Source organism: Sceloporus occidentalis, unplaced genomic scaffold (genome assembly GCF_023333645.1).
Source record: "Sceloporus occidentalis isolate IW3139 unplaced genomic scaffold, rSceOcc1.0.p SCAF_1, whole genome shotgun sequence".
Lineage (NCBI taxonomy): Eukaryota > Metazoa > Chordata > Lepidosauria > Squamata > Phrynosomatidae > Sceloporus > Sceloporus occidentalis.
This window is the reverse complement of record NW_028316981.1, coordinates 160596054-160711625: the sequence shown is the minus strand read 5'-3', so window position 1 is coordinate 160711625 and position 115572 is coordinate 160596054. Positions and strand designations below refer to the sequence as shown.

At 43.3% G+C, this 115572-nt stretch overlaps 2 protein-coding genes across 2 annotated transcripts; both read right to left on the bottom strand.

The window, feature by feature from the left end:
• Window positions 1-9018: 9018 nt before the first annotated feature.
• SLC39A5 (solute carrier family 39 member 5) lies at window positions 9019-43432 on the bottom strand. Its single transcript, XM_089508365.1, has 11 exons — window positions 43206-43432; window positions 31585-32016; window positions 30015-30231; window positions 28932-29106; window positions 26860-27029; window positions 18550-18708; window positions 16615-16690; window positions 14257-14508; window positions 13634-13714; window positions 13020-13210; window positions 9019-10117 (listed from the first exon to the last, which is right to left on the bottom strand). The coding sequence occupies exons 2-11, from the start codon at window positions 32004-32006 to the stop codon at window positions 9965-9967; spliced, it is 1896 nt and encodes a 631-aa protein (XP_089364491.1). The 5' UTR covers window positions 32007-32016; window positions 43206-43432; the 3' UTR covers window positions 9019-9964.
• A 9733-nt stretch (window positions 43433-53165) lies between these two features.
• Window positions 53166-112203, bottom strand: LOC149322537 (inactive dipeptidyl peptidase 10-like). Its single transcript, XM_089508359.1, has 26 exons — window positions 112022-112203; window positions 98597-98711; window positions 96565-96660; window positions 95544-95638; window positions 94016-94090; window positions 92630-92682; window positions 87002-87083; window positions 81368-81488; window positions 79212-79366; window positions 77326-77423; window positions 75583-75706; window positions 73561-73599; window positions 70194-70301; window positions 67918-68009; window positions 67760-67807; window positions 65814-65932; window positions 65020-65067; window positions 63963-64061; window positions 61680-61746; window positions 60473-60667; window positions 59353-59407; window positions 57393-57492; window positions 56873-56931; window positions 56126-56198; window positions 55784-55857; window positions 53166-55636 (listed from the first exon to the last, which is right to left on the bottom strand). Exons 1-26 carry the CDS (start codon window positions 112055-112057, stop codon window positions 55496-55498), a joined length of 2367 nt encoding a protein of 788 aa, XP_089364485.1. The 5' UTR covers window positions 112058-112203; the 3' UTR covers window positions 53166-55495.
• Window positions 112204-115572: the final 3369 nt, after the last annotated feature.

Here is a 115572-nt window from a genome sequence, read left to right as displayed (position 1 = left end):
ACAGAGCTTGGTGCTAACAAGAGGACCGAGTCCAGAGTGTGATCCCCATTCCAAAACAATTTGATGCTTACTGTTTCCACTTGAATGAAGACACATGTGTAAATAACTGACAAAACAGAGTCCCAGGAGAAGACCTCTGTAGTAGTTGTCTTGTTACCCAAATGGTGGCTTTTCAAATGGGAACATGAAGTGAGATCCATGTAGTCCAATCTCTTTCCTTCACTCTATCATTGAGAACTATTGAGAGAAGCAGTTGTGAGATTCTTTCACAACTGACTGTGACAAACATAGCTTTGCTGTGAAGTATTAGAAGAAAACAGAATTATTGATTGCTCTGGCACATGAAATTCAATTCTTTGGTCATTTTTTGATCCATTTTTCTTCTGGGTTTGGAGTCCCAGGATTCTGGCTGTTTCCTCTTAGCCGTTGTATTTGAGAACCATCTTAACAGTGATTATGTGTTGTAGCTGTGTTTGCAGGGTAGTCATTGGTTCTCCTGCTGTAAAAGTTTTGGCACAATACTCCTTCCTACAACAATTAAGCACAAATAGAGGATTTTCCATAATGCTTCAGCTAGCATAAGAACTTGATAGTAAAACTAAGACCCTAAGTGATTAACTTAATACAGAAACATGAAAACTAGAAGCAACAAGACATCTTTCCATCTCTGGAAGTGTATTTCTTCCCACCAGCAGCATCTACAAGAAGTCAGTAATACTTATCTCTTTGATGCTTCTGTTTCAGTGTTGATCCACTTAGGAATGTATGTTCTGGTGACCCAATGGGACTGAGTTTAGTTAGATAAGCAGGCTGTGTCTGGAAGTGGTTTGGAGACTTTTAATCAGTTCTTAAAGAAAAGTATACAGGAAAGCCCAGGTAGCATTCCTGTTTCTTGGAGTTGCATATTGTATTCTTACATGGAAATGGCTACTTGTCTTCCTCAGTCTGGGGAAAGACAATCCAAGATTTTGTATTTTTTTTCAGTAGTGAAACAAATTATTGACGTAATGTGAAGCTCTTGTGTAAATTTCTAAAACGAAGAGGAAAATTCAGTCTGTGTCCTGTCAAGTTCCAGGCCTGAACTCTACTTCTTCAGCAAGGGGGTGGAGAATTCAAAAAGACAGAGAGATAAACCACAGTTCTAGGTCATGAGTGCTAATCCCTGTAAGTGTGAACTAGAAAAATTTCAAGCCCCTTTAAAAAGGAAAAAAAAAAAATCAGAATAACAGAATAAGCAAGTTTCTTCATTGTATGTTGCTCAGAGAGAAAGTTGCACCAATATTACACTTGTTAGCTATGGCACTGTTGTATTTAGGCAGACTAATACAATTCTTCCTTCTTTTTTTTTACCAGCTCTGGCAGGTAGTCTGCTTTGAAACTGACACTGGGATGCCATTTTGACAATCTGACTACAGAATTTAACATACTTAGTGTCTTGGTTACATAAACTCCTTTGGTAAATTGCATTTGTTTCTTGAGGTGGAGCTGTGATGGTTTTTTAAAAACTATTGTTAGTGTTCTTGTTGCATGTTGTGTTTTTAATTGCCTGGTCATGCTGTGGTTGCAGCTTGAAGTCATGAATGTTGTTACCTTGGAGGGTATGGTGGTAATTCTTTTGAAGAACAGCAGGAGTTGATTTCATTTCCTTGTATTCTGTTGATTACAGCATGACCCAGTAGTGGCAATCCTGCTGTTTTGCCGGGTGTGTGCTTGTCTTATAGCAATACTTGTTGGCTCTGATCTTACAGGCACTTCAAAAACTACCTGTGCTCCAAACAAATTTCTTCCTTGGGAGTAGCAATAAAGGGGTGGGGTAAGATAGGGCGAGGAAAACCCATGACTGCTGAGAATTTTTAGTCTGTTACATAGCTTGCACTAATGGGAGTTTTGTTTTATTTTATCTGTTTGAGGGAGTATAGTTTTCTTTCTATTGTTTTTCTTCTTTTCTTGCATTTTAGCTGTAATCGAAGGATTTTGAAGAATTGGGATCAGAACAGTGTGAGCACTAACTTCATTCCCAATGGAGGTTTCATTCTTGAAAATTTTGGTTATTCCCACGCTGTTTCGTATTATTTTTGTCCTTTCTACCAGTTGTGTTGTTCTCTTCATCTTGTTTGGATTCTTCATAGACATACACCTCAGTTATGTTGCACTTGAACACACAAATGGTGTGTGTCACACAAGGGGCACCCTAATTGTGTTTTTGTTGTGTGTGTGAGGTAGGCTCAGACAGTGCTTTTGGTCTTGATTAATACAGGGTGATATGTGTGGTGTGTTCAGTCTATACAAACTGGTAACTGTGCCTCCATTCTCCCCAGCCATCCTCTCTTGTGACAAGGTACACCAGAACTTAGCTGAAGAAGGTGTACCGCACTCTCTCATTACTCTATCAAGAGACAATTGCTTCCTTTATCTGTAGGTAGCATCCAACCTGTTTGCTAAAGATTCTCAGAGGTATCAAACTGTTGGTGGTAACTTGTGGCCTACCTTTAGATTGATTATGGAAACTGGTAGAATTGCTTTTCATTAAACAGAATTAGCATAAGTAAGGCCAACATTATTTTTACACTGGTTTAAACAATGCAAAAATATAATTCAAATACTGTCTTGAGAAAAGAGTATAGAACTCCCTTTGGAGTGGACTTTTCCAGGATCCCTGCTTGGTGGGCTCTTGTAGACTGATAGTTGAACAGAAATTGTACCTGTTGGGGCTGTTTTAGTACAGAGACCTTGTTTGTACCTGCAGCAATGTACTGGAAAGCTCTAGGCAGCAAAGCAAAAGAAGCTGTAAGTACATACAAATACTCTTTTCCACTCTTTTTTCTCAGTTCTTGAGTATTTCTCAGTATATTCCATTTTAGTCTGGGACAAACACCACATATAATAACCACCACAACATTGGTAGCTAGTCCTTTGACTGCCAGTCTTGGAGAGAAGGACAACTCCATTATGTCACAAAGGAAAACCTGCCCTATTTCCACTTAAAACATCAGGAAAGTCAATAGAGCATAGCAAGAAGGTGTTCCTGGAATAGTAGGTACTGATTGTCCTTCATGTCAAAACCTTTTTGGTCCAAGGGGCATTCAAGGAAAGGTGTGCTTGCTGGTGTTCTGTCAGGGTGGCAGTCTGTTAGTTTCATCAACATAGTTGAGGCAGTGTTTTAATTACTCATCAGCACTCAGTGTTTGCTTTAAATTCTATCAAGGCCAGTTACATTTTAAAAATCAAATCAGTAGAGCTTTATCTTTTGCTTCTACATCTGCCCTTCAGGTAGCTGAGAAGTAGAGATACACATCACTTTAGAAACATTTAGTAACCACTCTCTCTCCCTCTCTCTTGTGGCATTCATCTGACACTTGCATGCCCTGATTTTCGTAGGGATGCAGTACCACTCAATCAGCAATATGGTAGAATTGGCAGTGGACTTGTGTATTCCATGGTTGCCTTTGCTTTCATTCCCTGCTAAAATATTTTTCCACCTGGGGCCATAGCTGCAGAGATCCCAAATACAATGGACCAGTATTTAGGGTGTCACCTATATGAAAGAGTGGACTTGAATTAGGGAATGATATTCACGGTAGACCTCATTTTCTCTCTTTTATTGCCTTCCCCATGTGCAAGCACTTTACTGTGTGTCTGTGTATGTGTGTACACGCACACACATGTGCTGAGGTACAGTTTCTACATGCATTAGTTACAGCTGATCTTAAGGACAGAGGTGTATGAATAGCTAAGGTGTTAAAATATCACCATGGTGAATTTTAAAAAAACAAAACCTCTCTTTCTCTCACCCCCTGTGCATGAAGACTCTGACACTATCCCAGGCAAATCAGGAAGTTGCATATCTCCCCTCCAGGTATTTCAGAAGCTGATCTATACATTATACGTATCATAGGAGTTGACAAGCCCTGGGATCTGTTTACTGTCAGTTTGTCTACCACCACTGCATGATATAGTTTTGGTTCCTCCCATGACAAGTATAATGTTTCAGCTGGCCTCCAAAAGGGTTCCAGGAGGTGGAAGAGAGATGTCAGGCCATATAAGCAAAATCACCATGTGGTGGATTTACCATTTCAGATACTTAATATACGCTCACCCTATTTTTTGCTCATTGGTCCATTAAAATAAAAACCATGTGTATTTATTTTTGGAATCTCTTGTCCCCTGACCAGTGCAGAAGAGCTCTGTAGGACTGAAACAGTTCAGATGCCTCCCCCAAGAAGCTGTGGGTGTCTCGGTGTAGAATTTGGTCCCTTCAAAAGTTCATTTGGGGGCAGGGATGAAGGGAGAGCAGGTCTTCATGCCTACCTCTTGCAATAAAAATGGAGTGGATCAGGGCACTATTAAACCCTTTCATGCTCTTCATCTGAAACCAGGGCAAGCAGAATCCATACAAGCAGCCCCTACTAGAGTAGGGCATCTGCACTGGAAACATGTTCTCTACTCTGTATGAGTCTGTTTTCTTATCTAGTGAGAACCTAATGAGCATAAAGCTGGTGAGAGAAATGGATGCTAGCTCTTAGATCTTCACCTCATGCTTAATGGACCTGCTTTGTGTTTGGTCTTTTGTGTATAATTGTGTGGGTGGGTGGGGAAAGAAGAGTAGTTGTATTTTATTCTTCAGAGCACTAAATGTACAACCTGCTGATCCAAAGCAGCATGCAGTCATGTTGTTCTCCTTTGAGGCAGGGGCCTTAATTAGGGTGGTTTGGGTAAGTAGGATCTTTTTTAAAACAAAAAATGAGATGCCTTTGTTATATATAATATATAATTTGGGCAAGTTGAAAGGGTGGGTGGGGAAGGGAGTATTGTTGGTGCAGTGGTGTTCTGTGTGAGGATGGGCATGGGAGTAAACATGGAAGCACTGCCTACAAAGCATTCCCTATCCACACCGCCCCCATGGCTGTTGTTGACCCACAGTCACCGTGGAGCGTCTTTCTTAACCATTTTCTTGTTTGCGTTGGAGATCTTGGACCAATGTTTAGAAGAGATTTTAAAATGCACATTTAGATCAGCTCACATGCCTGTGTTCCTGCTCACAGACACAATGATCTTCCTTCAAACACTGGTTTAAAGCACAAAAAGACCCAAATCCCAGAATGTGCACTGAGAGTATTTGGGGAGGTTGGTTGTGGTGAGGGAGCTTCCAAGGCCAGTTGAAATCCCCCCAGATTCCAGTTCTAACCCCAATGCACTCTTTAGTGTTCCAATGTGCAATCAGAGTCTAACTCTTTTCTACATCCCACCATGCAGTCTTGAGGCTTGCAATGCCGGGTGCCTTTGTTGGCAATCTCCCTTTATTTCTGGTTCCCTCATATTCTTCCTCTGTTAGGGGTTTCTTGACAAAATGAAGCACTTCTCTCTCTCTGTGTCTGTTAGAAACAACTAAACCTGTGTTCTGATTCTGGAAGGAAATGCAAATGTGTCAAACCTGCCACTAACTCTTCTCCCCGCCTGGTTGTTCCATGAAGTAAAAATCTGTATAATATATATTGGAGAACAATAAAGAAATCAGACTAGTGTCACAAGCCATCCATTCCTCTTTCCACACACTGCACCCCACCCCTGCACAGTGTGGAAGCCACCTGGTAAAAGCCCCTTTACGTGAACCCAGTGAATGGTTACCTTTTTTGTCTCAGATCTTATATATGCATTTACAGAATTTCTGCATCACCTTTTGGGGGTTTGGGAAGGGAGGGAGGGGTTAAACAAGAACTTAAATGCTAAATTAAAAAAAAAACATTCAGACTTGATCTATTTTCTACAATGTATGCTGCGACCAGGTCCTGTTATTCATATTGTGGCTTTGAATCAATTATGTTTATTAAAATGCTGTTGCTTCTATCTGCCTCTACCTTGTTTTTTCTTTCTCCAGATGTGGCATGGGAGTGACAAAGTATCTGGGAAATGTGTGGATCATTTTTACTTTAAATTCTAGCTCTATAATCTTGGCCCAGCTATGACTTTCAGAATATTTACTTATTGAATGTCCTTTTTAAAGGAGAGAACCACTCTTCCACCATACCATCAGACATAAGGTAGCATACATCTTGTCTCATTTGATAAGGAAGGACAAGATTGCTGTTTTAGAGACTGTGTCCTTGAGATCCAGAAAGATAAGTCTACGTTGGTCAGAGATGATCTGAGGCAGTGCTCTATTTTGATCTCGTGAATCCTCTATTTAAAAACATGTTTTACAGTGTGTTGCTATGCATAGCTATTCAGAAATAAGCCTGTTGGTTGCATTGGGTCAGACTCCCAGGTAAGACTGTGTAGACTGAATTGTATATTTAAACTCTGCACCAGTGTCGTTTCTTCTGGGAAAAGGTTACAATATGTCCTTAAATATAAGCATGGTCCAATAGTATTTTTCCTATCTCTTCATCTTCATTCACAATGTATTTTAGTCTCTTGTTTCTCCAGGTACCACGTGTACAAGTCCTAAGCTATAGAATCTATATTTTTGTGTAATGTATTTGTTGCTGGATTTTATACAACACCGTGCTACTAGTAGGGTAGATATGTTCAAATACTCCACACCACCACCATCCAATCTTGTATGTAATAATCCTGCATTTCAAGGTCAAGATTCTAATGGCCATGCAGACAGTAGTACTAGGCTTACTGTACGGATAGTTGCAACTCATAAACTCATGTTACAGCTATTCTGTGGTTGTTTTTTAATAATAGATATTACACTATGATTGTTTGTGTATGTGTGTGCATGCACATGCGCACACAAACAACTGTAGTGTAATCTCTGTTATTATCATTGACAGTCTCCCATCCAAGTACTAACCAGAGCTGACCCTGCTTAGCTTCTAAGTTCTGGCGAGATTTGATGACTTTAGGGTATTTAGCATTCATTTGTTTCCACACTAGTGTGCCTTTCTTTTTTCCACATAGAATGAATCCCCTCCCCCAAAAAAGCTAAGATACAATTCTGTGTAGATTATTCAAGGGGGATGGCTTCCTTTTCTTATGTCTTTATTGCCTTTTGATACACAACCCATGTGCATAGGGAGAGAAAAATGTTCTTCCCCTCCTATGGACTAAATGCGTTATATCCTGTCTGATCTTGGAAGCTAAGCAGGGTCAGCTGCTTAGTACAGGGTCAGTACTTAGATGAGAGACCAACAGCAAATACCAGATGCTGTAGGCTTTATTTCAGAGGAAGAAACTAGCAAAAATCCCCTCTGAATATTTCTTGCCTCTAAGAAGACACTATGGAATTCATGGGGTCGCCTTAAGACACAGGCGACTTGAAGGCATATACACATGGCATTGCGAGGCACCCTGAGAAGAAGAAATGCCTAGGCTATGGTTCCTTCTTCTCTGCTATGTGTGATTTTGGCTGTCTGTGAAGCAGATGCTTTTGGTTGGTTGGACTGGGGCAGTCCATGGTTTGTGCCTCAGCTCTTTTCTTCCACACATACAGAAAAAAACCCTTTCCCATTGTGAAGAGCAATGGGGCCCTGTCCATATTCTGCTCAGTCTAATCTCCTATGCCAGTGATGGTGAACCTTTAAGAAACTAAGTGCCCAACTTAGTGGTGTCATCCAGTGCTGGGGGGAGGGGGGGAGGGAGACTTCTGCCTTCAAGGGGGGGATTCTGGGGGGAAAACCTAAGGCACACACACACACAGCCTCAGGCTAGCAGTAGCATCACCACCCTGACAAAACTTGCCAAGAAAACTCCACAATAGTTTTGTCTTAGGGTTGCCGTAAGTCGGAAACGATTTGAAGGCATCACACACACAGGTCATGCTCTCTCAGACTCAGAAGTTGGCAATGGAAATCTCCCTCTGATGAAGCTTGCCCTGTGATAATTTTACCTAGGAACTGGTGCTTGGAATGGAGGGAGGGTGCTCTGGGCCCATAAGTTGAAAATGACTTGGAGGTACACAACAACAAGCATAATAAAGCACAGAAGACATCTCAAAAATGAGAACAAACAAAGTCAGCAGTTTGACCATGCGACTCTGGAGACCAGGGCTTGAATCCTAGGTCAGCCATGAAATCCACTGGCAGACCTTGGACAAGTTACTCTCAGTGTCAGGGGAAGGCAATAGCAAAGCCCCTCGAAAGAAACCTGTCAAGACAAACTCATTCACCTTAAGATTGCCGTAAGAAAGGACTTGAAGGAACACAATCCCAACCCCAGCCCCGTGTCTTGCCAGAGAGCTAGGGCTTTCCCCAGCCTTCTGCCGCCCTTCCCGGGAGAACCTGAGGAAGGGCAGGAGGAGGAGGACGCTTCTGGCCATGGGGAGGTTGGAAAGGCTGGCTGTTTAGCCAGGGGGTAGGGCGCCTTCCAAAAGTCTGTGGAGGGAGGGATAGAACCTCTGCAGGCAGTGGGGTGCTGGTGTTTGGTGTCGCCTGGTTCAGGGTGCCTGGACTTCTGGCTGGAGGGGGCGGAACTTTCAGTGGGAAGGGCTGGGACTTCTGGCTGGAAGGGTTGGGCCACACCTGCCCCTCCTTGCTGTGGCCCGGGCCTCCCTGGACGTGTGCCCTCAGTCGGCTTCACATGCCAGAGAGGGCATGCATGCCACAGGTTTGCCAGCACAATCCTACACAATGCACACCCTTTTCACTCCCTGTGACTCCATGTGAACAACAGCATATGCACTGCAAATGTTTTCCCCTCTGATGTTTTCTGCTTTGCAGAAACCAAACCATGAGGCAAGTAACTAGCACTACTGAGAGATATGTGCAGGGTGTGTGTATGAATATGTGACAGTGTCCCTTTTACTCGTCAGCCTGGGGAGGATGAGTGTTTAAATAAGCTTTTTTTTCCCTTTCTTTTTGGGCAGGGAGTCAGGGGAGAGCACTGATGTTGCAACGGCCTTCTCCCTTTGTTCATTCAAAATGTTGCTCCTGTTTAAAATGAAGTTGCCTTGGTTCTCAAGTGTGGTGGGAGAGGGAGAGACATGTATGAATTAATGCGGATGACACACATACACACACAGGCTTCTGTTTGCCTTGATCAGGAACCAAGCAGTGGTACAGAAGTATGGTCAGCGAAGGGAGTTTTTATTATGCAAGAACTTTTGAGTAAAAGGCCATGAGCAGTAATACTGGGGGTACAACATTGGACTGTATGCCGCTTCCATTTAGGTCTGGAGCAATTCCTTGTGCAGTCAGGGCTTTTTCAAAATCTTTTGATGGAGAGGTTAAAGTGGCCCTTGGTGCCTTTGATATTTCCTCTTTATGTTCTGAATCTCCTGTGAGTGCAAATCCACTTCTGATGCCCTGCCATACACATTTTTTTCATGCATCCCATCTGGCAGTATGATTTAAGAGGAGAAAAGTTGGCACTGAGAAGGCTTCACGTGGGTCAGCTCTTCTACTCGCTATCATGTCTGAAATGTTGATTTGCTGCAGTCTCTTTAATGCCTCTTTTCAGTTAGGAAAATGAATTTCACACAATGGCAAGAACTTGCACAAGTTGACCATGTGACAACTGCACCTGGGGCTGTTTTTGCACACTTTGCCTTCTGTCCTTGTGCCCCAACCCTGAATAATATTTCCTGTTGGAAGCATCCTTTTAGCTGAAGTGTCACTAGGACTTTTCCACTGCTGTGATAAGATTACTGCAGTTCCTTAAATAACCCCTACTCCTTCCATTCTGAGGAGTCATGGAGCTGCCTCCTGCAAGGTTGTTCTCCCTCCACCCTTTATAAAATACATATCATTTTGTCATTTTTAGCAATTTGATTTGGGACGGTGGTGGTGGGGACATTTCTGCCGCCAAAATATACACAAAAAGATGGAGTTTCACAAGAATAGTGGGTTTCTGTTGCTTCTGGTTCCCATAATTGAATTTTCCCCACAGCTCCCTTGAACAAGAATGTGATACAATTCTGTTGTTATTTCTAAACTTTAGGTAAAGAAGGGAGCAGTCACTGCTGAAATGGGGCACGGCTTCATTCTGTCTTCTGGGCGGGTTTTCTTGTTGAAGAACAGCACTACCCATCCAGACGGAAACTGATGTGCTCTTCAAAGAGAGCAATGCAGAGCATGAGGGCTCCTCCACTAAGGAAGCCCAGGTTCTGGAGAAGAAAATGTAGGATGGAGACCTTTCTGCCCTTGGGAGAACTCCTTTGCAGCATTTCAGGCAGCTAGGGGAAAAAAACATGGCTTGTTATCTCCTTGGTGGCAGCTGTTTAATAATGTGGGTTAGTTACACATCACAGATAGAGGCTGTTGTCCTTGAGAAAAGGACAACTATAAAATTGGACCACACAACCTTTGGTTACATGAGTCACTGAGCAACTGATCTTTAGGAGGCCTCCAGACAAGCCTGCCTACTAGTTACCAGACTGGAAACTGGAGAGGGATCCTGTAGGTTTAATAGTTATATAGAAGGAGTTTTAGCAGGTGTTGCTTGTTACCTGGTGGAGGCACAAGCAAAAATGGCTTAAATTCCCTCCTTTATGTCACTATTAAAGCTAGAGGGGCACTCCAGTTGCCAGTTTGGCAACCATGTAATGTAGATTATATGGGGCTTGTATGAGGGATGCTTTGCTCCCAAATTTATGCATGGCATCTTGTGTGCCCTCATCCCAGTGTTTGGAGCCTTGCAGGACATGGGCAGTCTATGTTCTAAACTAGCAATTTAAACTGAGCCAGGTTATTTGATGCATGTCACACACATACACAATTGATCTGCCACCTCCTTTGAACTTTACAAGTTAAATGGTTGCCACCCTTAGGGAAAAGGAGACCACTCAAGAAGTGTGCAGCTGTGTCTTCAGCAACAGCTCCCCACTTCCCTCACCTATGCTTAGCAGAGAGATGTTCCCACAACTGGATCAAGACATATGACTTCCTGGGCCAAAAGACAAGCCAGTACCCCTGAACCCAAATCCTATTCCATACACAGAGTTGAAATGGCAGGGCAGCTCTAGTAGTAATAGGATAGCAGGATAGCTTGGATAGCAGGATAGCTTCCTAGAAGAAAGCATACACAACTGTGTCCCATAACTGCATCTCCTTCCATATGTACCATATAAAGAGGCTTTCTTGTTCACTACAAGAGATTCAGTGTGGTATAGAGTTTTGACTACTGAACTAGCACTTGGGGCACCAGGGTTCGAATCTCTGCTTATCTATGGAAACTCACTGGGTGACATTGGGCTAGCCCAGTGGTTTTCAAGCTTTTTACCCTTGTAACCGCCTTTACATCTATATGAGAATGTCGCATTGCGTCTCCCCTACTCGACATAATATATGAATAATAATGTTTTGTTTTGTTCACACATTCATGTATATTTATATTTTAACATTTTATAAGGAAATAGCTCTCCTCCTCTTCCCCAATCAGGCAGAGGTCCAAGCACCCTCCTTGCCCTTCTCTTCCCCTCCAGGGCAGAAAAAAAATGGAAACCAGGAGGAGGAGGGATCATGGTCTCCAATTTCATGCTCACCTTTGAGCCCCCCCCCCCACACACACATGTTCTCTTAGCCTCGAAGGCAATGGAAGACCCTCTGCTGAATAGATCATCTCAAGAAAACCACATTATAGGGTTGGCTTAAGGTTGCCATAAGTTGGAATTGACTTGAAGGCCCACTACAACAAGTGCCAGTCACTATTCGTCACACAATTGTTATACAAATTCACACATTTACTCCCTTGGAAGGACACACTTCTATCCAGGGAAGTGGATGGCAGAAGCTAAACTGCTTAACCTGAGTCAGAGGAACCTCCAAGCAGTTCCTGTTTCACTTACTAGCAGTGTCACTAGCTCTGATCACTGTGCCAAGAAAATAAGCAAGTAAAACTTTATCCATAGCTTTTATCTCTAGGGCAGGAAATGGTAAATTTCCATATTAGAATGGTGTTAAAAATGACAGTTTAAGAAAACCCATAACAGCTGAGAGCTGTGATCCCAGAACAAAGGGCTGCAGTCTGGACTGTTTTTTAAAAGCCAGTTAAATCCCAAACACCACAGCACAGAACTCCTAGCAGTTGCCTCACTGTGCACAGAAACTGCAACGAATGTGTGAAAACTAACACAAATCAGATCGGAGAATCTCAGAAATCAACAGAATGCAAAATGTAAGCAACAACCAATACATGCCAAGTTCTCAAGGCTGTACACATTGGCGATAAACACCAGCATTGGGGCAGAGTGAGGGCATGCCAACTGCATGCTGCGCCCTCTGCCTCCATGCAGGCATGACGCTGTGCACCCCACCACACGGCAGGTGGTGTCATGGTGCACCCTTGGAGCAGTGTGTACATGTGCTGCACCAAAGGAGCACCAAAAGCTGTGGTGCCAGTGGCTATAGCACCCTTTCTGCAGCACAAAAAGGAGCCACTTTTTTTGCTGGAAACCCCCCGACCCTGGGAGATTTCGCATTTGCATTTGTTGAGTATTCATCTTGCTGAAAAATAATCCTGAACCAGTCCTGAAAAACAGCAGACAATGAGCACTAATCAAGCAGACACTCATCCACCCTGAGGCCTGCCATTAGCAACAGAACAAGACACATGCAAATCACTCCTGCCTTCCAAGGTCACACAACACACACACACACACACAACTCCTTTCCAGGCAAGCATTCTTTGAAGATGCCAGCCACAGATGCTGGCGAAACGTCAGGAAGAAAGTCTTCTAGAACATGGCCACATAGCCCGAAAAACCCACAAAAAACTATTCTTACTGTTTCTTTGTGAGTGTTCTCATACTAGTAAGCATGTTATTTTTTTTTAAATGGACCACACCATGCTACCACAGGGCCACTTCAGCTTTGCTTCCTTTAGGCTGAAGACATAAGAATCTCAAGATTTAAAATCCCTGCTGGTTTGGGTGGGCTATGTGGCTTGTTCTCAGCTTATCTCACTTTACAGGGTTGTTGTGAGGATTAAAAAAACAACTATCTGAGCTCCTCAAGTGAAGGGTAGAAAGCAAACTTTGAAACAAAAGATCCCAAACCAATAAAGAATATTTAAACTTGGTGGCATTAAAAGTCTCAAGTGTGATCATGCCAGGCTAAGAGAAGGAAGAAGTAGTTTACCATATCCACCAGCGCCACATAGAGAAAGATGCCAGCTGTGATGGCAAAGACCCAGGGGGTGACTTGGGAACTGCTCCGGCTGATTATTGTCCCCATCACTGTGCCCCAGTAAGCCAGGAAAGCAGAAAGCAGGTTAAAGAGCAGGACCCGTCGGAGTGGCATGCCAGCCTGTAGTAGGACAGCACAATCTCCTGGCAAAGAAAGAGGGAAGTTAAGGGTGCAATGGCCAACCTCTGGTGAAAAGGCCCACAGACATGAGCACACACAAACCATGCAATGTCTTGGATTCATTAGACATAACCCTGTTGCCCCAGCATGAATTGGTTGCTGCCATTTTAATGGTGATCCCTCAGTGATCTTTAAAAGGGATGGGAATCTCACAGCCCTCCAGATATTGCCAGACTGCAGATCTCAGCATTCCATCATAGTGACTATACTGGCTGAGCTTGATGGAATCTGATGTCCAATAACATCTAGATGGCTGAATAATCCTCCTGCTTCAGAACATGAAAGAGAGGAAAAATAAAACAGACCAAAAGCCATGGTGGCAATAAGGTTCAAATGGTCCAAAACGTCAATACATACTGATTTAAGCATCACTTCCTTTTACCTACCAAGCTCATGGGGCAGTTCATGACAGAATACGGCCACCGTTGTACTTAAACCGCTAGAGATTCCATCTGAGAAGGCAGCTCCTAAGGGATAAGAACTTTATTTTATAAAGGCTAATAAACTGAAATTTTCCCCTACTCTCTTTCTTAATCTACTGAGTTGTTTCAAATCATCTGAACTATTGAGTCTTCTTCAACCAGTCTGCAGCACAGTGGGCTTAAAAATGGAAAGAATCTTACATTTAGGAAAGGAGCATTTTGCTTTGAGATACTTTCTAGTTCTCTCCTAACTCTTTTGTTTCAGGGTCTGCCAATAAGCACCCATTAAAAAAACCCTGCAGATAATCTTGAACTTTCCTTGCGTTATAGCTGAGTCTTGGTCACTGTGAGAAAAAGCACAAAAAGAAAAGGGGAGAGGGATGGGTAAATGTGAGTTTGCCATGGAAAATGACACCTTTCTCAAATCTTTTACAAAGCTCTGAAATATACCAATCTGTCTCCAACTATTTCTCCATTGTGTGCACAGAAATTCACTTTCTTTGGCAAAGAGTTAGATTATTTGGGTGTACTGTAGTTTTTGGTCCCCAGCACAAGAATAAACCAAATCCTGGTTTAAAATCCCTTACCTATGGCCAGTCCATCAGTGAAATTGTGTATCCCATCTCCCAAAATAACCATCCAAGCTATGTCTGCTATTCCAGCATTTTGGGCATCTGCTGGACTGTGCGAATGGCCATGGGGATGTAGCTGTTCTGCTTGCCTCTCTGAGTTTTCCTCATCATCCTCTGAGCTGCGAATCTGGATGGAGCAGTCCTGAGCTTCAACATAGAGATTCCCAACTTCTTCTTCTGGCACCGTAAGACTTTGAGATTCAGCACCTGGAGCCCACAGACAAGCAAGTATAGCAAAAGCAATAGCAAGTGTATTTCTATACCGCTCATCAATGAATTAGCACTCCCTAAGCAGTTTACAATGTGTAAGCTGATTGCTGTCAACAAGCTGGGTATTCATATAAAGAAAGTAAAGAAGGATCAGTTCAAAAAGACCCCTTCACCATCACCACCAAGCCAACTATGAATCTAGGAGAAGCAAAACAAAGAGTCATAGATGTCCTTAGGATCCTCTTCTGAAAGCACAGTGGGACAGCTTAGTTACCACCGAGATTTGCTCTGGCTTTTACTTTGAACAGTTATGTACAAAAGACATTGAGGTTGCTAGACCACAGAGCCATAATCTTTCAACCAAATAAGGCTGCTGGTCCAGCTTTGCTGACACAGACCAGCACTGGCTCACCAGCATTTTAGCCCCCTTTACCATAACATGGAGACACCAGAGATTGAACCCAGGGCCTTCTTCATGCCAAGCATGTGCTTTTTAAGACTAAGCCACAACTGCATTTTGAATCACACTGTCAGCCCATCTTTCCCAGTAATGACTACTTAAACCTGCACAAGGCCTGAGGAAGACCACAGTGCAGTGCACAGTTTATACCACAGACTGACAGCCCTTTCCCCCATCTACAAGACTGGCCAAATAAAATTTGCTGCTTGAAGTTAGTAAGAATGCCTTCTGCATTTAAAACCAACATCCCCTCTGCTAGAGCTCATTAGCTAGGCTTATTTGTTGGCTTTCAGCTTGCAAAGACCATTTAGGGCGGCAATGTACAACAAATAAAAACGTAAAAACTTATTTCAAAAAGGATAGTTTTTTTTTTTTTTTAAGAAAGGATGTAGCTACTGGGTTGGGGATAAGAAAGGTGTTGCATAAGTGTCTCCTCAAATGAAATTTTCCTTCAGTCCCTAATTTTCTTGCATCACATTAACTTAAAACTTCAACTGAGCATTTAGAAAAATAGTTTCGGCACACCAATGAAAGGGGTAGGCACAATGACCAAGGGAATGCAAACAGAGCAAATAGGAGAGTTCTAGGTCTGAACAATTTTCAGTGTTTCACCCTCTACAATGCTAGAAGTTTTGGGGACTGAAGGAAAATTTTATAGGTGCAGAATTCTTATTGGGAGGCAAAGCTCTCATTCTGTTCCCCCATAACTATGGCGGGTTATAGACCGCCCATTTGGGGTGGTCTGGACCCGTCCCTTACCCTGGAGTATCGGGGCTTCAGTGGCTACACCGGCAGCCGCTGAGGCCCCGATCCGCTGCTTTTCAGGCTGCGGGGAAGCAGCAAAACGCCGCTTCCCCGCAGCCTGAAAAGGGGTGTCCTTGGGGCTTCAAGCCCCAAGGAAACCCTGCAGCGGCGGGGAGGGGGAGAAAGGGGCCGCTTGGCCCCTTTCTCCCTTGCTTCGCTGGGCGCAGCCGTCTGAAGGCTGTGCCCAGCGAAGCAAAGCAGCGCCGCGGACCAGGAAGGAGCTCCGAAACGGAGCTCTTTCCTGGTCTGCGGAAAGGGCGCCCTAGATGCCCTGCCGCGGATTGAGGACGTCACGTCCGCGCCGCCCCGTTTAGAGGCGGCGCGGCCGAGACGTCTTCACGACGGCAGCCGTATGGAAGGGCCGCCGCCGTTTAGTGCGTGACGAGCACGCACTAGGGTTAGGGTGGTGCGGAAGCACTGCCCTTTTGTAACCCTAGTGCGTGCTCGTCACGCACTAAAGTGCCGGTGTGTAACCGGCCTATATCCTATTTAAGGCTGAAACAACACTACCAGAGGAAGCACTACCAGCTCTGATGCTGATGCTTAGTCAGTGGGGCAACTGTTCCACCTGTCCAGTAAAAGGCCAGACCTTGGAAAGAACAGAAAGCTTTAGAAAATTGTTTCCCACCCTATACACAGCTAAGTGCATCTGAAATTCTATTATTACAGCAGGGTCCAAGTATGCACAACTGCATGATGGTGCATAGCTGTGGCACATGAATTGAGGAGGCAAACACAAAATTGTTCCCATGAAGGAAGAGTGCAGAACCAAAACAACAACAAAAGGATCATGATACTAATAAGAATGTAAAGGAGAGGGCAATCCATGGCTCGCTCACCTGGAGATGTCCTTAAACTGACCACACTTCTCTCATCCATCCTAGCAGTAGCCTGGTCAGGATGTTTGGTGACCTTCTGCAAAACATCAAACAAAACCAGTAAACAGCATTACACTGAGATTGGAATAGGAACCCTGTTCGAAAGATGCTATGTACTTTTGTCCCTCTGAGTGATAGTAGTGATATATATAGCCAAGGATGTGTCCTGTCTCCCAGTGGTGACAGCAGCCACAGCCACTGCATAAAATGCACCATTTGCTGGAACAGACTACTAACTAAGGTGTTGTCTGCACAGGCCAAAAGACCCGTATTCACCCTGGACCTCACACTGTCTAGTTCAGATGATGCAGGCCAAAACCCCAAGACCAGGATCAGGCCCAATCCTGGTAGACCAGACATGGATCCAGTGGATCCAGCCAAATCCTGTAGTAAACAGCCATTACTTTCAGGTAATTTGATTCCTTGTTCAAGAGTTTCCCCAGCTGTTTATATGGGCCAACCGTACTCCTTACCTTGCTGCACCATCACTGGTGCTCAGATGCCCCTGGTCACCACATCTGACATAGAAATTGTGTGCCTGGCCATGGGGGTGCAGCCAGGGGCCCTTTTCCATGTCAGACACTGCGGCGGGGAGCGTCTGAGTACCAGAGATAGTATGGCAAAGTAAGGAGTGCCCTCCAGTAGCAAGTCCTAGGTTGGTGTGGGAACAGGTGCATAAACACCATCCCATCCCCATGCTGACTCAGGGACAGACCCAGGTGAGCACCAAGGCCAGGATAGCATACACTGAGCCCATGTTGGCTGCCTCTAGACTCTGGAACTGCCTGCCCAGGGAGATCAGAATGGCTCCCTCCTTGATGGCCTTCCGCTGGCAGGTGAAGACCTACCTGTTTACACAGGTGTTAAAGGAATTGCTATAAGGACAGGCTGGGATGTTGGACCAATTTAAAAATTCTTTTTAATGGACTTTAAAAATGTTTTTAATTGTACAGTTTTTTAATGCTGTGAAGCCACTCTGAGTCCCAGTCCTGGGAAAAGGGTGAGATACAAATAATATAATATAATATAATATAATATAATATAATATAATATAATATAATATAATATAATATAATACAAATGTTAGCCTGGCCTATGTCATCCTGAGCAGATGATCAGTCCCTAAATGATATCTACAGGAAATGAGTTTCAAATTTTACTGTTTTTCTATCAGCCATGCTAATTCAGCACATACGTAGCAACATCACGACAAATTTAGACATTCACAATAGCATGCTGATTACTGCTTGCTGGCAGCATGAATAGCTCATTCTACGATGTACACTGTAATATGACTATACACAACATTTTGTTGTATACCTTTGAGTCATTTCTGACTTACGGTGACCCTAAGTTAACTCCATTATGGGGTTTTCTGAAAGAGTGTGACTTGCCCATTATCACTCACTAAATTTCTGTACCAAGCAAGGTTTCAAACCCTGGTCTCCAAAGTCACAGTCAAATCCTTGCTCTTGGTTCAGCTTTGGGAGCAGCTTCTTTCTGGGTGGTCTCAGACAGCAGTTACCAGTGGCTTCCATGTTAGTGGGGCAGTGAATTTATTCCAAGTTTTATTTTGAGCTTTAAAGAAGTTATCTAAGGTGATAAACCCTATTATCAAAATAGATTCAACATATTATCTAGCTCCTTTAATGTGCAGATTAAATCCCAGAAAGGATTCACTGCCCCACTGACATGGAAGTCACTGATCACTACTGGGCATAGCCTGGGCTGCATGGCACTTTTACTAATCTGAAATGGGGTTCTCAGTTTGGAGAGTAAGTGGGCTGATGGGAAAGGGCTACTGACTTGGCTGCAAAAATAAATATGCTGCATTTTCTCCCTGCCAGTTCATAAATTGCCCTGAACTTTTGAAGACTTGGAGAGTGGCATCCTTACCCTCTTTGCCCAGAGATGCTTCAGGGTCCCCATAAGATTCTCAGTAAGGAACAGGAAATAAATGCCTCCAAACACGCACAGGCCCTTCAGTACAGCATCCTCTGCTGTCGGGGTGGGATGGTGTTTCGGTGACAGGAGTCCATGGCCTCTGGCCTGTGCCTGAATGAAAACAATTCCTTTGAGCAGAGAAAGGGAGAATTCAGAAAATAAATGGATACATTAAGCCAGATTTAAAAAGAGGTCTGTTAAATCAGAACAAAGTTTTCCTTCCCTTCCCACCACATAATAGTGCAATTTGGCAGCACCTCAAACCTACTAAACATGATATGGAGTCACTGTATATAGTCTGAGGCCAGGAGGCACCCAGAGGCTAAAGCATGAGTAGATAAAGCTCTAATGTGTCACCCTGAAGTTGTGAGGAGCCTACAATCAGTAGAAGATTGCTACCTTCATCTCTGTTTACAATAGAAGTTATGGGCTGCAGCTCCCATGAGCCTTCACAATTTACTATGCTAGCTACAGCTGAAGGGAGTTGGAAGCCAAACTCCCATCAGCAGAGGCAGGCATGGAAGCTACAATTGTACACTCTTATTTTACACAGTTACTCTGCCATAAGAGATGATAGGAAAGCTACCCTAAGCCTTTCATCTGGTATGGGACATTACTCATCATGTCAGCCAGGGATGGAAACCCAATGGCCTGTCACCTATCAGTCTGGGATCTTGTTTGCCAAACTGCAGACCACCTGGGGGGGGGGTGCTGTTACCTCCCCAAAAAGAAAATTGCTGCACAATGCACATGGAAACCTACAGGACTTTAAAACAAACCTCACTTTGTTCCACTTCTGGCCTACCCAGGGATGTGTGCTACAAAACCAGAAAATAACTTCTGGTCACTTGCACTTTAACTTTTTAGGGTTGGTGTGGTCCATGACTGCATACCTTCTAAATATCCTGACTTGGCAGGGACAGTTCCTATTAATCCTTGGCTGTCCCAGTTTTTCAGCTCTTTTTAAAATATCCCAGTTTCTTCTTCGTGGTCTCTGCGAATCACACAAATGGGTTTATTCTGCGCCTGCGCAGCAATCCCCGGAAACTTCTAGAATCTCCAGGCAGAAAGCGATGTATCTTTCTGCAACTTTTTGGCGGTAGCCCCGCCCACCCATATATAAGGCCCCTGGTGGCCCGCTCCTCTTCAGTTCCTTCATTCCGCCGCGCTAAGTAGCTCGAGGAACTTCGCTAGCATTTCGCTTGCTCTTGTGTATTGGAATCTCTGGCTTTGACCTTCGGACTTTCACTTGACCATTCTTTCGGACTTTCCCTAATCGGCTTGACCATTCTTCTGACCTTTGGCTTGACGTACGGACTGGTAACGGATCTCTCTTACCATGGCCTCCTTCAAGCAGTGCACTAAGTGCGGGGTGAAAATCCCCAAGGCCGACGGCCACGACAGATGTGTCCTTTGCCTGGGGGAGTCCCACGTTCCGGGCAACTGCCCCCACTGCAAGGCGATATCCGCCCAGGCCCTCAAGAATAGGGACCGGACACTTAAGGCTGCGCTCTATGAAAAGGTCTTGAGCCAGCCTGGCGGGTCTGGAGCCTCTGGGGATGCGGATGCCCCCAGAGCCCCCAAGAGGAAAGGGGACAAGCGCTCCAACCACGATAAGAAGCGGGCTCGCTCGTCATCGCCGCCCACCAAGAGCCGTCGGAAGGGCCCTCCAAGTACGGTCTCAGTGCCTCCGCCTGAGTCGAGGCCAGTACCGTCTATATCCCCGGTCACCGAGCTGGTGAAGACCCCGACTCCTGTACCGGCTGCCTCCCGGATGGTGCCTCTCGAGCCCAGAGTCCTTCTCACCACCCATCTGTCTGCACCGGCAGACGCCTTGCAGATTGTGGACATAGACTCTGAGTCTGAAGGGGAACTCCTCCCCAGAGAGAAGGCCACGACCAACGGCACGGGACAGAGAGCGCCCCCGCTCCCCTCCAAGGAAGGATCGGGCTGCACTGGGGGCTGAAGCGGATGGAGCCCTGGAAACAGAGCGTCCAGACTCCGCAGAGCGCGACCAGGACCTATTCGAGGCCTTCCCGTACCTGGTATACGACCACCGCACGGGACAGTACCTTATCCCTGTGGACCCGTCCCGTCTACGGCGTAACATCCGAGCCTACTCACGGGACCGTCGCCAGGTTGGCACCTCCTACGGGCTGGACGATTTGGGCACGACTGACCTTTCGCCCAGAAGGCGCAGTGGAAGTGGCCCATCCAGAGGACGATGCCCTTGACCCGGTGGAGAGGAGGATCCACGGCTCCGCCCCAGCTCCACCAGCCTTAGCGTATCTACCATCTCTAGAGAAGATCGCTAAGCGCTCATGGGACGCACCAGCCACCATCCCGTTGACATCCCGTAGGATCAAGAACCTCTATCGGGTCACTCCATCCACTCCGTCTTGGCTCTCCAACCACCCAAAGCCAAACTCGGCCATCGTGGAAGGAGCCCAGTCCACCTTCGCTCCAAAGTCCTCTTCTTCCCCGGTCGACAAGGACAGCAAAAAGCTGGACGGATTGGCCAAGAAGTTCTACGCTTCAGCGGCCCTGGACTTGAAGGTGGCCAACTACACGGCCTGCATGGGAGCCTACGTGCAGTACCTCGTGGAAAAGATGGACCCCACCATTGCGGACCTGCCAGACGACAGGAGACGCATGATGTCCGCGCTCAGGAACGAAATTCACCTGATAGGCGGACAGCAGATAATCTCCACCAGGCATTCAACGGACTGTGCATCGAAGGTCCTCTGCGGATCCATAGCTCTCCACCACTATGCGTGGCTTCGGTCCTCGGATCTCACCCCGCAAGCGAAGGCTGCTATAGAGGACATGCCCTTTGACAACTCGGGCTTGTTCCACCGGGACACGGATGAGAAGCTCAGCTTCCGCTACAGGATGAAGACCACAGCCAGAAAGCACGGTATGTCATCCACCGCGTCCAAGTCCCCCCGTCAGAGGTACCCTAGTCAGCGCCCTTGGCATCCAGGTGGCCAGTACCGCTTCCAGCCCCAGGATCGTCCTTACCATCAGGACAGTCATCCTCAAGGCCAATCCTCCCGGTCGGCTGCTCCCCCAGCTGACAGGTGTCAATCTTCCCAACCCAGATACCAACAGGGGTATAGGAAGAAGGATGGCCGGGGCAAGAAGAGGTTCTGATGTGTTCCTGCGCACCTCGTCACCTCCAACAGGCTGAGCCCTTTCTTCAACACCTGGGCCGCCATCACTACGGACTCTTGGGCACTTAACATTGTCCGTAGGGGCTATGCCCTAGAGTTCTCTGAGCTCCCACCAACTGGAGCTTTCATTTCAACTGTCCCTTCGGACACTCTTCTCGACGAAGTGCGCACTCTTCTAGACAAAGGCGCCATTGAACCCGTCTCCCCCTCTGGGTTTAAACGGTGCTTCTTCTCCAGGTACTTCACTGTACTGAAGAAAGACTCTGGCCTCAGACCCATAATGGATCTTCGGGCCCTCAGTGACTTTATTGTTTACAAGAAATTCAGGATGGTAACCCTTGCTTCTATCTTACCACTCCTGCAGGAAGGCTCCTGGGTCGTGACACTGGACTTAAAGGATGCCTATTTTCACATCGTGATCCTGGAGGACCACCGGAGGTTCCTCGCTTTCGCTGTCGGCCATCAGGCCTACCAGCAAAGAGGGATCACAGTCTTCCCATACCTAGACGACTGGCTCTTCGCAGCGTCCTCCAAGGACATTTTGCTAAAGCAACTCGAATTTGCCCTGTCTCTGCTTCAAGCATTGGGACTGCAGGTCAACTTCGACAAGTCCAACCTGACTCCTATCAAGCGAATCGACTTCATAGGAATCACGCTGGACTCTGTAATGATGAGGGCATACCTTCCAGAGACAAGGTTTCAAACCCTCTGCACATCCCTACAGCCCTGCCTTCGCCAAAGGCGTCTACAGGCCCGTGTGGTGCAAGTCGCCATGGGTCACCTGGCCTCCACCACCTTTGTTACACCGTGGGCCAGATTGCGCCTCAGGCCCCTTCAATCTTGGTTCCTCTCCGTGTTTGACCCCATCCGAGACACGCCTACCAAGCTGCTCACCATCCCGAGGACCGTGCAGAAGTCCCTACGATGGTGGCTCCAGCCAGACAATGTCTGCGTGGGGATGCCATTGTTGCCCCCGCAGCCAGACCTCTCTCTGACCACGGACGCCTCCCTGCAAGGATGGGGCGCCCACACTCTGGACCTTACAATAAAGGACAAGTGGTCACCGGCAGAAGCTACTCTCCACATCAACGTCTTGGAGATGCTAGCCGTGGAAAAGGCACTCAGAGCCTTTCAGTCGGTCCTCACGGACAAGGTGGTGCTTCTTCTCACCGACAACACCACCGTCATGTACTACCTGAACAAGCAGGGAGGTACAAAGTCGAGGACTCTGTTGGCACTCACCATCCGCATCTGGGAATGGTGTATACAGCACAAGATCTTACTGCAGTGCATCCATCTGCCCGGCGATCAGAACGACCTTGCAGACCAGCTCAGCAGGTCATCCTCCACTTGCCACGAGTGGAGGCTGCATCCAGACGTGGTGACCCAACTCTTCAATCGATGGGGGACCCCTCTACTGGACTTATTCGCCTCTCAACTGAACGCTCACTCCCCAGGATTCTGCTCCCAGTACAGAGAACCAGGATCGGAAGGGGACGCGTTCCAACTCAAATGGACTCAAGGCCTCCTGTATGCCTTTCCCCCATTTTCTCTGATCACACGGGTGTTCTCAAAGATGCTGGCCGACCACACAGACACAATCCTGATAACTCCGTGGTGGCCCAGGCAGCCTTGGTTCGCCCCGCTCCTACAACGAGCACAGGAGCATCTCCGCTTAGAACACCGACCCGACCTGCTGTCGCTTCATGGCGGGCGAGTCCACCATCCCGAGATGCAGTCTCTCCCATTGGTGGCATGGAGGATTCGATCCTGAGCACGCTTCCATCTGGTGTACAGGATATCATCAAGGCAGCGCAGAGACCATCTACACAGAGGTCCTATGCCTACAAGTGGGACAGGTTCCTTGCCTTTCTGCAGACAAAGGACATTCCACCATCCCGTGTCTCCATCCCTGTGGTCCTGGACTTCCTTATGACGTTGACAGAAGCAGGTCTCTCCTTGAGTTCTATCAAGTGCTACCTGTCTGCCATTTTGTCGCACTACTTGTTTCAAAACAAACTTTCTCTGTTTGGGGATCCTCTCATAAAGAGGTTCCTCAAGGGATTTAAGAACCTGCATCCACCTGTCGCAGACCCTTCACCTCAGTGGAGTCTAAACACTGTCCTCGCACAGCTGGTGTCTAAGCCATTTGAGCCCTTAGCTACCACGGACCTGAGACTCCTGACCTGGAAAACGGCTTTCCTGGTAGCTATCACGTCAGCCCGTCGGGCTGGTGAACTGTGTGCCCTGAGGGTGGACCAACCCTTCCTTCGTTTTCACAAGGACAAGGTGGTGCTCCGCACAGACATTACTTTTTTGCCCAAGGTGGTGTCTGCTTTCCACATTAACCAGGACATTGTTTTGCCGACTTTGGCTCCTAATCCGACCACGGACTCTGAGCGCCAGATCCATGCCCTGGATGTCTGGAGGGCACTGGCGTTCTATTTGGACAGAGCTGCTGCTTCCAGGCGATCGGAGAGACTTTTTGTGTGCTACTCCGAAGCCAAAAAAGGGCTGCCGGTTTCACCGCAGAGGTTCTCTAAATGGGTGGCCAATACCATCCGCCTTTGCTACGAACTGGCCAGAAAGCCCTTGCCAGGTCGTGTTAGAGCCCATGCAACTAGGGCGGTAGCCGCATCCTCGGCTTTCTTGACGGGGATTCCCCTTGAGGATGTGTGTAAGGCTGCTGTCTGGTCCCAGCCATTGACATTCATAAGACATTACAGGCTGGACGCCAGGGCCAGACATGACGCAGCCTTTGGGAGGGCAGTGTTACTCTCTGCCATGCATTAACCTGTTGCACTGTCAATAAATAACACAGTTGTTTGGTTTACATACTTTATTGGTTGTTTGATTATTGGTTATTGACACTCCCTCCTCCACAGACTACAGCTCGCTAGTCTAAACCCATTTGTGGGATTTGCAGAGACCACAAAGAAGAAGAACAGGTTGCTCACCTGTAACTGTGTTTCTTCTAGTGGTCATCTGCGAATTCACACAAACCTGCCCATCCATCCCCTCAGTGTCTGCTCATTTGACAACGCTTGTTGCCGCGCTGTTAGCGGCTCATTCGGAACTGAAGAGGAGCGGGCCACCAGGGGCCTTATATATGGGTGGGTGGGGCTACCGCCAAAAAGTTGCAGAAAGATACATCGCTTTCTGCCTGGAGATTCTAGAAGTTTCCGGGGATTGCTGCGCAGGCACAGAATAAACCCATTTGTGTGAATTCGCAGATGACCACTCGAAGAAACACAGTTACAGGTGAGCAACCTGTTCTTCTTACTCCTCCTTCCACTTCTTCTTATTCCTCCATTTACTTAGATTGCTGCAAATTGGGCTTAAATTGCAAAAGTAGTTTGTACTTAATTAACTCAGGAGTGAAGACTGGAGGAGGTGGAATCTTACCCTTCCCAGTACACTCAGGCACAAGCAAGTTACTGTAGCTCTCCTAGTTTGTATGAGCTTACTCATTAATAACTAATTAATAACCTTGGCCATCATGACTACACTCTGATGTTACTTGGCCCCACGTGTCTTGGTTTTCATCTGTGAAATGTTGGGGGTATTTGGTGGACTGAAGGAAATTGAAATTTGGCCTCTGGGACTTCTGGAGCCTGTCCACTCCTGATGTTAAACATTATTTTGGTTACCCCTGACGTGCATAAAAGAACCTCTGTATGGTTCAAGAGCATTAACAAAGATTTTATGCACAGGTTTTATTATTTCGGAAGATTCTGAGATAACCTCCACATCTTAAGTCTGGAAACAAATGCACTCTGTAGATCTAAGTGTCTTCCTTTCCACTTGGAAGTGGATTCTTCATTTCTCACTTATCACTGCAAAATGAGGCCCTTAAAGGCATTCACGCATGAAGCTTAGAACAGTTGACACTTCAATTGGGTTTTTAAAAAAAATGTATAGAAAAATGCTGCTCATCCACTTGATAAATGCTTCTCTTCTGATCATGATTACAAACGCTTACAGGAAAGGTGCAAAGATATCTCAAAGGCAATGTCAGCCTCCTGTCTCGATATACTCCTAAGATTTGCCAAGAGAAGACTCACTCTCTCCCAAAACAGGAGTAATTAGTTTGCAGACACTCCCATCATCCTGGACTCTTGAATTGGTGTGCCTGTATGTGCCTTTAAGTCGCCTGTTGACTTCTAGTGATCCCATCAGTTTCATATGATTTTCTTAGGCAAGGAATCCTCAGAAGTAGTTTTGCCAGTTCCTTCCTCTAAAACTTAACTGACAGCACCTGCTATTCCCTAGGAGTTATCCTTCCAAGTACTAACCAAGCTTGAGTCTGCTTAGCTTCTCAGATCAAATAAGATGTGCTGCCTTCAGGGTCTTTTAGACCTTCTCTTGGACAGAATTGATGTGGGAACAGATGAGATGGAACAATTGGATTTTTGGTGGGGGGGAATGTATAGGACATGGCCATCATACTGGAGTGAGACTGAATGGCAAGATTTAACAGTTTGGCGATTGTGATGCACAGGAACTGAGGAATGGAAACTCAAGGGAGCTGTTCAGACATTGGGTTTTTTAGCACGACAATGCAAATCATATTACCCATGCATTCTGGGTTTGTTGTTCACACCGTATCAGTCCACATCTATGTGCATCTCTGCAAGTTCAGTTGCTCACACATGCAAACATTTGAATAAAGATAGAGCCAACAATGTAAATGCTTTCAGAACCCCTTTTTTGGTACGCAGTGTTTTATCCCAGGGCCTAGTCAGGTCTATTTGCATCCGTTATTCACACTACTGATGATGTGGATCTTTTTAAAAAACTGGGGGGGGGGGAACCCGATATTGATTATCCTGGATTAAGTGGGGTTTTTTTGGCAGCCCCCTCAACTTAATCGAGTGCATTTGGGATGCATGTGATCAATGAAAATTTAACCCAGATTCATCCTGGATTATTTTCACAGTGTGAATAACCCCAAGGCCTTATTTGACGTTCTCAGAGCACTGACACAGACTGCACAGTTAGAGAGAGAAAGATGACTGGTAGTTGTCTCCCCTGTGGAAGAGTCATTGGGAAATGGTACCCCAAGCGGGAGGGAGAGATGGTTACATACGTGTGGCCAGAGATGCAGCAGTGCGTCTCCACACAGCGTCCCCACCGCCAATGCCACCAGAAAAGCCAGGAGGAAGTGGAAAAGCTCATGGTTGAGCAGAGGGACGAGGACAATGGCCAGTGCTGAGGGCAAACTGGTCAAGGTGATAGCCAGAAATCCCCAGCCCAGGCCTGGTGGAAATGAGAGAGTGAGAACAAGGCAAGAGTTAGGAACTGAAGCTTCAAAACAGTCAGCAGGATCATACTTTGAGGTCCCAATATTTGTTTCCTCTTCCCTCCCTCCCCCCCCATTTCCACACCACATGTCCAACAGCATTCCTTTCCATAAATTCTGACATGTAATTACTGGAAGTACAAAACGCATCAGTACATATCCCAAGAGTACTTTAACTGTATATTCCTTCGTGGCTAAGGGCTGGATTAGATGGCCCTTGGGGTCCTTCCAACTCTATGATTCTACGTATCAGGTAATCTAGGGGAGAGGGGCAATGAGCAGATAGAAGGAAAACCCCAGGGACTGTCTATGGTTTATTGGGTACTTAGTCCTTTTTGCTTTCTCCCAACCTGTTGTCACTTCCTCCGCCTTCAGGCCTCCAACCTCAGTAATGGTTGCTAACCTTGTACGAAACATGGGAGAGAACTTTACAGGGTCTTGTAGCCAAGTATAATTTAACTCTTTTTGATTATATTATTTTCGATCCCTTGATGGATTTTATGAGACAATAAAAATGTTTTTAGCCTCACTTAGGGATATATCTACACTGTAGAAATAATGTAGTTTGACACTGCTTTAACTGCTATGGTTCAATGCTATGGACTTATAGGATTTGTAGTTTTATATGATATTTATCCTTCCCTGTCAGAGAGCCCTGCTGCCACAACCAACTATAAATCCCAGAATTCCATAGCAATGAGCCATGGAAGTTAAAGGGTCAAACTGTTGTATTTCTGCAAAGTATTAAAGTAATTACTCCTTTATCTGCCATAAGCTTGCATTGTACTAGCCCCTTTTAGCACAAATGCCCAATATTCCTACAGTAAATTCCTCTCACTGAAATAGTAGGGGTACAACACATTTGGTAAGCCTGACTAGCAATAGGTCTTCTTTGAACATTTTGACCAGAAACTGGGTTTTATGGATATGTATGGAGAAGAGGCAACATGGGAATTTTGGTTAAATTGAGGGGTTCTGTTTCATTCCATAGCATTTAAGAAACACCGAATAAGTGTTCACTGGAACTGGAACTTGAAGTTTTTGGAGAGCATTTTGAAGCAATTTACATAGTGTATTCAATTAGGGTGTCATTGCAGAAAAAAATATTGTGCTTGTTTTGAGGGGAAAGCATATACGTACACATGTTGTTTTATGTGTACTTATATGCTTTTCTTTCAAAACAAGCACAGTAATTTTTCCTGCAATTGAATACATTATGTAAATTGAATACACATGATAAATTGTTTCAGAGTGATCTAGGAGTCCTAGATTCTTTGCAAACTCACATCTTGGGTCTGATCTGTCGTACACATTTAAAACACATGAAACAACAAAAAACACATGTTTATGTGTTTTAAATTTGTATGGAATGTTGTTTTATGTGTTTCAAATGTGTACGACAGATCAGACCCAAGATGTGAGTTTGCAAAGAATCTAGGACTCCTAAATAAGAAGAGGAAAAGGTAAATGAAGCAGGGAAGAATTGGAATCTGAAGGGGAAGGAAAAACAACAGATTTGTGGGGCAAGGTCTGTAGCCAACAGGAGAATAAATGCATAAAATTGCAGGGCGCAAAAGTAGGTATCACACTGAACTCCCTTCTGATTTCTAAGGTTTTCATTCAGGATTTTATTCATAATTATAACATGCCAGCAACTTGCTTTTCTTTTCTTCCCTCCCTAAGTTAAAACTAAATCTTTGGGTGCCAAAGTCTACAGATCCCATGTTTACAAGGTCAGCTAAAAGGAATGTGCATAGCCCTGCACAGGGTTCTGAGCTGATTCATGGGGCTAGGGGTGGGCAGTGCTTGCACTCAGACCCCTTCCTGGGTCAGACGTTGAGAAAGGCAGCATGAGTTACCAGCCCAGAGATTGCTGCCCGGCATGCCAAAGGCCACTTCGTCATAGTGTTGGATGCAAACACGGCTGTCAATCTGATAGAGCAAAGCTGGGCACAGCAGGGTGAACTGCTCTGGCGTGATCTTGGAGACGGAGTTCAGCCCAAAGTTGACTAGCAGCTGAGATACATTGAGGCACTGGAGACAAAAGCAAAATAAAGGGAAAACAAAACACCAAAGGGGTTTATTGCAACAAGGAGTAATTGTGCTGCGCTTCCAAATGATGCTTAATTGACTGCCAGAAAAATTACCCATCGAAGGGTTTGATCAAAGCTCCCCCCATTTGCAGCTCTGCAGCAAGGAAAATTTTAAATAAGGGGGAAAGGTCACCAGTTTTGGTAGGAGAATGGAATTCAGAAGTTTCAGTAAAAACAAGGGGATTGAGGAAAGCAATAAGAGACAGTATACAGTCCAGAGATATACTTTAGCTTGCAATAGTGGTATTAAAAACAAAACAAACTCAAACATTAGCCTATCTCACAGAGCCATGTCTCCCTAAAACCAAATACTATAATCCAGAAATAGGATAGAGTAGATTGAAGGTAGGAATTGTGCAAACCTCCAGATACTTTTGGACTGCAACCCCCAGAATTCTTCCCCATTAGATATGCTGGCTAGATTTGATGGCAGCTATATATAGCCTGACCACAGTCTCTCACCACCAGCACAATAAACTCACCAGGGCAATTTGCAATACTAGGAAGCAGACACAGTCTACAAAATCTTATGATACAACTTCTTGCACACATTCTCCAAGGTGCTAAAGGTGCTACAAGATCGCTTTGCATACTGATATTCCAGACTAACAAAGCTAGGTCTCTCAATGGTTCAAATACTACAACATAAGAGGCGCCCTTTCAAAAACAGAAGCTGGTCCTTGGACCTTTAGGGTTAGAGAGGGTGCAATTCCTGCAACCCAGCTTGTCTCATAGAAATTAGACACACACTTCCTGTCTAATTCACCCTATGTGATTCCTGCCATATGGGAGAAAAAAACACAATCCTAACTGTGGGCAATAGTAACCCCTCACTTGTTTCACACTTACATCCTCGTGCAGGTGATTGTAGACAGAGTGATCTAATGCAATCACACTCTCCAAAAGATTTAGTCCAGAATATCCTTGGGAAGGCTTGAAAGTGTCTTTGTTCTTTCCAGACTGTTCTGCTGCTTGCCCAAAGCTTGGCTTAGTGACATATCTCCCATGGAGTGTAGGAGATACAGGTGGGATCAGGGTAGCATAGCCCAGTTGAGGGATTCCTGGCCTGCAGAAAGCAAAAAGCAATCATTGCTAAAGAAGAAGAGCATAATTTACTTAAGAATGCAAAGGGATCTTGTAGCACCCTTGAGACTAACTGCACAAAAAAGTGGTAGCATGCATCTGAGGAAGTAGACCACAAAAGCTTATTCCACAATTTATTTTGCACCGTTAATCTCGAAGGTACTACCAGGTCCCTTTGCATACTGATATTCCAGACTAACATGGCTATGTTTCATAATTCACTTAAGGTTCAAAACACACTGCAGAAATAATCCAGTCTGACACCGGTTTAACTGCCCTGGCTCAGTGCTAGCAAATCATGGGAACTGTAGTTTATTGTGGCATCAAAGCTCTCTGACAGAAAAGGCTAAATGTCTCACAAAACTACAGTTTACAGAATTCCCTAGCAATGAGCCGGGGCAGTTAAAGTAGTCTCAAACTTAATTATTTCTGCAGTGCGTTTTGGACCAAAGTTACAGTCCTAACACACTATTTCCAGTGTATTTCAAAGAAACAAAAACAGCAGTATAGGTTAGCTACCAGTATGAAACCTAATTGATTACACTTCCTCTTTTGAATCTTATCTATCTATTTCAAATATAATATAAATCTAACTTGACAAGGTGCTAAAGTATTTTGAGCTTTGATTTTAAAAGTATATTGTCAATGGAGCTAACTTGTTTTTTTTGGGGGGGGGAGAAATAATTGAGCCAGCAGCCAAATGACTGCAAATTATCAGCACTGAGAAGCTGGTAAGCCAAAAAGGTTCTCAGAACTTGAGACGTCTCTACATGAACTAGCTTGGCAGCAGTCAACAACATCAGCAATTCTTCTGTCAAGATATTAGCCTGGTGGTAAGTGAGTCAAATAAGCCAGAACAGGCCCTGCAAGATATGGCCTGCAAAGGAAGATCAAACTAGACAGCCTATTTACATTTACTGTAAAGAAGCAATGGAAGTGTGCCTCACTAACTTCCTCTCCTGTTCTCCAGGAGCTCTGAAATATTATTGCCAATGGCTCCAATATTACATTTGCCAGCTCTTTTAATACTCTTGAATGTAGTTCATCAGGTCCTGGAGACTTATATTTATTTAGATTAACCAGGTATTCCTCTACTATCTCTTTACTTATTCTGTGCTGAATTTCCCCTGTTCTGTCCCATCCTCCTTTATCCTCAAGTTGACCACCCTTTGCCTTTTCTGAGAAGACTGAAGCAAAGAAGGTGTTGAGTAATTCTGCCTTTTCTCAGTCTCCTGTTAGCATTTTGTCATCTTCTCCATGTAGTGGCCCTACCGTTTCCTTCTTCCTTTTGCTGTGGACACATCCAAAAAACCTTTCCCCAAATAAACATTATTACCTGGTAGGGTTAACATTCTCTGCTTGCGCCTTGGTTCTGTGCTCTGTCTTGCTGAGGTGCTCCAAGGCGGAGTGGGAGTGCAGGTGCTTATTCTCTTGGACCTCCAGGATGTCCAGGTGGGAGACATGGCCATGGCCCAGCTCCTCATGCTCAATCTCCACCACTTGAACCTTCCCCAGCCCCAGGCTCAGCAGGAGACGTGTCAGGCCCTCAAAGGATAGTGTGCCATTCTCCCCATACTGCCCAAAGAGCTGCTGCAAGTAGTAGCCCTGCTCCTGAGTGGCGTCTTCCGGTAGGGTCCATGCAGCTCCATGAGGAAGCAGGTCTGGCGGATCAGCTAATACAAAGTGACAGGCGCTCTGCAGGAAGATCAGGCCCACCCAGGCTCCAGCCAGACGGAAATGTGATGTCTTCTGGTCCATAAATGGGGGCCTGCAAGGCAAAGAAACTGGCCCTGAGCCATAGCATTCCTACGAGAAAACATCAGCACTCATCAGTGGTGTGGTTCCCAAAGCAAAAGAGGACCCTTTTAACAGAGTATGAAAATTTCACTTCTTGGGTGGCATTTCGACAAGCTGGCTAGGAGATTCTGGAAATTATCTAAGAAGTAATGTTCAAAAGCTCTAGTTGTATCCCTGGAGAACTGCAGGCTTCTGCTGGTAGAGAACACATACATACAAATAAAGTCTCAGCTAACAGCTAAATATCCTAAAGGAACCAGATCCTGTTGGATCTTGGAAGTTAAATGGAGTCATCCCTGGTTAGTACTTAGGTGGGAGATCATCAATGAAGACCAGGTGCCATAAGCTATATTTCAGAGGAAGGAACTGGCCAAACTACCCATGAGTATTCCTTGCCTAAGAAAATCCTATTAAATTCATGAGGTCGCCATAAGATGACAGACACACATGCACACAATACCTACACCTTTTGAGAGAGTCAAGGCCTGCTTTGTCTGGGCCAAGACAGAATGTGAAAATTTCACTACCTTGTCTCTTCTCTAGCATAACAAGGAGTATCAGTCAATAAGTTGTTGACTGCACTCTCCATTTTTCTCAGGATTTATACCTCAGGTGATTTTTCAGGAGTGCCATGCCATACCCTCCAACATTTCACAGATTAAAGTTGGGAGTCATATGACCGGGTAACATCAGAGTGTGATCTAGATAAAAGTTATTAACGAGGAAGAAAAACATAAGCTAGGAGAGATTGCAACAGTTTACTTTTGCCTGAAAAAGTGAGAGGACACAGAATTAATTGGGACTGTCTATGCCACATCAGGACAGTCAGAAGGTATACCATAGTCCTCATTGCAGACCATGTTTTGGCCTTGAATAATGGCTTCAACCATCTTTGTGGTCTTATTTTAGAACATAAGTACATATTACATATATATGATGTGCATTAAAACCCCACAATGTATAGAAAGGTGTCTTAAGGAAGGGGTTGATTTAGAACAGAGAAGCAGGGTAGAAACAGCATGTAACCATTTCCATCAGTTTGAAGCATTGGTGATCTCTGTGTAATGCTTAGTTGGTCCCTCAGTCCAGATCCTCATGTTAATGTCTGATGGGCAGGGTTGGGGATCTGTTGCAGCTAAAAAACAGTGTCTTGTGGCACTTTAAGAACTAACACGTTTTATTGGGCAAAGGATGAAGTGGGCCAGAATCCACACAGTATCACAAGACTCTGTTGTTTTGATGTGATATTTCATTTATGCAATTTATTTATGTCCCAGTCTTGTTCCCAAGATGGGACCCAAGCTGCTTCACAACATTAAATTAAAAATAGATTGAAATGTGCCAATTTTTTTTTAAAAATAATCTTATTAAAACATTACTAATTTAAAATAATATAAAAACATAGGGCAGGTCTACACTGGCTAGAATACTCTGGGCTGCTCCTGGAGGATTCTGGTTCTGAAGCAGCTGTTACTTTTGCAATCTAGTGTTTAAACTGCATCCTGCAGTGCCACCTGGCATTTCCAGTGCTAGTGTCTCTGAAGATGCCAGCCACAGATGCTGGTGAAACGTCCGGAAGAAACTCTGCTAGAACATGGCCACATAGCCCAAAAAACCCACAAAAAACTAGTGTGGGTTGCTCCTTCTGAGGTTGAAAATGAGGCGCCCAGCTTCTATTATATGGCTGGGCACCTTGTTGTGACCTCAGAAGGAGTGACTGGAATGCTCTAGATCTTCCAGGAAAATCTGGAACAAAAGGTAAGTCTTTTTAAACCAGTTTAAGGCAGGTTCAATGCAGACATGGCTCTCCAGTTGCAGTCTGCAATTGAATCAAGGCTTTGTCCCTGGGTCATGAAGACAGATTGTGGTGTGGGCAGAGAGAAACTGGTTTAAATTATCCATGTAGAGATGCCTCAAATCAAGAAGATGAAAGTAATGTACCATTGTTTAAAAACCCCTGCTGTATCAGCCAGTTAACAGCCATTGTTGTTAACTGTCCCCAAGTCGACCTCATCCCACGGTGACTCTGTGGATGAGACACCCCCCAAGAACCCCTATCTTCCACTTCTCTACTTAGTTCCTGCAATCCCATGTCCATCTCCCCCTGATTGAGTCATCTGGCATGTGGTCTTCCTCTCCTTCTTCTGCCCTCTACCTTTCCTATCATTATTGTCTTTTCCAATAATCCATGCCTTCTCATTATATGGTCAAAGTACATCAGTCTCAGATTTATCATCTTGGCTTCTAATGAGGTCTCTAGTGACCTGTCTAAACAAAAAGGTATTTGCCTGCCAACAGAAAAAGAAAAGAGAGAGGAACAAGCTTGGTTTATTCTTTCTTCTTTTTCACGCGCCCTGTCTATGGCAAAACAGAATTATTACAAATCACTGATCTCCGCCAATGAAAGGTGCCCGCAGCGTTTGTTCTCCACTTTCAACACTTTGCTTAAACCTCCCTCTCCTCTTATCTCTTCATCATTCTCTCCTAATGACTTTGCTAATTATTTCATTTCAAAGATCACCACTATTCGCTCTGAGATAGTCTCCCTCGATTCTTCTTCTGCTCATAATCTTCTTTCGCCTTTGCCTACAAAATTTTCTGTGTTTCCTCCTGCTTCTTTGGATGAACTCTCTACACTTCTGAACTCTTCCAAACCTGCAACTTGCTCTCTTGATCCAATTTCTATTCGTCTTCTAATCTCTATAGCTCCCTCCTTTCTGCCCTCGCTTCTCCATATCTTCAGTCTCTCTCTCTCTCTACAGGCTCCTTCCCGTCGGACTTCAAACATGCTCTCATTTCCCCAATTCTGAAAAAACCTTCTCTTGACCCCTCCTCTCTGTCTAGCTATCGTCCGATTTATCTTCTTCCCTTTCTTTCTAAAGTTTTGGAACGGGTTGTTTATTCTCGCTGTTTTGAGTTTCTTGAAGCCAACTCCATCCTCTATCCTTTTCAGTCTGGTTTCCGCCCAAGGCATTCTACAGAGACAGCTCTCACTATGATCTCAAATGACCTTTTACAGGCCAAGGCTAATGACCTTTACTCTGTTCTCATCCTTCTTGATTTGTCTGCAGCCTTTGACACCGTTGATCACTGTCTTCTAGTTGACATACTCTCTGACCTTGGGTTCTCAGACTCTGTTCTCGACTGGTTTAGATCTTATTTGTCAGAAAGATCTTTTGCAGTGGTTGCAGGTGGTCAGACTTCATCCTCTGTTCCCTTATCTGTTGGAGTTCCCCAGGGCTCTGTTCTGGGTCCCCTTCTGTTTTCTCTCTACACACTGTCCTTAGGTAAACTCATCAGCTCTTTTGGTTTTTCCTACCATCTGTATGCCGATGACACCCAGTTGTATCTTTCTGCCCCTGACCTTTCTCCAAGGCTTGAACAGCAAGTTTCGTCTTGCCTCACAGCTGTCTCGCAGTGGATATGCCATCGGTGTTTGAAGCACAACATGTTCAAGACGGAGCTTCTTGTCTTTCCTCCTAAGCCCACCCTTCAACACTCCTTTTCTGTCTCTGTGGACAACATTTCTATTCAACCAGTCCAGCAAGCCCGCAGTCTTGGTTTTATCTTTGATTCTTCTGTCATGTATCCCTCAGATCCAGACCACAGCCAAGGCTTGTAGATTCTTTTTGTACAATATTGCCAAAATCCGACCATTTCTCTCTGCCTCTACTGCCAAGATCCTGGTCCATGCCCTAGTGGTCTCACAACTTGATTACTGTAACGTCCTCCTGGCTGGGCTTCCTCTTTCTCACCTCCATCCTTTAATCTCTGTCCAGCATTCAGCTGCACACATTATCACTTCCACCCACCGCTCTGACCACATCTCTCCTGTGTTGGCATCCCTTCACTGGCTCCCCCTCCCTTTCCGCATTCAGTATAAGCTCCTGCTGTCGACATTTAAAGCCCTCCATGGACTGGCCCCTCCTTTCTTATCAGACCTTCTTTCTCCTCACATTCCCACCAGGGCCCTCCATTCTGGTAGTCAAGGCCTGCTGTCCCAGCCCAGGAATTTCTCTGCCCCATCTCGGATTTGCCCCTTTTCACTCGCTGCCCCTCACTCCTGAAACCTTCCCCGTGAGCAAGAGCCATCACTTCTTTAACCAGCTTCAAAACGGAGTTGAAGACCATCCTGTTCAGAGAAGCCTTCCCAGGCATTGCATAATTGTCACTTGCTATTTGATGTTCTTTTGTTGTCTGTTTTATTTGAATCATTTGGTCAGCCCCCACCTGGAATATGTGTCCAGTTCTGGGCGCCACAATTCAAAAAGGACATTGAGAAACTGGAGCGTGTCCAAAGGAGGGCAATTAAATGGTGAAGGGTCTGGAAACCATGCCCTATGAGGAACAACTGAGGGAGCTGGGGATGTTTAGCCTGGAGAAAAGAAGGTTAAGAGGTGATATGACAGCCCTGTTTAAATATTTGAAGGGAAAAGAGATTCCACCTCAACATCAGGAGGAACTTCCTGATAGTAAGGGCTGTTCAACAGTGGAACACACTCCCTCGGAGTGTGGTGGAGTTTCCTTCCTTAGAGGTCTTCAAACAGAGGCTGGATGGCCATCTGTCAGGGATGCTTTGATTTGGATTTCCTGCATGTCAGGGGGTTGGACTGGATGGCCCTTGTGGTCTCTTCCAACTCTACTATTCTATGATTCTATGATTTCCTATATTGCTATGCATTTTATATGTATTATCCTACTAGAGAGGCAGGCTAGCTCCAACAGGCCTCCCTGGAAGAAGATTAACCATCCATTAAGAAGCCAAGCCCTCCCTCCAGTCCATCTCCCCTGATCCAGGCCTCGGAGGTAGAGAAGAACTGCTGGCCCTCATCCCCTTCCCCAGCACCACCCCCTTCTCCTTTTGTGTCGTGTCTTTTTAGATTGTAAACCTGAGGGCAGGGAACCGTCCAATTAAAAAGATTGTATGTACAGCGCTGTGTAAATTTACAGCGCTTTATAAATAAAGGTTAATAATAATATAACGCCCATCTTACAAGATCCTCATTGGCTGCCCATTCGCTTCCGGGCACAATACAAGGTGTTGGTAATTACCTATAAAGCCCTAAATGGCTTGGGCCCAGGTTACTTGGAGGCAGTGTTGCCAACAAGCCTCGAAGATAATTCCTCAAAATGTTTGTCCAAAACACACTGAATCCCCCCACATCACACGGAATATTCAGTCACAATTCCCAGAAAATTCCCATAATGTTAAAATGGCGGATGTTTTGCAAATAAACGTAAATATAATTGAATACAAATAATTGGAACTTATTTCAACTCTCAAAATCACCATTGAACCAAACAAGGAATCTTTCAGTCCTTTTAAGATATTTATTTTGACATGAAGGGGGTTCAGGAAGCTTTGTGCCAAATAGAAACGTGTTCGGCTGCAACCGCACTTCAGAAATAAATCCAGTTTGACACCCTTTTAATTGCCCTGGCTCAGTGCTAGGGAATCCTGGGAATTCTAGTTTTCAGAGACGTTTAACCTTCTCTCTCAGCAAACTCTGGTGTGACAACAAACTACAATTCCCAGGATTTCATAGCACTAGGCCATGGCAGTAAAAACGGTATGAAACTGGATTGTCTCTGTAGGGAAGATGCAGCCTGAGTTAGGTCCAAGACACACTGCAGAAATAATCCAGTTCAAGACCACTTTAGGTGCCCTGGCTCAGTGCTATGGAATCCTGGGAATTGTCTCTGGAGTCTGGAGTGAAGATGCAGCCTGAGTTGGGTCCAAGACACACTGCAGAAATAATCCAGTTTGAGACTGCTTTAACTGCCCTGGCTCAGTGCTAAGGAACCCTGGGAAGTGTAGTTTTGTGAGACATTGAGCCTTCTTTATCAAAAAGAGCTCTGGTGCCACAACAAACTACAATTCCCAGGATTCCCTAGCACTGAGCCAGGAGAGTAAAAGCGGTCACAAACTGGATTATTTCTGCAGCGTGTTTTGGACCTTAGTTATTAAAAATGCTCAAGGTCCAATCCATACTGCAGAAATAATCCAGTTTGAGACCGCTTTAACTGCCCTGGCTCAGTGCTAGGGAACCCTGGGAAGTGTAGTTTTGTGAGAAAGAGCTCTGGTGCCACAATGAACTACAATTCCCATGCATCTGAGGAGATACGCTTAAGTCTAGGAAAGCTCATGCTGCCAACTTTTCTTTCAGTGAGACTCAAAGGTGCTACAAGATCTCTCTCTCTATCATCATCACCATTATTATTATCATTATCAAATCCAAATGCAGCTGAAGAAGTGGACTTAAACTGGCAACACTGATATCCTGTAGACTCTCTCTGGGGCTGTGATCTGGAAGCGTGGAGGCAATTCCCTTGTCAAACCAGGGAATCCTGGGAATTGTAGTTTGTTGTGACATGTTGAGGCACTGCTTTTACCGGCAGCCAGGGCTCCATGCTTGAAATTCTGGGCTTGGTGGTTTGTTGTGCCCAGAATCCCATCATTGCAGGGAGCCTTGCAGTTAGAAGCAGTGCCAAACTGGATTATTTCTGCAGTATGGATGGCAATGGAAAAGAGAACGAAAAAGAGATCCACAAAACAAACTTCTTGGAAGACAGGGCAGCAGGGGTGCCAACTGACCAGGTGCTCTGCCCATGCTCAGAGGCATATCTAATCACTAACACACACACACACACACACACACACACACACACACACTCAGGGACATCATCACATTCACATCACACAACTAGTAGGGCAGCCCATGGAAGGGAGGGAAGATTGAGATAAACATCTATTTTTCTATCCAGGTGCTCTGCCCATGCTCAGAAGCACCTTTCCACCTCTTTTTCTCACATCTCCTCTACTCTTCTACTTTTCCCCTCCACTAGATTCTCCTCCCGTCGACCCAAATGGTCCTCACAGTACAACAACGACCCTGAGAGGTAGGCTTGGGGCACTCTGCCCAAGCTCAGGAATTCAGAAATTCAAATGTCACTCTCAGGCACACACAGAAGTCCACAACATCAAGCCATGATACCATGATCAACTATTGCCTTTGTGTGCCTTAAAACTTATTTCTGACTTGGAAATCCAAGGCAATTGGGATTAAGCCAGCCAAGATCCCTCACTCCTCCTGGGCAACACTTTGTGCCTGGTTGCCTGCCTCCTTGTCTCCCGCCCCGCCACTTTGCTTTGCCCTGGAAGGGAGAGCCTGAGAATGCCTGAGGGCGGGGGGGGGGGGCAATCACTGTCCTCTCTCTGATTGGCTGAAAACTGTTGGTGTGATTCCTCCAAACAGGGTTGGTTGTTTGCTCTTGCTCTGTAGCCTCGCTCTCAGAGGCAGAGAGAGAGAGAGAGAGAGAGAGAGAGAGAGAGTTTTTTCTCCAGTCCTCTCTCTGATTGGCTGAAAACTGTTACACTCCAAAGGGTTGCTTGCTCTGCAGCCAGCCTCCCTCCCTCTCAGGCTGGAGCTGAAATGGGCCAAAGTCACCAAAAATGCACTGAAATAGAGCCAGGCACCAAAATCACACGGAAAGCTCTGAAAAGTCACCGTTTTCGTGTGAAAGTCATGAAATTGGCAACACTGCTTGGAGGACTGCCTCTCCCCATATAATCCGCCCCGCACACTCAGGTCAGCCGGGAAGAATTTGCTGAGGGTGCCAACTGCGAGATATGCATCAACCTCGCAAAGGGCCTTTTCCATCTCAGCCCCACAGATTTGGAACACCTTTCCCGATGAGCTCCACTCCATTACCTCCCTGGATCTCTTTAAAAAGAGACTCAAGACCTTCTTTTTCTGTCAAGCTTTCCCCCATGTGCCTTGATATGTGTGGTTTCCCCCCTGATATGTATCTTGTACCATTGATTAGCAACTCAGCTGGCTTTGATATGGTTTTTATGGTTTTAAATTGCGATTGAATTTTTATTGTCACATTTTAATGTTATGTATATATCGTGTTGTTATTTTTGATTATTGTATTTTGTATTCTTTGCTGTGCACCGCTTTGATCAGTTTTGGAAAAGCGGTATATAAATAAATTTAATAATAAGAACAACAACAACAATAAGACAGCCTGGGCTCGGCCACCAAGGAGGCCATCTCATGTCCTTCACTAAATGGGGTCGTGCAGTGGTGGGAAGCAGAGAAAGCCCTCCCATAAGGAACTTAAAACTTAAACTGGCTCATATAGGGAAACATTCTGTTTCAGATAGCCTGCACCCAAGCCACTGGTGTTATAGGCCTTAACCAGTGTTTTGCATTCCATCTAGAAAACAGTGAAGTTTGTCTAACAAAGGAGTTACATGTTCCCTCTAACCAGCCCTGGTCAGCAGCCTGGCTCCAGCATTTTGGACCCACTGAAATTTCTCAAGCATATGCAACAACAAGCCCAAGGAAATAAATACAAAATACTATAAACAAATCTGATTTGGACATCAAATTTAAATACTGAAGTTCAGAGGATATCAAAATTTGAAAATGCATTTATCAAAAATTCTGTTCTAGCTCTGTTGCTTTGGATGCCAGCCGGTGTCTGTACAAACCAGAATACAGTGGACCTTTGTTATACACTGGGGTTTGGTTCCAAGATCCCCCGTGGTGTCCCTTATAAAAAATGGAAAATCAAGGTTTGATATTTGAAATTTATACTTTTTTTTGAATATTTTCAAACCATAGATGCTTGAATCTGTATATAAAAAAATATGTGTATATGAAGGGCTGACTGTATTCTGAGAGCAGCCTGGGGTATTCTGGCCCTGAAGCTGCCCTGGCATACCCTTGTTACATAGGCACTCCAAAACAATGCCAGATGGTTGTTCACACACAAATCCTGCTGTTACACCCACTGCCCTTGCTGCCATGGGATTGCTAGAGCAGAAATTTGGACCTACAGTATATTTAAATAATTCACTTGGATAGTCCTCTCTTTCCAGGGTGACCAGGTGTCATCCTTTTCCAGGACATGACCCACATTTCAACCTTATGTTCAGGAGGAATTCCAAACTGTCCTCTATTTTTAGCATGACTAAGATGCATGAATTTATTTTTAGCTTTTATTTGGTAATGTCCTCCATTTTTCTTGAATGCTCTACATTTTGCAGTGCCTTGTCCTCTTTGTGCTTAGTACATCTGGTCACCCTGTCTCTTGCTTCTCAGATGGCTGGGTTACCTGAAAGCACTGGAGGGAGGACAGATATGCTCATGGTCTGAGCAAGGGAGATGGGCTCCTACTTTTCTGGATTAGGAACACTCAACAACAACAACAATATTTATGGTCAGTGGACCCATCAAAGCATACAATAACTTAAAACATAAATTGAAATATTACATATAACATAAAATCAATATGAAATAAAAAGTTTCATTAGATTAATTAATTTTACTTTAATGTTCTGCATTTTAATGGAACTTTTTATTTCATATTAGTTTTATGTTATCTATATAAATAAAAATGTAAATGTTCGTTTGTTCAAAATCTTAAATCTCCGAAAGTTCTTCACCGATTGCTTTGAAATTTTGATACAATGTTCCATTCAAATACACACACGTTTTTATATCCCTAATATGTTTTCATATATAGATGTCACACTGATAGGTAAAATATGTTTTTTGAAAAACAGTGCCCTCTGTTGGATGTAATAGCAACACATGTCAACAGATATGCCATTTCAATTTAAGAGACTGCAATTCCCAATTCGATTGGTATTTGCAATCACCATCAACAAAGCTCAAGGCTAATCTTTAGACTTGTACGGTTTAAATCTAGATACGGATTGCTTCTCACATGGACAATTATATGTTGTATGTTGTAGAGTCGGCAAACCAGACAATCTCTATATCTACACAGACAATTTAACAACAACAAAAAAACCACACTGTATATCCACAAGCATTGTGAAATTAAATATTTTAGAAACGTGCGCTTTCTCTTTTCTTTCTTTTCCATTTAACCAGACTGAGCCACAGCAACGTGTGGCTGGGTACAGCTAGTATGTAATATTTCCATTTACATGTTTTAAGTTATTGTATACTTCGACGGGTCTATTGACCGTAAATAAAGATTGTTGTTGTATTAGGAACACTCACCCTGCTCAGACCATGATCTGATCCTGGCTATATCAATTGCATGAGAATTTCAAATCACTTCTGTGCAAGCTGTCTCAGCAGATGCTGCAATAATCCTCCAATTGCCCTGATTTGGCAGAGATAGTCCCAATTAATCCTCTATTGTCCCACTTTTCCAGCTGCTTTTTAAAAGCCCCAGTTTCTCTCTCCTCCTCCCACTTTCCCCTTTGTCCTCAGCTTAGTTCACTTGCTGCAAAGAGCAAAAGTAGTTTGTACTCAACAGGAGAGAGGAGCAGGTGGAATCTTGCCCTTTCCAGGAGGCTCAGGCAAATGTAAACTTCTGTAGCCCCTCCTAGCTTGACTTTTCTTAGTAATAATTTTTGTAGTCTTGACCACACTCTGATGTTACTTGGTCCCTTGTGTCCCAGTTTTCCTCTGTGACATGTCAGAGGCTATGCAACTCTGCAAAAGTAGACCAGTATTATCCACCTTGCAGAGGAGAAGCTAAGAGTCAGAAGCTACTGTCATATTGCAGAATTAATGCAGTTTGACACAGTTTTAACTGTCATGGCATGTGTAGTTTGTCATGGCACTAGAGTACTTTGATTGAGAAGGTTAAATATCTCACACAACTCCACATCCCAGAATTCAATAGCATCGAGCCATGGCAGTTAAGGCAGGGTCAAATTACATTAATTCTGCAGTGTAGATGCAACCAGAAATTTGCCAACATTACTAAGGGAAGTCTCAGGTTTTCATGGCTGGCATCCATAGTTTTTTGTGGGTTTTTTGGGCTGTGTGGCCATGTTCTAGAAGAGTTTCTTCCTGACGTTTTGCCAGCATCTGGCACTGAAGCCAGCCACAGATGCTGGCGAAACATCAGGAAGAAGCTCTTGTAGAACATGGCCACACAGCCCAAAAAAACCACAAGAAACTATACTAAGGGAGTTTGCCATAGAGAGCCATGGTTTTATTCGGGGACTTTCTACTGCAGTTTCTTAACCAGCACTCTCTTTACCTGCACCATCTCTGGATTTTTCATCTCCCTGAGACATAGCTGGAAAGTCATGAAAACAAACAAATGAACAAACTAAATATTATAATAATATAATATTTAAGAAAAACGATTTCCCCTTACCGTGATGCTGTCCAGAAGAAGCTCTGGACTCAGAGCTACCCTCCAGGCCTCAAACCTTCTGAATTTCTGGGTAATGCAGTGTGAGAGTTGATATTCTCTGCTTATTCCAAGTATTTGTCAGGGTCTGGTTTTCCAAAGTCAGGCTGAGCACTAATTAAAAATAGCAGGTTCTCAGCCCAATCATTTTTAATCGTAGAGGAGAAATGCAGCATTCAGGCTTTTTAATAAGGGTGTTTTTGCTCTCACCAGGGCTTTTGAGCAGTCTCAGTGGTAGGTGGATTGTGTTGCATGAACATAGGTGGGGCCTGATCTGTCACCTCCTCTTCTAAAACAACAGGTGGAAACCAGGGAATAGGACTGGATTTTTAGTCATTTCCTAGAAAGTGTTCTTAGGTGGCAGGGAAGGAACAACATATTCCTTTCCTGGTGATGGGAAAGGTATTGTGCAATGAGGTCTTCATGTACACAGACAACTTTTGATCTTGGAGGTCTTAGAAATATTAATGTTGAACATTTGTATAGCAGATTTGCATGCTCTGGATGCTGTATTTATTTGCAGTCCATACAACACAGCCCAGGATGATCAGGTGTCTTAACCGCAAAAGAGGATAAGGCAATGCAAAACGTAGGAGATTCAAGAAAAATGTAAGACATGACCAAATAAAAGCTAAAAACACTAATATAAATATAAATGCATTCTTCTTAGTGATGCTCAAAATGGATGACATTTTGGGATTCTTTTTGGACAGAAGGTTGAAATTAAGGACATGTCTGGAAAAAGGAGGATGTCTGGTTACACTGGGCCAGCCCTACTATTAAGCAGAGTGAAGTGGCTGCTTCAAGCAGCTCATTTGGGGGGTGTTGGTGTCATTAAAGGGCATCAAACTGAATGTTTAAATGTATTATTACTGTGGTTTTACTACCCAAAGGAGGGGAGTGGGGTTTGTCACATTTTCCACTTCTGGTGCCAAAATAGTGCCCAGCCTGGGATGCAAGACAGCTGGTGCTGTGGATTGTATTGGAGTGATATTTTCTGGTCCACCGGAGTCAGCAAAAGGTCTTCAGAAGGACCTTCAGTGTGACTCTAATGTAAGTCAGCATTACTCTACCCCATGTTAGAGATAAGGAGACTGAGGTTGAAACTGGTTTACCAAAGGCCTTCTAGTAAACTGATAATAGAGGTAAGAATCAAATTAGAAATTCTAGATGTGACACTTTGGGCCCTTTGATGTTACACAATTATAACACCATAGTTCCATTTAAACTGCCTTGGCTGTATTGTATATAATCCTGGGATTTGTAGTTTGGAGAGGGACACCTAAGGAGCTCCCCAGCTGAGGACTCTAAAGCCCTCCCTCTCCCCCGCAACTGCCAGTCCCAGGATTTCATAGATGATTCTATTAAAATGGAATCACAGTGCTATAATTATGTACTGTCAAAGCACCTTTCAGTTTGAATCACAAGTCTACAAAGTGCAGTTCCCTGTGGGACCTACAGAGTCCACAGATAGCCCTTTTCTTGGTGTAGTAGTAGTGGTGGTAGCCTTCAGGAATAGCAATTCATTTTTAAAAAGATAACTTGCAAAGTCTTCCTGCAATGCTTTTAAAAAAAGAAAAATGGGAGAACCAGAATCAGTGGGCACATCTTTGTTGTGGTGGTAAGCCATGGTGCCTACAAAGAGTAAAAGCAGTCCTCAAAACCACTTCAGTTGTTCACCTCTCAGTGGCTTACTGAGTATATTTGACACCCAGTACAGTGGTACCCCAGGATACGAATGCGCCGCCTTACGAAATTTCCGGGTTACGAAAAAAATCCATGTAATTAAATGTTTCCGGGTTACGAAGGTTATTCCGGGTTACGAAAAAAAATTTGGTGCTTTTCGGCGCGATTTCACACGAAATCGCGGCTTTCGCTATTAGCGCCTAAGGGCATTTCGGCTAGCGAAAGTTTCCGGGTTACGAAAGCGGCGGCGGAACGAATTACTTTCGTAACCCGGGGTACCACTGTACGCATCATTTTTTAATACTCCCCCTTTGCTTCCCTCCTCGCTTCAACAGCCTTTTCTGGGTCCACAACTCTGACAGCTGGGTGGCAAAAGGAGGGGACTGGCTTTCCCACCCAGCCAGCAGAATCACCAGATCTGGAAGGCAAACCCTTCCCACCATTGCACCAGGTGACATCCCCCCCAGGAGTGTCACCCAGTGTGGTCTGCACCTCTTGCACCCCCTAGTGATGCCCCTGCCATCCCTGACTTAAATTAAGGGAAGGGAAGCTCTGGCTCACTGGCCTCCCTCAGCCTACAAAGCATTTGGATTCAGGCTGTATGCGGCTGGGGGACATCCCCCTCCATCGCCAAGCTTTCACTCCCAGGAGTTGGGGGGATTCCCCATGTGCATTTTGCCTTTCAGCTGAAATGGAAAGAGTCAGGCAAGAGAATCCCACTGTTAACTCCTAACTCAGATTGGTAATAATATAAATGTGTGCATGGGATATTCTCATGTCCAGTCTGAAATCAAAGATAACAAGGACATTCTCCACACTAAGAGAAGCATGGCATGATCTTCCTCTTTTTGCACCAATGGGTAAAAATGAACACCTGGATGTTGTACACTCAAATGATGGCAGAGGAAAAGCAGAGCCCTTCTCTATCCTTGTCTGTGTATAATGCACAGCTCTCATTATCTAATACAAGAAAATTAGCACCCTCAGGCCAGGCCATTTTGAGCTTTCTGATCCCCCAATCCCTATTTATTTATTTATTTATTTATTTATTTATTTATTATATAGACTGATTATATCTCTCTGCATGTCTAATACAAGGAAAACTAAAGAGCATGACTTTTAAAAAAATCCACAAAACATTGGTACAGTGTACATTTTGGCATCTTTAATAGCTTATGTGTGAGAGCCTTTCCCTATAGATATTAGAACTTGGAAGTTATCCATTCTGGTTGATTTAGGCTGGGCAAGCAAAAGAAAGTACAGATGATAGAGCTCAAAATCCCTTGCTGCAAGATGTGGAGAAAGCGGAAGACTTTAAAAGAGGGATTAGCCAAATTAATGAAGGACTCAGTCGATCAGTGGCTCTCATCTGTCTCTGCTAAATGAAGAGCTTGAAATAATTACTTTTGTGGATTACAACTCTCAGAGTCTCTCATAGGCCATGAGAGGAATAAATCAAAAATGTAATTTCTCCAAGTTCTTGTGAAATGTAACCTCCATTTTCAGAAACTGTTTACCTCTGAATACCAGTTGCTCGCTTGGACGGCAGCTGGCATGGCTTCAGTGGCTATTGCATTGAATCCTCACTTATGGGCTTCTCAGAAGCATCTGGCTGACCACTGTTGGAAACAGAATATTAGGCTGGGTGGATCTTGAGTTTTAAATCTGTTCTTATGCCTCTATGGCAGAGGTGGGGAACTTGAAATTTATTGGATTCCAGATTTCCCCAGCCCCAGCCAACATGGCCAAGAACATTTGGAGGACTGTGGATTCACTGCCCTTGATCCAATATATCTCTATGAGGTTGGTTGCATTTCCTGCTTTTTGGGAAAGACGCCGACTGTTAGAGGGGCAGGAATACAGGGTGTTCTTGATAGGCAATTTAGCAAGCCAAGTTGCTTTATTTGGAGAAGTTAATGGTTCACTCAGCCACTCAGAAATTAAGGGAGCTCCTTCCCCTGTCAAACAGGATGTATTAAAGGTCAATTTCTGATTGCAGGGCTTTGCATTGTATTGCTTTTGCATTAGAAAAATCTTGGACATTTATAAATACTGTACTTGGTCTCATTTAAATTAGATTCTTGCAGCCTGGAATTTAAATGATGGTCCATGCGGTTGAATCCTATATGCCCTTCCTGCAGCAAAAAGATTTATACTCCATGATTGGAAAGACAAATACTCACCACCACAGTTCACAGGTCAGAGGATCAACCACTTTATCTCTACATGAATGAGTATCTGACCGAGACTCATTTCAACCAGTTTTTTCTCATATAGTCATCTTAACATTAATGTCTCTCTCTCTCTGGCTTTGCTTTGCGAACGAAGATTCAGGAAGGACTCATCCCGCGCTTTGTACAAGCACGTTGGTGACTAAAAAGGCCAATTCGTAGGTCCGGTTGCAGAAAGCATAGCAGAAAGTCTCCTTGGGTGATGTTTCCAGGTTGCGGTTCTTTCTGCGTTGTCGTTTCTCTTTGAGGCTCGTTCGGCGTGAGCTTTCGAAGAAGGCTGCAGCGTCATGGATAGTGCGTCTCCATGCCTCCCGATGCGAGGCCAGGGAGGACCATTGTTGGTGATCTATCTGGCCAAGCCTGAGATGTTGTTTCAGGGAGTCCTTGTATCTCTTCTTTGAGGCGCCCCTCTTACGCTGACCCATGGCGAGTTCACCGTAGAATACTATTTTGGGGAGGCGATGGTCCTTCATCCAAGAAACATGTCCTGCCCAGCACAGCTGCATCCTCAATAGCATGGCCTCAATGCTGGTGATCCCTGCTTGCTCGAGGACAGCAACATTTGTCACATAGTCAGTCCAGTATATATTTAGAATTGTGCGTAAACAGCGCTGATGAAAGCGTTCAAGGAGTCGTAGGTGTTGGTGATAGGTGACCCATGTTTCAGATCCATAGAGGAGAATAGACAGTACAATGGCTCTATACACACTGATTTTTGTACTTCGCCTCAAGTGTTTGTTACTCCAGACTCTTTTGTGAAGCCTTCCGAATGCGCTATATGCCTTTGCCAGTCTGTGATCGATCTCTTTATCAATCTTGGCGTCTGAGAAGATGATGCTTCCCAGGTAGGTGCCTACAGTGCCTACAGTGATGTGGGGATGGTAGTGTTCTTCCTGGGGTGCTGGCTGGTAGAGAATTTCCGTTTTCTTCAGACTGACTTCCAGCCCAAAGAGCTCTGCAGCTGTTGCAAAGCAAGATGTGAGGCGCTGCAGAGCTGCTTCCATATGGGCAACGAGGGCAGTATCGTCAGCAAAAAGCAGCTCACGGACTAGATAGTTCAGAGTCTTAGTGCGGGCCCTCAGGCGGCTCAAGTTAAACAGGCTACCATCAGTATGGTAGCGTATATAAATGCCGTCTTCTTCTTTGAGATCTGCCGTAGCCCTTTGGAGCATCATGCTGAAGAAGATTGTAAATAAAGTTGGAGCAAGAACACAACCTTGTTTTACACCATTAGTTATTAGAAAGGGCTCTGAGAGAGCATCGCCATATCTGACTTGACCTTGCTGGCCTTCATGTAGCAGGATGATCATTTGGAGGAATTTGGGAGGGCATCCTAGTCGTTTCAGGATCTGCCACAGACCTTTTCTACTCACAGTGTCGAAGGCTTTGGTGAGGTCGACAAATGTTACATAGAGTCCTTTGTTCTGCTCTCTACATTTCTTTTGCAGTTGTCTGAGGGCAAATACCATGTCTGTAGTGCTCCTATTAGCTCTGAAGCCACATTGGCTTTCAGGAAGAAGTTCTTCTGCAATGGCAGGAACTAATCTGTTCAGCAGTATCCTTGCGAGGATTTTTCCAGCAATGGAGAGCAGTGTTATACCTCGGTAGTTCGAGCAATCCGATTTTGCTCCTTTTTTCTTGTACAGGGTGATGATGACTGCATCTCGGAGATCTGATGGCAGTTTGCCTTTTTCCCAGCAACCCACAAGGAGTTTGTGGAGTTTAGCATGGAGTGCATGACCTCCATGTTTCCAAGCTTCAGGTGGAATTCCATCAATCCCGGCAGCCTTGCTGTTTTTCATCTGCTGTATGGCCTTAACGGTTTCTTCCAAAGTGGGAGCTATGTCCAATTCTTTCTTCATCGGTTGTTGTGTCATCTGTTGAATAGCTGAATCTTGGACTACTCACTTGGCACTAAAGAGGCTTTGGAAGTGTTCAGCCCATCGGTCCAGAATGGAAGCTTTATCTGTGATTAGTGTTTGACCATCTGAACTGTATAGGGAGCTTTGGGTCTGATATGTAGGTCCAAACACTGCTTTAAGAGCTTCGTAAAATCCTCTGGAATCACCCAGATCTGCACAACGTTGTGTCTTTTCTGCTAAATTGATCCACCACTTGTTCTGAATGTCTCTGAGTTTTTGTTGGAGTTGACTACATACGAGGCGAAAGGCTGCTTTTCTTACATGGCAGGATGGCTGGGCAAGGTGTGCCTGGTGAGCAGTTCTCTTCTTTGCCAACAGCTCCTGGATCTCTTGGTTGTTTTCATCAAACCAGTCTTGGCTTTTCTTGAGGGAGAACCCTAAGGATTCTTCCGCAGACTGCAGGATGCTGTTTTTGATATGTTGCCAAAGCGCTGTAGGAGAAGAGTCTATAGGGTGGTCTTCTAGTTTTGTTTGCAAATTTGCCTGAAAGTTGTCTCTCATGGCAGTTTGTTGAAGATTGTTAACTTGGAGTCTTCTCTTTAGGATGCCACCCTTCTTAGGTTTAAACTTAAAATGAAGATTTAGTTTACATCTTACGAGGCGATGATCTGTTTGACATTCTGCACTGGGCATCACTTGGGTATGACGGACATCGCAAATATTTCTCTGGTGCACTAGGATGTAGTCAATGAGGTGCCAGTGTTTGGATCTGGGGTGCATCCAGGTTGTCTTCAGGCTGTCTTTCTGCTGAAAGATGGTGTTTGTAATAGTCAGCTGCTGTTCTGCACAAAATTCTAGCAGGAGACATCCGTTATTGTTACAGTTTCCAACACCATGCTTGCCTAAAACACCTTTCCAGGCTTCGAAGTTCTTTCCTACTCTGGCATTGAAGTCACCTAGGATAATGATTTTGTCTTCTGCAGGGACCTTTTGTATAAGGTGGCGTAGGTCTGAGTAGAATTTGTCTTTCTCTGCAGGGTTGGCTTGCATAGTTGGGGCATATATACTGAAGATAAGGGTGAGGCCAGTTCTGTGCACGCTGCGCTCCACCAGAAAAATCCATTGCACAGGCTCGAAGGACACATCCAATCTCCGAAAAAGCCCTGTAGCGATAGGCGAGGGATGAAACGGCAGGTGTAAAGATGCACTGGAAGCCGCAGACCCAACCCTGCATGCAGGCGGTTCAGGACTTTGGTCGCTCGAGACTGACCAGGGATGATAGTCTTGTTCGGCAGCATCCTGAATGACCAAGCAGCCTTTTTTAAGGAGAGAACTGCTTGCTCCATATGGAGAAGGGCCTAGAAAAGGTGGCCTAAAGAAAGCTCATCCCCAACAACCCGGTTGGCTAGCCGCGGCCAACGGGAATCTTCTGATGCAGTCAAACAAAGACAAAGAGACAAAGGCACACACCAGCCTCCAAAGGTGCAAATAGACTAACGCTTGCATGCTGGAACATCAGAACCATGCAAGATTCTGCAGACAGTGGACGTCCTGAGCGTTGTTCTGCTCTAATAGCCCATGAATTGTCACGACTTAACATAGACATTAATGTATATGCACAGTATATGGCTGTATCTTATTTACTGACCCCCTTTTTTCTCTTTCCTCCTTCCTTTTTTCTATCTGTGATTAAAATTATACACTAGCATCCTGTTCATTAATTGGGATAGTGTAAGTCACATGCTCTCCGTCTCGGGAGAAGGCAATGGCAAACCTCCTCTGAACAAATCTTGTCAAGAAACCCCCATTATAGGTTCTCCTTAGGGTTGTCATATGTTGGAAATGAGTTAAAACACACAACAACCAAGTGCTGTGGCTCCATCCTACAAAATCCTGGGATCTGTAGTTTTACAATCTCTTTAACCTTCTCTGCCAAAGAGTGCTGTTGCCTCACAAAACTACAAATCCAAGGGTTCTGTAGGATGGAGCCATGGCAGTTACAGTGGCATGAGAGTGCGTTATTTCTACAGTGTAGATGCACCCTGAGTTTACAAGACCTGAGCGAGGCTGCTGGTGACTGAGGCTCATAATGGTCTCTTATTCATCAGGCCAACATATGTTGAAACCAGCTTGATGGCAAATAACAACAGTAAATAGCTGAATGTCTGATATACAGTTCCAGAAAGGGTGGCGGGGTGGGGGGGAAGGATGTTTGGGAATAGGGAGAAAAGTGAGCTGGTTTCCCAGATCTGTTTGGTAATATGTGCATAAATTCTGTGTGATTACTATTTATTTACTTGTACCCATACTACAGTGTGATTATTGGTTACCAACTGGCAAGAAGCTAACTACAAATGTCATTGCTCCCCTGATGAGGGAAATGATTTTATACAACATCAGAGGTAAAAACATTAGCAATCCCACTTTGTTGTAGAAAAGCCAAGGGTAGACAGTTTGGATGTGGGTGGGTATAAACAGGACTTCAAGCCAAAATTAAATCTTGTGTTGACAGATCCCCATCTCCACCCCAAAATTAACATTCAGATATGAAATGATGATTTAAGAATTTATGTGAGAATGTCCCGAGTTCCATCCCCTCTACAATATATATTACAAAGCAAATGGTACTTTTAAAACAAATGTAACTTTTCTCCATTCCTAAATTTTAAGTGCATTAACTTCTGAGAATATTTGGTACCAAGAGCAGAAAATGTGAATATTTTTAAAGCAAGTTGGGGTTGCAGCTGAAGCTCTTTCACTATTTTTTGCTTATTTGAAAATGTCAAAAACAGTGAAAGAAAAAGCCTGGCATGCTTTGGGAGAATGTCATAAGAGACCTCACTGTTGTGTTGTTTCCTCCAATTAATTAATCTAGTTAATATTTATTTGACATAAGCTTTCCACTGCCACTGACCAGCCATGGCATGGGACTCTTGAATTACATTTGGTTTGGCAAATCACGTTTTTTGCATGCTGGTTCCAAACCATTTATTGACAAAGAAATTTAAAGGAATATTTCCTCCGAATCAACAGTTTTAACACCATATTGGCTGAAGCTGTTGTTGAAGAAATATAATAGTCCACAGAGCTCAAATGAAACTATCCAATTGTGAAATAATTTTGGAAGCTTGTCTTTTAAAGACTATATTGAACAGTTGGTGGGTTGGCGAATGCCACTTGATCATCATGAGTGATTTTTGAGTCACTTGGAAAACACTGCTACAGCCTTTGACACAGATCTTATGACAAAATTATTTAACCATTACAAGCATATATTAAATTATGCTACACCAAAGGAGGAGAAAAGCTCTCCCTTTCTTGATGGCATAGTTATGTATATGATGATTTATAAGACAAAGATTAAAGCCAAGGTCCTATGGTCTTTCTTTCCCCTTCCTATTACAGTCCTCCATGGCACCAAAAACCTGGGGCCTTTTCACACTACACAGTTATAGTTCCATGATTCCACTTTGAGTGCCATGTTTCCATCCTATGTAATCGTGGGATCTGCAGTTTAGTGAAGGGGTCATTTATGTGAACCCTCGACCAAATAACTCCTCTGATGCCTCTGACCAAACTACAAACACCAGGATTCAACAGGATGCTGCCATGGTAGTTCAAGTGGAATCATATTGCTATAACTGTGCAGTGTGGAAGGGCCCCTAGATTTAGCCTTTAAATCCTGCTTTTTGTATCCTAGTTCTCATGCACCTTGATGAAATGCAAAAGAAATGTAATGATGGCCTTAGTGTGCAAAGGCTCATCACAATTCTTTTGCCAAAGAGAGAGCATACCTATCAGCTTGTAAATGTAATGTGTTCAAGTGGAGAAGTGCCCACATTTAGCTGTCATTGAAGCCCAGTTTGCACCTCTGTAGATATAATTTCAACTGTTGACTACCATACACTTGATAACTGGTAGCTGAACAGGTGAAATTGCCCAACTAAAAAGCATTGAGATACTATGAAGATTGATAGCATGAACCCCAGTGGATCAAACCAATTTTCATTCACTCCTGCATCCTGTTTTTATTAAGGGGAAGCAAAAAGAGGCCAGGGAGAAAGAGAACAGCACACAAGCAGGCACAAAAAGACAAAAAGTCTAGCACTGAAAGGAAGAAAGTTTAATCAATGTTTGCATGTGGTTGGCACATTTGGGAGCATCCATTCCTCATGAACTGGAAAAGTAATACCAACTGAATATTTCCAATACCAATTGAAAATTAGTTAACAGATTTTTCAGGCTTGGAGAATTACAAAGATAGATGTAGCTTTTCCTGCCACTCTTTCCAACAGTGGGTGAACAGAAACCACTGCAAAGACCATGAGCAGGACATTTAAGTCATAGTTCTGCCTGTGGGGTTACCTCTGCACTTCAGTTGTTGTATGCATGTTTGTGCACATAGTTGCAAATATGCAGGACTGGGAGTTTGAAGGACAAGAACCACACAGAAATGAGTTGAAAGCCTGTTACCTCTTTATTAGCTACAGTGTTTATGAATGCTGTTACCCTGTGGCCAGGGACTGTGGAGTGACAAACCAGATAATCATTGCTTTGAAAATTAAACAAGATCAGTGTGGAAGGTGCAAAACAGTTTTGCTATGTTCTCGAATAGCTCTTCCACACACATTTAGGTTGAAAATGTGAGGGTTGATTCCTGGAGGAAGCTCAAAGGCATGCACATGGAGAAAAAGAAGGGGAAAAAAAGGTGCAAGGGGTATGCTGATTTCAGGAAAGACCAACTGCAGCAGACCTTTCTTTCCCATTGACCCCTCCTCAGGTCTGAGCACAACGAAAGTTAGCTGTGATCAGATGCAATGGAGAAATGGGCTCCTATACTTTTAACAGTGTTGCTGCAACCTGGAAATCCTGCAAATTATAACCCAAGAAACAGCACCTGCTGATAGGTGTCTTTGCTATATAACTATTAAAAAGTACACAATCCTGCCTGCCACATTGAATCGCTGTAGTTCCACTGCAGGAGTCAGCACATGTAAGAGACACTATGCAGAGATAATAGGTATCTGGGCAGGGGTTGGGTAGAGGGATTCCAATAAAGCCAGTCTGTTCTGGGGAACTTGATGGAAGTGCAAATATTATGTCCAAATAACTGCCTTTTTAAACAAACTCCATAACTAGTAAAATACTATGCAGCTATTTTAAAGAATGATTCTTAAAAAGCTACTGTGGAAAAACTGAAAGATATTTCTCTGCTGACTTCCTTGGATTTGAACTGTAAGCAGAATGAGAGATGATGTTTGCAAGTACCTCTCAGGTGAAAAATCTGTCAGCTTATTGTGTGTGCATTTGTGGATGCATGCAGGTGGCTGTCTCTCTTGTTCTCTCTGAGAATGATGGGGGAAGAACGGCATCTATAGCTCACTGAGATATAAATTGGACAATATTACCTTAGGTTTTTTCCAGCCTCTTTGTCAGGTGGGAATTCCAGGTGTTGCTGCTTCTTTAGGTGCTGGAAGGTGCCTATCTGTCTAAACACCCAGAAGGGTCAAGGGTCGCTGGAGCTCTACTGAAGTCCTGCTCGATGGACCTGGGAGTGGCAAATACAAGGCTTCAGCAGCCTGAGGAGGAGTCTGGATATCAAACAAGCTGCCTGGGTGACAGCTCAAAGAAGCAACTATTGAAACAACCCAGCACAGCATGGCCCACGTATCCCCCACTGTCTTGCTATTTTTCCTCTAAGAGCAACCTGTCACACAAATAAAACTTTTCCTTGTATAAAGTGGTGGGATGTTTATTTGTTTTGTGTTCCAGGCTGCTGTTTAAAGCACAGCAGAACAGTCAGAAAGGGAAGGGAGGTTGGCAACCTTACTACCCCTTGAGTATGGGACACACAATTCAAGAAGAGAAGAATATTCCTTAAGGTTCTTGGCAGACCTAGTCCATAAATGCAAGACAAAAAGAGCTAAGGAAAATTCTCTGTTTTTAGGCATTTGGTGATCATGTATATTCAGTGCTGAGAAAAAGAGGGCAGGGAATCTTGAACAAGTGAACCATAACTCCCTGCCCAGAAAAGCTAATTTTTGCAAAAGCATGATAGCAGGAATGTGAGTATATTTGCATAAACGTGCATACGTTATATAATTTGTTCTGTTTCTGCTACTCATCTGGTTGAACAAAAGAATGGAAAGAGCAGATTGTGAAAGTGGGGGGAAATCCCAGACATCCCTTGACCTCTAGACATTCTGATTAGATATTCTGATTTCCTCTGGCTCTGGGATTTTCCACCGGCATGTATGCAAACAACAGGGGCTAGAAACTTGTTATTATTTTTTTTTAATTTGAAAGTGGAGATGTGCTGGATGCTTTATTTCTATAAGCAGTGTCCAATTGTGTGCTTTAACACAGTACCCACAGGGTGGTGGCCCTGATATGTGCAAAGTGCTATCAAGACTTGTCAGCACAGCAGAGAAAAAGCCATGGAAGATTGGCACTGGTTGTCCTGTATTGGAAATCACTATGAGTCCTCGTCTTCCTCAGCTAGCAGATGAAGATTCCTTGGATCCTCAAAGCAGCTCTGAAAGAAGGAGGAGAGGGTCTGGCGAAGGTGGCGTTGGTTGTGATCCAAAAAGAACATGTGGCCTTCATCTGGGTAGATCTGGGGAAAAGACACATCTATGGTTAGGGAACAAAACCCGAGTAAGCCCTATGGTTGCACCCCAGAGCTTCCCACTACTCACAGGAGTGGGGTGAGCATGATAAGGAGTTTCCTATTGCACAAAATCTGCTCCCTCTTTCCCAGTACCTGAGTGGTGTAGTTGGAGCCTGCAGCAAGCAGCTGGATGAGAAGTTCAGCTGTATGTTGGAAATGAACTGTGGCTGCCGGAACAAAGAAGGGGAACATGAGTTGATTAACCCAACAAGGTGTGTCTGCAGAGTGGGGTTAATCAGCTTTGCCCTTCCACAAAGAAAAACAGAGAAGCAGTTGCCTAGAGTTACTTATATCATTCATTCATATGTCCCTCTATTGCCCAAACATGCCACACATATAGCTCCCTGCAATCTTGGAGACACCAATATTGGCACAGTTCCATCCGCTGGAGAAACCTTTGTTTGTTTTGGGTAAGTAAGCAAAAAAAGTCCTCACCATCTCCAGTTCCATGCACAAGCAGGAATTTTCTATCCTTGAGGCGGGCAGCTTCCTCCAAGACAGAGGCCACCTGCGAAAAAGGGAACCATAAAAGAAAAAGTAAGCACTGCCTCTCACTTTTGGCTCTGCTCCCAGGGGGGCTTAAGAGCAGCCTGACATGATGCAACAGTTAAAAACTTTCCCATCATTTCAACTCTATAGAGGGAAATGTCCCCTTGCTTCATGGCTGCAGAGTCAGGCTGCTCTTGAGTGCACAGGAGCAGAAGAGAGGGCAAGAATAAAAAAGGAGTTGAATCTGGAGCTTGGACCTATTTTGCCCCTCTCTCAGTTGATGGGATCGTATTTTTTAGGAGGGTCCCATGTCCATAAGGAGAAGGCAGGGATCAAGTGTAGGTGATGTCCAGGTCAAGTTGTTGATGGGGAAATTTAGCAAAAAACAATACACTATCTAAATGTTCACAGTGCAAATAATTTAGGATTAATGTCTCCAACAAGACAAGAAGCAAATGGCATTCTCACAGCTTGGAGATGAAAGGGTGCCATTAGCTTCATACCATCTTGGCTGCCCGACATTGTTGCAGAGGAAATGTAGACTAGATAAGAGGCATTCAAATTGCGGTCAGGAGATGAGGCCTGCCTATTCCGATCTCATCCAGAAGGCAAAAGCAGCAAATGGGGAGGAGGGAAGGAGAAGAGGAGGGACCAAGAAAATGAAGATTTCCTTGGATGTCCATTTTTCCATACCGTATAGGCTGCATCTTCCCAGGCTGGCATTCCAAGGTAGCGTTCAGAAAAGGTGGCAGCTATGGCAACAAATAGAAGGGAGGGGTTTTTCAGAGCAGCCTCCTTCAGTAATCAGTGATCACAGGGGCTGAGCCCTACAGTGAGGGAGAGCTAGAGAACTTCTGACTTTGGACTGAATGGTCTTATGGAGACCACCCCCCTTCAATGGCAATGTATATTCCTCCTGTTCATTCCACTGAGTGGTACATTAGATGTCTGACCATTAATTCCTAACCATATGGCACTGCTATATCGTCAGGCTCTCAAGGCTTGGCTCTCCCATCCCTTGTCAATGGATCCCAGCCAATCAAAGATTTTGCTACTTCATCATCCCCCCATTTCTCACTAGAATAGTAAAGTAGTAGGATTTAAAGAGGTGTTTTTTCTTTACTCCATTGGGCTATCTTGATTCAGAATTCCAACTCATTTTTTTTTTTAAAAAAAAAAGTCAATTAAAACATGTGTCTCAGCTGTGGCTTACCATGGAAACGGAAACTGGTGATGGGTGCCACTGTTGCTCCACACTTAAAGAGGTCCTCTGCTGCTGCCAGGAGCTTCAGTGCCAAAAAGCCTCCATAGGCCTGAAAAAGGGGAGGGGGGATTATTAGTGTGCTTGAAATTTTAAAAACATTTTCAAAATGGAATGGCATACATGTTCTCAAATTAAAGCCACAGTTTCTTTCTTTAGGTGCTCTCGTTTGCCCAGTATGGCTGTTTTGTCCCAGGCAGGAATCTCAGCTGAGCAAAGTTGCAGGTAAACCAAAAGGATCCAGCTGGAGGTTTGCGTTCTGGCAAGGTAAGGCCAAGCAAGGCAAAGTTCAGATTTTGGCAAGGCCAAGCAAAACAAAACAAGGCAAAGTTTAGGTTCTGGATAGCACCTTGGATAGCTCCATGTAAGGGTCAGGTTCCAGCAAGGAATGAGGCTCCTATGTTGTTCCAGCAATAGACAATCCATAAAAGAAACCTGGAGCCCATTCACACTGGAAAATTATGCCAGTTTGATACCACTTTGAATGACATGGTTCCATCCATGTGCAATTGAGGGTGGGGCCTTTGGACTCCTCAGCCAGAGAGCTCTTCTGACCAAATTACCTAAGGATTCCTTAGTTGTTTGCCGTTGCAGTTGAAGTGGTCTCAAACTCTGTAGTGTGAAAGGGTCCTTATACAGCTGTTCCTCTGTATCTGCTGATTCTTTATCCATGGATTCACCCATCCATAGCTTGAAAATATTTTTAAAAATATATAAATTCCAAAAAGCAAACATTTATTTTGCCATTTTACATAAGGAATACCATTTTATTATGCCACTGTATTTAACGTGACTTGAGCATCCACAGATTTTGTTATCCATGGGGGAGGTGTCCTGGAAACAAACCCCAGTAAGATACCAAGGGCCCGAAATATAGGCTTCTTTTCAGTCCCAGTCTGGATGGTTAGCTCTGTCTTCATTAGAAGAAGCCTTTTCCAGTTTCAGGAGCCAGGCTGGTTTCAAGAGCAATGCCTTAAGGTAGTGAAGGTGGAGAGGTCATGCCTTCTTAAGACCTTTGAATTGGAATTCTCAGACTCTTCACACTGGGTATATGGTAGCCAAATATGGCCCTGAGATGGACCAATTTCTGAGAAAGTGGGGTCCATGGCGGTTGATATCAAAGCAACTCCCTCTACCTCCTTAATATTTCCTCCAAATCCATGAGCCCATGAACCTCCAGAGGATGAGTAGCATGATCTCATGGAAGCAGTAATCTGTTTTCAGTGCTATTTTTTGAATATAGCAAATAGCAGGGTCCAAATTAACTATTTGTTCTCCAGCTCCTTGCTCCCACAAAAATTTGAAACAGGGGTGAAAAGACAGCACTTTTGAGTGGAGATAATTCTTATGAACCTTGAAGGGAATGTTCCCCCAATCCAGGAAATAAACCCAGTTTATTCGGATTTGTAGGAGCATATACACTTCAGTTCCTTATTAAGGCTTCAGGTTCAACTCTTTTTCAGCCTTTGATGGAATGAGGAACTGGGAATCAGTGAACGACTTACACTTCCAAAGGAAACAGGGATTTGCATCTTAGCAATATGGTGGTAGAACAAGTCCCCAAGTAAACACTCTGCATCACTGGTCCTGGCATTGAAATTTGGCTTTTAAGTTAAGTTGGGATGGGCAACTCTGGGTCTTTAGACATTTTTAGTGCCGGGTCCCCATGTCCCCACTGTCTGAAGAAGTTTATTGTAGGTAAGATGAGCTTCCCAGTCCCAGAATTTGTCCTGGGATAGGGATGAGGGAACTCCCCAGATATGGTTGGACAGCAAATTGAGGCAGCCCTAGCTAATAAAAGCATTGTGAGGAATGCTAGGAGTTGTAGTCCAACAATACCTGGAAGGTTGTCTCATTCCCACCACTGCTGTGGAGACAATACAGGAACAGACTTCTCAGTGATGAGATTTACCTTTCCATAGACTGCTGTGCTCCTCTGATCCACATAGGGAAGCTGCAAAAGCCACCTGTGGGGTACAAGCAACATCAGGGGCTTTGTTAGTGCAACCCACTGCGGCCCCTGTTGTAGCCCACCACCTATCATGGTTCTTCTTCCCACACTCAGATTTTCCACATGCCATCCAAAAGGTTAACTGTCTGCCACACTGTCCCATTCTGCTAAATAAAAGGCTAGGAAATGTGAGTTTCTCTTATATTGATCTTTGGAAAGGCGGGCTAGAAATAAATTATTATTATTATTATTATTATTATTATTATTATTATTATTATTATTATATTGTTGGACCACAACTCCCATATCCCCTTACTATTGATGGCGCTGGTGAGGGATGATGGCAAGAAAGTTCAGTGATAAAGACATGTCCTCCTAATACCTTTAGCCCATCTTTATTTATTTTTTTAAATTTCTTGGTGTAAAAGTGCAGCAAAACAATGTGCACAAAGGCACACTTTCTCTCTCCCTCTCCTCACATCACAAGAGCTCCTTGCCCAACTCCTTCCAGTCTTATCTGCCCACTTCTGTATTAAATGCTTTAAAACACTTCACCAGGGTGGATAACCCTGGTGCTAGAAAAGAAAGCTGCAGGGCAATATAGGAAAACAAAGCTATATTATGGAGATGAAAGTGTGGACCTGTGGATAGTGTTGGACCCCTATTCTCATCGGCCCCAGACAGCATAGCCAAATTTGAGGAGAGCTGTTGTTTGACAATATCTGGAGGACCACACACTCTCCATCTGCAAGGTTTTACAAATAAATAGCCAGATTCCAGGTCCAAGCCCAAATCACACCCTTTGAATTGGGTCCTTTCTTGCCAAAAGTGTCATCTTCTACCCAACTTCCCCCCTTTTTTTTGTACTGCAGATTTGTGAACCATAAGAAGTAAAATAGTATGGGCCGAGTTTAAGAATAAGATAATTGCCCAGTCACCAGTACAGAAAAGGTTTGACAATTCCACCTTTCCCATGCCTCAGGGTGGCACATAGGTCCCATGGAATAGAACTATCAGCCTGTGGCTAACTCAAGTGTGTGCAGCATGCAAACAGTACCCAAGGAGAGTCAGACAGACTTACTTCATCAAAGCTACATGGTCTTTCATATCCAAGGAGCCCAAATGGTGACTGATCTCATGCAAGAGCTTGAGCCCTTGGTTTCCAGAGCCTCGGCCATCAAACTGAACCACCACAGCGCCCAAACTGCTGGAGAGGACAGTATCCCAGTCAAGATGGAACTCCTCAGTGGCCTCATGTCCTCCTAGGACCTCTGGCCTGTAAAATGTGCAGTCAGAGGCTAAGTCAGTCATTGATATTTCTACACCTGAAATAGCAATTAAGAATATACACACACCCATCACAGGCTGGATCTTTTATTTTTAATTTTACTTTTGCAGAGATGGACACTGGAGACAGCAAACTATTTAATTAAATTATATATATTGTTTTGAACTGTGCCATTTGAGGGGAAACTGGAATGAGGTGCCTCTTGTTTCCACATGTGTGGCAATCCTGTTGAGCTCAATAGTAAAGCACCAAAGTAATTTTTTCCCCCTGTGTCTTCAGATGTTGAGTGTCTGATGAGGTCAAATGGAGGGTTTTATTCTGTTACAAGTATCACTCATGTTTGCAGGGGCAGGAGGAACATGTTTTGAGTTTAACCATATTTTCTTGAATGGGAAGTTTGCCACTCCAACCCATTTAAATTGAACATCTTTGGTGTACTCTGACTGACTCTGGAATTCTTTCCTAGCTCACACTATCTAAGATTATTATTTCACTGGTGAGATATAGATTAGCCCTTCAAATATTGATCAGCTGCTGCTCCCACCATCATGACTCACCACTCACCAGGCTGGCTGAGGCTGAGGAAATGGAGTCCAGAGATCTCTGTTCCCCAGTGCCATTTTAGTTGGGTTTAGTCAGTCCTAAACCAACAAGCCAAACTAAGTATTATCAAAACTGGAGGCTGTGTAGGCTATCATCTGGTGTTTGGGTGGTGGTGGTGGTGGTAGTGGCTGCATTCAAACCTACAATCTGGTTGTCCCCATCACAGCAAGAGTGGCAAGCCAGATCTACCGATTCATATTTCCTAGACGCTTTGTTTAAAGCACAGCTCCCAGGTTCTCATCATTGGTTATAATGGCTTGATCTTCTGGGAGGTGAACCCCAAAACATCTGGATATACTAAGTCCCCCCCCACATTCCACAATTTAAACCCTGAGATTACTTGGACTTTTTCTATAAGATCAGTCATGGGAGATGGAAAGTCAGAAGAGGCACTCACAGCATCAGCAGCAATGGACAGAAGGTGCACTGATGTGGCAGTGGCAAAGTCACACGCACTGGCAGATCTGGGTTGTAGAAGGAAAGAGGAAAAGAACAGTGATGTTGAGTAGATGGTCACCCCCTAAGCTTGTACCAACCCAGCTTTATCCTCATGCTGTCTTAAGAGCCAGCTCAAGATATTTTGCTGCCTGAGGCAAAGAACAAGATAATGCTTCCCCCAACATTTTTGCAAAAGCCAAATACACTGGCAGCTGGACCTTGTTTCTGTTGGAATAGTAACAAGCTCTGTACTTGAGTCATTATAGGGTTAATGACCATTAATGGAGAGCTACTGAGAATACAGATGACCTTCAGCTGTATACTGTATGTATAGCTCTAATCCACTTTTGAGCCTTCATAAGGCTAGCTTTAGTTGTGAGTCTTCCTCTCCCTCTTTTATTCACTCTATTCTCAGCCTTCTTTTATGTTGTATTTGTGTTATTTGCTTCAATATAGTTTGTTTTATTTGCTATTTGTTATTGTGCTTGCCATTATCACTATGGTTTATTTTGTACCCTTTGTATATATAACTTTTGTTATATACATTGTTTGTTATTCTTTTAAACAAATATAGATAAAGCTTATTTAGAATCATTATAGTACCCTTTGTTTTTCATCTCTTCAAATCCATTGTTTCAACAGTTTCAACAGTGTCCTCCACTGCACATGTAAGGCAGCAGGCTAGCGCACAGGGTGGAGGGCAACATGTATGGATTGTAGGTCACTCCCCTTTGCTGTTGTCTTCCAGCATCAGTCACTTGAGGCAATTGCCTCACTGTGGAGCTGTTGTTTGTATCTCTTGCACATTCCCATGCATCTGTGCTGCTGCTGCTGCCTTAGGACCTTTGACTACTGCGGAACAACTTTGTGACCCTGTAATTTGCACTGTCAGTTCCAGTTTCAGTTGTGGCCAACCTCAGTACTGTACCACTCAGTTCAGGGGTGGGCAAAGTGCAGCCCATGGGCTGCATGTGGCCCCTGAGGGCCCTTTTATGAGTGCCCAGGGGTCAAATATAAATCTGTCTGCCTGTCTATCAATTGATCAATAGCTGTAAAATGCCCCAAAATGACTTCTAGGGGACGTGGAGAGCATTTCCATCACTTATGGCCACCCCCTGCACCCTCCTAGGAGTCAACACAAATGTTTGCAAAACTGTTATACAAAAAAATTTTTGTCTCAAAATTACCCAAATTGCCCTGTAGGGCACAGAATGCCCTAGAGGGTGAGAATGCCCTTTTTGTAGCCTAAATGGTGTTGCAGGGGCATTTGGAGGCAAAAACATGATTTTCTAAGAGCGAGTATGGTGGGGGAATGCACTCCACAAGGTCTCATAGGGAGCTAATGCGATATCTACTGGGCAAACTCTACTGGGCAACTGTGAAACAGTAGGGATCTCATTAGCCCCTTATGAGATCGGGGTGGGGGCCACCATATTCACTTTTATAACATAGGTCAAGTATTTTCTTTCCCATGGTTGCCCACCTCTGTTTTAGTTCAATTATGGTTAAGGCCCTATGAATACTAACCCTCAACAGACCAATGAAGCTGCCCTGGCATGACTTCCAGCTGTTAACCTTTGTCAATACTTTGTGTTCCTACACAGCCATTTCTCTGCCAATAAAGACAAAGCTGCATATCCATCTTACAAGTGCAATCCTAGGGATGTTCACTTGGATGTAAAACAGGTTATCCGTTTCCTTTCCTGTCCCAAGATGGATTTCTTGAAAGAATAAATTTAAGTTTTTCTTCTTTCTTTTACCTCACTAAAGCATCCTGAGTATTTTCTCCTGTTTCTACCACAAGCTGATATTGCACTGGCTTGGATGCACTCTGCTTAATACAAGTTCTAAATATCCCTACACTTTTAATATAAAAAGGAGGAAGCAAAGGGGAGGGGGTTAAAAAAGGGTGGCAGCACCTTTAAGATTATTTTTTAAAAAAACATTTGTTTGAGGGTTCATGGAAATAAACCCACTTCTTTGGATTGAGTGGTATTAAGGTCTTGGGCACAAAGCACAGAGATTAACCATGGGCTGATGAGTTTAATTAACCTCATTAGCCCAAGAAAAAACTGCACTTTTAACCTGTCCAGTAACAACAGTTCTTTAGGCAGAGTACATACCATGAAATTCATCCATACTCTTTCCAATTTGAAGGGCTTGAAATAGTGGGGTGTGGGTGTGCCTCTCTCTTTCTGTGTGTTTTTTTCCTGGGGGGGGGGAGCAATACTTGCATTCTCACCATAGCCAGCTAGTCGGTAGGACCGGAATTCCACTGATGGCATCTCCTTATGCAGAAGGCCATCTTGCAAAGATTGGTTCTCTTCCAGGAGAAGGAAGTCTGTGGTCAGTTGGGAGGAATGACAGGCAACAAGAAAGAGAAAAAGAGAGACTGAGATGATTACAAATAGGTTTAGTGACAGCTTGGAACCTTCTTCCAAAAGGTATTTGTGGATGGTAATCTTTTAAAATCTGTCCTTCTAGACAAGAAATAGATTTAGTGTGAAATAGAAATAGTAAATGGAACTCATTGCCTTTAGGCTATTTAGGCCCAATATATGGCTAGCCTGTAAATCAGAATGGTTTAGGCCTAGCACATGTCCTTTATTACAGTGGACCTTCCAAACATGGGGGATCCATGCCAGACCCCCCCCCCCCACCATGTATGGGAAAAACCTCCTATGCTGGAATCCTATGGATTCCTATGGTGGTGTGCTCCTGTGTGTGGTAGTGCACGTGCACTTGCGGCGCCCATAACATTTTGCCCATTGGGGCTTGCTGTCCGCATGAGCTCAAGTACACAGATAGCAAGCCCATGTATGGTGCAGGCAGACTGTATAAGGCATGTTCCTGTTTTGAAGGTTGGAAAACTTTTGCTTTTATATAGACTGAATAAGATGCAAAAATCCCCTGTATTTTGGGGTGTGAGCCCTTCAAAAAGACAGAAATATGTGCACCATGTCATTCAGGAACGTGGATTATAAGTTAATTTTACTGAGAGACATATGGCTAAATTAACTGAAATTATTACTTTTATTTGTTATTTAGGTGGAAGACAATACTTCCTGATTATCAACTCTGCAAATTATTAATTTTGATTGTCCCTTATTTCTGTTTTGAAATCTGGCAACACTAGAATGGTTAGTCATACTCCACACATTAATGTATCACATTTCACCATATATCCAGGTCATTTTTACTACCAGCCATCAAGGTTGACCTCAAACACCACTTGGAAGAGACATCACTATTTAAGAAGAAGGGAGGGAGGTCCTTCTTGCTTCAGTCTTGATACATACCATGGGGGTTAGCTGTGCAGTGAACAGAGACTTGAGGAATTCCAGGCCCTATTGAAAGTTGGAGGTGGGGGGAAGAGAGGAGGAGAAAACTCAGATCAGTATACAAACTGTAGGTCAGATATGCTCATCTATACATCTCATCTTTTCCAGCCACTATGGTCAATAGTGGTTCAATGAATGGGACCCACATTCCTTATTTCTGTCTTATGGGGAGTAGGATCTGCATCCCCCCACCTCCTAACTGTAGCCTAAAACTGGCCATGCTGGTTAGAGGTGATGCTGGAAGCTATAGTCCAAAAATGTAACTCTCCTAAGCATTTTCCACCCTTCAAGTATATCTGCACAGCCTGCCTTGATCCTTGCCCTGGACTGCCATATACAGCTGAATAAACAGACCTTTGTGTGTATGTCCATCTAAGTATGCTCATAAGTACAATCATGCAGTGCAGAAGATGTGGCTTGCATTACTCCTGTTTTCTTCTGAAGATGCTATGATCTCTTCCAAATCTGAGGATTCCTTAAAATTATTACAGAGGCAAGACTGTATTATTACAGAGGCAATGAAATCATTACAGAGGCATGTGCAATGTGCATCCCATTTTCAGATTTGCCTAATAATATTGATGTGCCACGTATGATGTATCAAATGTCAGCTCTCTAACTCTTTTGGAAGTTCATTAACCATTCTGATATTCCTTGTGGTCTATCAAAACCACTACAGAAATAAGATATCAATGTATGATTCAGCATATGCATGTATGCTGGTAAAATACCCCTTCCTTGCAGAAACCTACCTTTGCAGAACAGTATAAAACAGCCCTTCCTGGGGCTGAAACTGACATCTACAAAGGAGCAGCCAGGCCGCAAGCCGCAGGTCACACAGGTACGGTTGAAGGAGCTGTCCAGGTCCACACTGCCCAGGAAGAAGAAGCAGAGGAGAAAAGGAATCCACATCAAAACAACCTTTCCTTAACAGAAACCCTTCCATGGGCTGTCTGGATCCCAAAGACACCTCATCACCTTCCTCATTGCCAGCAGTCAGCAATCTATTGAAATGGATGCAGTGCTGGAAAACTGAGTCTGGATGCAGGAAATACAGGTTCCCAATGAATCTGACCACCAACATGTTTGTATGGTGCCACTTCTCTTGGTTCCTTTAAATCCCACCTCAACTCCTCTTTTCTTTTAAGCCTTTGGTTCAACCAAAGGCTCCTTTGTGCAACCAAAGGCTCCTTTGTGCAACCAAAACAGTGACATGTCCTTCTCCAGTTTATCCCTGCCTCTCCTCCCTTTTGTTTATGTTGTATTGAAGTTTAGATTGTAAATTCCCTGGGGCAGGAAACTCCTCTTGCACTACATAAAGTGCCACTAAATGAATGAATAATCAGACTAAATGAATGAGTAATTTAAGACCCCCTAGGCAGCATTCCAGATTGCATGGTTTTAGGCCAGTGTGAATGCAAGTATTCTGCAATATGCATTTAGGCATGCTGACATTAAGAAGGGTTTGATTTTCCTCATTGCAGAATATTTACAACTTCCTTTTGGCATTCAAAGTGAAAGCATAAGGATCAGAATGCCCTCCAGCATTCCTTCTCTTTGTACATAAACAGGAGTATAGTGGGGCAGGGCTTACATGTGTGGCTTGCAGCTTCTTTCACATGTTCATTCTGGGCACCCAAAGAGGCTGAATTTAAGTCTGAATATTTCAGTCTGAATCTGATTTGGGATAAAATGGTTAGACTGGGCTGGAGGAAGGTATGATATATTAGGATGTAATTCCCTTATAATGCAACAGGTGTCCACACATTATCATTTACTTTATGTGTAACATAATATGTTTCCTCCTCTGATGCAAAGGCTGTTTCTTGATAACAACCGCACATCAGAATCACACAAGGGAGGACTAAAGACATAATTTCCTCATATGCAAGCAAGGCAAGTGATTAGTGATCAAATCTCATTTAGCCATGAGCCAACTAGGTGGCCTTAGGCAAGGCACTAATGCTCCAGCTTCAGTTTTCCTATCTGCAAAATGAGAATAAGCCATAGATTTTTATTTCATGTGGTACAGTGGACCCTTGTTATATGCTGGGGTTTTGTTCCAAGATCCCCTGTGTATAACAAAATCCGTGTATACTCAAGTCCCATTAAATATAATGACATAGCAAAATGATGTCCCTTATAAAAAATGGAAAATCAAGGTTTGATATTTGAAATTTATACTTTTTTTGAACATTTTCAAACCGTGTATGCTTGAATCCGTGTATAAGAAATCAGTGTATAAGAAGGGCCGACTGTATTTGTAAGGATTACTGAGAGACTTTGTCAAGTGTTTGGAATCTTGAAATTGTTCATGCTTAACAGTGAATTAATTCTTCCAGTGTTACAATGTATGTACCCAAAACATCTCCATCCATACCCACAGGATAGTATCTGCAGGCATGGGGAAACTCAAATGTTTGCAAAGTTTTTCTTTTTAATTTAGGGCAGGGTAGAAACCAAGCAATCAGGAAAGAATCAAAGAGTCCAATGGGGACTCTATATGGTTAGGGCACATGGATGGCTGACTGTCCAGGGGCAGGATAATGGAATGGAACATTCTCAAGGAATGCATAGCTGGTTGCTTGGCTGAACTATTGGACAGAAACACTCTACTCCCCAGCATTTTGCTGTCACTCCATTCATGTGCTGTATGAATTCTAAGCTCAAGTCATACGATAAAAGCCAGTGAACTCACCTGTACAAATGTCTAGCACTGGGCCTCTCTTCTGAACTCAGGAAATATCTAGGAACAAGAATAAGGTCAGCCAGATCCTCTTTTTGCCACCAACCTTGATCTAGAGGAGCTGATCCAAAGCAGCGAGAGAACAGATCATAGTCTCAGTAAGTACTCACAGGTGCCTGTTGTTCTCATCATAGGCCAGGATTCTGGTGACATCCCAGTTCCCAGAGGTCAGGAGGCGCACGCTGCTCTCCTTGCGGCTGGTCTGGTGATGGTGAAGTAAAGGAATTTGAGACTTTGCAGTGTGTGCTCTCCAGAAAATGTGGGTTATGTGGGAGAAGTTGTTGCCACACTCTTATTCTTTTTTTAAAAAAACTGGCTCTGTTCCTATGTCTTTAACAGTAGAACCCAAATAAACTTCCATCACTTCCATCTTTATGCCAAGATAAAATTTCACCTGCTTAATGTCTGCATGTCAGGTTGCTGTACTATGCTTAAATTAGGGATGGGGGGAGTGAAAATCCTAGGTGGAAAAGGCTAACCGTGAAGATGGGGCTTATAGTTTATTACTATTTTGCCCAGGAAAAAGATAAATTTCTCCTTCCTGATGTGCTATCATTGCTGTGTGTGTATATCGGTGTGCTAAATCAGGCAGCATATCTGACAACATTTTTTTCTGATGTGTTTGCTGGACAGGGTTGATTGACAATTGATCAGAAAAGCCTGGCCTGGCCTGCTCTTGTGCTTTTAACAAAAACCTGATGTATAAAAATCTGCAAGTGATGCTTTTCAAGGCATGGAAATGAACACACCAAGCTGTCAATCGAATGCACCAAAACAGGGGGCCCATTGAAAAGCTGGCAACTGTATTATCAGGATGCATCTGCCAAGTTTCCATCACTTTTCCCTGCATTTTATTTACATGAGCATGCAGCAAAAGCTTGCCACAATACACCTAAATAGTAAAGAACTCAAAACTAGCTTCTTCATGTGTACTAAAACATATGCCTTGTAGGTCTTCTAAATTGTGAGTTGGGTGTGTGCGCCTTGTGGGCCACATGCAGCCCCCCAGGGCCATTTTATGTCCTTCAAGGTCCCCCAGGACCTTGGAGGACATAAAATGTTTGTAAAAAAGCTATTTATGGCCCGGTCCAGACAGATGCAATAGGACACCCTTGTCACGTGCGAGGGACGGCGCTTCTAGATGCCCCTTGCACGTGATGAGGGTGTCAAAATGGCAGCGCCATGTACAGATGGGTGCTGCCATCAAGTCCGCATGCCGCGGTGCCACTATGACGTCACGAGTGCGCCTTAATCGCGCCGCAAGAAGAACCCGCTTTTTGCAGGTTCTTTTTGGTCCGTGGGGAAGTCCCCCGGTCTGGAGGCTGCAGCTTCCCCACAGACCAAAGCTAGGCACCGGGAGAAAGGATGGTCTGTCCCGCGCCTAGGTTCCAAACTGTCCCACCATATTTTGAGCCCCCCTGCCTCCCCCCAGGGTTCAGAAATATTTTGCAAAAAAAAAATAAATCTAAATTTCTTTTGCCCCAAAATGCCCTCTGGGGAATGGCGAGGCATTTCCACAACATTTGGAGTGGTGGGTGGACCAATGTAAGCCCTGGAGAAGGCTTTTTTGTGAACAGGAAATTACTTCTTTCCTCTCATTTTTTTAAAAAAGCTTCTCCTGGGCCTAAAATGACCCAGATTGTACAAACATGGTGAAAATGCCCCCCAAGCTCCACAGGGGCTTAATTTTTATTTACTGTATTTATTCATTTATTTATTTGCAGAAGTGGATATGGGATAGGGATGGCCTGCCAATGTTTCTTGGGGGTTCAGTGCAGCCATCTAGCCTCCCACAGTGGCCCAAGGCTGCTCTAAATACTCTCTACCCCCCCACCTTCCCCAAACTCTTCTCTAGCATCCTCTTGTACACATATCCCAGCATTCTGCGCCCTGGTGGCGCAGTGGTTAAATGCCTGTACTGCAGCCATTCACTCAAAACCACAAGGTTGCGAGTTCAAGACCAGCAAAAGGGCCCAAGCTGGACTCAGGCTTGCATCCTTCCGAGGTCGCTAAAATGAGTACCCAGACTGTTGGGGGCAAATTAGCTTACTTGCTAATTAGCTTACTTGCTGTTCACCGCTATGATCTTTGGAATAGCGGTATATAAATAAAACAAATTATTATTATTATTATTATTATAAATGGATTCTTTCTTTCTTTCTTTCTTTCTTTCTTTTTCTTTCCCTAAGCTTTGATTTCTTTTCATTTTCAGTATTTTTCACTGGCAAGGCTACTCTGCTATTAACAGTTGTAAAACTAGGTAGTAATCCTCAAAACGTGAAGCTTTTTTCCTATGTTGTTTCTAAGCCCTGAAAAGCTTTGCCAGTTTAACTCCTGGGGAAGGGAGGGTGAGGTTGCCGGCTCTGTGCACCCAGTGGCAATTTACCTGTGTGGAAAGCATGGTGATGTGATAGAATTCTCCCTGGGCTCCTTGCTTTACTGGCACTGGCAGAAACAGGGTTTCAGCATCTTCAGAAAAGATAGGCACTCCTTGCTGAGAGAATATAAGAGAAAAATGCCTTACAGGTAGATGACTGAAATCAAGGAAGCCATGGCCCTGAATTTGCAAGACCTTAGCATAACAGCATGTCTTGGAGGTCTGTCACTCCTAGGAGATTACTGTACAAGGCACTAGTGATGGAACTGAAGTGGAATTACAACCTATGATTCCTCTCCTTTTTGCACGATGTCGTCACTCATCTGTTACTGATCCCTTGCTGATCCATTGTTACACTATTATTATCACACAGTTTCGCATGAGAGATGCCTGTCAATGCGGAACTGACCAGTAATAACAGTATAACAACAGATCAGCAAAAAGGAGAGGAATCATAGGTTGTAATTCCACTTCAGTTCCATCACTAGTACCTTGTGTGGTAATCTCCAAGGAGTCACTGTAAAATGAAATCAACTTGATGGTAATTAACAATAACGCTGCTAAGATATCCATAAATGAGGCTGTGGGTGCACTGCAGAACATTCGAGATCATAGCTGAGAAAATTCCTTTTCAGGAAAAGGAATATAATGATATGCAGAAGCCACCTATAATTGGCCATGACTGGAAGGAAGGTACTCTAGGTGAGTATCCCAGACTATCACTTCTCAGTTACAGATGGCTTCAACATAAGATTATATTCAGTCTTCTTCAAAGTAATTTTCCAGGCTCAGCATCCCGGAAGTGTTTTTTTCCAGAGGACTGGCTAAGTTCCGAGGAAGACCTTGGGCAAAGTGAACACTTGTGAAACACTTCTTCTGTCACTGGGCTTACCTGGGGGGTGCTGGCATGTTTATAAGCAACATCAGAAAAGTTAATCTATCTGTCATTTTAAGTTCTCACAATGCCGCAGGGTGATGGTACATGAAGAGCCCTGTGGGAAATCAGTTGCCACTAGACTTAGTACAACACAGATGCCCAAGGGGCAAATACTGAGCTTGGATAATGTTGGCTGGGGGATTCTGTAGATTGTGAGCCAACAAGACAACTTTTTTCAAGACTTGATTTTTGCAATGCGCTCTACATGGGGCTACCCTTGTGCATAGTCCGGAAACTCCAGTTGGTACAGAATATGGCAGCCAGGTTGGTCACAGGAACAGCAAGGAGTGACCATATAACACCAATATTGAAATCACTCCACTGGCTGCCTATCAGTTTCCGGGCACAGTACAAGGTGTTGGTTATCACCTTCAAAGCCCTACATGGCTTGGGCCCAACCTATCTAAGGGATCCCCTGCTTCCATATAATCCGCCCCGTACACTCAGGTCCTCTGGGAGGAATTTATTACAGCCCTCCCACAGGACATTTTCTGCAGCTGCTCCCAACTTATGGAATGGCCTGCCGGATGAGATCCGTCAAATTACCAATCTAGAGAGCTTTAAAAAGGCCATTAAGACGGATCTCTTCCGGCAGGCCTTCCCGGAATAAAATACTCGGCCACGAATAAGACTTTCCATCTAGTCAACTCTGCCCATGATGATTATTATTTGGATTAGTTGGCTTTTAATATGTAGTATTTAATCTTATATTGTTTAATCTTGTTTTAAGGGGGGCACTATGTATATATGGATGTATTTTAACTTGTTGTACGCCGCTTTGATTGCCTGGCAAAAAGCAGGATAGAAATAAAAATGTTGTTGTTGTTGTTGTTGTTGTTGTTATTATTATTATTATTAATTATTATTTCAAGCTCTGGGTTAGTGTCAGCAGCAGGTTCTTATTGAACCACAAGATATCTGGAAGCTGCTCAACAATGCTAGGTGCTAAAATCAGTCCTTGTTTAATACACCCATGTTTAAAGCATGTTTGCCTGATTTCAGTTCCTCTCTTCTCATACCACCAGTCCTCCTTGCTGCAAGCCTGTAGAAATTTTGTATGATGGACAGGCTTCAGGAGCCATTGAAAGCCTGTATACAACAACACAAATCTCTGTACAAAGCGGCATGTGTATTTAACATATAATTTCATTTTTCAAATTGTCATTTTTCAAATTGTCAGGTACTTGTCAATTATCCCAGTGCCTGCATGCTTATCAGCTGCTAATACAGGAAGCTGGGAACATATTTACTTCTAACTTTAGGGGGTCCAATGGAATTCCCAAGGCCTGGCTAAACTTAATTAAAAGACTACTTGCCACCCACATTGCTTATTGTTGAAAAAGGTCTGGACCCTACTGCTTAGTCTTAACTACAGTAGACCCATGGAATCCATTTCTAAATGCTGATAAATCCTATTGATTCAATGCATCTACTGCATATAGGACTCACAACAGAAATCAGGCTCCTACCACTTGAATCTTAGGCTAACTGACCTTCATTACTGAATGAATACTGCTGAGTGATGCATGTTTTCAATAACATTTGCTTTTCTGGGGGAAAACAGGAATAGATACTAAAAAGTATCTGTTATGGGTCAACAGAAAAAAAAGACTGGTCTCCATGTGCTTGTTGATGGTTTAAATTTATTATTTAAAAGCCCAGCACATTTCAGCCTGTACATAAACTGGCTGGCTTTCTTCAAGGGCTACCTTAAAAATAAACACGAAAACATACATTAACTTTAAAACATTTACAAAAAGGACAACACATAAATAGAGTGATGTCATGGTTTAAGCATTGGACTACATCTCTGGAGATCAGGATTTGATTGCCAATTCAGCCATGAAAACTGACTGTGTGACAATGGTTGAGTTACACCCTCTGAGTCCTAGAAAATGCCATGAAAGATTTGCCCTAAGGTTACCATAAGTAGGAAATGACTTGAAGGCACACAACAAGAAACTTATTTAGTACTGGATTACATACATGCCATTAATTCAAACATCAGCAAAAATGTCTGCAATTTTTAATATACATACTCTAGTAGCTGGACAGATAAAAAATTGAAGAAGACAATCTTAAGATTTTTAATTATTATTTATACCTTTTGACAGCTGGTCAGAGATAAGGAAGGCCTAGAGAATATGGTGTAATCAGTTTCAAGGACATCTGATACAATCTGACTGAAAAATGACCATGCTTTTTTTTTAATGGGTGAGATGAGGTGGCCTTACATTAATGAAAGGAGATCCAGATCTTCATTGAAACCTCCTGGTGTTAAAGATTTCAGCTTTAAAGTCCACTGCAGTTCCTTTCCCATCAAAATTTTATCATCATTGCTAACTACCTTTTCCAGAACCCAGAACCTGAAATCTGACAGAGTGCTGTAGCTGATTTGAATGAGTATAACAAAGGTACAAAAAGATATAAAGCTGTTACCTGCATATCCACCCAGGTGTCTGATGTCAGTTTGTATTTCTAAAGAGAAGAAAAGGTTGTTAAACAAAAACTTCAGGAGGAAGAAAAGCCATATACTGTATATACTCACATACAAGTCTAGCAATTTTAGTCAACAAATTGATCCCCAAATTATGAGTCGACTTATCCATGGGTCAAAGTAAGTACTGTACTTTAACTCTTATAAAAAAGGGAACCATCCCCTGGTGAAAGGCAAGAGTGTGATCTGTCCTGGAAGCACTGACTCCTCTCTATTCTCTCGTCCATCCAGCCTTTAGAGTGAGCACAAACAGTTTTGTAAGTTCTTTGGCATTGTTTTCCTTTGCTTCATCCTTTAGATCCTCTGTTACATGTGCCTAAGTTTTGCCCTTGACTTATCAATGGATCATATCAAAATCTATAATTATCTTCTTAAAACCTGACCTCAACTTATACATGAAGCTGACTTATAGTCGAATACATATGGTACTTGCATTTTCTGCCTAACAACCATATTTAAGACCTTTACAATGAATTAGCAGTTGTACCCCAGCTTCACTGGAAGGGTAGAGAGCATATAAATATTGTAAGCTGTCTGAAACCAGACCACTAGTCTGTATTAAGGATGGAAAAAATATTCAAAAATATTCAATCAAAGGTTGAAAAGGGTAATTGTGTTGAGAATCTTCACAATTCAGGACTTTTCTGTGCAAGAAACCCTATGTGGGGTTTTTGCTCAGAAATCTGTATGTTCTGCTCAGAAATACTTTATTTTGAAAATCTTGTTTTCTTTCTGTCCGTTTCTCTCAGTGCAAAGAAAAATTGCTAAAATTATTTGTTGCTTCCTTCAAGAATGAAATTAATGAAGATTTACTTCCCTACTCTGTATAGCCCAGTATTATTGTTACTGATGGACAAGAACGATCTAGGGCAGTGGTGGTGAACCTATGGCAAGTGTGCCAGAGGTGGTGGCACTCAGTGCCCTCTCTGTGGGCACACGCTCTCTGTCACCTCACCACAGAGTTCACCAGAGTTTGTTACTAGAAAACCGGATGAACGTGGCACTTCGTGATAAATAAGTGGGTTTTGGGTTGCAGTTTGGGCACTCGGTCCGTAAAAGGCTTGCCATTACTGATCTAGGATTTTGAGAAGGAGTTTTTCAACTGCCAGAGACTGAGCTTGGGATCTTCTGCATGCAAAGCATATGCTTTTATCATTGAACTGCACACCAACCTGGATGAAGTGTGTGTCTGAGTCTGCCTTTTCACACACAGAACACAGTCCCTCCCCCTTTTGTGAGTTCTCTCTTGCTTCACACTAGTGTTGCCACGTTAGGATTACCCCAGGCCCTAAGATTTTTGGGGCAAAATCTGTGATCTCAGGGCAACCTCTTCTGATGTCATAGGAGGGCAACCCCAGTGATACTAAAACTGGCAACATAAAGTGATGTCTATAAACATAATAACTTAAGTGTCAACCACAGTTGCACAGAGTATCCCAGTCAAATAAAAAACACTAAGAGCCTTATCACATAATAAAAGAAAGCTGAGAGGCAGCGACAGAGAAGCATCTTTCTCCTTGCCTTTCTGCATCCTGTCATAGCACTTCTGTTCTCCTTCCTGAGGGTGACAGTCATAAACGTGTGCCTTTTGCCAAACAGATTTTTCAAGTGTGACAAAAGACATGCTTTTACAACCGTCTCCCTTGGGAAGAGAATGGAAGTGCTTTGAGTGCATGAGGACAGGCAAGGAGAAAGCCGCTTCTCTCTCACTGCCTTTCAGCTTTCTTTTGTCATGTGATAAGGCTCTAAGTAATGCCTAAGTTATGAGTAATTAGTAAAATCCGAGTAAGGATAAAAGTATAGATAAACACACTTTTCAAGATGGCACTCACACCCTGAGATTCTTCTCCCTTGTTCTGAGAAAAAAAGCCAGGCAACCTTCTCCCTCCCTCTCTCCATCTCTCTCTCTCTCTAACACATCCACTCTCTCTATACCTCATTGTTACCTTATGACTCCAACTTACTTCAGTACAGGCTCCTGTAGCAGCATTACATAGGTTCAGCACAGACATATTCTGAGCCCTGTTTAACCATCGCACAGCCAGCTGGGAATGGGCCACCCATTTTACCATGGTGATGTAATATTCCCTGGAGCAGGAATAAAAAAGATTTAAATGAATGACTGATATAGAGGTGTGTGAGTGGGACAGCTCAAAGTAATCTTGCTCCCCAAAAAAGATCATTTGGCCAACAGTCAGCCAGGGTATTGAAGCCTTCCCATGCTTCCCATTCTGTGTCTTCCTGGTGTGGGGGAAAGGCAGGACCAGTGGCTGCATCTGGTGCACCCTTCCTGGCACAAAACAAAGGGACACTCCCCATATATTTTCTGTCATCACTGTGGATTTTCTCCAACACTTTCTCTAACCTGACTGGCAGTTCTCCTAGCATTTTCTTATGTCACATTGATCTCTAGAGAGTGGGATATTCATTTTACACAGAAACAGTCTAAATTTGAGGAAACAGCTGGGCCTTGTGTCTTGGCAACACCAGATGTTACATACAACTGAAAAACCTTTGGGTTGCCCAATTCTTTCTTTTACTTGTTTATTTTATTTATATCCCATCTTTCTTGAAACATGGGACTCAAGGCAAGCCACGTCACTTTGGATTTCAACTCCCACAATCCATTATTATTGTTATTTATAGCTTGCTTTTCCCCCAGTTTAGGACTCATAGTGGCTTACAGCAGTTTCAAGACATAGGTAAAAAAAAATACCAAATAGAAAAGTTTAAAATGTAATTAAACTATCCATAGCATAAAAACCATCTTAAAACATAAGTATTAAAAATGACAAATAAACAAAACAATACAGCCCAGTTCTGCCAGGTTCAGTCCTTTTGAGTAGTCAGTCTTCAAAGGCTTGCTGGAATAAAAAATAGTCTTAATCTGCCTGTGTAAAGATAGCAGAGAGGGCGCCAGTCTAACCTCTAACCTCTCTGGGAATGGCGTTCCAGAGCCTTGGAGCAGTCACCAAGAAGGCCCTCTTCCATATTCTCCATAGATGTATGATGGTGGTGAGACAGGGAGAAGGGCCTCCACAGCATATCTCAAAACATGGGCAGGTTTGTAAAGGAAAATACTCTCCTTCAGATAGCCTGGGCTTTATAGGGCTTGAAAGGTCATAGCCATCACTTTGAATTGTGCCTAGAAGGGAACTGGCAGCCAGTGGAACTGTTGCAACAAGGACGTTGTATGCTCCCTGTAGCCCACTCTAGTTAAAAATCTTTGGACTAGCTGAGGTTTCCAAACATTCTTCAAGGGCAGCCTCATATATAGCACATTACAGAATTCCAAACAGGATATTACTAAGGTGCGTGTCACCATGACCTTTGCTACAGAGAGATGGATTGCAGCTGATGGGAGTCAATGTTCAAAACATTTCAACAGCTAAATTTTCCTCACCTGTGGTTTATTGAAAGAGTCAAATCCTCTGTTTTGGACTCTGGAACCTATACAGATGGGGCTTCAGAATAAGCATTACTATGGTTTTCTGTTGCCACCCTGTTACTCCTTCTCAATCTGTCCTTTATTAAACAACCATATCTAAATGATGCTATGTCTACCATTATTATTTTTTCCAAAGGAGAAATTCTTGAATCTACAATTGCCTAAGCAATGAGGAGCAAACAAAGACCATCATCAACCCCAACCCCACCCCATCAGCATCAGCATCACTTCCCCCAGCCTCCTTGCTGTTCCATTTCACCTGCCATGGAGGGGTTCAGGAGGCAGGAGCTCCAGTGAGTGTAGCACCTCAGAAAGGTTTACCACAAAGAGCCGAACAGATGGGATGGGCTGGCCAGCCTGAGCAGGAAAGAGAAAGGCAAGAGAGAAAGGAGGAAGTCAAGAAAAAACAAGGAAAGTGCAGGCAAGATCCCAAGCTTTTAAACATTGGCAAATCAACATAGCATGAACTGTAAAAAGGTAAAGGTAAAGGTAGTCCCTTGATATGAATGTCTAGTCATAACAGACTGTAGGGGTGGTGCTCATCTCCGTTTCTAAGCCGAAGAGCCCCCGTTGTCCAAAGACTGCTCTGGTGGTCATGTGGCCAGCATGATTGCACCAAACTCTGTTACCTTCTCACTGAGAAGTGAAGTGGTACCTATTTATCTACTTGCATTTGCATGGTTTTGAACTTCTAGGTTGGCAGAAGCTGGGACTAGTGACAGGAACGTCATGCAGCACCCGGGCCTCGAACTGCCAACCTGCCGATCTTGCAATCAACAGAGTCAGTGTCTTAACCACCTGAGCCACTGCATCCCATCCCATAGCATAAGCTGCATCCCGTAGCATGAACTGTAGTTGAAGCTAAAAAATCGCAAACAGCTAAGCCAGTGGTGGCAGAGAAACCATATTTCCTTAGTGGTAGCCAGCATAGTGTTGGATGACGATCCTGGAGGCCAGGGTTCAATTCCTGACTTGAAACCCACTTGGAAACCTTGGAAAAATTACTAACTCTCAGCCCCAGAAAACCCTAATATAGGTTTGCCTTAGGGTCACCATTAAGCAGAAATGACTTGAAGTCACACATCATCATCATCAACAAAAACATTGCTCAAAAGAAGAAATGTCACCAGATTATGCAAAACAGTTCACTGAGGCAGGAAGCCCATAGGGTTGTCACCCTGAAGCTAGTGTCTTTCATTTTCTACAAATCTCATTTTATACAGATAACACTGCCAATGATGATGGTGTTTGAAGCCTAACCTGTCTGGAGGGCACCAGCCTGGTGAGGACCATGATAAAGACCAATTGTATTTGGTGTGGCTCAGTTCTTCTGGCAAGGCATAAAGAAACACAATTTTAGTACTATTGAATTAAATGATGGAAGGAAGGAAGGATACTATTTGGGGGGAATAGTACTGTATAGAAACTGTGGGACTCTGAGGCCTGCAGTCCCTATCACCACTTAAGACTTTATCTCACCAGCCTGCTGTCCAGTCACAATTGTGCCAGTTTAAGAATGGAAGCATACTGGTTTGGCATCATTTCCTATCACACTTTCCCCCACAACAGCACTTTGGCAATCCATGGTTGCATGATCTACAAACATCACCTTTCAGGAGGAAGAGTAGGAATGAGTGACTGTGACTGCTGACTGCCTCCTGATGCTGACTGCTGCATGCGTGCATGTGCACACCCACTCCCAAAGTATGGGGCTGCTGTGTGTGCATTCTCGCAGCAGTCCCACACAAATAACTACAGCTTCCAAACACCTCCCAAAATCTCCTACACACAACAGCTGGCTTTGGGAAGCTGTTGGTGGCCACAATCACAGTGTACAGGTCCTGAAACATCTGTTAGCATCCATATTTTGTGTATTACTTGAGTAATGGAATTAAAAAGTACATGGAATCAGGTTGTTGGTCTCATAAAAATTGCAGGATTGAAGAGAGGATTCACATGTGAAGATTCTCTGCTGTCATCTGTTCTGCTTTGCAATACATTGTTTGTTTATTTCTTTTCTCTGCCACTCTTGTTAGCTCCACTTGCACCATAAAGGGAAGGTCACAACCACTCTGGCCTTGTCTAGAAAATTCCCTCGAGAGTTCTTTTCTACTGCTGGAGGAAGGGGATGGAAGGGAGGCTTACCTTGGGATATGGATAGTGCCGACTGGTTGGGTAGTTTCCTCCCAGGAAGTGAGGAAGCTCCATCTTGGGAACCATGGAATCATTGATGCTAAGATAGGCCAGCCAAACACCATCAGGGGAACACCAATGTGCACTGGATGAATGCAGGATCTCCTCTTAGGAAGAAAGAGACATGCAGCATGAAAGCCATGCAGAAAACTATTTATTGAAATTTACCCGTCCATCCATCTATCCTAGTTAGCTATACAGCCTATACAGATTGGTGAAAAAAAATCACTGGACAGTTACTTTGTTGGAGGGTGAAGGACTCTACACATCTCTTTGAGATTTTGACCTGGATTCTAGCATACTCAAATAACAATCCAGTCCTGTCCAGCTAATGGGTGGATCTGCTATCTTGGGTCCCTTGATAGGAGAAAGGTGGAGTATAAACTGAATTAATAAATAAATATCTGCCATTATGGAACCACTATGGGATTCTTGAATAGAGCTCTATTTGCTGGCCATAATATAATTGTAAAATGCTATATTGTCCAAGATTTCACAAATAATAATAATAATAATAATAATAATAAATTTTATTTATATACCGCCCTCTGGCAAACCAATCCGGGCGGTTTACAACATTAAAATAACATACAGCATAAAAACAATATATTTCCCTCCCCCCTTAAAAAGTTATTAAACAACATATCTAATTTAAAACCACAATAACTAGTTAAAATAACAGTAAATTAAACAAAATAATACCAACCAATAAACCACTGCAACTTCAGTTCTAAAGAAAAGGGGGCTTTGGAGACATTACTGAGGAGGGGGAAATCTTGAGATCCTGAGGCCGGGATATTTCAGTCTGGGAAGGCCTGCCTGAAGAGATCCGTCTTGACAGCCTTTTTGAAGCTGTCCAAAGATGTTAATTGACGGATCTCATCCAGCAGGCCGTTCCAGAGCCTAGGGGCGACAACAGAGAAAGCCCTCCGGGAGGTCGCCGCAAGCCTTGATTTTTGAGGCTGCAACAAGTTCCTCCCAGAGGACCGGAGAGCGTGGGGAGGATTGTATGGGAAGAGGCGGTCTCTGAGAAATGAAAAGCTAGAGACATTTGGGTAAGGAGCATCAAAGTATCAAGAGGACAAACATTATTAATGAGGAGGATCAGACAAGTTAGGTGCAGCTGTAGCTGCAGCAGTTTGGTTTTGCCTCAGTTAAGGCCAAGATTCTGCCCTCTCCTCTCCTCCCTGCTGACCTAACTGAAACAACGGCGGGATACAAACCGCCATATAGTACGTATAGAATACGTACAACATGGCGGCGCCCCTTCCACATGGGGGCTGCCATGTTTACGTACTGGATGCATAGCGTCCAGACGTGTCGCGGCGCCTATGACGTCGCAAATGCGCCAGCGGCGCCTCGCGACATCATAAAGGCGCCGCAAAAAGAAGCTCTGAAATGGAGCTTCTTTTTTGCTCCGCGCGGGAGCCGCGCGGTTTGGCTGCTGCAGCTCCCGCACGGAGCAAATGGCGCCGGCGGGAGACCGCCGCAAAGCGGCGGTCTGTATCCCGCCAACACTTGCACTTTGATCTCAGTTTGCAGCAACTGAAGTTAGCTGAGTACAAAGGGGGGAAGTGGTAAGATTATAGAGAAGATGGGACATTTTAAAAATCAATGGGAAAAAAGGGGATGACAGATTCATTGGCACTCTACCTGCCAAATTGGGACAGTTGGAGGGTATGTGATGCTATTCCCTGCATTGTGAAGTGTTTTGTTTATAAAGAAAATGAAGCCTTGTCTGGTGTGTTGCTAAGTTCTTAAGAAGCCTGCAGAAAGTGTAAACTGCTCGTAACTGGAGCAATGCTGCTCCTTTTTAATCACTGCTTCATACTCTCAGAGGAGAAGAGAGAGGAAACAAAGTAAGGTGTCTTTCATTACAGTGTTTTCTATAATATCCTTCTGTACTAGACAGATGATGGAATGACATCAGCTGTAGGGCAATCTTCACCCAACTTGGTGCCCTCCAAATGGGTTGGGCTACAACTCCCATTATCTTCAGGCAGTTTGGAGGGTACCAGAGCAGCTTGAGGAGAGCTGCTCTATATTACTGCCTCAGGGCTCATGGCAACATTAACATGGTTCCACCTTCTTTGCCCCCCCCCCTTTACCTTCATAGAGCCAGTCAGAAATCCCGTTGAAGACAGCTCCCAGGTGTCCAGATGAGGTGATTTGCCTGGCCTGGCTGTAGACACCAGGCTGGTAGTAAATGTCATTATCCAGAACAAACACCTGGGAATAGAAGAGAGTTTGACTAGATCAGCTCATCTGGACCATCTCCTTCTCCCACACAATTCCTTCCCCAGGAAGATAACTCCTCATTGAGAGGAGAGCTAGAACAGAAAATTTTCAGGCAAAACAGAAACTTTTCCTGCTGAGCTCAGGTAAATTTACCAGAATTCTGGGAAATATATTCCAGATCCTAGGAGTTGTGGTTCAAAACAGTAACTGTTCCAGCCTCTGCTTCAATCACTTGAGAGACTGGCTATTGTGGTTGCTAAAGAAGCAAAAGGCAAAAGATTCCACCTGATTCCAATATAACAGCACAGGAGGAAACAGGGATAAAGTAAGTACAAACACCAGAAAAATATTTTAGGCAAAACTGAGATGAACAGTAAGATAGAAATATGACAAGCATAATGGACACATAGCAGGGGTGTATTCTTAATTTACCCATGCTATTTGTTGTTTATGTTTTGTAATATTTCTATCGTGACAATTGGCCATGTTTAATATTAAATATTTTCTTAGTGGCTGTATTTACCTTCTGTGTTGTTGAGTTAGGAAGCTCATAAACAAAGCACTGGACGGCAGACATGGAAATCAAATCATTGCCCAAAGGATACCCTAAAAGGTAGCTTCACTTTACTGCATCCTATGATGTTATCTATTGTTGTTGTTGTTGTGTGCCTTCAAGTCACTTCTAATTCATGGCGACCCTAAGGCAAAGCCATCATGAAGGGTTTTTTGCCAAGATTTGTTCAGAAATGATTTGCCTTTGCCTTCCTCCAATGTTCAGAGAGTATGACTTGCCCAAGGTTACCCAGTAGGTTTCCATGGCCAAGCAGGGATTCGAACCCTGGCCATCACAGCCCTAGTCTAACACTCAAACTGTTGTTTCATGCACGCTCTCACAATTCACAAATGGCTGTCAGCAAAATCTTCTCAGAGGTTGCTAGAGACAGAGTACAAAACAGGTATCGAAAATATATGGAACTCCAGAGGCTATTTGTCTGAAACTGCTATCAGACATGTCAGCAGAGGCAATAATGTGGGGTGATGGGAGCTGCAAACCAACAGCATCTAGAAAGCCACTGATTCTCCATTCCTGGCATAGAGGGTACGAAGTTGTAGATTTTCCAATTGCATAGAACCTAGAAACAGTCTGAACTAATGCAAAATGCTTGGGACCAGAGGTGTTTTTGATATTGGATTTTTTGGGGGGATTTTGGAATATTGTATTTATATATACAGTATGTACACAATGAGGTATCTTTGAAATGGGACCCAAGTCTAAACACAAAACACATATAAACCTTATACACATAGCTGAAGGTAATTTTATACAGTATTTTAAATAATCTTGTACACGAAACAAAATTTCTCTACAATGAACCATCAGAAATCAAAGGCGAGTCACCATTCAGCCACGCATGAAAAAAGTTTTGGGTTTTGGAGTATTTTAGATTTCAGAATTTCAGGTAGGGGAAATTCAACATGCACACTAGAAGAGATCACAAGTTAGGAAAGGATGTTCCTGATAGACAGGCGGGCTAATCCATTTTTCCTAAAGTTCAGCCTATAGTACATTAGTGTAAAGTGTAAACAATAGCTGCTGAATGGTTAAAACAAATTGGTGATCCATACCTAGCTTTTTAACTAATAAGTTCATTCAGTACCAGCTGGATCAGGCTTCCAATCACCAATTCCATGTACAGAAGCTACCTGGCCTGGGAGCTTAATCTTCTGCCCAATACTGGCGACAGGATAGTGTCCTATATGGAGCATGTCAAGGTAGTTTTTTGGACTAGCATGCCCTGAATTTCCCAGCTAGCATAATGACAGGCTATCTGGCGGGGAGGTTTTGAAAGCTGATGTTCTGAAAGCTATTTATTTATAAGCTCTGGCCTTTTACTATGTCTGAAAGAGAGGAGGAAGGACAGGCCCCAGGTTTGTTTGTTTTTAAAATAAATTTAAAATTTTAAAAATATAATATTTTTTAAAAATATAAAAAATTATTTTAAAATTTTATTTAAAAACATCACATCTTTCCAAATTTTCACTTTAACTACATGAATCTGTGTGCATTTAAATACATTTAGGTTGTTTGGATGTTATTATAATTTAAATGATAATTTTAATTTTGCTTTACATTCACTTGAAAGTAGAAACCAGAGCCCCTCCCTGATCATGAGTAATCAGCAGTGAAAGACCTTAATACTTTCTCCTCATCACATCCCTAACTTCAGCACCTGGACAGCATAGAGTTAAATGAGGGCCGGTAGATTGATATGTCTGAGATTAACAGAAGGTAGATTGGTTCCCGCAGCATCCCAAACTTGCTTTTCTCTGCTTCCAAACATGAAACTACTAACAAACCAAAGTGAAGCCATACTACAGAATCCTGATTGTTGGGAAATAACCTTAAACAGGACAGTTGACAGAGATACAGTTGCAGCTGAAGACTGCAGTTCCCAGGATGAAATGTACAATGGGACCTTACCTTCTATGGGCTTGCCATCCGCGGATTTGAGCATCCATGGATGGTAAGCCCCATTGTCTCAACTGGCAGTGCATGGACATGTGTGTAATAGTGTCCATGTGCACATTGTGCCACCATTTAGGACAACAGGACGTGAGATCCTGTGTTTTTCTTATCTGCAAGGGGTTCTGGAATGGATCCCCTGCAGATATGACGGTCCAGCTGTATCTCTTTTTGATACATCTGAGCAACATGGGCTTACCAATGGAAAGTGAACTGAATGCTCAATTGTTGGGTGTTAAAACTAACACCTAGTAGACATATGCACTAAATGAAGTCATGAGAACCTCTGTAATATAGACGTGAATTTTTAGTCATCTGTAACGTCAAGCTTATACATTTTGGAATCATATCCATAAAAATATCAATAAAATTGTTCCTCTTTGCGCCAGGTGCCGACTGCTGGGCTGTCCTGTTCAGGAGGGGAGGGGGAGTCTCTTTGATAAAGGAGAACAATCTTTCCATACAGATTCAGGGTCTGAACTGCAGTCCACATACACTTGTATACTCAAGGTGATGGTGGTGAGAACTGATATTCAGTTCTCCCCCCTATTTATAATCTAGGGATTACAATTTATGAGTAACATTAGTACAAAAAAAATTACCATGGTGAGGTATGGGAGGAGGTCAGTGTGTGTGTGTGTGTGTGTGTGTGTGTGTGTGTGTGTGTGTGACACCTTGAATTACAGCACCAGTTTACACCAAACCTAATGATGCCACTGCTACCATGGAGAGGTACATTTCATTCTGGGAAATAGTGTGTTAATTTAAACTGACCTGGAGAGCAAGAATAGAAAGCTGTATGTGCTGAGAGTTCTCTGGGAAAACTTAAAGTGGGGGGAAATGTCATACATGTCTCAATAAATAAACAAAATACCACAAATAAATCGGAAAGGACGGGACAGGACAGGAGCAAAACCAAGGACTGGTTTGGACTCCCATTCACATTTTGTTTACCACAGAATATTTTCTGCCATTTCCTGGTATCATGACCTCAATTTTCCGGTCAACTCCCAGTACAATTAGGACCCCAGTTTTTATACCAGCTCCCCAGGTCAATTTACTTAAACCCCTTTATAAAATCAGAAAGAACAAGAACAAAATCTGGGCCTTTTAAATCAAACTAGATGCACCCTCAGGCAAAACCAAAGTGCTGTAGCCTCTCCTAGTTTGTATGTTCCTCATTTATAATTCTTCCCATTTTGGCCACACACTGATTTTGCTTGGTCATGTGCATCATGGTTTTTCATCTGTGATATGTTGGTGGACATGGGTACGACCTCTTCTGCCATCTTTGTATAGCACAGTTTTGTTCTCCCTTGCAAAAACCTACCACTCACTCATGACTTGCACTCATGACTCACTCTGCAAAACCCTAGCATGTAACCTCTCAGCAGAAAATTCTGTGTGCCCATACCAGAATTGACTGCTTTAAAACATGGTTTAAACCAAATTACTTCAAAAAACACTCCTGATTTTTAAAATTTATATAGACAGACAGACAGACAGACAGACAGCATTATTATTAGGCCAGTATTGACTGTCAGTTGCTTTTTTTCAATCACTTTATTTTACAGTACTAGAAATGCCTTTCAGAAACAAATCTTTCAGATAACCTAAGTTCAACCAAACCAACTCCAAGAGTACTTACATAGTCTACATATATTCACATTTAATAGGAATAATAAGTAGTAAAAATGATGTTTTATTGAACAATATAAATCATTTCAAAGCCTAAGAGCTTTAGAGTTTTCATGTTCGAAAGCATTAAAACATGATCAAGCTAATACATAAAATGTTTCATAGTAGTGATATAAGTGGGGTTCAATTTTTTCATTAAAACATTAATGCAAAAGACCCCAAAGCAAAAGTGGTTTAAAGCAAAATAAATAAATCCAAAAACCCAGCTTTAAAAAATTGTGTGTTTTAAAAAAATGTTTCCTCCCCCAACCCAGGCCCATAAAGCACCTACAGGAATGTGGGGCCCAAGCTTTTTGCCCCTCTGTCTGCTTGCTTGGACAGGTCACTTTCCCCATAGCTCTGATTGTGATACATTGACAGCAGGAATGGTATCAATACTTGGCTTCTTTGAGTAGTTGCTTGGGCCCCAGCACCCTGTCAGAGCAACCATAGAGACCTGCCCAGGATCCTTATTCATCCTCCCCCCACATATCCCAGTACTCTGAACAATATTAAGTACTTGAGCTTAGCTCTAGCTTTTATATCCCACAATGTCTAGAACAGTAATTCTCACCCTTTTTTATCTAGGTTTTGGGACTTCATCTCCCAGGATCCCAGTCTATTGGCTATGTTAGCTGATTCTTTTGGGATTTGAAGGGCAAAAACCTGGAAGACCAAAGGTTGAGAACCAGTGTTTTATAATGTCATTCTGGGGAACTGTGAGAAATTAAAATGGCAACGTTAGACTCAGGGTGCATCTATACTGTAGAAATAATGCATTTGATACCACTTTAAGTGCTGTAGCTCTATCCTACGAGACCCTAGGATCTGTAGTCTTACAGGATCTTTAAATTTCTCTACCAAAGAGTTCTGATGCCTCACAAAAAAAAAAAGAAAAAAAGAAAAGAAAAGAAAAAGGAAAAAGAAAAAGAAAAAAAAGGATTCTGTAGGATGCATCTATAGCAGTTAAAGAGGTGTTGAACTGTATTATTTCTATAGTGTAGATGCACCCTCAGTTGCCCAGGAATGCCAACTATTCAGAGAATGGGACTCACCAGAAGAACCTTTGCCCAATGCCTTTTTGAACCTGGAGCAATCCCCTGGCTGAGAGAAGGTAGTTGGCAAAAAACAGATAGCCTAAATAAATATCCCCAGGACAGGGGTACTCACTGAGGAGGATGTGAATATCAATGTATGTGGTGAGAGGGCTGCTACATCACCAGCATCTATCACCTAAGATGGCTGCCTAATGGTCAGGGCAGCTCTTATAACTAACATGTAAATAAATTGAATAGATCCTTACCAGCTGATTGTCTTGTGCTCCCCAGGCTGCATGTTGTAGATGCATTGCATCTGCTTTAGGCAGATCTAGGTAGCTGGTTTCCCTTGAAGGAAAGAGAAACATTTGGTTACTTCCTTATAAAAAATAATTACTTGAAAAGCATAGTAATCTGAATCAATGTAAGTGGAATTCTTACGTTACTATCAGTTCAACTTTAATCAAGGATACACAGATGTCAGTTGTGTGTAAATGAGAAATAGGGAGGGGGAGAGGGATAAAGAGAGGGTGACAAGCAAGGGATGTGTATTTCTATCGGCCTAGAAATGGAGCTTGCAAAATAAACATGCACATTTTCATAATTGACAGCTGCATCAACAAGCATATCTTTACCTAGAATGTAAGGTTAACATCAAAATAAAGCAAAGAATGTATACAGTCTTAATTAGACTTGATTAATTATGAATGTATACAGTGTCCTGCATAATTATTCCTGAATAATGTACCTTCAGCAGAATTTAGGAAGAACAAGGATCCCAGCTCCAACTATCCATTGCAAATACAAGAAGAGCTCCTTTCTTTTATGGGGTCCTTATATGTATTACAGTGTATAATAATTTGTTGGGACAAAAGGTACTGGAAGCAATAAAGTACTTGGTGTTGAACTATTAGTGTTCGGTATGACACAACCACTGACTGCTCATCATGACAGCTATCTATTACTTCCATTGTTGGAAGTATTTTTTGTGGGTCAGGAGGCAGGTGATATATTTCCTTTCTGTCCTCCTTGTAGGCGTCCCATTGGCATCTGATTGGCCTCCATGGCTAGTTCTACCATTAGGCATAGTGGTGCAACCACCTTAAGAAGCAGGTGCTGACATGGGTTGTCCTAGTTATTCCCTTCTGTTGGAGGACAGAACTATGGGTGCCTTGTTTCCTTAAATTGTTCATTTGCCCTCAAGGTCAATGGAGGATGGTATTCTTTTGCCAGTATTTAAGTGTCAGTTTATTTAGTTTCTATATATGGTAGCAAGGAAAGGGTACCATCTTGTCCTTTGCCTCAGGGAGCAAAATATCTTGGGCCCTCTGTGGGAAATTAATGAATTTTATCACATGGGAGGAAAGCCTCATTAAATTGGCCTTAAATCCTGTCAATATCGCGCAATAACAGGTTGATTTTCACACGACGTCGCCATTATCATGCCATTATCCCTTGAATAAAACCACAAAAGCTGTGAATAAAAAGTGGTGTGATTTTGCCACTTTGTTCACAGGATGATGGCGGGATAATGGCAACGCTGCATGATGTTGTGTGAAAATCAAACTGTTATTGAGCTATCTTGATGGGAATTAATGCTGATTTAATTACACTTGCTTCCCACGTGTTAAAGACCAATGCTCGGCTAGAGAGGACATTGGTCTGATTCTACATGTCTGTTCTTATGATCTGAATCAAAGATTTTAAAAACAAATCATGTGAGGAAGGGCTAAAGGAGCCTTTGTATATTGTTTTTAGGACTACGGGTTGAGTCTCCCTTGTCTGGAATTGTGAAAGCTTTTTTCGTGGTTGGCTGAGATTGTGACACCTTCCCTTTCAGATGGTTCAGTGTACACAAACTTTGTTTCATTCACAAAATTATTTTAAAAATTGCCTTTAATCTATGTGTATACAGTGTACATGAAACATAAATTAATGTTGTGTTTAGACTAGGGTCCCATCTGCAAATATCTCATTATGTTCATATATGCAAATACAGATACTGTATTCCAAAATGAGGAACAAAATCCAAATTACAAAACACCTCTGGTCTCATGCATTTCGGATAAGGGAGATTCAACTTGTATTTCACAACTTACATTTGGTTTCTACCACAATAAAATACTACTCAATCAGAATAGATGTGAAACCTGAGTGTAAATTGTACAGTTTCTCATGAGAGTTTAATTCTCTTCGTATGTGGAATGGACACATGCTGGGAACTCAGCTATGTGTTCACCAAAATCCTAAATGTGAGCACTGCAGTCTACTAATGGATTTCACCTTAATTCCTACTCATAGACTAATGACAGACTGTAACGTCCATTGAATTTATTTTTTTACAATGGCCAAATTGGCTGCCGGCCTGCAGAAAGTAGGAAGTGTTGACAGGTGTGATTTTTTGTTTTTAAAAATTCTTTATTTAGATGTTCTTTCAAAGGCAACCATCACATAATCACGGAGACCACCAATTATTATAAACAAATGTTTTATAAAATAGAAAGTATGTCAGAAAGTGAGCGCATGTGTGAGAGAACATTGGTATTGATACAGCTATGCATAAGTTAGAGCCGAAGCCTCTCTGTTGAGTGCCAACCCAAGTTGTTTTGCTTCTTGAAGCAAAGGACAAGATGTCCTCTCCACAATACAACATACAGAAGCCAAGTGGAGCAGTAGCTGAATTTCTGTTCAACATCACCGATGGGACAATGTCCTCCACACTATCTGGGGGCAGCAGGCTGGCTTAGGGGTTGCAGAATAGGTTGCATGGCACATAGGGTTGCCATAAGTCAGGACCTCCAAACCGGGACAAATGTAGGACAAATGTAGGATAACATTTTCAAATGTAGGACACATTTTTTCTAAAAATGGAGGACACGCAAAAAAATTTGGTGCTTTTTAAAAAATGTTAATATAAATGCATGTTTCTTAGGCATGATCAAAATGGAGGACATTTAGGCATTATTCCTAGACAGATGGCAGAAATGTACTTCCCTTTCTGGCCAAACACCCCCCCTCCATTCCAAAACACACACAACAGCACATTTGGGCATTTCACATGGCTTTACTTAACATGGCCTCTTGCATCAGAGGCTTATTCCATAACCAAACCCCTTGGGTTTAACACTTAGCATGGGTTAACATGGCTATGCATATTGAACATGTCAAGGTGGTTTCACAGTTCTTGCACCAAGTGTACTTCTCAGAAGTGTGTGTCAAGGGACTGTGGTTTTTCTTCACTGCGCATGAGTTTGTAAAAATCACAGCAATTTACATTGACCATGCCTCAGGGGCTTTCTGATATCAATATCACCATTAAAGAACCAAAAACACACAGAAAAGGCACTTTGGAAAGTCACACTCTCTCGGCTTCAGAAACAGTGCGTGCATGCCTCTCAAGCTGACTCATATCATCATCATCACCATCATCACCACCACACTATCATTGTCAAAACAAGGGAGACTTGTTGGTATTAAAAGCACCCGCCCCCCCAAAAATAAAAACACTTTGAGGCCTCTGGCCACTCACTCACTCACTCACTCACTCACTCACTCACTCACTCACTCACCTTCTCCTTCTCCTTCTCCTCCTACCTCCTCCTCCTCCTCCTCCTTCTCCTCCCCCTCCTTCTTTTCCTCTTCCTCCTTCTCCCTCTCCTCCATTTGCTGTGCGGCCTGGGGCAAAGGGGGCGGAGGAGGAGGAGGAGGTGGGTCACGCGGTCGCGCGCAGGAGGCGGGGAGGGTGGTGCGGTCGCGCGCAGGAGGTGCCATCCACCTTCCCCTGCCTCCCCACGCAGCCGCGCCACTCACCTCCTCCTCCTCCGCCCCAGGCCGTGTGGCCACGTGGAGGAGGCGGAGGAGGCGCCTGCTGCGTGTGGGCACGCCACCCTCCCCGCCTCCCCCACCACTCACCTCCTCCTCCTCAGCCCCAGGCCGTGCGGGGAGCTGCCTCCACCTCCTCCATGTGGCCGCGTGGCCTTGGGCAGAGGGGGCGGAGGAGGAGGAGGTGATGAGTGGTGCGGCCGCGTGGGGAGGCAGGGGAAGGTGGCGCAGCCACGTGGGGAGGCGCCACCTCTACCCTCGCCTCATTCACCCCAGGCCTCGCTGCTTCTCCTCTTCCCCCGCGCAGCCATGTGCGGTGGAGGAGGAGGAGGGCAGCGAGGCCCCGTGGGCTGCGGCAACCCAGCTGCAACCGGGGTTGTCCCGGTTTATTGGCGGCACCTGTGGCGGGAGGGGGATGGTGCCGCCAAAACCAGGAAAATCCCGGTTGCAGCTGGGTTATGGCAACCTTAATGGCACATGAAGCTCTGCATCACAACCAGCAGAAGGGAATGGCTGGTGGTTTCCCCATTGCTTTCTCCCTTCATCCCCAGCTTTTACTCTTTCAGGGTGTTTCCTTGTCTACTGGTAGCGCCAGCCCTGGTACAGCAATATGATAATAATATAGCAGGGATTTAATGTGACAGATACTCAGTTTCATCTAATTATTTTGGACTGTCCAGCCATTTTTTTCCTGTGGTCTGATGCAGTGGTGTCCCCACTGCAGTGCAGGGGGACTGCCAAGGGAGGGCAAGGGGGCTGCTGGAGGGATGGCCAAAAGGGCACGCTTGGCTTTTTCTTTTAGTGCAACAGCACTGCTGCAGTGAAGTCACAAGAGGCGCACTCAGCCCTCTCCTTTACTATACAGCAGCATCAGCCTCCTCATGAGGAGGCTAGTGCTGCTGCAGTGAGGTCAACAGGACTGCTCCTGGCCCTTCTCACCCTGCAGTGGGCTGAGGGCCCAACCAGGTGTCAGCCCTCTTTTTGGGTGTCAGCCGGTGCAGGTCACACACCCCACACCCACCTAGTGAAGCCATGAGTGATGATATTTTCTCCTGATGCATTGCATTTGTCAAGCAAAATTAGGAGCTGGCCTTGGACTTGCACATTTTCCTTACCTAATCACACTTCCTTTATCACAGAGAGGAAGGAAATATCAATCTAAGAAAGGACCTACATTTCTTTCATTTCAGAACTATGAAGCATAATAGTTATTCTTTTAACCTTTTACCAGTTGTGGCTAAGTAAGGAAGCGACCTCACATTTAAATTAACTTTTATCCCCCCACCCCCATCCGCATGTTATGACATTCATTTCACACTCTTATAAAACGTGAGGCGGAGGACTTGGAAGGAATATAAGGAAGCAATTTGAGCTTGAGGTCATTCACTCCTTATCCTTCTATGGAAACCACAGAGAGGAGGGAAGCCACCTAAACAAAGTTTTGTTATTCATGATGTCGTGGCTGAAATCAAAACAATCACTGCATGTGAGAGTGGGGAAAGCTTACACAATCCCACCTTGACATGAGCTAGATAGAAGTGGGCTAGAATTATTGTTGGAATAGGCTCAAAGGCAGAGCTGTGACTGAGATCAAATGATGCCAGTAGACCTATTCATGAACACACTGCATGCAGTACTTGAATAACTATGTTTTAAGTATTTAGACCTTTCTGTTTTCTTTTAGGAAAAAATCATCCTATTTTGTGGTTGTATATTATGCATTACAGATACATATTTAGAGCTAAAGATACCCAGTTCAGTGTTACAGACACAATGGCTGAGATGGTGCATCCAACATGTAGCCACAATGTTATGGCTACATGTTATCTCCCCATCTGACCCCTGACAAAGACCCCCACTGCTCGAGACAGCTGACTGGCTTTAAAGCAGTTACAATATCTTAAATCCAATTTATGACACCGTAACCGACTAACACGATGCCAGCCATTGCTTTTGTTATATTTTAAACCTTGGAATATCCTGACAATTACAAAGCACCTGGCATCTTTTTTAAGAAAAAGAGGTCTAAATATTTTGGTAGAGGAAGAGGATTCTAGCAGCGTAGCTCCTACCTGGTGTCTATGTTATAGATTAGGTAGCGGGCCATGGAAGAGTAGCGGAAAACCTACAGACCAACAGAGCAGAGAAAGGTGGTGTTAGTTGGTGGTATAGGCACTGGAGTGTAAACCCGTACTTTTTCCAGTCCTGCCATACTGATGATGGCTGGGTTGTGTGACATAGATTTGCACCCCAAGATGTTGTTTCAGAAGATTTGGTGGATAGGTTTGCACAAGGGCTGATTGATTGGAGTTGGAAAGCCACAATCCAGTTACTATACTACTTTGGCTCTAGCTACTTTTAGGGCCAAAATAATTCATTTTACGTGTTCTTGTGGACTCTGACTCTTGGCATTCGCATAAACAAGTTACAGAGGGTTTATTCATTTCATCTCACCTTCTCAATCTCTTCCAAGAGGTTAATGTCTTCTGGATCCTAACCTGAATTAGAGTCAGAATAGTAGCTATGGGAATGTGTATGTCCAAACATGAACTCATTTCCCCTTCAACAAAGGAATTTCCTCAGACATGGGTACTTCAGCAATCACACTTGCAAATAAAGCCCATATTCCCCTTCTAATGTACAGTTACAAAACAAAACATGCCAAATGCAAAATACACAGATGAAGAATTGTTTACTGACAAACAACAATCTTTCATCACTTGATGAAGCACTTCTTTTAAAAACATGCTATGGTGGCTCAGTGCAGCTTCTAGGTTTAAAGGCAATATGAATACCACTTGTTAACAAACAATAGCTCCAGGTGTCTACCATGCTAATGTTCCATGTGTTTGTGTGTTTTGTGTGCCTTCAAGTAATTTCTGACTTGGTGGCCTTGTCTTGGGGTTTTCTTGGAAAGATTTGTTCAGAGAGGTTTGTCATTGCCTTCCCCTGAGGCTGAGAGTTTATGACTTGCCCAATGTCCTACTTGTGAGCTTTTCATAGTCATCCAACCACAGCAAATACGATATTGGACTAGACAGGTGTTTGGGCTGATCCAGCAGGCTTCTTATTATGCACAAGTGGAAGATCATACAGATCTCAACCTGCAGATACTAGATATAGAAAATACAGGCACTCATGGTCCTGTCCAAAATTAATTACAAGGGATGACTGAAGAAGCAAGATTAATGCCCATAGCTGGCATGATGAGGGCCTCTCAAGTTGGTGCATCAGCATTTCTGCACATTTGTGCAAGACAAGAACAGGGGAAGGCAGCCAATTTCAGCTCTCATTGGTCCCTTCAAGTTTTGATGAGTGATATAAATCTTAATCCTTGTTACAGAGGGTCATTGGGTTTAGAGAACTTTGAGGATCTCAAAGGTTTTATTTCAATGCTTTTGTTTTGTCCCTTTGTAGACCAACCTGTCTGGGAAGAATGTGAATCCATTGTGACTTACCTGCTGTACATCACAAGCCAAAAGCAGGAACTGTAGATCTGGAGATGTTTGGAATCTGGAAGCTTTCAGGAAATGCTACAGAAGATCAAGGAAAGAGTGAGAAAGGAAATGATTGGAGTGTATGTGGAAGGGAATGCTCATGGGATGGGGCAATCACACCCTATTTTGAGGGTAAGATTAAATATATTGATACCTGAAAAAAATTCAGGTGCTCAAATTGAGGAATAGGAGAATACCTTGAGCACGCAACCAGTAGACAAGTGAAGACTGATGATCTGGTAGTACAAAGCAGAACTAATGTAATGTGTTAAAAATAAGACTGTTACTCATGCTAGGTTTTTAATGTTTTATTTTTAGTAATAAGGCTAGTTGTGGTTACTTTGAACATTTTAACATCAGCAGTAACACTTCCTTTCTGGAGAGAATGGATAAACTTTACTTGATACTTTGGGATATTATTTTCAGGGTAGGGGTCTGTTTGGAGGACTGGGGAACATTTTTGTTTATTTTGTTTATTTTAAAAAGATTTTAAAATAATACAGGTATTAATTAAACAAATTATTTCCTAAACATGTTTAATAATGTAATAATTAATTACAAAAGCTAACATGTGAATAACATGTTGCAGTACTAACAAGCAATAAAACATGTTCTTTTTGACCAGTGACCAATAGCTAATGACAATGAATTACCTTTTGACATTGATCAGAGTAATGCTAACCTGTTTACATTTCTAGTAACATTTTGAAGTTCTGGCATAAAGTAAGTGTCACAGTGCAGCCAGGGTTTATGAGTTCAAAATACCTGGACATATGATCACAAGTGCAATGGCATCCCACCCAACTTCTCTTATAGTACATTTTCATAGTGGTGCAATGGGGGTGAAAAGAGACAATTGTTCCTCAGCAATAATATTTTGTGAATTATTTTCTATTGCAATGCAACTAAGGGCGGAGAAATCAGTATTAGTATTTTTGCTGATTTTCCTCCTAATTCAAGCTTTCTGCTCTAAATAGAATGAACAGCAGGAGCAAGTTGCAGATTTTTACTTTCCCACAGTTCTCCCAGAGGATTTCTACCTTTGCCTTGTGGGAATGTCAAGATGGTGGTGCCACATCAGTGGTGGGTCCACTGGAATGTATTTCTCCAACATTGAGGGAGTCTGCCCTGGAGCTGACTTGGCACTTTCTCAATGGCTGCCTACAGGTCTACTTCCTCCTTCCCTTCTTGTCATGTGAGAATGGATAAGGAGAATGCCCTTCATTCCATGCTTCAAAGTCCTGTTTGATACCATGACTAAGGTTGCATCCTACAGGATCCTGGAATTTGTAGTTTGCTACCTCACCATACGACAGATCCTAGGATTCCATTGGAAGACTCCATGATAGTTAAAGTGGAGATACTGAAATCTATGTGGATGTTCTGCTTCAGACAAGAGAAACAGCCCTGATAATAGGCTCCAATGGCTCTTCCTGTTCTTCTTAACATCATGTTATTAACAACTGGGCCTATAAACAATTGTTTTTACCAGATCTCTGTCTTCCACCAACAGGGTGCTGTTCTTTTGGCTCACATGCCACTTCGTCATTGCTCCTGTGTCGCTCAACACCACTAGTTCATCATCTGCCCAAATGAAGGAAAGCAAGTTAAATTTACAGATTGGGTTTTGTTACTTATGCTGTGCTTATTTTACACAGAATGTGTCATCTATTTGTGTGTGAAGCAGAGGTGCATAAAAGAACAAGAAACTGTTTGTGGTCAATAAGAAGGAAAAGAAGTGGGGAATTTTGCTTCCCAGACATTCTTTTTGGCTATATTTAATATGTTTTGGTGCCTGGGTGTAGAATCCAGGGTCTAATCTGCACTGCAGAAATAATGAAGTTTTACACTTAATGCTATGGAATTCTGGGATTTGTACTCAGCCTTATTTAGCAGAGAGGTCTGGTGCCATGACAAACTACAAACCAAACTGCATTATTTCTGCAGTGCAGATAGAGAGAAATGTGAGTGGGAAAGGGAGGAGAAACTGGCACCATATGACTGCCCAATCCCAGAACTGCCATGGGAGTAATTTATAATACTTGACTAATGCTATAGCAGCACATTTGAGAGCATATTGATGGGGTTTCCCCATCAATGGCAAGGTGTGGGCTAATCACAGTTGGAGGACAAGGCAACAAGGAGATAGAGACTGCGTCATGCAAATGCTATTTGCCAAAGGTGCTTTCCCCCAACTTTTATGGTGATTTAAAAGCCACTTGTGATAAAGTCCAAATACCATGATTGTCCATAGTTACTGGATTTTCCCTGCAGTATGCGACCACAGAAGAACTTGTGGATATCACACAGTCAGTATACACAAAGCACTGATTCACCTGGAGGTAGAATTTAAACAAACAAACAAACAAGCAAATAAAAAACCCAAACAACCCCCACTCCACTCTGCAGTATATGACATTGCAATACATGGGAACCTTGTAACAAACAAATCTCTAATTATCGCTTGTTGCAACTCTGGCATTCACCGGGAAGGAAACAAGATGACTCACCTGTCACCCAATGAACCTGGGGATGTTGGGGTTGGAATTCATCACTTTCCAGGTCAGCAAGTGTCAGTGGGGTACGGAAGCCCAGTGGAGGGTCTTCTAAAGGCAGAAGGACAGGTGTTACAAAGTGGCCAGTCATGTGCCCTGGGCCCTTTTTGGGTGCCTATATGGGGAATTCTGGGAGTTGTGGTACAAGATTGTAACTCGAACCTCAAACACATTATTTTTTAGACTCCAAATCCCAGTATTCCCCAGCTAGCCTGGCCACTGGCAATGTTGACCGGGGGGGGGGGGGGGTTATGGGACCACAGTCTGAAAAATAACTTTTCTAACAGGTGCTTTACAGTTGAGATGCATTAATGGATCAATTTTGCTTCTTCTCGTATGCTTCCACAGCATATTTTTCTTGGCTTTAGGATGACAAAATATAATATTAAGCACATACATAACAGGCAATATGTCCTTTATATTGTCCTTTATGTCCTTTATATTGCTTATAGGCTGGAAGAATACAGTCCTTCTCCATCTCAGTTAAACTGAACCTTTGGAGTCCAGTTGAGAGAGCCAGCATGGTATAGTGGTTTGAGCACTGGACAATGAATCTGGAGACCAGAGTTCATATCCCTGCTAAGCCATAGAAACCCAGTCAGTGATCTTGGGCAAGTCACATTCTCCCAGCCTCATGAGGATGATCTTGGCCAGTTCCAAGCTTGCACCTAAACTCCCTCCACTATTAATATGGTCACCCACCCATGTTTGACTCAAGCAGCATCTTCCCTCTTGCTTTTGTGCCTCAACGAGTTAAAACTGAACTTGCCACTTCATCACCATACCCACAAATTTTTCATTTCTATAGTTAATGATATAGTAAAATTATAAAGGTCCTTCCTGGGCACCAGTTCACTCCATGGATCTGAGGAAGTAAACCTGATCTACTAAAGCTTATGCTGCAACTTCTTTCACACAGTTTCAAAGGTGCTACAAGATCCATTTGCACAGGTTATTGCGACTCTGAGGTGGGTGAATGCAATCTTTGTTGTTATTTGCGTATGTGAAAAATTTGCACCAGTAATAGAGAAACTGAGAGCCAGTGTGGTTTGAGTGTTGGACTATAACTCTGGAGATCAGGGTTTGAGTCTCTGCTCAGCCATAAAATCCATTGGGTGATCTTATGTAAGTCACATGCTGTCAGCCTCAGGGAAGGCAATGGCAAACCTCTGAACAAATCTTGCCAAGAATTGCCCATGATCAGCTTACCTTAGGGTCACCATGAATTGGAAATAACGTGAGGGCCCACAACAACAATAGAGAAATTATCTGTAAATTTACTGTATGTTTAAACTGGATTTAATCTTTCTGTTCGGTAAGGCCTTCAGCAGAGGTCAAAGATTTTAAAATGGATCTACTAGACTTTTAAATATTTTACTGGTTCCTTATTATTAATGTGGAGTTTTACAATTGTTTTAATTTATGTTTTAATAGTATCACTAATTTAATTCACATTCTAATATGTATAGTATAGCTTATGGTGTTTTATTGGAACCTTTTGTAAAAAATATTATGTTGGAAGCTGTTTGGATCCCAGTCCTGAGGAAAAGATGGGATATAAAGCAAAGCAAAGCAAAGCAATATGTAGAAGTAGTAATACTGGTAGCAGTATTTTTGACTGCTGTTTTATGTACTTGTGTGTAAACATCTATATGCAGCCGTACTGATGCTTATTATTGGGTGTGAGAAGTATTTTCCATTAAATCAGACATCTGTCCTATCACATTAATTCTTGCAAAGATTGGTGCAAAGTATTCCATGTATACATATCTCTTTTCATTACATAGCTCAGATTGCAAAACCAGTGGTGGCTGGTAGCGTATTTTAAAAACATTTCTAACTTCAAAACCCAGCACCAACTTTTATTTATTAATTTGTTGTTATGCGCCTTCAAGGATGCATGTACTCTGTAGAAATAATGCAGTTTGACACCACTTAGCTCCATTTTATGGTATCTTGGGATTTGCAGTTTTACTAAGTCTCTTACCTGGAGTGAGCAGCAGGATAACCACAATGATCACTGAAGCCAACATGGCCACCACCAGCATGGAAATCCCAATTCCCTTCCAGTTGCGAGGTGGGGAGCGGGTGATTCCCATGTTCTATGCGAGAAAGGAGAGGAAAGGGGAGAAAAACATGGTTAGCAAAACACATCAGCTGTGTTTTACTGCAGCCAATCCGCACTGCAGAAATAATCTGGTTTAACACCCCTTTAACTGCCAGGGTTCAGTGCTATGGAATTCTAGGGGCTGTAGTTTGTTTAGGCAGCAAAGCGAAGCTCCACTGAGTTCTTCAACAGTCAAAGGTGTTAAAAATCAAACAGTAGAAAGAAAAAGATGACAATGTTAGAGTCATAGGCCTATATTTTGTCCAGATGTTGTTGTTCTCAGTTAAGATAGTATAGAGGGATATTCATGCAGGCAGACGCTACTCTCCTACTCCGTTAAGGCTTTCTTTTCTCATGTGATCCAGCTGAAAGAGTCTTAAAGTCTGGGAAATAAAACAAAATTAACTCCATTACCAACACAACAACATGCTTACTTTGAGATCCAGGCTGCACCTGTCCTTTAGAGGACAGTCTTCGCTTATTGGGCAGAGAACATTGCATTTCCCAAGGAGTCTCTCTACTGTTGTATTTGGAAAACTTTTAGATGCTGCTCAGGTAAAACATGCCAAATGTTTTGTGGATTTTTAAATGTTATTATACTTTACTCTTTTCTTAGGTAGAGAACAATGAATTTCTCAACAAGTTTCTGTACTATTACATCTGGGAAAACCTTTAGGTGCTGCTGTATATATAGTGCGCCCACGTCATATGTGGGCGCCTTTTACGCGGCTTTCAGCTTATGCTGAAAGCTGCATGATGGAAGTTCCAATGTCATGAGCCCCATTCTTTTCAATGGTGCTTGAGCATACGCGCTATTTACCTTACGTGGAGGGGTCAGGAACAGATTCCCCGCGTAAGGCAAGGGCCCACTGTACTCAAACATGATTCTAAAATTATGCAAAAAACCACGGGTCAATATAAGTACTATACTTTAACTCTTATAAAACAAGGAACCATCCCCTGGTGAAAGGCAAGAGTGTAATCTGTCCTGGAAGCACTGACTCGCCCCTCTACACTCTCATCCATTCAGCCTTTAGTGTAAGCACAAAACAGTTATGACTCCTGGAATTTTGTAAATTCTTTGGCATTGTTTTCCTTCATCCTTTAGATCCTTTCTTACATGCCCTTAAGTTTTACTCTCAACTTATCTATGGGTCATATCAAAATCCATAATTTTAGCCCCCAAACCAGCCCTCAATTTATACATGAGGTCGACTTATAGTCGAGTATATACGGTATATAGGTAAAACTTCCCAATTGTAGTCTTTTGTTGGAGGTAGAAAACCTTAAAGAGTTAAGTTCCAGTAATTGGACTCCCTCTTGTTTTAAACTTCCCTTGTTGCGGCTAAAATGGGTATCTTCAAATCCAGGGAATGTATTGAGGATTAGTCCAGTTGGCCATGCAGCAAAAATATAACAATGTTTTTTATACTTTGGAATTGGCCCAATAAAGGTATCGCTGCTTGTGGATTTTGGAATTTGTTGTATTTTGCTGTATGGCCAGCACAGCTACTCCTGAATATGTTTCCTTATCTGCAAAATTACTATAACCTATGGCGGGTTATAGACCGCCGCTTTGAGGTGGTCTGCCGCCGCTGCTGTTTGCTCCGTGCGGGAGCTGCAGCAGCCACACCGCGCGGCTCCCGCGCGGAGCAAAAATGGAGCTCCAAAATGGCGCATTCGCGACGTCATAGGTGCCGCGACACGTCTGGACGCTATGCGTCCAATACGTAAACATGGCGGCCCCCATGTGGAAGAGGCGCCGCCATGTTGTACGTATGGAATACGTACTAGGGTTAGGGGGGTGCGGAAGCACCGCCCCTTCCTAACCCTAATACATATTCCATACGTATTTTTTGGCGGTCTGTAACCCGCCTAAGACACTTTTTATAGGAAAAAACCCTCACAAGAACAGCGTCTATCTATTCCTGCCATCAGTGCCCTAGCATCACTTTATTTGGTGGGGATACCACAAACTTGCAACACAACCTCTCATCCCACACTGGTACTACCAACCTTCCTCCTGTAGCTACCATCTCACAAGCAAAAAACACCCATTGTTTTAATTAAGAACAACACCTGCCCTCGCTACCTTTATTTAATAACAACACCTTTCCTAAGAATGCTACATGTCTACTAACTATTTTATAACTTTCTGGTCATTAATACATACCTTGATTATCCTGTCAGTCTCTTAGCTTTTGTCTTTTAACAGTTCTCATGGAGCAACATGGCTGTACACATTAGGCTATTTAATTTTAAATATTTATTTTCTTCTGGCCTTCTCATTGCAAATTGTGACTATTGCCCCTAGCCATCAATTTCTCTGGCAAGTACATATTCAAAATGACTAAGTGGTTTAGCCATTGTCTTAATGCAGAGTGCCATATATCTTTTAAATGTGTGCTGGCTTGCTTCATCTTTTGCCACAGTTAAGGCCAGAGTGCAAAAAAACTCTAGGGCTGCTTCCACACTGGAGAATTGGTGGAGACTGACACTACTTTAAGTGTCATGGCTCCATCCTATGGAATCCTGGGATATGTAGTTTGCTCTGGCACCAGAGCTCTCTGACAGAGAAGGCTAAACATCTCGCAGAATTGTAAATCCCAGAATTCGATAGCATTGAGCCATGGCAGTTAAATAGTGCTAAACTGCAATAATTCTACAATATGGCAGCAGTTTAGGACTATATCACTGAAAATTAGATGCTGTTGTTCCTTCTGACTCTTAATTAATAATCTAAGGGAAGATAGTTTATATTCTTTCCCAAAAGCAAATTTTAAGGTGTTTTTTTAATTAGGTGTGACAGTACATAAAGAAAATTCTCAGAGATTTGTGGAACACTGTACAGTACACATATAGAAGTTTATTCCAGATTTCCAAGCCCTAAGGTCACATATGTTAGGACTGAAAATAGGGTTGCCATATCCCGGCTGCCACCGGGATTTTCCCGGTTTTGGCGGCACCCTCCCCATCCTGTCACGGGTGCCGCTAAAAACCGGGACAACCCCTGTTGCAGCTGGGGCCTCGCTGCCCTCCTCCTCTGCCACCGTGCATGGCCACATGGAGGAGGCGGAGGAAGAGGAGGGCAGCGAGGCCTGGGGTGGAGGAGGGGAAGGTGGAGGCAGCACCACCCTCCGCCATACTCCCCACTTCCCCGCGGCCTCCTTCCTCCTTCCCAGAGGCCGGCTGCGATTGCGGCGGGCCCCCGCGTGCCTTCCTGGCCTTTAAGGAGGCCTCGGTCTCCTCAGAGGCCAGGAAGGAGGGACACTTTTTTTTTGGTAGGACACTTTTTTTATTAAATGGAGGACGCCCCACGCCTCTTCCTGGCCTCTAAGGAGGCCTCGATCTCCTTAGAGGCCAGGAAGGGGCACGGGGTGTCCTCCATTTATAAAAGTGTCCTACATTTGAAAATGTTGTCCTACATTTGTCCCGGTTTGGCGGTCCTGACGTATGGCAACCCTAACTGAAAAGAATATAAAACAAATGTTATTGGTGGTTCTTATTTGCAGATGTTATAGTTCCTGCTCTGAAACCTCTGACTGAGAGTGAACAGGACATTTAACTCAGAGGGAATACAAACCCTTCCAGATAAAGGAGTGGTACTACCTCATCTCCTATCTTACAGTGTTTTGCTTTTCCCTTCCTAAAAGGCATCATTCCTTCCTCCCTATGCAAAAAGAACTCTGGGAGTGGTACTTCTTGATGCAAGAGTCAGTGTGGCCTAGTGGTTTGAGCATTGGACTGTGACTCTGGAGAGGAGGGTTCAAATTTGTGCTTGGCCATGAAAACCCACTGCGTGACCTTGGGCAAGTCACACTGTCTCAGCCTCAGATGACAGCAATGGCAACCCTCTTCTGAAGAAACTTGCCAAGAAAACCCTACAATAGGTTTGCCTTAGGGCTGCCATAAATTGGAAACGACTTGAAGACACAACACACACACACTTCTTGATGCTAGGGCCCTTTCACACTACACAATGACAGTAGAGCAATATGCTTCATGGCCGTACCTGGCTAAATCCCCCTCCCTAAACCATCCTTCTTCAATCCATCAGGCTGGCTGGAACAAATGGGAATCTGAATCCAACATCTGGAAGGACACAAACATCTTTGGTTTATGCCACTCTTTCCAGCTCATCCCTTTCTTCTGCACATAATCCCAAAGCCATTGTCTATTTTTCATCCCAGAACTCACTGGTTTACTTCTGAGGGAGGCAAGAGTTCCCAAAGCTTGTTCTGGAAGAACATGACAATCAGTTAGGAAAATATACTCAGGGCTCTTATTCTTTCTACACACATGTTCTTTTTAAACTTGTGTGTCATCATTTCAGTGTGAACACTGTAAATGAGACTGACTTTTAATTTTATCCTTACTAACAAATTCCTCTTAAAATATAAACATCAAAGAAAGTAAACATGACCAATATTGGCTAAAATGGATTTTACACACACACACACACATTAATTTTCAATACATTTGTAAATTACTGCTGGTCCATCAATCTTTGTCCTATTTATACCAGGAGTGGATAATCTGAGAGTGCTGGGGATTGAACCTGTAGCCTCAGAAATGCAAAAGATGAGATCCATAATTGAGATCCTTTAATCCACTGCTGGTGAAGGTTCCTGAATTCCAAGCACTCCATCAGATTAAGAGCATAATTTTATACACTTGTTTGTTGTTGGTGTTGTGTGCCTTCAGATTGTTACCACTTTATGCAGACCCTAAGGTGAAACTGTTATGGGTTTTCTGAAGATGAGAATGTATGATTTTCCCAAGCAGTCAATGGATTTCCATGGCAAAGCTAGGATTTGAACTGTGGTTTCCAAAGTTGTAGTTCAAACCATTACACCATGTTGGCTCTCTCAGCTGAGCTCCAAAAGTTCAGTGTACTCAGATGTAATTTGCCACTGAGGACTGCAGCCATAGGTCGCTTGATCTCATTCTTCTTCAAGTTTCTATTGTGCTAACTTTTGCTTCTTCTTTACAAGCCTAATAATAATAATAATAATAATAATATAGCTGATGGAGTCTAGCTCCCTTATTGATCCATATCTGTAGGGCTTTTAACTAATTGCCTGGCACCATTTCTGTTCTTATCCCTCACTGGTATTTTCAGTCTTAATTAAGAGATCACTTCAGAGAGCTGCCAAAGCAGCTTGGACAAGAGCCCAACAGGGTGGATTCATGGTCCATCCCTACCTCTAGACACAATGTGGCTCTCTAAAAGGCTTATGCTCTGAATCCACAATCTGAGAACAAAGTTATGTTTGTACAGTAATTGGTGTCATTCTGAGACTTTATGCTAGCTATCCATTTGACATTTCCTCCAGACTAAGAATAAATTTGATCTTCAGTCTTAAAGATAGGAGGAAAAAAACTTTCTTGATCACCTGGCAAAAAGCGGGATAAAAATAATTTTTTAAATTGAATTAATTAATTTAATGAGCTTTCACCACAATGGATGCTTCTGCCCTTTCTTGTGGTGATTTTCTTACACCAGAATGGTGGTCTCTCACTACAGAGGTGTAGCACTGGATGAGGCCTGCTTCTAACTGTGTGTACACGAGAGTGGGTGCATGTAGGAAATGTCTTATAATGGAGAGATTTGCCCCAGATTGAGGTAGTTGCCTCAGATACCTGATTTTTGGTTTCATGAAAGGAAGTATATTGCTGTTTGCTTGTTATCCTAGGATTAACCCATGAATCAGATCTTCTCTTTCGGGTGCCAAAATACCCATCATGGTCAGGCTTTGGGTAGTACAGTAGCATCACCAAGGTTGGTGTAACCTGGTGCAGTAGCTCATGGTGTCCCTCCCCCATTGACCTTCTTTCATACCACACCATACAGAATCCTTAGTCATGTTCTTTGTACTAATGTTACTTATAAATCAAAATTCCTCGATATCACTGAATGTAATGGCAATAGTTGTGACATAAACTTCTGTAATCCTACTTTTTCAACTGCTGTCAAATTATACTTTTAAATTAAAATATCATATGCATAGCGCAAATGTATTTTCATGTACATTGTTTCATGTGGTTACAGTTGAAGTGAAATTTTGGTAAGAACTGATGTGGGGTTCGTCAGGGTTCTATGTTGATGCTATTTAACAAAAAATGAAACAGCTAGGAGAAGTCTTCCAGAATTTTGGGGTGCAGTGATCAATATGCAGATGACATTCTACTACTCCTTCCTACCTCAATCCAAGGAGGTTGTCTTGGTCCTAAGGCAGTGTCTGTCATCATTAATGGACTGGATGAGGGCAAACAGGTTGAAACTTAATCCAGACAAGACAGAGGTGCTCCTGGTCAGCTGGAAGGCAGATCGGGGAATAGGGATGCAGCCTGTGTTATATGGGGTTACACTCCCCCTGAAGACACAGGTTCGCAGTTTGGGGGTACTCCTGGACTCAACTTTGAACCTAGAGGCCCAGGTCTCTGCAGTGACCAGGAGTGGTTTTGCACATTTAAAGCTTATGTGCCAACTATGCCCATTCCTTGAGATATGTGTATCTCCTAGTTTCTTTTTCCTCTTGTGATTGAGACCTTCCCATCCACTCCTTCCACCTTGCCTCCATTTTATCCTCACAACAACCCTTTGAGGTAGATGAAGATAGCCAGTTAGGCCGAAATATAGTTATTGGCACAATATTCCCAAGTCTGAGCTAAGGGGTGGTGGGAGGAGGTGCCTCTGCCTGGCTGAGGGGTGCTGGTGGATGTGGGGACATGGGAAAGACACCCCACGTGTAATGCACCTACCCACTTGCAGAGATGTGGAGAGATGGGGTTTGCAGAGACATGCAGTTCTATAGTGTGAATAACAAACCAGGAATGCATGAGTGAGGTTATTCTCATCGTTCCAATAAAAAAATGATGTCTGAATGACCCCTAAGGCTGGCTCACATGCAATCACAAGAGGAAAAAAGAAACTACTAGATACACAAGAAAAAAGTAATTTGCCTTCTTATTTTTATTTGTTCATATAACATAATTGTATATGATGCTGTATATTCTTAAGATAAGTAGGCCAACATGGTGGAGTGGTTTGAGAGCTGGGTTATGACGATGGAGAACAGAGTTTGAATGCCCACTTGGCCACGGAAACCCACTAGGTGACCTTGGGCAAATCAAACTCTCTCAGCCTCAGAGGAAGGCAAAGGCAACCCCCCTCAATTTAGGGTTTCCATAAATCAGAAATGACTTGAAGGCACACAACAACAAAGTTGTAAACAGTTTTCACTCAGAAAAAGGAGTGAACAACAGATTTAAAGTTAGCAGCAGCTAGTTTCTTAATATGGGGAAAGAAACATGCATTTTCTCTTGGAGGAAAAATAGGACCTAACCGTAATAATAAATAACTACAGTTAAAGCATCACAGCAGTGTTTGTATTAATCCATTTTCAAACCATCTAGGGCAGGCAGAGGCCCAACCATTTGGTAGAGTGAGCCAGCCACCTCAGGTAGCAGGTTTGGGGTATTAAGAATGGGGTATCAAAGTTTTATTGTTGTATATGCATATGATTGATTCCACATCATGTACTACAATGAGTTTCCTGCTTTTGGTTAATATGCACCTTGAACTGGATAGATGCCATCATTTGCCATCCTCTCGCAAACAGCAAACCATATTGGACCAGACTAGTACAGTGGTAAGGGTGAAAAGCTAATATTACAGCATGCCATAAAGGCAGTTTGGCTTCCTCTTATATCCTGCTTTGAAGCTCTGCATCCAGAGATCCTGCTGCTGCAAAATAAATGCAAACACCTATCATGAACTTCTGAATTTTCAAATACTACTGTTATGTTCTGTGTCCTCATAATACATATCCTTGCAGTCTGTTTTGCTGGGTCTTTTACATGCTGGGTGCACATCCACCAGCTCTGCACATTAAAGCCTGAGGAACTAAGGAACCTGTTGTTCTCCAGATGTTTTGGACTACACCACCCACAGTTCCTTATTGAGGCCCCAATGAATGAAGGTGATAAGAATTGTAAGTCAAAACCTCTGGAGGGCCAAAGATTCCTTACCTTTCCATTCCTACATTGAATAAGATAATAATAATAATAATAATAATAATAATAACAACAACAACAACATTTTATTTATATACCACTTTTCCAAAAAGATCAAAGTGGTTTACATATATACAGATTGAGTCTTCCTTATCAGGAATTCTGAAATTTGAAATATTCCAAAAACCAAAGTCTTTTCATAGATGGCGGTGTGATACAGTACTTACAATGTACACAAATTTTTTTACATGCACAAGCTTATTTAAAATATTGTATAAAATTACCTTCAGATTATGTGTATAAGGTGTATATGAAACAGAAATAAATGTTGTGTTTCAATGTGGGTCCCATCTCCAAGGCGGGTTACAGACCGCCCATTTGGGGCAGGCTGTACCCGCCCCTTTCCCCAGTGTATCGGGGCCTCAGCTGCCAGAACGGCAGCCGCTGAGGCCCCGATCCGCCACTTTTCAGGCTGTGGGGAAGCGGCAAAACGCCCCAAGGACACCCCGCGGCGGCAGGGAGAAGGAGAAAGGGGCCGCTTGGCCCCTTTCTCCCTTGCTTCGCTGGGCACAGCCGTCTGAAGGCTGCGCCCAGCGATGCAAAGCGACGCCGCAAACCAGGAAGAAGCTCCGAAACGGAGCTCCTTCCTGGTCCGCGAAAAGGGCGCACTAAGTGCCCTGGCGCGGACCGACGACGTCACGTCCGCGCCGCCCCGTATAGAGGCGGCGCGGTCGTGACGTCGTCATGGCGGCCCCCATGTGGAAGGGGAGCCGCCATTTTGTACGGACTCAGTCCGTACTAGGGTTAGGGGGGTGCAGAAGCACCGCACCTTCCTAACCCTAGTACGGACTGACTCCGTACTTTCATGGAGGTGTGTAACCTGCCCAAGATATCTCATTATATACATGTATGCAAATACAGGTAATCTTAAATTAAAAAAAAATCCAAAATCTAAAACACATCTGATCCCAAGCATTTCGGATAAGGGAGATACAGGCTGTTAATGAAAGATAACCTCCTCTTTCAACACCAAAATTGGCACTTTTAATAATATGCCTTTTAAAAATACTTTTATAAATTAAAAGTTGAAATAAGATATAAAAGCAGAAGCATGTTTGGATATTAATGGAAGTATGCTCACAAGTTCTGACTACAGTGTTGTATGCTACAACTCATCCCAATTTGTAATAAAATTATAACTATAATCTTGGCTAAAGTAGTGTGCATCAGGCAAGTTTTCAACTTGATAATTCCCTTAAAATAAATTTGATGTGCTTCTTAAATGAATTGGAATGAGAATGCCTTGACTCAGGAGTTCCTCCTTGCCAGACTAAAGAACACTTGCAGTTTCTGACCCAACATCTACAAGGCTGTACTTTGAAATTGATGGCAAATAACTTTAGTATGTACTATGTGATTTTCCCATCTGTGGCTGGCATCTTCAGAGAATGTTTGCTGGCGAAACATCAGGAAGAAACTTTTCTTGAACATGGCCACATAGCCCGAAAAACCCACAAAAAACTATGGATGCCAGCCATGAAAGCCTTCAACTTTACACCAAAACACACAGCAGCAGCCTCTCTTGGCTTGTGTGCTCTTCCTTGTTAAGAACTTTTGCCATCTATATAAATAAAACTTAATAATAATAATAATAATAATAATAATAATAATAATCTTGACCCCAATCTGATGTTTCTTGGTCACATGTAGCTTCATTTTCATCTGTGATATGTTGGATAGTTTGACATTAAGTTTAGAATGTGTGCATGTGTACACAGGAGATGTTACACTTCTGTTCCAGGACATTTATACAAATGACTTGTTAGTGAAGACCATCATGTGAAGAACTGCTTTCTTATCCAAAATGCTTGGGACCAAAGGTGTTTGGATTTCAGATTTTTTTCGATTTTGGACTATTTGCATATACTGAATGAGCCATCTAGGAGATGGGACCCAAGTTTAAACATTAAACTCAACCAGTTATTCAAAAGAAGCATTAACAACAGCAGCTCAGAAAGTTATCGTTGAATCCTGAATTCCTCCGTCTCTTTTTCTACTTGTGCTTTTCACCATGGCTGCAAAATGAACTTACCACCCATAACCATCCAACTGCTAAGTCCTTGCATTTTGAAGGCCAGTGTGCAGACCAATTTTCTGAAACCTTCTCCCCATCATTATCATCATAGGTATGTATATCACACTTTCCCCACAGAACTGGGACTAGAAGTGGCTTACAATTTAAAATAAAACAATTAAAAACATACAAAAGTGAGCTATATTACTAAATTAGTAAAAAATTAGGGAAGCAGTCATTTACACAGTCATTAGTAAAGGCTGTCTCATCAATGTGTATTTTGGATTTTGTTTAATGGTCAACATATCTACTACATTTACAGATCTATCACAGGATGAAATAAATACAAGTGAAGTTGGAAAATGGGGCTAAATGAACCAGGACAAAGGACCTTATCACATTACCTTTTAACCCGGCAGCAGCCTAATGGGCTACAGCCGGGACACGGCATGGAGGTGGGGATTAGCACATTGTAAATCACAGCCGAATTGCCGGGCGCCAGCATCCTGTGTGCCAGACATGCTCAGCCAGCCCCTTTTTGAAAACAAAAGCTCCCCAAGTTTTAAAACGGGCGGCTGAGCATGGCTGGGACACAGGATGCTTGCGCCTGGCGATTTGTTGGTAACTTATAATGTGATAATCACCGCCTCCTTGCCATGTCCCAGCTGCAGCCCATTAGGCTGCTGCTGAGTTAAAAGGTTTAACCACTGCGCCACCAGGGCTCCTACACTGTAAAAATAGTGGAGTTTGACACGACTTTAAGTGTTGTAGCTCCATCCTATGAAATCCTGGCATTTGTAGTTTTACGAGATATTTAGCCTTTTCTGCCAAAGATTCCTGGTGCCATACAAAACAGTGTATCTCAGAATTATGTAGGATGGAACTATGGCAGTTAAAGTGGTGTTAAACTGCATTATTTCTACAGTGTAGGTGCACTCTTGGATCTCACAACTATCTTTGCTAACCACTATGGTTTAATTTTATTCTCCCTTCTTTTATGTTTTTTTTTAAACTGTTAGTGCTTCCCCATGTTTGAAACCTTCACACATGCTTCACATGCTTCCCACTTTGTCTAGATTTGCGTATTATACAGACAGAGGTGGTCAAATTCTGGAATGAAGCACTTCAGGCAACACTGCAAGTGTTTGTGCTATGTTTGTAAATGCTATCCTTTCTCATATCAGGAATACCAAAGTCTCTGAAGGAAGGTTCAGAATGGCCTCATACAAGTAGAAGAGGGAGATTTCAGTAGGCTTGGGAGATACCTTCCCACCCACAAAAAAGTCTTGGGATAGAAGCCCAAAATAGCCAAATAAAAACTGAGCATTACTTAGTACAGAATGCTGAGAAAAGGAAAGAAATGAAGAGGAAGGCAGCAATGGAATGGTGTGTGTCCTAGAAAAGAACATGGCTGGTTGAAATCCTGAATAGGCATGTGTCACACTGCAACATTTGTTGCAGAGCTTCCTGAATTTAATACCAAACCCTACAGTTACTATGGGGCTGTACAGATGTGCAGTGGAAAGGCACCCCTTTTTGCCCCAGATTTGGTCTGCGGCAACCACACGCTGCAGCCTCTGCAGGGAGCAAATAATAAGGCATGAAAAGCAGCTTCTTTTTGTTCCCTGGACAGGATGTCATAGGCATGCTGGCGCACCATGATGATCCCCTTCCATGCTGCGGGTACTGCGCTGGAGGTGCATCATTATGGCATGCACCGTGTAAATGGGTATGTGCCAAAATGGTGCTCTGCTGGTGGTGGTAGGGCTTGGAGTGTGCGGACGCTCAGCCTTCACCCTGTGCACAGGCCAACACAAAGTGCCGGTTTGTATAGCTCCTGTGTTAATAGATGAAAGAAAGTTACCTCTACTCTCCATAGCCAGGGAAAATTATTGTTGTTTCCAATCTAGGGAGGTTCAAAACTATAACATGCAGCCTACATTCTGAAGCGCTAGTCTCAAGTGCTACTGCTTTAAGTCTGATTTGTGTTGTGAAGAGCTCAGCTGTGAGCTATCCTGCTGGCAATGCTCAAGGATGCAGCTATTGAGCATTGCCAACTTTTCCCCCCACCTGCAGCAATGAGGGAGCTGCCCCATGAGTCCCAAACTTCTAGTATAAAAATACCTCCTTTATATTATGCTCAGAATAGTTTGTGATTCATAAAACAACAGAAGGAACCACAAATAATTTTGCAGAGCAACTACATCCGTTTTGTAATACATACACCTTAAAGTAGGATTTAGAATAAGGTGGCCCAAGGGGTTCATGGGTCCAGTGGAGCCTTGAGGTACACACTGACGTCTAATATTAACCCCAAGAAATCAGCCAAAGAGTATTATTCCAGAAAAAATTATGTTAAATAATGTTGTTTTAGAGCCTCCCCCTGCCGTGAAAGAATAAAACCAAAACTAAATTCAACAGACACACACCAGATGTGATAAGGAGCGATGAAGACATCATCCCTGGTTGCCCAAAATGGTAGCCACAGAAGTGTGACCCTCTGGAGTTCTGGAGGAAGCCAAAATGATGCTGTGTGACCCTTCAAGCCTCAGATCATGTTCATAATTGTCTTAAAAGATGGGATTTTGAAACCTCCATTCAGCTCTGAACACTATGAGTAAAATTGTTAAGCCAATATGAGTAAAATTGTTAAGCCAGTATAGCCAAAAACCAGGTAGATGTGCCTCCCTGTTTTCTTACTCTGCCACAAGTGCGTAGGAGTTTAATAACATGCAACAAAATTCTCGCCAAGCAAGAACACTAATTTAGGAAAAAGGTGGCATATACTGCAACACAACTATTTAAAATTAATCTCATGAATTCGGATCAAGCCGCAGAGTGGTATGGACAAAGTAACCTATGAAACAAACCTAGTGCAGTAGGTTCAAAGGCAGAAACTTCCAAGCTTCCATCTTAAAGCAAACTTGATCTGAAGAATGCATACCTCTCTGTTTAGTCCAAACCAGTTTCTACTTTCTGAAAACCCCTCTCTGACTTTCTACACACACACACACATCACATGCAGAGGGCAGCTTCTGAAGAAAGTGAAGAGCCCTTTAGGTGGCAAGCTGGGGAGAAATGATCATCATAAGATTTCCCATCAAAACCCTTATCAGAGTAATTGCTTTAAAATCTCCATTTCTGTTTCCCAAATTGCCTTCCCTGTTAGAAAATCCATAATCCAGGACAGGCTATGAGGACAAGAAACTCACCAGGACAGTGCCCATGCTCTGATGGGCAGCAAGCATGCTGAGAGTTTATTGGAGAAGTCCAGCAGGAAGGTTGTGGATAGTCTCTTTTCTCCACATCCGCAGGGGATTCCTCAGGTCCTCTGGCTTTTAGGAGTGGCACCCAGCATCCCAAGGCTGTTGTTACCTACGCCTCCTTGCAGGAATCCGCCTCCCCCTTCACAACCAGAGTTGAGATACTGACCAAGGCTGAGGAAGGAGGGGATCAATCAAGATGACAAGACGCAATCTGGGCTCCCTCAGCAAATATATATATATATATAAAATCCTGTCGATGGCTTGGCAGGGAGCTTGGCCAATTAAAGAGGATGGAAGGGAGAAAAGAAAGGAAAATATGTTCAGGCAAGAACCCAGAAGGTGTGTTAACTGTTTAGGGGGATACAGTAATGGAAGGAACTGAATCATTACAGAAGAACCCAAAGTTCTGCAGCACTATTTTCTGAAACCGTCAAAAGGAAGGAAAGCTTCACAGAAGGCATCAGAACCAACAAGCTACTCCAAGACAGGACAAGTCACTGGTTCTCATTTGCCATCAGCAATCAGTCAAGTGAGGTCCAAATTCATCTGAAGATTAAGCAGGTGCAGTGGAGGAAGATGGGAGGGACTGCAAAAGAAGGTAACAGGCTGCATCCACACAGTGGAATTAATCCAGTTTGACACCACTTTAACTGCCATGGCTCAATACAATAGAATTCTGGGATTTGTAATTTTGTGAGTTATTTAGCCTTCTCTCTTAGAGAACGCTAGTAGTGCCACAACAAAATACAAATACAATTTGACCTGGAGTAGCAAGGGAGGTATTCCTTCCCTGTGTCAGTTATCTTTTTGTATGTAAATACTAAGTTAACCCCACAAGATCATGTGTATGCTGGAATGGATAACTTCAAAATGATGTTCAGCAAATTGCAAACCATGAAGCAGCAAGACAGCTGGATGTAGTGGTGGACCAAAAGAGAACCTGGTGGAAAAAGGAACATTGGCCTTTCCTATGAGATATTGTTTATCAGCGATGCAGCTGGAGACACCCTCATGCGGATTGCTCTTTCCTCATTGCTGATCATAGGCAAGAAGTAGATTTCAAGGGAGTTGCAAGGGGGGAACAACCCCCCATTTACCTTAGTCCATGATTCAGCCAGACATCTAGCCCCTCTAATATTCTTTTATAACATATAACATGCAAGAAAAAGGGGAATGCACAGAGCAGCGTTGTGTGTGGAATGAGTGACAACTGTTCCTAGAAGTTGGGTCCCTGACAATGAGTGTCATAAAGTGATACAGTCCCTTGATTTAATGTGAAGTCAAAGGCTTTCATGGTCGTCATCCATAGTTTTTTGTTGGTTTTTCGGGCTATGTTGCCATGTTTTAGCAGAGTTTCTTCCTGACGTTTCGCCAGCCACAGTTGCTGGCGAAACATCAGGAAGAAATTCTGCTAGAACATGGCCACATAGCCCGAAAAATCCCTTGATTTTACTTGATAACCCCTAAAGGATGGTTAGAATGAGACAAACATGCAATCCAATGCTCTGAACCACTTTGCATGGCTAATGTATATCTTGAGTGCCCTGCACACATCAAGTGTTTGCCACAGCTTCTCTAATTCCTTGGCACAGTAAGGACAGAACAATGGCAGCACAATCTCTTGTGCTCTGTAGAAGGTTGAATTGACCTTCAGAAGGAAGGTAGGATCCATCCTGAGTACCACTGAGTCCTGATCGAAGATGCAGAGCTCTTCCCTCACTGACAAGCTCTGATATCCTTCTAGTCGAAGTTATTGCCATTCAGAACACCACCTTCCACATCAAGAATTTCAATGATGCCTCTCTCAGAGGCTTAAATGGGGCTCTAGTTAAAGCAGACAACAATGAGGTGTAGATCACAAATTGGGTACCTGTTTTGTAGAAGGGTTTTTAAAACAGAGTTGCTGCTCTTAGGAAACTATTGAGGTTGCAGGAAGTCGATATAAAAACTGGAAAAAGGAACATCAAGCTATGCAGATAACACCATATTATTAACAACAACAACAACAAAAATAAAAACCCAGCAAAAACTTGGAACGACTATTGAAGATGGCAAGAAAAAAAGTGCAAAGTACAGTTTATTTATTTTTACTGGCATGATTGTATTTATAAAGTTCAATTTTTAAAAATATTCACTGTGTTTCTTTCTTGGCCATTATTATTATTTTGCTTCATTTCATGATTATTATAAATTTTGTTGTAGAAAGAAGGGGGACATTGAAAAATGATCTGCACCAGGTGCCAACTATGCTAGGTACACCACTGGCTGTTTGAGAACATTTCAGACAGGAATTGTAATTCAGAGGTGCGGGCAACATGGGTGGAATTACTTACAAAATGTAGCTCATGAATCATTGATTAATTCTAAAGGATTCCGATGATGATTAATAAATTGGCATAATGTGGCATGAAGCATAAAACAGCTAACAATATGGTGAAACTCAGTTAAGCCTGCAATCCTGTATCCCTGCCTCTGAACTCAGTAGGGTTTTATCTCTATATGGACATAGAGAATTGTGCTGTAAAAAAAGCAGCTACCTTGGTATTTTTTTTAAAAAAAACTATTAAAAAGTCAAAGCTCTAGTATCCAAAACACAGAACTGTTGTGGCTGCCAGCATCATGCCTTCTTCCAGTATACTGTTAACCAGATGAGCCTTTTGGAATAGAGTGGGTTACCAAATTCCATATTACATAACATTGGTCAGACTAGTATGACCTTGGTAGATCACACTGAATTGTCACCTGATCTGACTGTCCAGCCTCTATGAAGCCAACAGGACTTGGTGGAGATGTAGGTAATCCCTATACTTTATGCTCAGAATACTGAGTAACCAGAGACAATAAATTTTCAACGCATGATGGAAGGAGGGGCCTTCTCAATTCCGGTGCCCAGATTGTAGAACAGAGTTGCCCTTGGAGTTCCAACTGGAGCCAACATTGGTTTCGTTCCAACACTGAGACAAAGCATGGCTTTTTATTAAGGCCTTCAGGAACTACAGGCACATGGTTTTAAATCAGGAGTGGGCAACTGTGGAAGACTAGGTGGGTGCTTTACCTTTCCAGGAGTGCCCTTTAGGGCACACAGGGACATGTTTTAGGGACTTCCTGAGTCCCTAGAGAGCATTTTGAGACTTTACAAAAATATCACAAAATTTCATTTTCACTTTGGTGGGTTGGGGAGAAGGTTCATATGTGACAGAAATGCCCTCCCCCCCCCCAAGAGATCACCTGGGGGCATTTGTTTTGACCCTGGCAGCCCTGGGGGATGGCAAAAACACCTCAGGGGAGCACTAAACCCACCTCTGCTTTAAATTGTTCTAGCTTTTAAAGTTGTTTTCTCTGTCGATTTATCTTGTTTCAGTTATTTGTGATTTTAATCTAGAAGTGCTTAAAATGGTTATCTTATGGTAAAGGATGGGTTAGAAATATTTAAATCAGTTGGGCAAAGTAAAGTCCATGGGCAAAGTGCAGGCATGTGGGTAATTTTTTGGCCTCCA

Coding starts and splice junctions, on each gene's coding strand:
- LOC149322537 (XM_089508359.1), bottom strand. CDS start 112,057: ATGCTTGCTGCCCATCAGAGCATGGGCACTGTCCTG. Junction 70,302..73,560: donor ACACCTGGGTGGATATGCAG/GTAACAGCTTTA, acceptor ATATTCTCTCAG/CAAGGAGTGCCTATCTTTTC. Junction 59,408..60,472: donor GACCATGTAGCTTTGATGAA/GTAAGTCTGTCT, acceptor TGTACCCCACAG/GTGGCTTTTGCAGCTTCCCT.
- SLC39A5 (XM_089508365.1), bottom strand. CDS start 32,006: ATGGACCAGAAGACATCACATTTCCGTCTGGCTGGAGCCTGGGTGGGC. Junction 29,107..30,014: donor ACAATCACCTGCACGAGGAT/GTAAGTGTGAAA, acceptor TTTTGTCTCCAG/TGCCTCAATGTATCTCAGCT. Junction 16,691..18,549: donor AGCATCTCTGGGCAAAGAGG/GTAAGGATGCCA, acceptor GATGTTTTGCAG/AAGGTCACCAAACATCCTGA.